The 142,581-nt window shown below is 38.9% G+C and overlaps 10 protein-coding genes across 14 annotated transcripts in view; 6 read left to right on the top strand and 4 right to left on the bottom strand.

Annotated features, from left to right (window-relative positions):
• LOC129094678 (fibronectin type III domain-containing protein 7-like) overlaps positions 1–5,163 on the bottom strand; it is a 6,054-nt gene extending 891 nt beyond the window's left edge. The window contains exons 1-8 of the mRNA XM_054602938.1: positions 5,151–5,163; positions 4,789–5,052; positions 4,123–4,383; positions 3,258–3,518; positions 2,771–3,031; positions 2,125–2,394; positions 912–1,131; positions 450–709 (exon numbers count right to left, since the gene is read on the bottom strand). Of these exons, the coding sequence (XP_054458913.1) occupies positions 450–709; positions 912–1,131; positions 2,125–2,394; positions 2,771–3,031; positions 3,258–3,518; positions 4,123–4,383; positions 4,789–5,052; positions 5,151–5,163 (1,810 nt within the window). The remainder of the gene's footprint in view (positions 1–449; positions 710–911; positions 1,132–2,124; positions 2,395–2,770; positions 3,032–3,257; positions 3,519–4,122; positions 4,384–4,788; positions 5,053–5,150) is intronic.
• Positions 5,164–31,562: 26,399 nt separating this feature from the next.
• On the bottom strand, positions 31,563–40,001 carry LOC129095100 (fibronectin type III domain-containing protein 7-like). The gene is made up of 12 exons (XM_054603478.1): positions 39,947–40,001; positions 39,319–39,585; positions 38,465–38,725; positions 37,494–37,754; positions 36,503–36,766; positions 35,299–35,553; positions 34,924–35,181; positions 33,943–34,197; positions 32,999–33,253; positions 32,360–32,623; positions 32,006–32,035; positions 31,563–31,594 (listed from the first exon to the last, which is right to left on the bottom strand). Exons 1-12 carry the CDS (start codon positions 39,999–40,001, stop codon positions 31,563–31,565), a joined length of 2,457 nt encoding a protein of 818 aa, XP_054459453.1.
• A 1,449-nt stretch (positions 40,002–41,450) lies between these two features.
• Positions 41,451–51,717, top strand: stxbp3 (syntaxin binding protein 3). The gene is made up of 19 exons (XM_054602695.1): positions 41,451–41,550; positions 42,665–42,714; positions 42,862–42,943; positions 43,058–43,134; positions 43,267–43,339; positions 43,493–43,593; positions 43,974–44,119; positions 44,583–44,676; positions 45,014–45,138; positions 45,306–45,404; positions 45,490–45,547; positions 45,656–45,721; positions 46,010–46,090; positions 46,340–46,475; positions 46,960–47,066; positions 47,293–47,391; positions 49,106–49,191; positions 49,829–49,977; positions 50,287–51,717. Exons 1-19 carry the CDS (start codon positions 41,505–41,507, stop codon positions 50,388–50,390), a joined length of 1,779 nt encoding a protein of 592 aa, XP_054458670.1. The 5' UTR covers positions 41,451–41,504; the 3' UTR covers positions 50,391–51,717.
• A 1,163-nt stretch (positions 51,718–52,880) lies between these two features.
• ankmy1 (ankyrin repeat and MYND domain containing 1) lies at positions 52,881–60,218 on the top strand. Its single transcript, XM_054602934.1, has 21 exons — positions 52,881–53,114; positions 53,390–53,536; positions 53,634–53,828; positions 54,285–54,329; positions 54,418–54,653; positions 54,822–55,038; positions 55,275–55,436; positions 55,557–55,630; positions 55,740–56,316; positions 56,399–56,583; positions 56,675–56,846; positions 57,007–57,147; positions 57,243–57,350; positions 57,769–57,876; positions 58,022–58,144; positions 58,546–58,647; positions 59,023–59,192; positions 59,277–59,375; positions 59,517–59,671; positions 59,938–59,988; positions 60,064–60,218. The coding sequence occupies exons 1-21, from the start codon at positions 52,881–52,883 to the stop codon at positions 60,216–60,218; spliced, it is 3,456 nt and encodes a 1,151-aa protein (XP_054458909.1).
• Positions 60,219–61,799: 1,581 nt separating this feature from the next.
• LOC129094672 (E3 ubiquitin-protein ligase RNF14-like) lies at positions 61,800–65,588 on the top strand. The gene is made up of 7 exons (XM_054602933.1): positions 61,800–61,953; positions 62,169–62,299; positions 62,453–63,298; positions 64,232–64,310; positions 64,608–64,811; positions 65,136–65,308; positions 65,457–65,588. Exons 1-7 carry the CDS (start codon positions 61,800–61,802, stop codon positions 65,586–65,588), a joined length of 1,719 nt encoding a protein of 572 aa, XP_054458908.1.
• Positions 65,589–77,214: 11,626 nt separating this feature from the next.
• zmat3 (zinc finger, matrin-type 3) lies at positions 77,215–87,097 on the bottom strand. Its single transcript, XM_054602932.1, has 6 exons — positions 86,977–87,097; positions 81,198–81,928; positions 80,973–81,113; positions 79,540–79,709; positions 79,040–79,143; positions 77,215–77,423 (listed from the first exon to the last, which is right to left on the bottom strand). Exons 1-6 carry the CDS (start codon positions 87,095–87,097, stop codon positions 77,215–77,217), a joined length of 1,476 nt encoding a protein of 491 aa, XP_054458907.1.
• Positions 87,098–89,428: 2,331 nt separating this feature from the next.
• On the top strand, positions 89,429–113,928 carry LOC129094279 (phosphatidylinositol 4,5-bisphosphate 3-kinase catalytic subunit alpha isoform-like). Of its 2 annotated transcripts, none has more exons than XM_054602377.1 (25): positions 89,429–89,491; positions 94,027–94,133; positions 94,417–94,585; positions 95,016–95,142; positions 95,626–95,835; positions 96,230–96,324; positions 96,453–96,608; positions 97,149–97,394; positions 97,923–98,008; positions 98,759–98,864; positions 101,214–101,366; positions 101,642–101,776; positions 103,846–103,970; positions 104,597–104,678; positions 104,982–105,146; positions 105,466–105,569; positions 105,698–105,869; positions 106,051–106,157; positions 106,360–106,481; positions 107,062–107,140; positions 107,256–107,426; positions 107,769–107,886; positions 108,257–108,408; positions 109,372–109,534; positions 109,665–113,928. In XM_054602377.1, the coding sequence occupies exons 2-25, from the start codon at positions 94,078–94,080 to the stop codon at positions 109,770–109,772; spliced, it is 3,207 nt and encodes a 1,068-aa protein (XP_054458352.1). In that variant the 5' UTR covers positions 89,429–89,491; positions 94,027–94,077; the 3' UTR covers positions 109,773–113,928. The 2 variants fall into 2 exon arrangements, with proteins under 2 accessions (XP_054458352.1, XP_054458354.1); XM_054602379.1 differs by lacking the exon at positions 89,429–89,491 and adding an exon at positions 89,974–90,177.
• Positions 113,929–114,444: 516 nt separating this feature from the next.
• kng1 (kininogen 1) lies at positions 114,445–120,427 on the bottom strand. Of its 2 annotated transcripts, none has more exons than XM_054603090.1 (9): positions 120,317–120,427; positions 120,137–120,227; positions 118,775–118,918; positions 118,057–118,173; positions 117,749–117,824; positions 116,331–116,500; positions 116,139–116,249; positions 115,946–116,044; positions 114,445–115,238 (listed from the first exon to the last, which is right to left on the bottom strand). In XM_054603090.1, exons 2-9 carry the CDS (start codon positions 120,200–120,202, stop codon positions 114,900–114,902), a joined length of 1,122 nt encoding a protein of 373 aa, XP_054459065.1. In that variant the 5' UTR covers positions 120,203–120,227; positions 120,317–120,427; the 3' UTR covers positions 114,445–114,899. The 2 variants fall into 2 exon arrangements, with proteins under 2 accessions (XP_054459065.1, XP_054459064.1); XM_054603089.1 differs by having other exon boundaries at positions 120,137–120,230; positions 120,317–120,426.
• LOC129094818 (lysosome-associated membrane glycoprotein 3) lies at positions 118,880–127,629 on the top strand. Of its 3 annotated transcripts, XM_054603093.1 has the most exons (8): positions 118,891–118,970; positions 122,278–122,327; positions 123,631–123,747; positions 124,405–124,487; positions 125,020–125,145; positions 125,660–125,732; positions 125,823–125,993; positions 127,107–127,629. In XM_054603093.1, the coding sequence occupies exons 1-8, from the start codon at positions 118,915–118,917 to the stop codon at positions 127,244–127,246; spliced, it is 816 nt and encodes a 271-aa protein (XP_054459068.1). In that variant the 5' UTR covers positions 118,891–118,914; the 3' UTR covers positions 127,247–127,629. The 3 variants fall into 3 exon arrangements, with proteins under 3 accessions (XP_054459067.1, XP_054459068.1, XP_054459066.1); XM_054603092.1 differs by having other exon boundaries at positions 118,880–118,970; positions 122,166–122,327; positions 125,660–125,993; XM_054603091.1 differs by having other exon boundaries at positions 125,660–125,993.
• Positions 127,630–128,164: 535 nt separating this feature from the next.
• On the top strand, positions 128,165–138,221 carry mccc1 (methylcrotonyl-CoA carboxylase subunit). Its single transcript, XM_054602498.1, has 19 exons — positions 128,165–128,425; positions 128,996–129,039; positions 129,487–129,626; positions 129,847–129,942; positions 130,110–130,231; positions 130,451–130,598; positions 130,682–130,803; positions 130,924–131,035; positions 132,030–132,111; positions 132,203–132,330; positions 132,464–132,647; positions 133,137–133,246; positions 133,406–133,622; positions 133,720–133,806; positions 134,092–134,141; positions 134,321–134,458; positions 135,355–135,462; positions 136,471–136,542; positions 136,661–138,221. The coding sequence occupies exons 1-19, from the start codon at positions 128,370–128,372 to the stop codon at positions 136,790–136,792; spliced, it is 2,148 nt and encodes a 715-aa protein (XP_054458473.1). The 5' UTR covers positions 128,165–128,369; the 3' UTR covers positions 136,793–138,221.
• Positions 138,222–142,581: the final 4,360 nt, after the last annotated feature.

Raw genomic sequence — 142,581 nt, 5'->3', positions numbered from 1 at the left:
GAAACAGCTAGCCTGGCTCTCTGAAAGTAGCACATCCACCTACCAGTACCGAAAAAACTTAGTATAAGAACAGAAAGTATTGGTTTTACAGGGCCTCGTGAAAATGACTATTTCTTGGGCATGCACAGTGACTTCCTGGCGTCTGTCAACCACAAATGTTGTACAGAATTGGCCAAACAAGACGTAACGCAGCTGTACATTATTATATACAGACATGTGAGTGGTATAAGCTTTTTTTCCCAAAATGTCAAACTATTCTATTAAAGCAAAATTAATGTATATATGCAGTTTATACCAAAAAAAAAAAGATGAATAGCATGAGCTGTAGCAGGTTACCCTAGATGAAAAGAAACAAATAATACATCCGTAAACGTGTTTGAGAGTAATTTGTTGTATGCAGCTCTGGATACAACCATGTGTAAACTTCAGCAGTGAGAGTCTTTACGTACCAGTCTTGATTGTCACACTGTCGCTACGTTTGCTCTGGCAGTCTTGGTCCTCTGCCGTCACAGTAGCTGTGTAATACTGTCCACAGAGCAGACCTGTCAGGTCACACTGGTTCGTGCTGGAGATGCACTCGTCCACGTGGCCATCGGTACCCACAGCCCTCACTCTGTAAAGCTGTCCTCCCCTGCTGTGGTTCCACGACATGGAGGCCACATTGTCGCTGCAGCTCAGACTGGCTTTGAGGTTCTGGGAACGCATGGCACTAAGGAGGGAGAGGTGAACATAGACATTTATTTATGCTTTTTGTTAATGGACTATACGCAATTCCTGGACTCTGTAGCTGTAGTTTATTTTATTCTCTGATCCTTATTCTTTCCATGATGTGTGTATGTGTTTGTGGGACATGTACAGTATATATCACACCTGTCCTGGTGATGTAGCTTTGGCTCTGGGAGCTGTTGCACGTTCGTCCCTCAGCCACGATGACCAAAATGTAAATTTCTCCACAAGGCAGATCGGTGATGTCACAGCCGGTGTCTGACGTGGTGCAGCAGAATTTGCCTCCGGATATCTGCTCCAGCGTGGCCGTGTACGTTACTGCACCAGGAATGGCTGACCAGGCGATGCTGATCGTGCGATTGTCGCAGTCCACTGATTTTTGTACATTCTCAGGAAGACAGGGAGCTGGGGAAGGAGAAGACAATTTAAAAACAACCTCCTAACTTTGCCAAAGTATGGCATAAACCTTGGATCTACACTTCTTAGTACGTCACCGTGCAGCCAAGGTACATGAATTAGAAAGAGGTACAAAAGTAACGTGAAGGTGCTATGAGAGGCTAGTTGTTCTAAAAAATGTTACCTACTGTGTAAAAAATAGCACATTTTACTATAAAACCCTCATGAGAACCACATTAGATTGAGATAATGGATTGTAGCTGTTTTTACAGACTGAAAACTTTAGTGATTTCTTCAGACCAGCTATTTCCCCTCAAATTCATTTCTACCACTAAAGCTATTTTTGTTGAATGTAGCATCTTTCAAGTTTTTGTAATGGCAGTAGCTTTTCTTTGGAGAAAATGAAATTGGTGCTTTCATTTCATTGTCTCTGGGGCAGATATGGACGGAGGCATGTGTTCTGTTTGCCACAGCATCAAGTTGGACATTTTCAAATTCTACACAAAGTGATTTTAATTAGATTTTATAATTCATTCATTCATTCATTTCCGTAACCTGCTTATCCAGTTAAGGGTCGCAGGGGTGCTGGAGCCGATCTCAGCTGTCAATGGGCGAAGGCAGGGTTCACCCTGGACAGGTCGCCAGTCTGTCGCAGGGCTAGATTTTATAATTTCGATAGGTAAAAAAGGAGTTGAAAAAACTTGGTCTGGAGATCTAAAAACAACATGTTTTAAAGTTATACAATAGAGCAGATAAGTAAATAGAGCTATATTTTAATACAGAGCAGGTTCTGCGTTTCCAAGTTCCTACCTGTTTTTGAAGCTGTTTGAGTGCCACACTTTTAATATTTTATTGGAGCAATTTAAAAAAGTGAAAGCCAACAGTTACAGCTCTAAAGCTCTGTTTAATAAAATAATTTCATGTGACTTCTTGTTTTTATATTATAAAAACTTTTTTTTAATATTTTTGTATGTATAAAGTTTAATATTGTTTTAAATCTACCAGTCTCAGTTGTGACAGCATTGCTGGGTGCAGATGGACACTTCTGGTCACGGGCCTTCATGGTGAAGGTGAGGTTTTTGCTGCACATCAGCGGCGGCAGAGCGCACATCCCGTCTGACGTGGAGTTACACTCAAATGTCTGGACGTCACCCTGGCTGTCCGTCGCCATGACGACGTAATCCTCAGCCCCTGCAGACTCCTCATACATCACCCAGGCTGAGTTTACCAGGCAGTCGATCTCCACTTCAGACAGGCGAGGTACGCAGGGAACTGGAGGTAACCAGGAAAAGGACAGAAAAAGGGTTATCAATTTTATTACACATATTATGCTAAAAACCCTGACAGTGAAATGTATTCATCTCTACTGTTTTCACTCAAAAATATACTTTAAACATTTCAGTGGCAAATAGCCCCATAGTAAGAATGTAGCGCTCATGAACAATACATTCTACAGTCAATACTACTACGTATAAAGAAATGAACTTAAATCATGGGAAGTTTTATTCTTATGCTAAAATGCTAAAATAAAAGACTATAAAAGAAAAGATTCAAAAGGATTTAAAAAGAGTAAATGTAATAAAAATAAAAAGAACAGTATTGCACATCTGCCTCTTTATTCAAGCAAAACTAAAATATTGGTCCTTACCTGTCTTAATCTTTTTTGTGGGGCTGTCTCTGCCCACACAGCCGTTTCTGGATGGTGTGATGGTGACGTTGTACTCTGTCCCGCACTCCAGCATGCTAAGATTACAGCCGGCGTTTGTGCCGCTGCAGTTGTGTTGGCGACCTGTGGCATCAACCGCAGACACCGTGTACACGACCCCCGACACACTGTTGTTCCAGGTTACGGATACAACACCGGTGGCACAGTTGACAGTGGGCAAAAAGGTCGGGAGAGGACAAGGAGCTGAGAGGAAGAGGAGACGATGAGGTGAGGACGAACAAAGACACAAAAATTAACCTCATATAAGAAATGGACTGAATATTTTCTTGATAGGAAATAGGAAAACAGGAAAATATGCAGGTATTTCGTATGTCATTTGAAAGCATCATGACTCAACATTGCAACATTCAAATAGCACGGAGAAAAAGACAGACAGATCTGTAATCAGATGTGCTGCAGCTTTACCCACCTGTAAGGACCTGCTTTTTGGGGTTATGGGAGCTGTTGCAGGCCTCATCTTGGGCCACCACTGTCACGTTGTAGGTCAGACCGCACTGCATGTTGTGAACTACGCAGTGATGCTTATTTGTCTGGCAGATGCTGACGTGTCCTTTGCTGCTCACCACGGAGGCGCGGAACTGAGAAACGTCACCCGTTGACGTCCAGGTAACGTTAAGGACACCAGACACACAGTCAAGCTTGTTCTGTATGTTCTGTGGCACACAGGGAGCTGAACAGAGAGAGCAAAGAGAAAAACATCTGTATGGTCATAGGTTTTATTCCCCTTCAGGTATGTGAGTACTGAGGGAGACACTGAACTGCTTGTGATTGGTTCTGAGCTGCTTTGATGAATCTGAAATATTCTAGAGGTTAAATAAAATGATTGCAAGCACAGATAGTAAGGAAACATACATATACAATTTGAATAATCACCCAAGAAGCATAAAATTGAAATCAGCATGTGATCAGCATGAAAATAGGCAATAGAATAATGAAGAATTAGAGGTGGAATTGTATCATTTACTATATGAGCTGACTTTTTGCTCTATGGCACATTTTGAGTCTTACATCGAGGTTATGTATTATTATTTTGAAAATTTCTTTAAATTCCTTCACCTCCTTAAGTACCACTCCTTTGGGGCCCCGAATAATTTAATTTTCAAATACCACATGTGGGATTTAGATATGTGAAACCTGAAGAAGAAAACCTGAATGTTTGTTACCCATACACAGTAAATGTGAAATCATTCTCTTTAAAATTCCAAATCAGTCACAATTCAAACAGTAGATATGGAGTGTGACCAAAAGATTTTGGTCACACAGGTTTTAAATACCTGTGTGAATCACTTTGACATCACTCTTGGCTCCAGTGCACGTTTCATCAACACCAGCAACGTAGACCTGGTACTGCTGTCCGCAGAGCAGACCTGATATCTGGCAGGTGGTGCTGCTGGTGTTACAGGACCAATGGTGGCCCTGTGCATCCTTAGCCACGGCCATGTAGGAGAAGGAACCCAGGGAGGCCTGCCACGACACTGAGATGTTGTTTGATTCACATGAAGAGTCGACCATCAGCTGGGTTGGAGGACAGGGAGCTGGGGAATGAAATATAATTTATATTATACATCATTACATGCATTTAAGAGTGTAACATGGATAACCTGTTGAGGGAGAAGGCTAAATTTGATGGATAAATAGTTTAAAAGATAAGATGAGAAGTTATTTATCAACAGTTGAAATAGTTAGCTAAGAGTGACTGAAAAAAAGTTGAAACGATAAACTGAAAGTAATGCTAAACAGCTTCAAATGTTCTGGTAGAAAAATTAGGGTTAATTATAAGTAAAAGTAGGCTTAAAGTAATATGGTAGTAAATCATACATACTTAAAAGTAGTTGATATGGAGTTGAAATAATTAGCTAGTTGAGAGCAATCGATAAACTGTAATGAAAATATGAGCTCAAAGAAGTTGGCAGCTAAAATCTATGAAGTATAAAAGTTACCTGTCTTGATTCGGTACCAGTCCTGTGCTGGACTGGGGCAGTTCTGTCCCTGTCCGCTGACGCTCACCCTGTAGCTCTCTCCGCAGAGCAGAGAGCTGATGTTGCAGGAGGAGCCGTTGGTGGAGCAGGTCTGCTGGTGTACGATGCGAAAGGCATCGGCTGAGGCGTTGTAGTAGCGGATGCCGCTGCCAGGCGTCCAAGACACCACAGCCGTGTTGGTGTTACAGTCCAGGGTAGTCTGCAGATCGCTGTGGGGACAAGGACCTAGACAGAGAGGTATGTCAAGAGGGAAACTGAATACATAGACGGAGAGTCATGTGGGTATGTACTGTGTGAACTAAAACTGTAATAAAAAATAATACCTTTTGGAAGCATTGTCACATTGCTGCAAGGTTCACTTAGATAGGGCTGCTTTCCAAATAATATACTTTTATTTTTTACTTTTAGTACATACTGCAGCTGCCATTAGAAAGTATTTATTGTTGAATGCAGTATTGGGACATACTACTTCGTCAATACATTGCGCCTTGAACTTTGACCTTTTGCTCATATAGCAGGCAGCTTCTGGAGGACAGCAGGACATACTGCATTTGTATTGTGACATACTAAATCTTTTTCTGGCATTCTTTATAGTATGGTAGTATGGGTATTGAAACGCAGCCTATGTCAAGTGCATTCAGTAGCTTCTGATGAGCAGTTCTAGGTGGCTGGGAATCTGTGTCCTCATAAAGCAGTGTATACATGAACAACCAAGCTGTGACTGGCAACTCAGCCCAAATATTCAGGTCATGTTACTCAAAGAGCCAGTAAGATGTTGGTTACTGTACTTTTTAAGATGCAGTGAAGCACTTTACAAAGATACAAAGTGCTACAGTACATCACTGTTAATCAGCTGATCTGCTTTTGTTTTTATTACCTGTGGTGGTGTTGACTGACTCGCTGACAAAACTGATGCAGGAGTCATGGCGAGCCACCACTGTAATGGCATAGTCCTGCCCACACGCCAGGCTAAAAAAGGCACAGTTGGTGTCAGTGTTGTTACATTCAGCGTCGTGGCCGAGATTGCCCCGAGCATACACGGTGTACGATTTAGCGCCACGTGCTGAGTCCCATTTAACCAGGGTGATACCAGTCTGGCAGTCCACTTGTGCTGTGAGGTGGGTGGGAACACATGGAGCTGGTGGGGAGAGAGAGATAGATTAGTGGCAGAGTCACTTTCAGTTTAGGCTTCTGTAGCATTTGATTACAAATATTCCAGCAAGCTTGTAGTATACCGCCTGTTTTTATATTAACATTTTGTTAAGTATGAGTTGTGGAAACTAACATTTACACAGTACTTAAGTTTGACCGGCGAGTCAAAGTCAGTTTTTCTAAAATAGATTTCATACCTTGAATACCATATCTCTTCACATAAAATACATGTAGAGAAAAAATAAACATACCCACCTCCCTTTTGAGGTGGGTATGTTTACATTTACAAGAATGTTATGTTTACATCCATAATTACCATGATTCATTTTATTGTTCTTCTGGAAGTAGTATTCAGTCGCACTGTGATACTAAGCATATCTGCTTGGGATTATATATTCATGTTCCTATGGTTTCATTATTATTTTCTAAATTATTAGTACCTGTGTTGAGCGTTTCTGCAACAGCTGTTTCACTGATGCATGTGTCTGTGTGGCCGACCACACTAATAATGTAGCTCTCCCCGCAGGTCAGCTGGTCGAAAGTGCAGTTGGAGCTGCTGGAGTAGCAGATGGTGGTTGTTCCTCTTCTGTCCGTAGCTGTCACCACCTGGGTTTGGTCTTGCCCCGAGTTTCCCCAGGTCACCAATGCCATGTTAGTGCTGCACTGCAGATCTACCAACACCCCTTCTGGTTTACAAGGGGCTACGGGTGAAAAGGTGGATGAATAAGAGAGGTAGGGTATAAGAATACATTGATAAGGAAGGATGAGGTGATGTGAGTTTTTACTAAGATTAAGAGTTGTGATCTTATGCTACCTGACTGCATCATGTAGTCGGATCCCTCGATGGTGCCACAGTCGACTGATGATGTAGTGACCACAATACTGTAGTTGAGGCCACATTCTAGGTTCTGGATGTTGCAGTTTGTAGTAGGGGAGTCACAGATTGCACGGGAGCCGTCACTGCCAATGGCTATCGCAGTGTAGGAGCTGGTGTCGCCTATGCTCGCCCTCCACTGAACCGCAAAGGAGTTGACATTGCAGTCCAGGTCGGCTACCACCCTGTCAGGCAGACAGTGAGCTGTGGGAAAGGACACGAGGGGAAGATGATTGATTTAATCATTCAATTGTTAGTTTTAAGCTTCAAAACAGTGAAAGTGCAATCCAGACATCTGCACCTGTGACATACCTGACTCAAAAGTTAAGGATGCTCCCATGCTGCTGTTGCATGTCGCACTGGAAGCAACCACAACCGCTGAGTACTGACGTCCACAATCCAACTTCACTGAGCAGGTTGTTGTGTTGGATGAACAGGAAACGACATGGCCGTGGGTACCATTCACTGCAGCTGTGTAGGAGATGGCGTGGATACTTGGCGCCCAGGTCAGCGTTCCCAAGTTGGTTCCACACTCGGCTTTGGCAGTCAGGTTGGTCGGAGGACACGGAGCTGGCAGGAAAGAGATTTAGGAACAAATCATTCTGGGTTCCTAAACTGCATTGACACAATGAGCAGGGAGTGGAAATTATACACTTTAGCTACTTTAGCTTTTCTGAGCGTGGAGAAATCGATGACTACTGATTGCTAGCACTGTGAAAATCAGTTTTTCTCGCTAAAACAGCTCTGCAAAATTATGGAAATATTAACCTGTTTCAGTAAATATTGGCTTGCTGAGGACACTGGTGCACTCGTTGTCCCTGGCAGCGACTGTCAGTGAATACAACTCGCCACACTGTAAACTAGTGAGGAAATAGGACGTCATGGCTGTGGAGAAGTTGGTAGTGGCCCCGCCATCTTCTTGAGAGTGGACGACGTAGTTAACACCACTTTCTGGGCTTGGGTTCCAGCTCAATGTGATGTCATTGTTGCTACAAGTTGTCACTCCAGTCACATTGGTCGGTGGGCAGATGACTGAGAACAAGAGAAGTCTTTTAAATTAACTGATTCAAATATGTCTTTTTGCAAATAAAACAACAATATAGAAGTTCATGATTGTGACACTTATAAAATATTTATAATGGTTAAAATAGTATATAATGTGTAGAATAGAAGTCATGAAACTGATTCGGTATATTAACACTTTGACTAAAGTCTAACTATTAGAATGTATGTCACAATTAGGTATTTATTTACATTCAAGATCAAAACAAATATAAAATATATGTTAAGCCTTAAGAATTATTAATATTTTGACACTTCTTTGAAAAACATTATATTCAGCCCTTACTACAAGACTTAAAGGAATAGATTGACATTTTGGAAAACACACGCTTTAATGAGAAGATTGATACCACAGTCAAACTATTCCTTTAATATCTATGTATAAATTCTCTGACCTGACTGGAAACTAAAAGGCAGGCTGGGCTCGCTCATGCAGCCCCTCTCTTTGGTGACCACTGTGACGACGGCCGTCTCGCCACAGTTGAGGTTTGTGAGGGAGCAGCTCGTTCCGTTGGAGGTGCAGGTGTGGTTTTGTTCATCCATGGCAGAAGGTAGCGCTGTGGCCACATAGAGATCCGCTTGTAGGGCAGCGGTCCAGGTCACATGGCCCACATTACCAACACACTGCAGGGACACATGAACATTGGTGGGAGGGCAGGGGCCTGAAGAAAGAGGAGAAGGGAAGAGTTAGGTTAAAAGTGGATTGAGCATGTGGCAAAAACATGTTTAGTATTTAGAAAATAATATAAGAACTATCATAACTGTGGCATGTAGCAAACATACTAAATATTTTATGTAACAATACAAATAATATAGGAAATAACCCTAAATTCAATATAAGCATTTCACAATCACCACCAAAACACACATTATACAATAAGTGAAATTAAAAATTGAGATCCAGTAGTCAATATTTGACGATCTTCTACTTAAGTAAAAGTAGTAATATCCCAGAGAAGAAATATTCTGTTACAAGTGAAAGTCCTGCATTCAAAACTTTACTGAAGAAAAAGTATTTGCATCCAAAGAACCACGTACTTGAAGTACTCGTTCTTTTTTTTATAAGTCATAAATAAAATTTAATTCTAATTATTTGTTAATGAACATAATACATTTGTCAATGCATTTGTATTCAAACTGATAATAATACATCAGAATGTATTTGTTGATCAATTTGTGTAGTATTAATCTGAACCTGAAAGGTAACTAAAGGTATTTCACTGAGGTTGTCGAGTAAAAAGTGCAATATTTGCTTCTTAAATGTATTAGTATAAAGTAGTATAAAATGGAAATGCTCATGTTAAGTACAAGTACTTCTAAATTGTACTTAAGTACAGTAATTGGGTAAAGTACTTAGTTAATTTCCACCACTGACATCTAGTGGCATCTAGAAGAATTGCATCAACCCAATATGAATAATCAACCCAGCAAAATAAAGCTTTTTTTTCTTTAAGTCTTAACCCTTAATAGAAAGGCAGTATTAAAACATGTATAATATTTTATATATAATGTTTTTTTTATAAGTTTGAATGATGACACGTCAAAGTGTTTTTTTCACCTCACCTGCAACATAAGTGTGTGGGTAGCTGTCGAAGCCCTTGCAGCGCTTAGAGAAGGGGGTGACAGTGATCACGTAGGTCTGGGCGCAGTGCATGTTGGGTAGGAGACAACTTGTGTCGTTTGTAGTGCATTGTTTGGCATCACCGTCTCTGCCCTGTGCCGTCACTTTGTAGGAAACAGCAGTGGGGCTCTGTTGCCATCTCACCACTGCTGTGTTGTTCTCACACACCAGGGAGGCACTGAGATTTTTGGGAGCACAGGGGGCTGATTGAAAGACAAGAGGAGAAACACCATTGAGCCTTTTTTGCGAAAGTACTAATCACTTACTTCATTTTAGGGAAATGTTTGTCGACTGCATTTTTTCTAGAGTTCGACTTGGAAGACACAAGCTTACAGTCTTACTGAAAATTTGCCAAAATCCAGTCTCATTTTTAACCAGTTGAACATGCAAGAACTGCTTGTCCTGTGATTATCTTCAATGCTACTTGCCCACCTACCTTTGATAGCTTGAATCATACACTGTTTCTGTAAGATGTTAATCACAAATAATGTCAGTTCTTCTGCTGTTATTTTGTCGTTAAGATAGACATACCTGATAAAGACCATAGTCGCTGTAGCCCCCTAGTAACTATAATCCAAATTTAGCTAAATCTTTGTTTTAGCTAATAGTTGCATCTTTAGCAATAAACTAAAGCAAGGTTTTGTAACAGTGAGATTTCTTACCCTCTAAACAATGAAAAGTGTGAACTGTTTAATGTATTCTTTGATTGTGAAGGCCCTTGGCCCCATGAGAGCCTCTGGACTGCCTCTGCTTCCTCCTTACAGGTCCTCCCTGATTGCCTGGCCCCTCCCACCTCATTAAGGTTGGCTGGGAGTTTACATAAACTGGTTGGTTCCAAGATGGCTCTCGCTCTCCCTCCTGAAAGGTTGGTGTCTTTTTAAATCCCAACCTAGTTTTGTTTAGTTTGATTATGTTTAGTTTATCCTTTGTTCATGTCTGCAGGTAGTTTAGGTTAGCACCTACAGTATTATATCACCTAACACTTCCAAAAATGCATTGCTGACTTTCAATAATGGTACTGCAACTATACATGCTTTGTAGTAAAGAAAAATGATGTGCAAACAGGCTGATTTAGACTAGAGTGAAGTGCAAATAAAACCCACAGAAACTCAGGTTACCGGTAATTTTAAATCATCCACAAACATACCCTGTAGATGTCCCATAACCCAATCCTTGCTCTCTTACCTGTCTGTATTTGCGTTACACCTGGCACACTGCTGTTGCAGTGGTCAGCCACAGCTATCACAATCACATCGTACATGCGACCACAGAGTAGAGAGGTGAGGGAGCAGCCGGTCCGGCTGGTGCTGCAGGAGGCCATGTGGTCTCCAGAATAGACGTAGGCGTAGAAGCTCTTTCTCCCCAAAGTCTCGTCCCAGCTCAGGAAGGCGATGCCAGCCTCACAGGAGTATGTGTACTCCACATTTGTAGGGGTACAGGGCGCTGGATGAGAGTGGAGTAAACAGTCATTTCCTAAATCCTTGCTTCCTGAAAACTTCATAAGACCCCGCCAACATCAAGTGATCCCGAATGCAACAGCCTTAATACAAAGAAGTCTAAACTATGACTTACCTGTAACAATTTCAAAAGAAGAGCTGGGTTTGCTCAAACACTGGACTCCTTGTGCAACAGCCTGGACTGTGTAGTTGTTTCCACACTGCAGGTCATCCAAGACACAGCTGCTATTGGTGGAGGAGCTGCAGGACGTCGAGTGTCCCTGGCTGGAGGTTGCGGTGACCGTGACGCTAATGGCATCCTTGTCCTTAACCCAGGTGACCTCAGCGAGGTTGGAGAGACAGTCCAGGGAGTGATTCTTGATCACTGGAGTGCAGGGGGCTGGGCAAGGGATAGTCAAACATTTAAAATTTGCCTTTTAGAGGAATCTTTTGTGTCTCTAAGAGTGAAGTTGTTAGACGTTTGTCTTATATCAATTCTCTGTAATTTCCCTTTTTTCTGTCCACTTTAAATCAAATGTTTACTCTAAAGAGGCTTCAAAATTAAAGCGAGGAAGATTCGGCAGTCAAGAGGCAGTTATCAAGTTATCAGTTCATCAAACCCAAGACCTTCATCAAAATATGAGTTATTTCTCGAAATGACAAAGATAGGACTATCTCATAAGTAGGGTCTTGGCTCCCATTGAAAACATTATAGGGATGATTCAGGTGTATTGAAGAAGGGTAGTATGTATATTTCTAGTTTCTGAAAGTAGTGAGGGCTGCATTTGACTTCAGTATTTCTTATTTCCTGGCTAAGGCCCTGCTAATAAGCACCAGCTGTGCACAGTTGAATTCACTGATAACTGTTGCGGTGAAGTCAATGATTGCACTGAGAATACAATCTGCGATTTCAGAGCAGGATAAAAAGCCATACATATAATAAAAAATAAAATTGGCTACTCAATATATATATATTCAAAAGCATCAGCAAAAATCAGGCTCCTCACTCCTATTGTGTCTTCCTTTACCTGTTGTCACATTGGTTTTGGCGAGTATGGAGCTGTTGCAGTTCCCGTCCCCTGCCAGCACAGTCACAACGTAATCCTTCCCACAATGCAGCTGGGTTAGCTCACAGGAAGTGCCGTTGGAGTTACAGTAGTCGATGTGTCCGTTGGCCTTGGCGAGGACTGTGTAATAATTTGCTCCAGCGCTGGGCCCCCAAGTCGCCGTCACCACACCAGAGAGGCAGTGCAAAGCAGAGGTCACATTTGTAGGATCACAGGGTGCTGGAGGAAGCAGGGGAAGATGACTATTATGACTGTATTTATAGTATGACTTGATGGAAAGAATTGCTTCCCTTTAATGATGTAATTCAACTGTAAGTATATATTGACAGCTCTGGAGTGACTGTGGCATCAACATTAATATGTCAGCTGTGCTTTGAGCCAAATCCTGACAATTGTCAACTCATAAAACAAATCAGTCATTAATAATACATTAAATAATTTGCTCTAAGTGCCTCCAGAAACTCAAACATCCTCAACAGGAAGTCCACGAAAACCGATGTCATACAGTAATAGCTCTCATGCTGTTTGCCCGAAATAAAAGGCTCTGGTTTCATGGTATTTAAAAATGTGAAGTTACCGGTTCTCGCTGAGATCTTGGCACTCTCGGAGCTGTTACACCTGTCGTTCATGGCCACCACACTGAGCTTATACGTCTGAGCGCACTGCAGATCAGGAAAGACGCAACTCGTGTCAGCTGTTGGGCAGGAAGATGAGAAACCTCCCGCTCTGTTCAATGTGGAGATGTAGAACACTGCGCCGGCAGCTGCATTCCAGGACGCCTTCAATGTGTTATTGGAGCACTCCACAACGCCTTGGACGTTCATAGGGACACAAGGAACTAAGAGAGAAATTATGTTGGTGGGGGGGGAAAAAAGGCACATGAGAACATATTTATGACCAAGAGATCATGTCCTTTAGTTTGCTTCACTTCCTGTATTTCCATATAGCATACTGCTCTGGTGGCTTAACCGACAAACTTACCAGAATTGACTATTTCAGGGACACTGCTCGGTCCTTCACATGTGCCGCTGATGGCTTTGGTCGTCACATTGTAGCTCTGTCCACACTGTAAATTAGTCAGTGTACAACTTGAACCCTCTGTTAAGCAGCGAAGTGCAGTGCCGTCTCGAGCCAGGGCGGTGGCGCTGTAGTTTAATGGCATGGATCCAGGCGCCCAGCTGATGGTCAGTATGTTGGTGCTACAGTTCAGGTTGTTGACCACACTCTTCACAACACATGGGGCTAATTGGAGGCAAAGAGTGTGACTTAGTGGTAGCTTGATTAATAATTGAATAGTCTCTGAATCACTTAAAACTGCATTCATAGATTTTGTTTTTTGGCTACTTCTCTTATCTCTTTCAGTTTTCCAACAGCACAGAAAACACGGTGGGTAAAGAGCGTTTTTTGTTTCAGATAGAAAATATTAAATATATTATTGACCTTGAAAATGGTCATTTGTAAAACAAATGTACAACAAAGATCATTTAGGAGCTGCTCTGGAGCTTTCAGTTGTATCCTCAATTGTATTCCTCGGCATATACATTTTGCCAAGCTGTCATTGAGCTCCAGATCAGCTGCTGAATGGATCTTTTGGTGGAATTGCCTGTTTTTTGGATTTGCAGTATTTGTAGAAAAGAAGGAGGTAGTGAAAGAGACAGTTTTTCTCAGAGACAACCAGAAGAAGAAGAAAAGAGACAATAATACACAAGGAAAATTAAGAGGTATAAAGGATTTGTAAGAAAGGGTTTAGGAAGGGAGTAAGAAGACACAGTAAGAAATCAGAGACGCGACTCCTCACCAGTTGGTTTGACGACAGGCTTGCTATCAGGACTTTGACAGTCTCCATCTGAGGCTGACACCGTGAAGGTGTACTTCATGCCACAGTGCAGACCATCCAGCTGGCAACCGAGCTCCATTCCTGCGTCACAGGTCACATTGTGTCCGTTTGCGCTCACTGCTTTGCCAGTGTAGGACACCGCATTGGGGCTGCTGCTCCAGCTTAACATGGCAGAGTTATTGGCACAGTTGACAGAGACGTTGAGCTGAGAGGGAGGGCAGGGCGCTGTAGAGGAAGGCACAGAACATATGGATGGCATGAGTAGGATTGTGAGAAGGATATACACATTTCAGAGATTGAATCTTGCTTGTTTCTACCTGTCCGTAGTGTCTTTGCAGAGCTCTCATTGCTGGAGCAGGTGTCGTCCATGGCAGACACCCCAACACTGTAAACCTGGCTGCACATGAGGCCCTTCAACATGCACGATGTCTCATTGGAAGAGCACAGCAAGCGTTTGCCGTCTTTATCCGTTGCAGCTGCTTGGTAGCGTAGGGCGCCGTGGCTCGCATTCCAAGTCACTTGCACAAAACTCTGGCCACAGTTTCTTGTAATCATCACATCAGTGGGCACACATGGTGCTGAGGGAGAAAAACCTCAGTTCAGCTCTGTGCATTTTAAGGAAGTGTCTTCAAATTAGAGTACTTGAAAGCTGCTCAGATGTCAGTAGACATATTTTCTCTATACTAAGTCACATTCATATCAGGTCAAAATTACCAATGCATAAGTTACTAGTTTTTTGTTGCATATCACATTTGTCACCGTGTTCTCTTACTTTCCCTAATAGATAACACTGTGGGTCGGCTGACACAGGTGCTGTTGAAGGACATCACTGTCAGTGTGTATTCAAGTCCACACTCCAGTGTGGTGAGCGTCACCCCAGGCTTCGTGGTGATGAGAGAAGTTTTTTTTTCGCTGTTTGAGACCACAGTTTCGTATCCTTCTGCGTTACTCGTCGCATTCCAGCTGAGCGTCAGTACTTGTGACGGGCAGTCTAAGTTTGCTTTCACATTGGGCCCACAAGGAACTGGAGAGAAAGAAGAAAGAAATGTGAAGTCTGTTCCTCTCAGAGCTTTTACATGCAGGTTGATCTAGATGCTGTGTTAAGGAAAAGGCAAAAGATGAAACGCTAAATGCTAATGTGCAGGTGTTTAAATTGACACAAAGACTACATGCCCGGCTGCAATGCAAAACAATGATCTAAAAGATGCTGAAACACTCTGTAGTTGAAGGGTACATCAGACGTTTATATGAAGTTCACATAAAAGTACCTATTAGCGCAGCTTTGAGATGACCGTCGAGCCATAAACATTTTACAGAGGTTTACTGAGGAGATCAGAGATATAGTGACATGAAGAGAAGTTTTAATAGATACAAATTGTTGTTTCTTTACCAGACTCCATGTAGATGGCGTCAGAGGGCATGCTGGGGCACATGCCATCGTGGTAGCTGACAGTGACAGTGTAGAGCTGGTCACATTTCAGGTTGGGTACCCTGCAACTGGTATTAGTGGAGCTGCAGCTGAGAAGTCCTTGATCTTTATCCACGATGGTGGCGGTGTAGGAGTTTATTTTGGGCTCGCCACGCCACGAAATCAGAGCCTCATTGGTTACACAGTCCAGTGAGGCAGTTACGTGATGCGGTGGGCAAGCACCTGAAATGAGGCAAATGGACAGTTAAGTAGACAAGATTTTGAAATGAAACATTGATATAGAATTTATTTATGAAAACCATCAGCTCAAGATTCTGATTTTTAAAAGGCAGTAAATTAAAAAAACAGCTTGGTGCTGCCTGTCTTCAGTCTGGTTTAACTAGCAAATAACTCAGAAGATGTATGTAAAGAACAGCAATATAATCTTCTGAGCTTTCCAGATTTGAAAATTTGCTTTCCAGAAATGGGAACAAGCCATTTGTTCAATCCTTCCAAACAACACATTTACACATTTTACATTTAAATATTATACTTCAGATGAAACAACAGGTCCTGACATAAAGGTGGAACATTTTCCACCTTTGTTCATTTCAAGGACACCTAAGCAGCTTTACAGTTTAATAAGCCAGAAGAAGAAAAACGAGCAGCCTCACATTACCTGTCTCTACGGTGACCATCTCGCTCATAGAGCTGTTGCACATGAAGTTGGTTGCAATGACGTATGCTGTGTAGTTGGTGCTGCACTTCAAGCCCTCGATCTTACACGTCACATCCATGGAGTTGCAGCTGTGAACGACGCCATTACTGTCCTTCGCCATGGCAATGTAGAAGAATGCGCTAGACATTAACCATGTCATTGTGATGGAGTCGGATCCACATTCCTTCACTGCTGATACGCCCTGAGGAACGCATGGGGCTAGAGGAGAGGGGACAAACTTAATGAAAACAATTCCAGCTTTTCGCCTATGCAGGTGATCAGAGTCGAGGTTACCAATCAAAAGATTATTTTCATTATTGATTTATTATATTCTCAATAATTTAATTATTGGTTTGGTCTGTAAAACCAAAAAATGCCCAACATATTTTCCAGACCCCAGAGTGAGGTCTTCAAAGTGCTTGTTTTATCCAACACAGTCCAAAACCAAAAGATTTTTAATTTGTAATGATATTAAATAGAGAAAAAAAAGCAAACTTTCACATTTGAGAAACTATGAACAGTTTGCTTGAAAAATTACTTGGACAATAATAATCAATGATCAAAAGAGTTGCTGATAAATGTTTCTGTCTTATTGACTATTTGATGAATCGATTATTTTATTCAGCTCCAAAGAAAACCCATGCAAATGTAGATGAATATGCAGTTTGGGATGTTTGTGAAGTGATGGAGAAAATATGCTGTGGCGAAATGTTACTAATTAAGTACTGTACATTGTCTGTAGGTGCAGACTAATATTTTACATTTAAAACATGGTCGAACTCCACCTTATCAAAATGCTGCTTACACAATAATATATCAGCAGTCATTGTAATGTATACTGAGTACATTTTGCTGATAATACCAGTCTCCTTCCCATTGCAAAATGAAGATTTTGGATAGAAAAACATTGACTTGTTTTGGATTATTTTCTATGGAGCAAGTAAATCATCTAAATACTTCTTTCACCACTGCTAATATCTAATAATCAGGCACTAACAGCTCCCCCTCACCCGTCTGAGCCGCAAGCCCCAGCGTCTTCGGGCTTGCACATTCATCGTCAAAAGCTGTGATGTACATGCTGAAGTGCGCTCCACACTGGACCCCCGGCATAGCGCAGCTGTTGGACATTGAGCTGCAGTTGTAATAGTTGTTTTCCTTGTTGCCAAGGGCCTCCACTGTGTAACGAAGAGCCCCCTCAGCGAGATCCCACTTGCTGAGCATAATATCCGACTGGCATTCGGCTATGGTTTGCAGGTTCTGGGGAATACAGGGGGCTAGAAAAAGGTAAAGTTATTTTTACTTGGTTTTTTTTGTTTATATTTGCAGTTTATAAAAGACGATATGAGAACACTGCAATCTAAAAAGAGCTGAAATAATATTGTCATATTAAAAATAGGACATGGATTGTGTTTTAAGAGAATCCAGCAGAGGGCGATAACATGAGAATGGACACATGTCCCAGAGCTCAGTTCAGCCACCCACTAATGCTTTAAATCAAGTTATACTAAAGTTGCAGCAACTTCAAATTATGGAAATTCAACTGCTTTATCAAAGGTTGCAAAATTTAAAAAAAGTAAAAAAAGTCTGACTCTGCTTTTTTTTTTTTTTTATTTTAATGCCTTTAGGAGACTTTAGAATATACAATTACTAACAAACTCTCTAAATCAGCAAAATTACAAAGAAAAAGTTACCCAAAGTTATGTTTTGTTGTACAAAGTGATCTGTGTATGTGTGCATTTACTGCTGTAGAGATGATGTAGTCATACCTGTACGAATGTCAACAGTAGAGCTGCTCTGGCTTCTGCACTGCCCTGTGATGGACTGGACTGTGAAGTAATAGTGTCGTCCACACACAGTGTGGGTAAAATAACAGGAGTTGTCTACAGTCAAACACTCCTGGACCTCTCCCTACAGAGAAATCACAAAGCACTTACATGGTATGTACACTAAATTACCTCTTTAAAAGGTATGTTTTTGGAACATATGCTTATTGGCTTTCATGCAAACAGTCGGATGAGAAGATTGATAGCTCTCTTACATCTACATGCTAAATATGAAGCTACAGCTAGTAACTGGTTAGCTAAGTTAAGCACAAAGACCAAAGCCGGGGGGGCAAATTATTGTTTTTCCCAAAATGTTGAACTTTTTCATTTAATTCAAAAGAATCTTCTTACATATAAATTAATTTTACATAGAAAATTGCTGCTGCAAATATTTTTTGTTCACAATGCAGTACCTGAGAGTCCACTGCCCGGGCCAAGTAGTGGTCTGTATTGTTTGTGCGTTCCCAGGAAAAGATGATGACTTCGCTGGAACAGTCTCGCAACAACTCCAGGTTCTTGGGAGGACAGGAAACTTAAAGGAAAAGGATTTATACTATATTTAAACAGTGAAAACCACCTTATTTGTCAATCCCATCCCCATTGGATGGATGGATGGATGGATAACATTATAAAGGGCAAATTAGGTAAGAAAATTTAAGTAAATGGGATGTATCATCATCAAAGGTGAGCGCCTCAGATCCTTTTTCAGGTTAAAACGCCCTGATACTGAAGATTAGACACCAGTGTTGCTTTTCACTGTATGAGGTTTCAGGTTTAACACAAACACAGGCTCATTCTTAGCAACCTGAACACAACACAATATGATATAGACAGTGCAGCTCAATGGGAGACCCAGTTATGCACTCAAATAATTGCATGAATGTAGACGCCAAACAAAAGTAGGAGGTGGGAGTTTTAAACAGCTATTCCCAAATGACTCCTCACTGATATGACCTCAGCAATATTTATTCTGAGTAAGAAACAACCCGGTGGATTATGTTAAAATCAAAGGACAATTTATGATTCATGTATCTTATACCTGACAAAATATGTATTTTTTTGTTGTCAGTTTGGTTTCATTTCAATGTCAGGATTCAGATTTGGATCTTTACATCAAATCCTATGAATCAAAATAGCGTAAAAAAAAAAATCTGTATTATTACCAAGCAAAGTCAAAATCATCTCAAGATGATGCTGTTTCCTTTTGCTTGTCCAAAAACGTATTATGTCACCAGATTGAGTTATTAAAGTATCATTGACAATTACTTGTTATAAAATCATGTTCAGCAATGTGGCACCAGGGGTGGGGTTGGACAGAATATCTCGACCGGACTCTCTAACAGAATAGAGTGATATGTGAGATGAAGGGATTAAGTGCCTGCGACAAAATAGATCGAAGGGTGGAGCAGTAAGAAAGTTCGTCAGACAAAATGTAATGGACACAGAGCCATTCAGTCAGTTGCCTGGTATTGATGGGCTATAATTACCAAATTCAGAGCTGGGTTTTTAGTTTGGTTTTCTTTGCTTTTTTGTCAAATGTAGCCTGCTGTTTGAGTTCAGGCCTGTAGTGTGCCAACCTCATATTTAGAGGTTAACTCCACTGATTTTACACATGGAGTTCAGATTACCTGTAATGAAGAGTTCGACTAGACTTTTGAAAACAGTTGTATATTGTGTTTTCCCCACCATTTTCATGTTATTCACCTACATTTTGTGCACTTGTTTTGTTTTAGCTCAGTATGAGAGTCTTAACTGTGTTTTGATATAATTTACTGTCCCATTAGTTGGTCTTTCTATATTCTCCTTTGGTGTTTCACGAAGGGTGGGGATCACACTGAGTGACAGGATAACTTACTCAAACGCCCACAGTCTGCTAACTTGTTGCTCTCTCTACCAATATTAGCACCTATGTTTCAACAATGTTGAAATAGCTGATTTTCGGGCTGCAACAATGACTCAGCTGGGTGGTCTTGTGAAAAAGGACTTTGAAGAAGATGTCAGTATGTGTATCTTCTTTTTTCTATGCATGTTTATAGGTGTTTATGTCAGATAAGCCGCTTAAGTTAAGTGATCCTTTTTTTTTTCGTTGTGATAATTGCGTCTCACCTGTCTGGAAAGTGGCTGAGGTGCTGTTCATCATGTGCTTGCAGTTGTCTGATATTGGCGTTACGTGCACCACGTAGCTCTGGCCGCAGCTCAGTCCGATGATCTGACAGCTGGTGCTCTGGCTGGCACACGTCAGCTGCGTCCCATTTTTGCCCATCGCCGTGGCCTTGTAGGAGTCGGCCCCAAACACGGCCGACCAGGAAACCATCGCAGAGTGAGTGGCGCAGATGTAGTCCACCGAAACTGATGCAACTGGTTTCAGCTCTGCAAGTAAAACAGGATTAGTGTTTTGTTTTATTGAACTTGAGAAAACATGGCAAAAAAAAAAAAAAAAAAAAAGGTTAAATTAGTGTATTGACCTTCTATATACATTTTATATCAGAAACTGTCTGATAAGAATTACTCAAGGCTGTATAAATATGCCCTAATTCTACACAAATCCTGATTGGTAAGTTGTTTTATTAGTAAAATTGTTTGTTTGCTATGTTTTCAACTCTGACATTACCTCTGATAGGGGCAAACTGACCATATAGTGTTAAGGCTACTAGTATACTGTAAGAAGACTTAAACAATCACCATAGTTTCAGTTTTTTCTTAGGTTCATGTTTACCCGTCAACCTCAACAACAAGATGGTTGTCAGGGCATTTGAATCCCTTTTACCCTGAGGATCATATTCTGCATGTTTGAAAGGAACGCCTCAGAGAGAATAGCTGACCTAGATCAAAATCACCCAGTTACTGATATCTGTATTGCTGTGCCTACTCACTGTTGGTGGTGTAGGTGTAGTCTCTGGGCTCGCTGGGCATCAGAAAGTTGTTGTATGAGGACACTGATATCAGATAGGTGGAACATGGTAAGATGCCTTGGACATCCATCTTAGTGTCTGTGGTATTGTACACAGACCCACTGATCAACCCACCAGCCAACCGGCTGGTGGGTTGATCAATGTCCTGGATGGAGACTTTGTACAGCAGGACGTCTTCCACCGGCTGCCACGTCACCCTCGCCGTTTCCGGGCCAGTCTGTGTCGCTGTGATGTTTATCGGAGGCTGAACAACTAGAAACATAAGCACTTAGTTAGAGGGGATATCAATCAATCTGATAATGTGTGTGCATATGTATGTGTATATATATATATATATATATATATATATATATATATATATGAGTTATTTTTTATACATAAGTTTGAAACAGCCTTTTTGATCTCAAGAACTGAAAATCTTCACTGTTACTTTTCAATTTAGGAACTCGTATTCTTCAATCAAAGCCAATAACAACTTCAGCCACGCTAAAGGGTCAGTTCACGTAATTCCCCCAAAACTAATATAATCTTAATTTACTCAAAGAAATGTCTTTCTATGCCGAGCTAAATTGAATTACTGTATTGTTTATGCAGCTCAAAGAATTGAAAGATTATATTTAAAAAACTCAACAGCACCATGTCTTCCCAGAAACAATGTCCCAATTACTTATACTACAAGCATCTTGCTGTTTTTGTACAAATTATCTTGTCTGTAATAAAATGTGTATGTTTGAATCACAATTGGACAATAGTTCTTGGAAAAGTTGGAACCGTTGATATATATATTATTTTTTTTCAGAACTGTGGGCACCACAAACTAAATTCCATTCTGCTTAACTGAATTGAGTTGAAGGCAAAACCTTAGAGACAGATATCTTAGAAAAATTAACTCTCCATGTAAAATGTCATCATATTATAAATAAACCTATCATCATGGGTATACATTGTACAAATCAATGTCAGAGAATGAAACGTTTGCTGTTAATTAGGTGATTAATTATCATGTTACTTTCCTATAGTAACAAACAGAGACTCCGCTTGAGAATGTTTTACCAGCTTTCCGAGCTGAGGGTCTAGGAATAGAGGGTGTTGTTTGCTGAACAGATTGTAAACACATATTTGTGATCTTATAAGATAAGATAAGGTAATCCTTTATTAGTCCCGCAGCGTGGAAATTTGCAATATATATATTATATGGGTTATATGAATGAAAGTTATATGAATTTACCCCATATTTTTGCTGACAATGAAAATCTAGACCTACATTGTAAGGAATATTATTATTATACAAGTAATAGTAACTTATGTTACCAACAATTAATGGAGAGTTTGGTATAACTTGTTACTTGCTCTGGGGATGTCTGGGGGAGTTTAATGCAACATTCATACGTGTATTCTAGCTGTTGTCAGTCACTTTACTCAGTAGAAAAACACAGTAAACCGTAATATCTTGATCTACAGTAGTTTGAGAGTAAACTTCAGCTTTAAATAACTAGATAATGTCTTCTCTTGGTCATTAATTGCACACATTCAATACGTAAACATAAGCGAGGTTTTGGGTTTGTACATGCAGAGAGACATGCCTTAATATCAACTGATACTATCCCATACTTATTTAAAAAAAAAAAAGAAACATCTCAAGGCTCCAAAAGAACCTGATCACCTACAGGTCGTGATGGTCCGCACTTTGCTCCTGGTTCCCAGGCCGGCCTGGTTAGCTGTGAAGACGTAGAAGTCGTAGTTGGTGGAGGGCTGCAGATCTTCCACCACAGCGTTGGTGTTGGTGGAGGTCAGGTTGGTCCTCTGTCCGGTGGACTCAGAGTACATCAGCAGGTAGTAGCGCTCCGCCGAGGGGACCGCAGTCCACTTTACCGTGACGGAGGTGCTCGACAGTGCTCTGCCGTTTACTATCTGTGATGTGGCGGGCACTGGGAGGAGAGAGCAGGGGAGAAAGCCTCGTTTAGATGCTACAGACCTCTGCATCCCTGCGTAATGGCGGGGCGAGACGCAGTCTGAATTGACTAATTTGATGCAGCTCATTATACTTTTATTTTCAAATAAAACTTTTTGGAGCTCGTTTGGAATATTTACAATTCCCTTGATATGTATGTATAACTGTAAGTCACTATTTGACCCCTGAGGGCAGGGGCGCCGAAAAGGGGGGGTAAAGGAGACGGATTCTAGGGGCCCATGATGGAGGGGGGCCCAGAGAGGCCCCTAATGATGATGAAATTATAATACAGAAAAAATAATGACACTAAGTTATTAACTAACATATAATCACACATGTTTTATTTTCCATGTTCATGCTGTTCTTCTTTCACAAATATGGTAATGATAGTCAAAAATACCATTAAAATGCATAATTGTATGTAAAATAGCATCAAAAAATTTTGCCGCTGTGTTGGGGGCCCTGTAAAGATTCTTTTCATGGGGCCCAAAATCCCTAGCGGCGCCCCTGCCTGAGGGTGAATGGCATGGCGATGCTGCCCAAACAAAAATAACATTAATCCAAATCACATTTGAAGGTGGTACAACTATTCTATGTAAATGTTGTATTGACTGTCTTGTTCTTTACCTGTGGTCGCCACGACTGTAGTTATACACACCACAGAGAAGAAATGGACGGCCTTGATAGTCACACTATACTCGGTTCCTGGTGACAGACCCTTCACATCCTTAAAGGTTGTCGATCTCGCTGGCAGGGTCCTCACAATCGGTGAAAATTGTGTATTGTTTTTCATCCGAACGTCCAAAAGATAGTATGTTGCCCCAGTATATTCCTCCCATGTTACCAGGATCGATGAGGGGCCTGAAGACTTTGCTGACAAGGTTTGGCACCCTGCAAGAGATGGACATACATGGCACTGAAAACACGATCTGGGTTACAGAAAATAAAGTTTGTTACAATATCACAAATATATAACAAATAGCATAAATGTTGTATGTGGCATTTTTGAGTGTTCAGTTATAAATATTGATACTATAATATATATTTATTGATTTTTAATACAATTTATGACAGCATAAATATTCTAAAACATTATTCACACTAAACGTCTTGGTTTACCTACCTTCTGCACTATAAGGTATCTGTAAATAAAAAAATAAAACGATTTAATCAATAGAATGCTTCCAATACTTTAACACTAAATAATATCCATACTGTTGAGTTTGACAAGTTTTAACAAAAAAAATAATATATTTACCTGAGTTAGAGATACCAATGCTAAAGAAAAGCCTATAGCTCCCAAAAATCCCATCTTTAGCACTGAGTGATGGATTGCAATTAATTTAGTATTCAAGGGAGTCAAATACAAAAGGTGTTCTGGATTCTTTTGAGCTTCAGCCCAGAGTGTGTGGGAACCAATCAGTGGGTCCCAAACGGGGACAGGCTGTCCCACCAACAGCCCTAGGCAGTCAGGAGGGGCGTGCTGAGGGCGGGATGGATGGATGAGGATTTGGTCAAGTTACTTAAAGTCAAGGATGAGAAGAAGTTCTCTCTCTCTCTCTCTCTCTCTCTCTCTCAATGCCTCTCACGCATCTATCAGTGTGCACTAATGTGTCCCTGAGTAACTCTTATTTGTAAAATGTGTAAACTTGAATGATTATTTTTAAACAGTCCATTTAAAAGAGGGCTAACTGACTGTTGACCTGGACATAAGTAATATCACCTTATTTAATAACATGTCTCTGTCTTAGAATTACTTTTTGGCAAACAAATGGAATACCTACTTGCTCATATATAGCACAAATAACATAGAAGATGTGAATTATGTCCTTATTTTGTGGAACAACAGTGCTTTATGTTAATTTTGGTATTGGGTAAACATCATCGAATGTGCAAACCTAGTAAGTAACCAAAGCAGGGTTACTGCTTTAAATCTTTTCTATATATTGGGATTTAAGAAGGTCATAGGAAAAAATATTGTTATTTGGCAATTATTATTATCTTTAAACATACAGCAGTGGAGTCTGTGGGACCCCAAATATTGAGTAAAGCCAATATCAACAAAGCACAAGGGGTAGGGTTCCTCCACAACTGAAGTTTACTTAACAAAAAAAGAATCCGAACTCAAGCCTGTAAGTGGACCACTTACAAGCTTTTTCTTGAGCTTTTAACCATCGTCACCTAGAAAAACACTGGACTCTGGAAACAGAGTGCACATTTTGGGATCAAATTGCATGTAGTCATTTGCAGGGTTGCAATTTAACGTCTGCTGTTCTAAACATTCAGCATTCTGATCCCTAAATCTGGTTGACATAACATGTTTTCTTTAGATTTCAAATATTACAGTTGTGGAGGTTACATATTTTTGGCGTTGAATTTACCATAACACCTTTTGTATCAACAAACTGTTAACTGAATTGAGCTTTATTGATCAATGAATGACGACAACAACAACAAAGACCCAAAGGAAACAAATAATGCAATTCAGTTTAAGCTGATGACAGGTGCCTGACCAACATTTATCTTATTAAAGCAATGTCATAATATTTACATCAGAGGCCACAGTTTACAGGCAGCTTTAACCCAGCCCCTTTGTATAGAAACAAGCTATCACTCATAGCATCAAGCCCAAGCATGAGAGTGTTGTATTAAACTGTCAAAACATTATATATGTCATAATTTCCCCTTTTGTCTCTCTCTGTTTTTGTTTATTTTTCAGTAGTCAGAGGTCCTTATTATGTTTTTTGCTCTTTCCATCCTTCTCCCCCATGCATCCAAGTTATTGTAAATAGCAGTAATCTGAAGGCATGCTGCGACTTCACATGACATGTTTCTGTGGTAACTGTTTTGGTTTTTTTTCATCCCCGTAACAATACACGAGAACACAGTGAATGACCTGAAGCAAAGAGATAAAGGCTTGGGAGGGGCCGCCTGCGCAAAGAAGACAAGTGCCACTGAAACCGAAGTCAAGAATGCAAACTTGGGAATTGGGACTCCATCTAAATGGGATGTACTTACAAAATACGCCATGCTCGGAACTGTTAATAAGTTATTTTTTTCTTAAACTGTTAGCATTTGAAGGTCGAAGGCTTTCATTAGTAGAATTCAATGGAAATTGAAGTTAATTTGATCCTAGATAGACTAATCCCAAAGCTGGCTTCATGTAGGCTACATGCCCTGAAAAGGATCTTTTATCATACAAGAATAAAGGGCTATCACCTCCTAACTCCTCATCACGTATTAGAAAAAAAGGAAGTCAACATGACAGCGGATACGGGCCGTAAACATGCCAGGAAACCTAAGCTACCCTTCTTAAACAAAAGAGCAATTTTGAAGCGCGGTATAAAAAGGACAAGTTATGTGAACTCCTTGATATTTCATTGTATTTTTATGTGGCAGAGGTATTGTTCTGAGGTAGACAATGTTACAGGTCACAGATATTGAGCATCTCATGACGCAATTTCCTGCAAATTTCTCAATCATTTAAGTCACACAGCTGGTTAGGTTGTTTTTCGCTGCTAACTCCTCTGAAGCTTTTGTCGATTACAAATAGAGTAGGTCAGGTGTTCATTCTGTTTCACAAACAATAAATGAAAGTGCTCTAAACTCTTTACAAAAAAGTAGTGTTGAGGGAGCACTGATCTGGTGTTCTGCATGTCAAAATATGTCTAGATGTCTTACTTAAAAGTGGGTTAAATGAGCTTGACAACTGAATAATACCTAACCATTGACTTTCAGTGTTAAGCAAGGCCTAACCACACCAAATTTAGTCTTTGATTTTGACCTGCCAATCCTCAAATGAATGCTTCCATGGTAACTGTATAAAAGCTATAAATTTGTTATTTTAAATCTAGTTGATACTACTGAGCAGCTCATTTGATGGAACCAAAAATCACTTTTTTCTTTGAAGTGCTATATTATTATGTGGGAATGTTGTCTCTCTTTCAAAAGTTAATTTGTTTCTCCAGACTTATACAGTGGTTTGTACATTGCTTACCACTAGGTTGTTTATTATGCAGCATGCTTTATTGTATTTGGACACAGATGCAAATACATTTGAAAAAATACATTTAGAGACTCTCAACACATAAGTATTGAGCTTTATATCTGAGTGATTTGGAGTGAAGAAGGACAAAAGTCTGGCTGCTAGGTTGAGAACTTAACGGAGTGAACTCCTGCGACTATGTGGCTAAATGAACCAAATTAGCTGGAATTGGAGGTGCCAGCTGACAAACTCATTATCATTCCTCCCCTTTAACATCCAAACCCTGCCTCGCTCCATTGAGATGAAAATGTTTAAAATAAAAGTCAAAAAATAATTTCTTTCTTGAAAAATATTCACAAGAAATGTTGCCAGCATTTTCACATCACTTTGACAGATAATTAGAATCTGATTGAATTATTCCTTATACTGTGATAAAGATAATTCACAGCGCACCATGAGGGTATGCTGTCAGATCAGATGAGACATCCTCCATAAGCCCACAGGACAGTCATATATGTTTAAAGTGGAACATGAATGGACAGGTTTGATTTATATCCTTTTATTTAAAAAATAATTTCCTTCAATTATTTATGCCCTGCTGTCATGTGACCTTCTGACGATGTCTGTTGTTGCCGCCATATTTGGTACTGATGTTACACAGATTGGTACATAATGCTAGCGCTACTCACCGCCAATGTCACTAATTTCTCACTTAGATAGCAAAAAACAGAAAAGCTGTGCAGAGAAAATGTTGGTAATTGATCCTGTGTGAATGTGATCCTTACTAAAATCTCTTCTGAACTTATGTGGCACCTGCTATCGTCCGAGACTGCCTGACTTTTTAATTTTATGTTATCTATATCTAGTACACTGTTATTTGGACACATCAAATCCTTTAGGATGAGTGCAGTATCACAATTCATCCACCAGATGTAGACATAGACTGTTTTCAAGTTGTGGCATAATTTGTTGTTATAGCAGTATAAAGTAATGTTTATTATTTCTCTTCTTCGGCTGCAATTTAAGAGAGTTATGAGACTCATACCGTTGGAAATTGAGTTTTTGCCGCGTGGACTCCTTTTGCCTTGTGTTTACGGTTAATTCCACTCCTTCTGTCTTCTATGTCACTGCCATGTCTCGTGGTGTGTGTAAGTGTGTGTGATTCTATTCCATTCCAGCCATTAATCTGGTCCCACCTACACACCTGCCACCAATCAGCTGATCACCTCTCCCTGCTTTCACACACCTGTCAGCAATGTACTCATCAGCGTCACAGTAAATCAACACTGGCTTTCTTACCAGTACTTGTCAGATCATTGTCTCAGTCAGGGTGATAGTTTAAGCTTCAGGCCTCCTTTTTTATGTTTGGAGGCTGGCATTTACTGTTTTTCTGTGCCTCAGGATCACCTACCTGTTTGCTTGTCTGCCTGCTTCACCTGTGCAATCTCACCCTTGTACAGGCTCATATGTCATCCACCACGGTCCCCCTCGGTTCCATAAAAAGACCCTCTTATCACTTCACCTACCTCTTGTCAGTGTCCTGCATTTGTGTTTTCACTCACTGATCATAACAAGCTTGTAATAAGTCTGCTTTGGATGGTTACGACATTATGTCTAAAAATCTAAAACCCAAATTTAGAATATGAATGGGATTTTCACCTTCAGAAAATCACTGTTTAGCTCAAATAAATTACTTTTGGTTGCTATGAGTAGAAGGGGTCATTCCTATATTCACAGGATCCTCTTTCCCCAGCTCCTCACAAACTGATGCTTGGTCCGGACCCCTTCATGTCACTTATGTTTGTACAAAACAAAACTAAGATACTTGGTTATGTTTAGAAAGAGGTTTTAGGATAAAAAGAGTAAAATATGTATGTTTCGTGACAACATGGTAGTGAGAAGGAGCTGGTTCCCCAGCTCTATATAGAACATAACAGGAACCTGAGAAAGATGTAACACAGCTTTATTCACTTGACATGACATGGGCAGGCATTGAGCATGCCGGCTCACTGAAAGGGCTGTGACACACTAAATAGAATGGGATCATTATTCACTTTATCAATTACCCTGTGTGGATTGACCCTGCTATGACATGTCAAAATGGCTGCTGTGAAAAGGGCCCATATGGCAGCGACCAATAGTAAACAAACATGTGACGTGGTTGTGACGTCTGCTTCAAAGCATCTTTAGTGCGATGTCTGCAGTTATGGCAAGAAGCGTTAAACACGCTCACGTGGTAGCTTTTTCGACAGTGTGGTGTTATGTAATCTGGACCTATCTGGAGGACCTCCAGATATGTGTGTCTCATAGAAATGCAACCTCTTTCGCTGAGTCATGTTCCGGTCTATGAAGGGCAACTATTCCCCACAGAGAGGATTATACTGTTAACAGAGCACCGGGGATAATACCAGACTCATTCCTTTTGTGTTACGATGGACTTAAGCCAACTGAAACCTGTGTTGTGAAAAGGGCGCAGAGCGGCACATGTTTCTGGGTTGGAGGCCCTGTGACACTGTTGGCTGGGTGTGTTATAAAGGAAGAATTCACTGAAACATTCAGTCATATTTTTCATTCGAGCAATTCGCTCATTGTAAATATTGTGTCTAATTTGATATCCTGGGGTCGCTCTGGTGATGACCTATGTACTGAAGGGTAGAAAGACATATTCGCTCCTCTACCTGCTGTTGTCTCTCTCTCCAGTTTCGATTAATTGATCGATCAACAAAATCGAATTAGTGTTAGTCAACTTAGAATTTCTTTGGTTGAGGACAGCCCTAATTTCAACGTCTAAATAAAAAGCTTATCTTTACTTGTAAAGTCTGATAATTAGTGTGTGTATGCCCACTATGGGGCAAACTATTGGAGGCACTGTAAATGTCCCGTATGCTGATGATCTTTAGCTGTATACTCATAGTCACCAAATATGTGTTAACCATCCATCGATCCATCCAACCACAACAAACATTCACACATAAGGGCAATATAGAGTCAACAATTAACCTAATTCGCATATGTTTGGATATGAGAGTACGCCGAGAACTATTGGATCCCACAACATTCATTTGTTTTATTAAATATGTTAATCTGTGATGTCCCTCTGCACTTTATCAAGTTTTAAATAAAGATTATTTTATTATTTATGTATTTATTATCCTATTTGTTTATGGTTTGCAGTAGATGGTGTACATCAAAACATCTATCTATCTCATCAGGGATATATCCCGAGCTGGTAGCATTGGTCATTGGTAAAGTTCAGATGTTATCTCAAAATGATTGTTTGCTCCAATAAGGTCGGCTTACCTAACTTGTTACGGTAATGAAACTAGCACACAGCTTTCCACCAAGTTGTTTGAGCATATGAAGAGAAGTTATGAAAGGCTACAATTACACAGGAAGAAGATCTCTGTGGCAGAAGAAAGATGTGTTACGTTTGGATGGACTACAATTGTCTTGATCTTTAGGTAAGATAGAAAGAAAGTGGGATCAGTATTGTCAAATGAGAATTCCTTTTATAAATGCTGTATTGTATAATTGCATAGCTTTGAATGCCCACGAGAGAACAACAGCACAAAAAAGACAAAAGACAAGATTTTGGTAAATCTGAATACTGAATTATGACAACATTTTTACCTTTGATCTTGTTCAGACAAATCTATGTGCAAAAGAAACTGCAAAACACATGCTGGGAATTCTTTATTAACTGACATATGCATCAGGTTTTCACAACTATAGTGACACATATCACAAACAGTTAAATACATCCTGAGATCAGCACACTGCCGAGATCATACAACAGGGTGACACATAATGAGGTGACAAAGATTAGTGTCTGTTCATCATCAGGAGGCTTACTACTTGGGACCGGACCTAATTTAATAAAGAAAATCTCCAATTAACAATTTTGAAAAATGAAGGGGCAAATTGTTTAAAAGTTACTGTTTTGCTTATTGATATTTTTTTGTCAATTAGATCATTTATTTGGACTTTTTAATGGCAATAGCTCAGGGACAAAAATACAATCAATTTTCAAATATCCGTAGAGCTTATCAATTTAGTTTTGGTTGTTTTTTAATCAAATTTTTTATCCTGAAAAGCTTTTTTACGTATTGCCAAATCCATGCTGTGATTTTGTCTCGAGATCCATTTTTCGAGCAGCACACACAAAATGAATTCTTATTTATATTTAAGTGCTTGATTGTAATTGTTGAGGATACAGTGATGGTTTAGTTTAGCCATGATACATGAAGGCATGTTTACAACACTGTATAATATCTTAAACATTTATTTCTCTTTATTTGTCATGTTATCACTTATGTATCATGGCCAACAGACAAGCATGTTTCTTTCTGGTTAACACTAATATTTAGCTATAAGCATGGCTTTATTCCAGTTGGGCAGGGATGATGAGGAAGAGGAGAATGACAAAGATGGAAGTGTGCATCTGTGGAGAAGAGATTCAGTCACATTCAGTTTAATATTTGACATCTTATAACAGCAAAGTGTGAATTTATTGTAGGAATGATGCAATAATTTTTAAATGCAAGTAATGTTTCAGTGTAATGAGCAGTGGGAGACATTAATATACCTGAACTTATGTAATAGATAGAATTATCATGTCTCAGTAAATTAATGCCCATTGGAGTTTTAAGTGGACCTTTCTTTTCACATTTTATATCTTGCCTGTGTTTCTAATATTTTGTGTTTTCATAAAAGGTCCTCTTTGAGCTTGCTTGTTTTTGTCTCAAATATTGTAATTTAATATTTCAGTATATTGTAAAGTGTAAAAATGTAATAAAACCATGACGGCAAGGACGAAAGTTCAGTCTCTTTTCTTCTATGGTCAGGCGTAATACATTGTTGTATAATTATGTATATTTACTTACCATATGCTAGTCCACACTTCTCTTCCCTCTGTAAATCACTGCAGAAGAACAGGTTGAAGTGGCATTAGAAACATCATACATTTAAAACGTTTTATTTAAATGTTTCACCATTAACAACTGAACACTGTTTGGGTGGTTTCAATGATTTTGTCTTAAAGACATTAGCCTTCTAAATATTAATGCAGATTAACACACTCACCTGTACCAACGTCGCTCCCTGAGCACGTGACTGAGAGCAGAGACAGAAAAGGGTGAAATTCAGTAAAAATGTAATCATCCATATTAAGTGTTTTAGCTATATTAACCTTTATCATCCTGTAGCTGCTAATCATTAAAACGTTTTATTTAAATGTTTCACCATTAACAACTGAACACTGTTTGGGTGGTTTCAATGATTTTGTCTTAAAGACATTAGCCTTCTAAATATTAATGCAGATTAACACACTCACCTGTACCAACGTCGCTCCCTGAGCACGTGACTGAGAGCAGAGACAGAAAAGGGTGAAATTCAGTAAAAATGTAATCATCCATATTAAGTGTTTTAGCTATATTAACCTTTATCATCCTGTAGCTGCTAATCATTTAAAATAATTTTGCTATCTTCCAATCCCAAATAGGGCTAATGAAATAATTTAACAGAAGAATATAAAATGAACGAAATAGTGGTGAAACTACCCACTGTGTGTTAATAATGTTAATTTGCATTATAGACATCTGTGTCAGCAGAAACATCTGTCATCACACACAACTGCTGATAAGAATCAAATATTATCATTACCAGACATAACTGGTAGATGTCATACCTGAGTACATTCTCTGGGGGCAGAACAGGACTTTGCTGCCATCTGGTGTGAACGGAGCCACCACTACAGTATAGACGTCTCCACACTGTACGTTGCCTACATCACAGCTGCTCTCTCCGAAAGAGGCAGAGCAGGTGTAATTGTTGCTGCTGCCCACCATCTCTGTGATGTAGCGGTGGCTGCTGCTGCCAGCGCTGCGCCAGTAAACTCGTAGAGCGTTACCAGCCATCCTGTAGAGCCTGACCCCTGAGGGACAGCAGGCACCTGCCAGAGAGAGAGAGAGAAAGAGAGCGAGAGAGGGATGAAGTGATAAGGGTGCTATGGATGTATTATCTCAAGATTATCGTATGTCAAAGACAGTAACGTCACTGTCTGTGCTTTATGGTATATTTCACTCTAAATGGGACCATCATTTACTAAATGAACATCATGCTGTATTGGAGAAGATTTGAAACTAGTGGTTGAGAACATAAACTCATGTTTACAATGTTTACTGAGGCAGTAGGTTTATGAGAAGTAGCTTCAATTTCTATTACACTTCTATACAAACAGACTTATTTTGCAACCAGAAGAGATGCCCTCTGATGTCCAGTAGAGAGAAAGCATGTTTGGCGTCACTTTTCAGCGATCATCACTCACTGGACGAAAAGCCCTGATAGGAGCAGTTTGATCTACGCCCGCTGTGGCTGAACGCCTCCATAGTGACGGTGTAGTTGGTCCCACAGGTGATGCATCCCATGAGGCAGTGGGAGTCCTGGGTGTGGCAGCGGGCGTGACCTCGCGTTGATGTCAGAGAAGTGAGGAATGAATGTGCTCCTTTAGCGTGAGACCACGAGACGTTGGTCACTGCCTGCGTTACCTGATCGACTGTTAGATTGACCGGGCAACAGGGTTCTGTGAAAGAAGATGATTTATGAAGATGTTAGGGGTGGAGCACAAAGTTACCATCTGTATGTTTATGTCACAAACATATCTGTATTGGTATCTGTATTTGGTTTATACAAGGCCTAAGACGGAAGATGTTAGAATATATAAATAAAGTAGTATTTTGACCTTGTACCTGAATAAATACAATAATAAAATATATATTTTTTAGAGCCTATATAGTGCTTTTGGAGCTTAACCCATAGTTTGAGCTAAAAGTGAGGATATCCGTGTGTCTGCTTCTTTTCCAAATCTGTCTCTCACAAGTCCCCCAACTTTGTGGAAGTGCAATACTAAATCACAGCAGCGGCCTTTTAATAAATTGAAAATTAAGATAATGCATTTAACAAATTAATTGATGTGCCAAAAATAAATTAAAAATAAGTAAAAATCTTACTTTTTATTTTAAGTCCTGCATTAAAAAGTAAGAATTTTAATGCAGGACTTAAATTTGAACAAAGTTCTTCTCCATCTTTTGCTACTTTTACCTAAATAAAAGATCTGAATACCCTTTCTGCCTATTGGACATTTTGGACCAAAGTAGCTTTCATAATTGTATAACTTAACTAGTTGGGGTGGCCCAACACCCCACTAACATGCTTCTTCATTGATGTTTCCTTTAACCTGAAGTCTGTCTGTTCTTTTTCGACCACACTAACCTGTTTCCAGTGAGTCAGAGTAGCTGGGTAAACTTTGGCCGAAGGGGCTGGTTGCCATGACGCTGACTTCATACATGGAGCCGCAGGGAAGGTCTGCGATGTCGCAGCTGTTTCCACTGGTGGTGCAGGTGTGTTTGCCGTCATCTCCCAACGCGCTCACAGTGTAAGTAGCAGCACTGTTGTTTGCTGTCCAGCTGACACTGACGCAGGAGGAGTTTTGCAGGTTCAGCATCAGATTCATCGGCATGCAGGGAGCTGATGGGGACGAAAGAAAGAAGGAATTAAAAGTTGACTTTATTGAGTTTCTCTAGACCTTTGGGGCTCCTACCTAAATGTTTGAGTAACAGAGGTGGAAATAATGACTATGGCTGTGCAGCTCAATTTTTTAAGCTGGGAATATATCAATCAAACAGCCATTTAAACAAACTTTACATATCATACTCACTACTACTACTTTATTATGTACACCTGTACGATCTAATGTAATGCACTACGTCAGCTCTGCCATGAATTTTATTCTCCAAAAGAATGATCAATCTTCTGAATGAACATTTCTAAGCTCGGTAAAATTAGAATTTATGGCACAGCTGTTGTGGATTGGATTGCATAAGCTTGAATATTTGTGTACATAATAAAGTGGGCAAAAAGTGTATGTCTATATCTACTGGAATTTTTTATACATAAAACCGCAGCTTTTTGCCTCATAATGGTTCTAAGGATTTTAAAGGATTTTAACTAAGCCTATAAAAAATTGAATATTCTTAGCTCCTAGTTAAGATGAAACATTAAGAAAAAGGTTTAAGTGCTTTTGTATGTTCATCTGAATGTAAAGTATTTGAGTTTTAGTCAAAATGGATAAAGATTTTACTGCTATTTTATGGGAAATCTGAGAACTGAAGTTAAAAACTAAAGAGCTTAAGTGTAAAATGTAACTGGATATTTTCTGGATACACATACAGTATATGATCAGAAGTTTTCTACCTGTGTTTTTGGTGTGAGCTTTGCATGCCCAGTTGCATCCACTGATTTCATTGCACGGTGTCACCAGCACGCTGTAGGGACTGTCACAGTTGAGGTCAGAGAGGGCGCACACCGGTGCCGTGTCGTTACACAGGATGACCTCCGAACCGTCTGCAGCTCGAGTCTCGTACAGCTGTGCCCCCTTCGAGGCCGTCCACGTGATCTCCAGAGTGTCAGTGCTTACCAGGGAGACTGACACATCCTCTGGACAACAGGGCACTGAAAGACACAGGTGATACAAGTAAAGAGACATACACATATAATGATCATAATCAGGAAGAAAAACAGTCTCATAATGACTCAAAATCTTAAAACCTGAGGTGACATGTTACTTACAGGTGGTATAGTTGAGAATCTGTCCTTGAGGACTGCTGCCGGCCTGGTTGAACGCGAACACAGACATCAGGTATGTGTAGCCACACTTGCAGTTGTAGGTGCAGTTGTTGCTGGTGGAGTTGCAGGTCTCCTCTGCGCCGTCACCGCTCTTGATGAAGGCCTGGTAGCTGTCGGCATGAGGCACCTTGTCCCAAGTCAGCGTACAGTTTCCTTCAGTTGACTCCACGAGAGCCAAAGACTCCGGTGGGCAAGGGACTGACAGAACAGGAGAGCAGGTCACACTCATGTACTGACTGTGGTTTCAGAGTGGCATAATTCTGTATCCATGACTACCACTGAGGTGGTCTTTTAGTGTGCATTTCTCACCAGTAATCACAAACTTATGATTTCAATTTTCAATATTTTTTTTTTGAAGTGTGATAATAACTATTGTAGCCTCCTATTGTGTATGTTCAAAGTATCTGTATTATTTAATTGTAGTTATTGTTAGTTTTAATATATTAAATTGATGAGACAGCAACAGCAAAAAGATCAATTCATCTGTAAAAATAGTGCAGCATGGTTTACCTTTATAAAACCAGCTTTTTATGTCTTTTATGTTTGAGCAAATCTTAATTCTGCACCATGTGCAGAATCCCATAAAGTTGCTGACATTTCTTTAAAGTGTCTGTGCAGTTTAAATCCAATTTACCTGATTTATTACCTTAGAGTTATAACACAACCTAAACATCTGGAGTTGCGCGGAACCAAACCATTTAACAGACTGGTCAAAACATTAATTCATAGGGTCAAAATCCACACAAAGTAATTTTAACTCTTGTGGTGTGGATTAACCGTGGCATACTCTAAAAACTCTCAAACCCTCATATTTTTGCATAAACTATAACTGTTCTTGTGATAACGAGATTGGGACTATCCTGACTAATCCAGTAAATGAAATTCCTGACAAATTAAAGTACAATATCAAATTGAGGCGTAAATACAGTGAATTCTTATTAAATTGAAATAAAATTTCCATAAATAAGACCAGCTCATTATTTTCCATAAAGGCCTATTACAACCAGATAGTTACCTTCTGATCCCGCTTAGGTCTGTGTAGCGTTCAAATTAAATCAAAGTCAAAATCAGTATCAAGAAAAAATAAAACAAACAACATAAGCCATTATAACTATGTGGATCTGATCCAAAACAAATCTCTACTCACAGGTGATGAACACCACGGCGCTGGATGGCTGGCTGGGCCCTGCCTCATTGGAGGCGGTGACCTGGATAGTGTCTACCTCTCCACAGCCTACTGGCAGCAGGGTGCAGGAGCTGGATGTGGAGTTACAGGTGAGGTTCTGGTCACTCATCACATGGTACTGGATGGATCCGTAGACATCCTGATTGAGTTCCCAGGACACAGAGAGTCCGGCCGTCCCGTTACTCATCACCATGGAGACATTGACACCAAATGGTGATGGAGGTCCTGTTAAAACACACACATTAGAACAGTCAAAAACACGAGCAGATACAGACTTACATATTTGACACCCTTGCCAGTACTCTGAATTTGATGTTTTTTATTTCATACTTTGAAAAGTGTTTAGAATTTTTATTCCACTGCATCTTTGAGGAGAATATTATTTACAGGTTACTTTTTTTAATTAAGATGTTACAGAGAATAGGGTCATAAAAGATGATATATGTCTACCCAACACAGAGGCTAATATTTGTTCTCTTTAACTTTAAGCCCTTATGTGTAGAATGTATTTCTATATATTTTTTAGAGCATGCACACGTCTTTGCAGAGGAAGATGGGACTTTTCAAATCTGATTCTGAGTATAAAATAGATAAAATAAATTAATTCTTCTTTGCAAATTATTTCTTGTTGATGCTTCATAACATTCAGTGAGTTAATAGTTTTGGTCTCTTTCTATTCATGTCTACTAGGTTTGGGATCGTACGGGGGTTAAATGTTTCTGAGAAAGTATGCAGGCACAACTAGAGCAAAAAAGGCCACCTGACACAAATTGTAGGCTGAATTATTCTTTTTTTTCTTTTCATGTATAATATTTCTCACGCACTATTATAAAGGCACATGGACTACAGGAGCTAGTGTATGTGTCTCTCTCCTGTTAAATGTGATCTGATGAACACAGCAGTTCACAGAATTTAAAAACACACAGAGAGAAGTGTCTCAGTGCCTCCTTACTTGTTGTCTGGTTGATGTACAGACTGCCCTCTCCTTCCCGGCCCTCGACATCCCAGGCAAAACCCCCAATGACGTAGAGGGAGCCAGCATCCAGGCCAGAGATGGTCAGATTGGTGTTGGAGGTGTTGTGCTTCATGCTGGTGTTGGAGCTGAACTCGTATATAGACAGGGTGTACTGGACGGCGTCAGCAACGGGAGCCCAGGACACGGTGATGCTGTCATTGCTGGGAGAGGAGGCAGAGAGCTGAGGAGGAGGCAGAACTGTGGAGGAGAAAAAGGTTTGTTGACAAGTTGTACATTTGTGAGTTTTCTTGCAAATCCCAGTTCTAATGTAATTTTAAGACTGATTCACCTCAGACGTGGGAACTTAAATTTAGCTTCTGGGCCATTTTTTCATGTTTTTTGTTTCCAACACAAAAGGCCTGTTTTTAGATTGTATACATGTAAGGATATATGAATACATTCATGTATGTAAAAGTTAATCTGAGTGTGACACATATAGTAGCCTACAGAAATACAATAATATGAAATCAGAGATGCATAATGACACACAGTGGACAAAAATGGTGAAACTGCTTGTAGCATGTTAGTTTGGCCCATGTGAATCAGATCCACCACCCTCTCTAACAGAATGAAGGTCAACCCATTGTATTTTGCAAAGAGGGGTCAGGTATAGTTACCACTGATACAGGAGAGGCCCTGGGGGGCTCTGATGCATTTATTGGGTAAGAAAAAGAAACAGTGAAGTCACTCACAGTGGGCTCGCTATATGTTTTGCTTTGCTATGGGACAATGAGGCAGATCAAGTGACTTCTGCAGGGCATAGGGATCGATGAGAACAGTTCACATTGTCACCCCATGAACATGTGACTCCTTTCTACACATAAACCAGCCCTTAGTTATTTAACCACTTTTCCCCAGATGTTGAAGTAGTAAATTTAATATTATGCACACAAATATATAAAGTGTACCTGTCTTTGCAGTCAGAGGAAGAGACGGCTGACTCTGGCCTCCACCGTTGGCAGCCCTGATGCTGAGCGTGTACTCAGTGTATGGTGTGAGGGACTTGATCTCAGCGGGGGTGGAGGACACCGTGTCTTCTCTGAAGAAGCCATCTGTAGTCTGGATTCGTATGATGTAATGAGTCGCCTCGGTCTTCACGTTGAACGACGCCATCAAGGTCCTGCTATCCTTGGGCTTCACTGTCTGGATGGGATCCATCATCTCAGGGGCTGAAATAGTCAGAGTCAGCTCACATCAGAGATATCATTCAAGAAGAGGACACATACTGTAAAAATGTAACTCCAAGTCAAATTTTGGTAGTGAGATACAAGGGATGGCCTCCACGTTCTCAGCAATAATTGGCTGTGGATTCTTCCTTTTACCTGCAAGTTTTAGGGATAAGTAATGGGAAACATTTTATTTTGTCTCATCTCCCTGTGTATGTTTGAAAAATCCCCACACTGAATGTATCAATATAAAACATTTCCTCTTATATTGCCATTGAACTAACAGTGACTCTTCTATGGACCTTCACTGATTGTACATTGTCAACTGCCCATCATAAAAGTAACATTTAGGTCTTTAAATTTGCATTGTAATCAGACTGTTTTTAGACACGTAGTGTGCCTGAATATGGCATTAAAACAAATTCATAAAAGCATTTTCAGACCAAGTAAAACACATCCAGCACCAGAAAATGTAGTTCATCAAACATCTTGTTTTTAAATGGAAATGTACACAACATGAAGCACTAAATAAAACTTATCAATGTTATGTTATTTAGTGCTTAAACATGACAGGTAATGACATAAGTGCACCTCACCTGTGGATGACTCAACAATTGCAGAGCTCAGTGTTACTTGTGAACTATCCAGGGCTTCAACTGTGAATATATACATGATGTTTGGGGACAGAGAGTTGACAGAGCCCAGAACTATGTTTGGACCAAATGTGGCAAAAGCAATGGGGTTGCTTGGTGAGCTTTTGGGGGCGACGGTGATCTTGTATGAGCTGGCCGAGGGTAACCTGGTCCATCTGAGAATCGCTGTCTTGGTTGTTACTGAGAACACGGATACTTGGAAAGCTGATGGGAGAGATGACAGATGTGGAGATCAATAAAGCATTTGTTTACACACTGAGACGTGGATTTTTTTTTACAGATAAATGTATTTTATAATCAAGGTTTTGTCCTTTCATTCTCATAAATGACAATGATATAAACATCTACAGATGAGTTATGGTAAAAGAGAACATACAGTACCTTGGGCCGCAGCCTGCAAATATAGAGAAAATGTGGTTAACATTACTTTTATATAATTACTTAAATTCAAGTTACTACAAACAAGTTATTCACCTGAAATATTGCATTGTGCTCTCACAACATAATCTCTGTGCCTGAATTTAAAATGATATATTTATATTATTATAACAAGCTTTATTCCATTACTGTACCTTCGAGCATATGCCCAGCGAGACAAAAATCACCAGCCACTTCATAGCGCCCATTCTTCACTTCTGTCCCTTAAAACACTCCTCTCACTCTTTTACACACACTTCACAACTTCTGTTAGATTTATAAAAATGCTGGTGTCTGTGCCGGTTGAAATACTTCCATCTGGTCCCACCCACTGGAGGCCAATATCCAGTCATAGTGAAGCAGAGAGATGCACCCTGGGGGAGGTGCAGGTTCGGTAGCTTGAGAACGAAACACCTTTGTCGCTATAGGCATGATATTCTATATTCAAGGCTATAGTCAAGAGACCACCAAATGTTACATGATAGGGGGTCTGACAAAAGGAATTGAATTCCACTAGCTTAAGGCCGCAAATCCTTCTCTTTCACACTAAGGTCTGAAATGAATAATACATTTTATAAAAGTGGTATAATAATAATAGCCTATTTCTGCCAGGAAACAAAAACAACAACAATTAAATGCCTGTAATAAATATGTTCAACATTGTGAGTTAGTAATTAAAAATGGAGATATTAATTCTAACATTTTGACTTAATCCACTAAATTTGTTATGAGACACATTATGAGATATTAAAGTAGGTCAGAAGTTTGACATATTAATTTATGTTTGACTTAATATCTCAATATTATGACGTCCACTCATAATTTCTACTTCTCCTTTCCATTCACAGATTATGATTTAGTATCTCATAATTTAGACTTTTAATGTCAGAGATTTTGACTTTTTATGTCATATTTACGACTAATTTTGACCTATAAGTAAAGATTTTCATTATTTATCACGTTGTTTGGATTTACAGCAAGTATTTTAGTTTTTAATATCTTTTTATCAGTTTTCTCTCTCTCACTGGTGACACTCACTTTTCTCTGGCTCCCATCTGAATTTTTTTTTTTTTAAAAGCCAGAATAATGAGACATTAGTTATAATGCAGATTTTGATTATGATAACAAAAAATAAGTCAATTAATAGATGATGGCATATAGGTTAAGCTACCCAGCATTGTATAAAGTAATTACAATTAGCTCCACCTTTAGCAGCTACAACACTGAAGAGATGGTGTACATAAATGTATCGTTAATTCTAACACAGAAATGGTCATTCTGCATATAATGTGCTTGTACTTTTGATGCAAATACTTTTGTACTGTAATTTGAGCCCGGTTTTGTACTGCAGGACTTTTACTTGTAACACAATATTTCTACACAGTGGTGTTACTTATGTAGCCTGAAAGATCAAAGTACTTTTTCTACCAATGGTTGTATTGAAATACGACGTTTCCACAAACAGTAGTCTGTGGTAATAAAAGATAGCACACAGGAGAAGTTTGTCTTAAATCTCTTTAGTTTTAGGAAACGAAACTACTTGTCTAGGTTTTGGACAATGTTATGGTTTGGGTTGAAATATAGAAGTCAGAAAGCCCCTTCAATGCGTTAAAAACTACAGCAGCAACTCCGTCGCACACTTGATGACGCGGGTGACGTCAGAACACGAAGACACGGGACGGGAAGAGGCGCAGAGGAATAAAAGAAACAAGATGGCAACGGGTTCAGATCACGGGTTGAAGAGAATAGTGTGGAAAAGTAAGTTCACCCCGACGGGAGAGTGTGTGTTGTACATGTGTTTCCATAACGCAAAGGGCTGCTGAGAACGAGGCCGTTGCTTAATTTGTTTGTGACTTTGCATCTGTGAATGACAGTGAACTTTCATTCTGCTCTTGAACGCAACGGAAGTGTACTTGAATTAAGGCTCATTGAAGGCTCTGTAATGGTAGGCTCACAACAACAACAACAACAGCACACTTTGGCTGTGCATTTGGCGCCGTTGTTGATCATAACTTGGGTTGACTGACATGGACTCTGTTCTCTCGCTTTTGGAGAGAGTTAGGGTTCAGTCAGGCGGGGTGAGGTCACCTGCAGCCCCACCTCATATCTGAAGAGAAACGTTAACGTCCAGACAACAAGTCATTTAAGTTCATGGTGAACTGACAACACTGTTCAAAACTGTGAAACCATCATGCTACACTCAGTGGTCGGGTTATTAATCAACGCTACACGTTGCCCAAACGGATCCAGTGGAATCTAAACAACCAGCCTACACAACTAAGCATATACTAGTCAGCTTCATCTAATGTGCAGTCTGGACCCAGACTGCACATTAGATGAAGGTAAAGATGTATGGCTGGGTAGTTTAGTTACCCTGCATCAGTTTCAGTCATACCATGTAGGATGTTTATTTCATAAACCAGAGAGTAATTGGACTGACTGGCTTTGTTAAACATAGCTATCTCTGATATGGTTGGCTGACCATGGAAGTCTAATAGAATAGCTAATTTACTTCCATTCATTAAAACGTATGTGAAGTGATTACTCACCATTCATTTTGATAGTAAGTAAAATAAGTTAGTTTCGTAATATACATAAAACGAGGACAAATGCTTGTCACAAATTTAAAAAGACCCTAACATTTTATGGTACAGGAAAAACGTTGTTTTACACCAAGCTGTTTACTTGACCAATGACTGATGTAACTATTGGACTGTTTGAATTATAATCTCTAGATATTCGGCCCAACACAGGTGGTTCAGCACCCGGTTCAAGCTCCAGCTCTAATAGTCATAAACAACTTGCTATTTTCTGCTTCTTGTCATGTTCTTCATGTTGTTTTTTCATGAGTCATATTCTGTGTCTTTTACAGGAATAAAAGATACAATTATAACAGACTGCAGGAAATCTGAAGTATGGAAGGTAGGACATCTCCATGTTACATATACAACTTTTACGTGATTTATTCCACTTATGCACTGTGACTCAAAATATAGTTGTAATTTCTAGCAACATATTACGGTGTGATACATAAGTTGACTTACTGCTACCAATTTATCTTCTTCACAGATATTGATTCTGGACTCTTTCACCACCAAACTCCTCTCATCATGCTGCAAAATGTCAGATCTGATGTCAGAGAAAATAACGAGTAGGTTTCCTTAACATCTAAACACACATTTGATATAATACTGGTAAAAGAGAGAACACATTGCAGTCTGTATGCTGTAGCTACTCTGTTAAAATATATATTATGTTTCTTTAGTTGTGGAGGACCTTTTCAGAAGCAGAGAGCCTGTTCCAGAAATGAAGGCCATCTACTTCATGGCACCAACGGCTAAGGTTTGCCATTATAGCCCTGTAAAGTTATTGCATTCAGAATCAAGTTTTCATTTCTGCAAAATGAGTTTCATTTTGATGATTTCTTTTATTTCTGCTAAGCTCTGTTGTGATATCGTACATTTCCTTTTATAGTGTGTGGATGCCTTTATTGCTGACTTCAAGCCCAAACCTAAATATAAAGCAGCATATGTTTATTTCACTGACTGTAAGTAACTTGAATCACTACTTCAATCTTCTACTACTACGAAATACTGACAACAATATATTTTATCCAACATGATCAAAATGTTTTTTCAATGATTTTTTTGTTGTCGTGTGAAACGGAGAACATACAAACTAAAGCTTTTTGGTCCCTCAGACTGTCCCGATGACCTGTTTAACAACATGAAGCGGTGCTGTGGAATGTACATACGAGTCTGTAAGGAAATCAACATGTCCTTCATGCCACAAGAGGCACAAGTGAGTGGTTGCACTGTACTCTTTTAGGTTATTTTGTAATGCTCCATTTCCTCTTTTTATCCCCCCAAAAATTAAGTTTGTGTTCACTGTCATGTAGCTACTGGGAGGAAGAGATTTTCAGTGTTTTGATTGACTCTAATGGGTGTTTGCTGCTTTAAGCCATGATGTACTGACTTAACAAAGTTTGTAATATCCCACTGGCTTTGGAACTGAAGCTGGATGTTCTCTGTGGTTTAAAAAAAAAAAGTTTTATGGTTTTTAAGGAAGTAAATTAAATGCATTTATTTCTATAAATATTCATTAATTCTGTGCATTTGGTTCTGGAGTCAGAAAAAATATTAGAGTATTAACTTTACTCTGGTGTGTTGAATGCTTTTCAGGTGTTCACATGTAATAATCCGGGGGCTTTCCAAAGCATCTACAGTCCCAAAAGTCAGGACAAACAGAAGACACTGGAGACACTGGCAGACCAGCTCGTCACGCTCTGTGCCACGTTGGACGAGTACCCGGGGGTTAGATACAAGAAGTAAGCCAGAGAAGATTTGGTTTCTAAGCTTTCAGCACACCTCAGCCCCCAAGCAGAGTGGGACCTTTTACGAGAAAAGCTGCAACCGAGACCATAGAATATGTTACTGTGACAGAAATGAAACTTAAGTACAGTTGCAAAGTCACCTCATCTGCCGTAGCTTAAAACAACCTAAAATTTAAATGTAAATCCAAGAGTGTTTCTTTTATCATTTCACATGAAGTAGAATTACATTTTTCATACAATATAACTACACACACAACTGTAAAAAAGCAACTGTCAGACCATATCAAACTAAAAAAAGAAATACAAAAACATAAAGACAAATAGGCTATAAAATGTTTTTTTCTAAATATGGTTAAAGCCTGTACAATATTCTCTTTCAAATATTGGTTTAAGTGACACCTTGCTGTGTATATATTGACTGTGATAAATCATGAAAAATAACTTGTATCATAACTAGAGACAGCAACATGGAGAACGCCAAGACCCTTGCAGAGCTGGTGGACGACAAACTGGCCAGACACTACGAGCTGGATGACAGCGGCAAAAAAAAGGTGAGAACAAAGAATGTTGACAGAATAAACAAGATCTTAGCCCAGGGAGTAAATGTGAACCTGAAAAAAATGTGGTAATCTTTTCCACTGACATCTTGTAAAAGGAAAAAAAAAGATTCCCCTCTTTGTCTTAAGCAGATTAGAATAATGTTGCTCTTCGCCCATAAATGTGACATGAGAGAAGCTTGCGGTGGTTGCCAGGTAGTAACTAATCAGTATCCCAGAAAACTAAGCAGAAGACCAAATGTCAATGTCGGACAGTAACCTCTCTTACTGATTTTAAAAATCTTTTGTTTGATTTAAACATTATCTGTTTATTTTCCCCTCCTATAACAAGGAAAAGACCCAGGCCCAGCTGCTGATATTGGAGAGAGGTTTTGACCCCGTCAGCCCCATCCTGCATGAGCTGACCTATCAGGCCATGGCTTACGACCTCGTTGATATCCAGAGCGACACCTACACGTAAAACAAGCTTTTCCTACTAAACCCCACCTTATTCTCACGTATATAATATGCTTACAGCACCGGATTGCTATGCTCATATACCAGACAAGCTATTTAAAACATTTTTATTTATTTTTTAAATGTAGACAACATAGCTAAAACCATCTGTTTATTTTTGTTTCCAGGTGCAAGACTAAAGATGGCCCAGAAAAGCAGGCTTGGCTGAATGAGGACGACATGCTCTGGGTTAAGCTGAGGCACAAGCACATTGCTGAGGTCTCAGAGTAAGTTTGCAAGATTTGAAGGATGGATATGTCCTCTTTCTGTCTTACGCACCTCAACCCTTACCAACTCTTTTTTTCACAATAGTCAAATCCGCAAGTTGGTAAAGGAAATATCTGCCAACAAGAAACAGTCAGATGGGAAGGTACAGTGCTGTGGTTTCTTCTCATCTGCTTCCCTGATTTCTTGAGCGTGGGGAACCATACTTAAAATGCATATCTTGAGCAAACATTTAATACAATTTTGATTTCAGATCACAATTAGTAATTTGGCCCAGATGATGAAGAAGATGCCCTCATTCCGTAAACAGGTGACTGAGGTATGTGGTACCAGTATTAACTCAATTTCTTTGGGGTGGTTTCTTAAATTATAGAGCTATGTGATCATTATGTTGTGGTTGGGTGTGGTGCCTCCAAAGCCTGCTATTATGTGGGGTTGACGTCATCATGTTTTTAGCACAAAAACAGAACAGAAAGTCATAATTTTCTTCCCTCTGTAAGTATCTTTGTCTTCCATTAAACTAAATCCTATTTGAAACTACAGTAACAGCACTTGTACATTGTTCTGTTCATATTGTTTTAAATGTTTCTCTCTGTCTGAATTCTAGAAAACTGTTCATCTGCAGTTGGCCGAGGACTGCATGCAACATTTCCAAAACAATGTGGAGAAACTCTGCAAAGCTGAACAGGTCTGTCTGTGCTCCGTCATCTGTTTAGGTGGAACAAGTGACAAACATTTTTTTTTTTTTTTTACCACTCAACCTTTCTTTAAGTCAGTGGGTGTTCAGGGGTTTAGTGAGGAGGGAATAACCTCCTAAGGAGAGACTCAGTAGACTTGTGTTCATTGTATTGGTCAGTTTCCAAATGTGAAATGGAGCTTTATGAATACATATATTAGAAAGTGCAAACATTCACAAAAATGGTTTATCTCTGTGTAGGACCTTGCAGTTGGGTCAGACGTAGAGGGGGTGAAGGTGAAAGATCCCATGAGGACTCTGCTTCCAGTGCTGCTCCACCCATACAGCACCCACGACAAGATCAGAGCTGTGCTGCTCTACATCTTCAGCGTCAACGGTACACCAAACTTCTCCTGCAGCAGACTGGTGTCCTAGTGTTCTCTCTGTTCATTAGCATTCTGTAAAGTAGTATTTTGTTTTGAAGCTATTGAGTTCCAGGGACCTTTCAGAGTGACCAAGAGACATTTAAAGAACAGTATGAGGCAATGAGAATCTGTAAATCAGGATCTAAACAGTTTTTCCTGAAATACATTCTCAGGTGACTTCTAGTCCTAAAATTGCGTGAGCATTAGTTGATTTCATTTTTAAGAGTGCACATTCCAAAAATATGACACAGCCTATTTGTGAGTACTGTGGTGATGCAAGGGTTATTTTCCAGTTAAGAGTAACAGATTATTCCCCACAATAAGACCAAAAAAGAAACCTAAAATGTAATTTTTCCTTGTTGTACAAAACCTCACTGCTAATTATTTGACTAAGAGGATGCAGCCTTTGTAACAGATTTTCACGCTGGTTTGTTTGTTTGTTTGTTGTGTTAACAGGAACAACAGACGAGAACTTAAGCAAACTCATTCAGCATGTAAAGATCGAGGACGAGCGAGAGTTTATCCTGAACTGGAAGGAGCTTGGGGTCCCTATCATCACATCGGTGTGTGCAGGAGAGGAGAGGATTGATTGAATCTTTTGTTTATGATTTATAATTGGTTAAAACTATAAACAATGATGCGTTGTAGCTGGTGGCTGGATCTTTCACCGTGGTTCACCCTGGGTTTCCTTTTTTGCGTGTTAATCTTCTTCTTGTCTTAATTTATTCAGTTCTGTCATTCAATCTCAAGTGAATCCTGCTTATTGTTTCTTGTACTTTTTGTTTCTAGTCCAGTTTCTTCTCTCGCAAAACAACCAGACGCGATCGTTCCCAGGATCAGACTTACAACCTTTCCAGATGGACTCCTGTCATAAAAGATGTGATGGAGGTCAGTGAGAGCAGATTACCATATTGTTTAATGTATTATTTCCAAATGATCACATAGCATTTACAACTTTATTTATCCAATTTACATACAGTTCTTTGAAAACTCTTTGGTTTGCTTAACCAGAAATTTGGATACCATAATGAATAAAGTAGTAGCATAACTCCAGAGAAAAGAGTTTTGGTGCAGCTATATCGCAGTGATTTATAGTGTCTATAGATGAGATGCGGGATAGCAGCGAAGAAGTTCCTCGCATTAAGGTTATGTCTTACAAATCTCAACATGTAACTTGATCTAGGTCACTGTGCTACCCCAGTCCGCCTCTGAAAGGCATTGGTGAGAAAAACAATGACCAGAACTGTGACCACAAAAAGAGGTTATCAGATTCAGGTCATCTGTTAGGCAGTGTCACCTATATGTTTGTGTTGTTCTGTGCTGCTTCATCCATTTGTAAAAGGAATCACCTCACCGTCTATGAGGCACAATGATGCAGCACTTGTGTGTTGATCCCTGGGGATGATTCTTCTGTTTCAGGAACAGCACTCTGGACTGAATCTCAAATGCTTTTACAGTAACTAAAATGTGTTCCGTATAGGTTATTATTGTGAGGTGAGCTGTTTTGTGTTAAAACAGAGATTGGATGTCACCTGCTACCTTGTATGGGTTTGTAATGTAGAGAGGGACACACAGTAGTCTAACTAACCTTTTCACTGCGCTTGTGATAAAGTTTTCTTTTGGCTGTTTGTTTTGAGGCTGATGCGTTATATGAGCCATTACCCATAAATACTTTGTCAGCTCTGATGCTGTTACATTTAAAAATCTGCTGATGAGGCCATTTCCCTGAAATACATGAGGAACTGAGAGGCAGAGTTACTTCAGTCGCCTTTGGTTAGTAAAATAAGGTTATGTCTTTAACCTGATTACTGAATCTCAGTTCTGTAATTTCACAGAAGGGAAATTCTGGATTGTGGTATCAAGTGATGCCTATTGAGGAAACTAGCCACAGACAAAGATCTTAAATCTGTGTTCGATCCGTTGGGAGGGCTCATTGTTGCAATATTCTCCTGATGGGATTTGTATGTACGGTCATTTCTATGTTAAAAAAAAGATTCAAATAGATTGAAAAATAATCCAAAAAGGAGGTGTCTTCTTGTTTACAATTCTCTTTCTTTATTTACCGTTATTACCTGAAAAGCCTTTTCCGAGCAGTCTTCACCACAAGAGCACCTGCTTTCCTGTAAGCTGTGGTGAACAGTTTCCTCTTACATCAGGAAACAGACTTGTTCTCGATGTGACTGCAGACAAACTGGATCAAACAATTCTGCTCACAAAAAAAAAAAATCTGTATTTTTTTTGTGGTAAGATCGAACTGCTTAAATGAAAGTGAAAAAGTCAAACTTGTGTTACAAATGTGCATAGAAGGGTAGCACCACCAACTGAAATCAAAACCCATGGTTGAGATCTGTTTTTAAGTGTTTGCTTGTTGGAACTTTTTGCTGTACTTTGATTAGTTTGCTTCATTACATTTGTAAGGTGACCAAAGAGCTGTTACTACATTAATATTGCATAGAGGTTCCTCATTTGTGTGCATATGGATGCAAGTAGGAGATCTTACATAAGTACAAGCAAGAGTCGGTTCTCATATCCATGACACTAGTTTGCCTAATAACATCTGGTCTGTATGGGACGGAGACATTAAAGATCTGTTACTTTTTAGGATGCCGTGGAGAACAAACTGGACACCAAAGAGTGGCCACACCAGTCTGAGTGTCCTGCTGCCTGGAATGGCTCAGGGGCTGTCAGGTACAGAATTTTTTTTAATATCACACTAGACATGGGTCAATAGTTTCTTGAAATAATTATAAAAGCTGCTAGAAAAACTCCAATCCAGCCCTCTTTAGGGTTGATCCCATTTACCAGCTTCATGTTAAAAGCTCCTGCATGAGACTCTCTGACACCTAACATGTTGCCTTGTTTCCATGTATTAAACCACTACTTAAAATATTTATTTATTTCTTTACCCTGTCAGTTACTCAAAAGTAATGTGTCCCTCAAAAATACATGTTTTACACACAGAAGGTTCCCATTTGCTTCTACAGACAAATGCAGACAGTAAAAGGGTGATGATGTCGCATGTGTACAGATTGTAAAGCCCTCTGAGGCAAATTTGTAATTTGTGATTCTGGGCTATACAAAATAAACTGAATTGAATTGAATGAACTAGCCCCCCCTAGTGATGATTTGTGCTACCACTTTCAGCTCCAGCTGTTAATGTGGTGTGTTTGTTTAAAGGGAAGCTTATTAGTTCCTACGCCCTCTCTATGTCTTTCTTGCCAGGATAACTATTTTTGCGGTTTCTTTTCACAATTTGCAGTTTCCACCTTTTTAGTTGTACATTTTTCTCTCATTATATTTCTGTTGTGCACCTTCTGCTCCACAGTGCCCGTCAAAAGCACAAAGGCAGTGCTCAGGACGAACGCCGGACCGGCTCTCGCCTCATTGTTTTTGTTCTCGGAGGAATCAGCCACTCTGAGATGCGCTGTGCCTACGAGGTCACCCAGGCAGTTAAATCCTGCGAGGTCATCATAGGTGAGCATTAATACAAGATTTTTGCATTTGCAGCACTTTGACTTCCCCCCTCAACTTTTTAAGTGCGTTTGTACTGACTGACTTTATGCAATAAACATTTCTGTAGTTCTGATTAAATTGTTGTTGTGGCCATTCAAATTAACTAAAGGTGGTTTTGATACTGTTGTATAAACTTCAATGATAATAATTGATCTCTTGACACTCTTGACTCTCTAGCTGTTTTACACCACCTTCTGGAGCCAATCAGAATTGTGAATGTGTTTATACTCTTAATTTGGGATGCAACGGCTCATTATACTTTGTTTCCAGGGTCTTCTCACATTTTGACCCCGACTGGTCTCCTGAATGACATCAAGGCTTTGAGCAAAGCCCCCATGGAGACTTTTACAATAGAGGAAAGGAGCAACGCCTGAGAGGTCCAACTTAACACCTCGCCAAATTCGCCTGCCTTCCTACAGCTAAAATCACTCAGCACAGTGCACTCAACTCAACTTCCAGAATGGAACACTGAAGGGAATTTACTTTATTCTTATCTTTATGTTTTAATACTCTTTCCAAACTGGCTGCACTTACGGTAGGGATGAGGACAAATTATTTTTTAACCAAATCAACAACTAAGTTTATGGCCTGTTAATGGCATATGTAAGTTGCTGAATGTCATTTAATTAAATCAATTATATTAAAAGTGAATTGACCTCATCCTACTATAAACTTTAAAATGTCTAATCTGCCTATCAAGGGTTGCGCTGTCCAACAAAGAGATTCTTGTTATATGTTTAAAGTCTCAGAGACAGAATGGTGAAAGAAGTAGCTCAAAGCTAATGTATATACTGTATGTAAGCACTGAGTCCCTGCTGTGTCATTCTGACTTTTTCTGTCTCACTTTATGTCATTTTGAAGAGTGTTTTTAACATAGAGTATTTACGTTTTTGTTAATTAAACATCTGACTAATAAATGGTTGAAGTGGTCCAAATTCTATTAACAATTACGGTTAATGTTGTGGATTGGAACTTAAAATTACCTAAATTAAGACCTGGTTCTAGATATTCAACTTGCATTTACCTTGATCCATTAAACATTAAGAACTCAGGAATGTTATTCTGATACATATGCTTGCAAACTGTTTGCTTAGGGTGAATCATTTGTTAAAAGAAGGATGGTAAAAGTGCTTAATCTATTTCATCGAAACAGCAGTAACTTAATATTCATAACAAAAAAAAATTATAAACACAAAACCACATGTTCAATACACATCCATCCATCCATCCATCCATTGGCTTCCGCTTATCTGGGGCTGGGTCACGGGGCAGCAGGCCAAGGAGGGTATTACGCTTTCCAGCTCCTCCTGGGGAACCCAGAGGCGTTCCCTGGCCACACAACATATGTAATCTCTCCAGCGTGATCTGGGTCATCCCCTTCTTAGGTTGAGACCAAAACGATTCAGTATGGGTGAGAAAAATACTACAACACTGAGAGTTCTCTGTTTGACAGGTGAGGCGTTGTAAGGAGTTATTGCTTTGGGCAGGAAACATTTCCTGTATTGTTCTATGCAAAACTGAATCAGTCGCTCAGAGACATAGCTGTGCTGAGCTCAGCTTCCTTCAACATCTTGCTGCACTCGTTGAAAGATTTCAGCTTACTCAGGAAATAAAGTGCACTCATCCCTATCTCGCATACAGCCTCAGTATCGGTCTTCAAGTTCATTATGTATGCCCGGGTTTTTGTTGTCCTCAACCACATCAACATCCTTTCCAAGAATCTGGAATTCTTTTTTTATTTGTTATAAATTGTATACACATATAAAATATTTATTACTCAATGATGTTGTGTCCCAGGAATATGTTGTTTGTTTAGTCATTTTTAATTTATTACCGCTGGTTTAAAAACAATCCATTCATCCCAAACACTTAGCTGAATTCACCAGCTTTTCTTGGACTTTTCTTTACACTTTCTTAAGGACAGGTAGGACTAATTAGAGGATAAATAATCAAATTAGCTCTCAGCACAGCTCTAATAATGCTGTAATGATAAATGTGATGTCAATTCATTCTCCACCACCTAACTAACGCAGACTGTAGGCTGAAACCAACTTTTGCGGTGTCAGTTACAGGAAAAAGAGTAAGGTGACACATGAACACACATGTACACTCACAGGGTCGTCCTGCTTCATTGACCCTTTATAGAGGAACACTTAGACTTGACAAGGATAACCTGCTCTATGACAATGACCTACTTTCATTTGTCACTACTGATTATATTTAACTATCCCACTCTATCTTCAGTCTTTAAGAACCAATGTGTCTCCAAATAGGGACACATTGGTTCATTTGTGACTTTAGTTTAATTTGGTTCAACAAATGTGACTATTTGCTGAGATTTACACAACAACAATCTGATAATCTGTGTATATCTAATGTGTATATAAAATCTGTAATCTAAAAAAAACCGTTTTTCTCAAGGGAAAAAACTACTTTATTTGTAAATTGAGGAGCCTAGAATAAAAAGGTGACCAAACAGAGGTGATATATCTAACGCAAAAAAAGGGACATTAAAGTCCTTCAATAGTCTGCGAGTACGTCGATTTAATGCTTTAATTGGTGGACAGGGGATGGTTTAGATTAGTAAGGGAGCTTTAAAATAGCATTACTGGGACTAAAAACATAGTATTTTATGTATACTTTTCGTTCACTTTCGTCTTTCGTTTGCGCATGCGTGAGAGCCCCCTCCTACTACCCCCCTCAGAGGATTCTGCTGTTGGCATGACAACCGGCGCTCACAGAAAAGTGAAAACTAAAATCTGACCTCTGACAGCTAAAGTTTCCTCCCGACGGCCTTCAAACCCTGTAAACATTAACCTCTAAAGTAACTCCAATGGATTCAGGTGTTTTATCTCCCGGTTAAAATGCCGTCGACCTGCAAAGGTGTTGCGGCAGCACCGGGAGGAGGAGGAGGAGCAGGAGGAGGTGCGGAGCCGGGTACGAGGAGACGGAGCGACGGTCACAGAGGAGCGCAGGGCGGGGAGGAGAGGCGGAGAGGCCTCGGGGTCCAGGAGTGGACCGACGGGGCCAGATACGAGGGGGGGTTTGAGAACGGGTTCAAACACGGCGAAGGGAGGTACACCTGGAGGAACGGAGAGGTAATGTAACGTTCACACGAGAAGCAGGCACTTCACCTACATATAGCTGACTGGCTATTAGGACAGTTTTGCCAAATATTACAGAAAGATCACTTAAGACATTTAACCTAAGCTGTACTTTGAAAAACAACAGTAATAGTTGTTCTGATATTTCAAGTGTGAAAGTCAATAATCTCTTACATAAAACATAATGACATATTTTGCTGTCTCCTGTCAGTTTGTCCTGTAGTTTAATAAAGTGACCATTTGTTCCCCCTGTTTGCTCCTTTTTGTAGTTCTATGAGGGCTCTTTCTACAAAGACTACAGGCATGGGGACGGACTGTACTGCTGGCCCACAGGCCACAAGTTCACTGGCAAGTTCTACCTCAACAGAAAGGAAGGATATGGACAACAACTGTTCCCTGATGGAGCCACCTTTCAGGTAAAATGGATTAACGGATGAATGACAGGCATTTGGATAGTTTTTTTTTTGTTAAGAAATGTCAGTATATAGCAATCAACCTCTTCCCTCCACTCAGGGTTTGTACCACGTTGACCAGAGGTTTGGTCCAGGTGTGGTTGGATATCTGGATGGGCGTAATGATGTGGGTCTGTGGCTCGGAGACCGCCTGCTAAGGTTCTGTACCTCTGTAGAAGAGGGCTTTAGCCTGAAAAACTTTCCTGAATATGCTGCCTACATGGACTCAGCTGCCATCACAGATTCCCTGACTCAGGTACATGATTGACCACTTTCTCTCCCACTGATGAATATGTATGCCAGGCTAAAACAGCTTCATTTTCATACATATATTTGGTTTAAAATGGTGTTAAGTTGAGATCCCAGCTTCAACAATGTTTGACCCAGCCAAGTATATCTTAAACCTTTTCTCTTAATCTGATTGCTCCAAACCATCTCTATAAGACATATAGTAATTGCACTAATTGTCGTTGTTGTTGTTGTTGTTGTTGTTGTTGTTGTTGTTGTTGTTGTTGTTGTTGTTGTTGTTTTAGCTCAACTGATTTGTTTCCAAGCCCACCATGCTGGACAACATTGTAAAAGCAAAACATTGTTGTACCAGGAAGTAAAACCGAAATCATGGAGACCCTCTTTATGCAAAATGTACACGTTCATGTATAAATTTGCTAAAGATTTTTGATTGACCCCTATGCTCCTCTCCTCTCCCTAGCAGCCTCCCACTAGTGTTCTACAGCAAGAGGCCAGAGCAGACTCTGAGGTAGGAAGTACAGCTATAATAAACAACTATGAATATTAGCTTTGTGACTTAACCCACAACAGATTAATTCATTCTCCATCCTCCTCAGGTGGATACAGACAGAGATCAGCTGTCAGATGAATTTATCCTCCCCGCCGGTATAGAGAGTTACTCAACAGATGGTGATCACTTGCCGTTGCCCCCTGGGCGAAGGAAAGAGCTGGATCAGCACTTCTATGGCGAGCTGTGGGAGCCAGATTCTTATTTGCACCAAGGCTATGAGCGAGACCCACTCGCCCCCCTGCCCTTACAGCCCCGCATGCTGGCTCACATCCACAAACACAGGTCAGACATACATTAAAAAAAGTATTAGCATTGTACCAAAACACATTTTGCTGGCAGCAGTAAGGAGTAAAAAGAAGACATACATTATCATGTACAAGTATGTATAGTTTTGTAAATAAGCTGAAATAACATTTGTGTTAATATAATTTGTGTGTGTGTGTCTCCCAGACTACAGGCTGGAAATGTGGGCTGGGATGTGGCAGCTGTTCTCGCTCTGAACAGGGAAAGTTTTGGTCCTAAAGGGCCTTTGGAAGTCAGTTCAGAATTGCTGATCCAGCACGCCTCCAGGGGGGATCTGCAGGCAGTGTCACAAATCCTCCAGACGGGTTTGGTCCACTATGATGTAGCAGATTCACAGGGACACAGTGGACTGATCGCTGCCACAGTAACACTTTATACGATTTGTTTGCCCATAGTTTATTGATTTGGTTTTTCACTCATTTGCTCTTTGATTGTTATCCAATCAAGGTTTTACAATGTTTATTTTTATTTTCTTTACAATACAATAATAATAAAACAAAAAAGTTAAATAAATTTAAAAAAAATTAAAATGTTTATTCTTTGTTTTTATTCTCATGTTTGCCTCACTGACTGTTTCCTTCTGTTTCCTGAACCTGTCAGGTAAACTGCCATAATGATGTAATCCAGCTTTTGTTGGATATGGGTGCCGATGTTGACAAGTTGAACTGTGAAGGCATGTCTGCCCTGGCTGTGTGTCATGTCCTCTACTACCCTTTTCAGTCTCTGAACACCACTTTGGCTGAGACACCCTCCAAAACGCAAGTAAGATTCCACCTAATGTTTCCTAATAACTTCTAGATCTGTAGTTCACATGTATGTATATGAACCTTGTTATGTACAGACGAATGGAATTAAACAACTTTGACTGTAATGTGTCATCAGGATTTGAGGTCTCCATCTGTGTGTGGGAACAGTCCCCAGATCAGCCAAGTGGACTTCACCACAGACACACCCAGGTTTATTAACAGACTTCACCAATAACACAACCATCCTTTGACCAGTTATGTCTTAAAAAAAAGCTGATGTATTCATTTAAGTTTCCCTATTTATTTTTGGTATTTTCAGGACAGCAGAAAAACTAACAGAGCACATCTTACATCACAGCAGTGTTGGGTCTAATAACAGTGAGCAGTGGGCTGGAATTAATGAACCTGAGACTCCTACAGACACTGGAGACCTACAGGAGGAGGAGGGAAACGAGAAAGAGGGAGAAGGAGAAGGAGAGGAAAGTGACGGCAATGAGACGGGAAGAGAGGGAAAGGTTAAAGAGAGGATCAGAGGAGTGGATGACAGCAGAGGGGAGGAAAGAGAGATGGAGAGCAGATGTGATCAAACATGGGAAAATGGAGAAAGTGAGGTGAAAGAGATGCAAAGAGAATTTAAGAAGAGAGAGGAAGATGTGTGTAGTGGTGGAAGAGAAACAGGGTCAAGAGAAGAGAATATTCAGGTGAGGGAGGAGGAAGAGGAAGATGCGGAGAATAGAGTAAGGAATGATCATGAGGAGGATATGAAGGAGAGAGAAGAGAGAGGAAGTGAGGACGTGCCTGGTGTGGAGCGCTTCATTCAGGTGTTGGATGGTCACATTGCACTGGGCAGCGTACAGTGGAAGGAACGTCGTGCTAAGGCAGCAGGAAGAGATCAGGTATAAAGCACAGAGATCCCATCTCATCATTCGTTTTAAAAGGTTTTTGAACTTGCTGTTGTCTACTCAACTCTGTCTGCAGCAGGGCAAAGGCAAAGAACTGACCCAAAAACCGACCTTTGACTCCGCCTGCTCCGTCAGCAGCTATACCATCCAGGTCACGGAGGAAGTGATGCAGCGCTCAGCAGAGGCACTGAGTCGCACCGGGTTCCCTCAGCGCTCCGACACACAGGAGACTGTACGCAAAATGGCTGCCATGAAAATTGAGTCAGTTCTGTCTCTCTATACTTGCTTTTCTTGTGCTGTTTGTTCTGTTCTGATAACACTGATTTTGTTGGTAATGTGACTGTCTGACCAGACACCGTGTTCGTTTGAACACCCTGAAACTGTTATTGGAACGGGGAGCTGACCCCAACGCATCCAGGGTCCCCATGCCTGTTCTCTTTTTAGCCATTATGGCGGCCGACACTGAGGCCGTCAGGAGACTTCTGCTGTGTGGAGCTCGCACTGATATTCCCCTTCCTCCTGAGGTAGAAAATGATATTTTTTAAGTTATTGAACTTTTTTAGTAATGTCACACGATACACACCCACTGAGAAAACAAATGAGATGTCTCAAAACTCATACAAACAAAAAAACATAAACAAGCAGAGCACACGTTTCCCTCATCCTCTCATCCCTTTTTTGCAGAGGAAAGGTCTTTATCCCCTACATGTTGCTGCAGCACTGCCAGGTCCAGCAGGTCCCAGAATCACAGAGTTACTGCTCCACGCTATCACTGACCCAGACGCACGGGCATGCGACCAGAATGAGATCTGTGAACAAGATAAGGTCCGCGTGTTTCTGTCCTTAAACCTTATTAGTTATATTTAAGGTGATGGTTGAACTTGTAAGAAAAGAGTTTTAGTCTTAGATCTTTTTTACAGATTTTCATGAAGGCCCAGGAATCAGTGAGCACCAATGATGACCTAAATCTCAAAGAAGGAGGCCGAACGGCCCTGCACATGGCCTGCCAGAGAGACAGTGACTATCAGGTCAGTACATACTGTACTAGCCCCGCTCACACCTATACGCACTATCGCTGATGAAATATGATTCTATTGACTGTTCAAATCTGTAGCAGGTTGCAGACATGATAACCAATCATGTTGAGTTTATTTACCCAGTGTCCCAGAATGTCAAAGAATACTTGTCACATGCATGCAGAGCTCAAACTATTGTTTTGTTTTGAGTATCTTATTCATTTTACTTTGAAATGAAAGTCAATAGCATGACTTTCAATGTTTCGTGAACAAAGCAAAGTAATATTCTGGCGAAGCAGTAAGTTTAATATCTTTAACAATTACAGGATATAATTTATTGCAAGGCAGAAAATCACATAAATCACGAGGTTTGCTCATAATTATATTATATTATGTTCCATTTAAATGAATCTATATCTTTTTTATGCAGAATGCCAGCAAGGTGGTAGCCCTCCTGCTCTCCCACAGAGCCAGCACAGACCTCCTCTGGAGTGGACACTCACCTCTGTCCCTGGCTATAGCAAGTGGCAATGACCTGGTAGACCACACACACACACACACACACACACACACACACACACACACACACACACACACACACACACAGGCTCACACATAGACATATACTGTGCAAGCCTACAAGGCCTCACTCTGTCCTGAACCTTTTTCTTTTCCCTACTCAGGCAGTGGAGGAGCTGTTGAACGGAGGCGCCGATCCCAACATCCCCCTGGGCAACAGGGTGGGAAGCGCCCTCTGTGCCCTAGCAAACGTCAACTACCACTTAGGTGGCAACAGAGCTAAGCTGGTACGCACACAAGCACACATACAAAGACACATGGCCATAGATGAAGAACAAAAAGGTTTGACAAATACGCAAACTGTAGAGTGAAACATTAATTCACTTATTTTATATATATATGCACTTATTTTTGTATGTATAAAAGTGTGAAAAGATGATTTTTCACTGAGTATGTGAAACACCCAGATTCAAAGTGATTTTTTTTACGTGCAACTACACATTTAAAACAACACATTTAACTTGATTCTTGGTGACTTCAAATAAGTCACAGTTAATTTCACTTAGAAATAGTTATTGAAATGATTGTATGTTACAGTTGTCGAAATAGTAAGCAAAAAATCTATCTCTACATTGAGTCATTTAAAAGTATACAGTTGAACTGTGTATTGCGCGTGTCTTTGATGTAGTTGGGGATGTTAGCTGAGGCTGGTGCCGACATCTTGATGCCAGTAATGGTGGGTGACGTTGTGGGAACCGCAGTCGACTATGCACACTACTCCTTCAAACAGGTAACTGTAGAAACACTGTATGCATTTAAGTTCAATTCAGTCAATTACCAAAGCCTTTCAACAAATCATGCTTTTGTAGACATTATAAGGATTAGTTTTTGTTGAGACTGTGTTTCAACTTTTGGTTCTTTTTGTGCCCATAGTTGGTCGAGTAGTTGTTCCACACTGCATTATTTTGACATGTGTTTCTAATATTTTGCCCCTTTAGACACAGAAGGAGTTGAATCAAGTCGTCTTTGTGGCATTTATAAACTTAGATTATATAGTTTAGTATCACACAGAGAGAAGGCTTTGAGTACTTTGTGGTGATTGTTTATTTATTTTTGGCATGATTTCATCTGAATAGCTGTATGTATGTTATATGTTACTGTATAGGACTTGCGTATTGCCAACACTCCCTTCCACGCTCTGAACAATCTGGAGAGGGAAACATTCAAAGCACGGCGCCAGCTGCTGAGCATGATGGGAGATCTGCTGAGACAGATTGCTGGCCAGAGAATAAAAGAAGATTTAGAGAATGAACAACGCCTAAAGTCGAATAGTCAGTACAAGATATACTATATTTGTTTGTTTATCAATGTTTTTAATTATGGCTGTTATTGGAAGCATATGTGTGTGTGATGTACCAGTAGCACAGAGAGGTTTGTTTACACAGATGCAGGGGCCATTTCTTCGAACCAGTCCCTCCACAGCTGTGAAAGTGTATCACTGCAAACAGAAAAGCAGAGGTACATACACACATACATTCATGGTCATTTTGTCCATTTTATCTTCCCTGTCATTCGAACCTGTACTTTACCCAATTTGTCAAAACAAGGAAACAAACATCTTTCAGGAGCCAGTTTCCAACCGTGTCAATCTTTTCTTAGGAAACCAGCGTTAAATTTCTGCTATCAATGCGGTCGCTCCGTGTCCATGAAGCTGACCGCATGTAGCCGCTGCCGCAAGGTCTTCTATTGTTCCAGGAACTGCAAACTGAAAGCCTGGGATGAAAGACACAAGGGAGAGTGTATCCGGGTGACAGGTGGGAATCAGGGCCTCTCCATCCCACAGTTAGAACCCAGCAAACCAGACACCAGACCCCAAACCCTACCAAAGAGCAGATCAGATATTTCACTAAATAAGCATTTAATAAAATGACAATGTGTAACTTTTGCCAGTGTTTTGAATCTGTAAAATGTGTAGGACAAAGTGATGATGTACGCTATCTGGGAAATATTTATTTGGTTTTATCTTTTGGATGAACAGCGCATGTAAATACTTTGTCTATCTGTCTCTCTCTTAATCCAGCATCTGCTGATGGAATCCAGAAGAGTGTTGTGTTTAAATCCCCAAGAGGCAGTGGGCCCTTGACTGTCATGTTGAAGTCCAAAACAGTCCCCAAGCCCTTGACTGTCATGTTGAAGTCCAAAACAGTCCCCAAGCCCTTGACTGTCATGTTGAAGTCCAAAACAGTCCCCAAGCCCTTGCGTGTCAACTTGAAATCCCAGAGAGACCCCAAGCCCATGAGCATGGCAGAGAAGGTCTTGGAGAGCCAAGTCAACCTGAAGGAGAACTACAGCTGCAACTGATGGATTCAAAAACTTCACATGCTTAATTATAGCAGAAGTACAACTCTATCAACCTCATATTGCAATGCACTTCTGTTACATAATTTCTTTCTCCTATTCTTTAAGTCTTATATTTATTTATTAGGCTGAATGGTGATGACAATATTTTGTGCCATAATCATTTCTCTTCGGTATATTTATACCTGTGAGATTGCAATCTGTTATAGTATTACAATAATAGTGTAACATTGATGTCCCTATCTGGGCTATTGAACACTGAATGTCTACATTTGCATAATTAGGAAATTAATCATCTGGTGGTAACCAGATTTTGGCATATGATTTCTTTTAGATCTAAACATTCTGACCACAGCTATCACCGTTGGTAATCTTAATTTCCATAATACCGTTGGTTGATATTTGAATGAATCAGTTAAAAGTATGAAAAACTCAAGTTCCACTTTTCCAGAGCTTTCAATTACCATTTCATTCAAATAAAAGTACAGAACTATTATGAGTAAATTGTACTTCAAGTATCAAAAAATACATGTTCTGCAGAGATGTGTCCCCTGTGACTGATCTTTTATTATATGACATTATTAGATAGTTAATACTGATACCACAATGCGCATTCAACATTTTACTTTTTTTGCTGGTCGATTTGGAGTGAGTTTAAAGTACTTTATATATTAGTAGGTATCTTAGTCCAGTTGTATTCCCAACCTAGGGGTTGGGCCCCTCTGAAGGGACACAACTTGTCTCAAACAAGATAAATGTAAGGGATTGGAGATGATTAATGGGAGAAGAAAGATGTAGAACCAACGTAATGCTTCACAAATTTGTATTAATGTTTGGTAGTTTTGTCTAACCTGCTTTTTGTTGTGAAATGTTGGACAATGTTACCTCTTTGTACCTCAAACTAATATTTAAATTAAAGGGCATGGGAAGGGCAACGAGCCAAACAATAACTTTTAATAATGTATTGTGCTTTTCAAGGTTATCATAGGTTTTTTGTTTTTTTTAAGTAAAATCTAAATCAGAAAAGGAACTAGTAACTACAACTGTCAATTAAATGTAGTGGAGTGAGAGGTATAATATTTTCCTCTGTAAAAAAATGTAAAGTAGTATAAAAATGTTATTAATTGAGTGAATGTACTTTTATATTCGTATTCATATACCTTTCTTAGATATCTGCAAAATGTATTAAATGCACAACTCAAATAAATCTCGTATTCTTGTTTGAATTTCTTACCCAGAGCGTTGTTAAAAACATCATATTATCAGGATTATTTGTGGAAAAGAAAGGTGAGTACAACACCGATTACCGTAAATGACCTAATGTTGTTACCATATCAGCAGTAAGGAAAGGTTACTGCAGTGTCCTGCGCCTTGCATCATACAAGGATGAGTCAACAGGGGCGGCGATGCACACCTTGGATTGAACACTAAAAAGACCTGCAAGTTATTGTTTGAGCAGACAAGGGCACCGAAACAGTCTGTTCAGAAAAACTCCAGCAAGGAGAAGAGTTTTTCTTTTTTTTTTTAACAAGCATCTTCTCTGACAGTGCCAGTGGGAAGTGGAGTTTTGTTGTGACTGGAGCTATGAATGCGGACATGGAGGAGCAGGAAGACGAACTGCTCGCTCTCAATAGTATTTTTGATTCCGAAGAGTTCGTCCGAGATGAGTCGAAGTCCGCCGGAGAGATCCGAGTGTCTGTTGAGCTCCCTGCAGACTTCACAGTGACTCTGAAAGAAGGTAAATAAACTTGCTAGAGCAATATGATGTTCTTATTGACATGATCAGAAGCGTGTGCGCAAATTTTTTTCTTGCCATGGGAATTATTATTACAAAGTTTAATTACAAGAAATGTATTAAATCAATTTGTGAAAGCATGAAAAATTATGTGGAAACCAGGAATGTTTTGGTATTGAATATTTAAGGTTGTCTTATTGTTTTTCCCCCCCCCTTAGGTGAAACGCTGAGGCAGTATGAGATATCATTCCTTCCACCTTTGCTTCTGACCTTTGAACTACCTGAGGACTACCCATCCTCCTCCGCTCCCTCCTTCTCTCTCACCTGCAGCTGGCTGACACACACACAGGTAATCAAAAAGAAAAGCCGAGCAATGTGTGTCAATTAAAACATTATTGGTTATGTTTACAACCTTTCTATATCACAAAGACCGAGGGAGATGAAAGTTATTGCAGAGGGTCAATAAATATTACATCAGTCTATTTGCCCTCACCTCCCACAGCTCTCTGCCCTGAGTGCTCAGCTCACAGATCTCTACCAGGCCACGGGCGGCGCTGTGGTGCTCTTCTCCTGGGTACAGTTTCTGAAAGAAGATGCCCTCAGGTTCGTGGACATCCATACTCTGCTGGAGCTCCCCTCGGATGAACACAGCACCCAGTACGATAGCCAGGATGCTGAACCAAAGAATAATCAAGACGCCCCGGGTTGTGCCGTCTTAAATCTTTGTAAACCAGACCTTACCGCACCATCGTTGGAAGTTGAGCATCCGATAGTGGTCCTTGCTGATGGCCAAGATCCTTCAACCTCAGACTGGAGCAGCAAAGACTCAAGGGATGCTGAGCAGACCCTCCAAACCTCAGAATTTAAGGCCGACCACCAGAATGATCTGTCCTCACTGGCAGGCAAATCAAAGCATCTTCCATTTGATCCGTCAGATCAAAGCAATGGGGATGTGTCAGCCTCAGTGTTACTTCCCCCTGGCTCCTCAGAACCACTGGATCAAAGTGACCAAGGAGCTGCTTCTCTGCCAATCCACCCAAGAGAATCCCCTCAGAATGCAGACCAAATGCGCTCTGATCTTTCGCTTACTCCGTCACAAACTCTCCTGTCCCAGCTCTTGATCTATAATGCGGCTCAGACAGAGAAAGCGTTTTCACTCACGGTGTTTGACTGCGGTGTGTGTTTTGCTGGCTTGCTCGGTTCAGACTGTTTCCAGTTGCCCGAGTGCGGCCACATCTTCTGCAAGGCCTGTCTCACCAAGTTCTGCACGCTCCTGATAACAGAGGGCAACGTCAAGGGTGTCACCTGTCCTGAGGCCGACTGCTCTGCCACCCCAACACCTTCACAGGTACGATCCTGATCTGTCTGTCTCTTCTCCCTGACAACTACAGTTTCTTTTTTAGGCTCTTTCTTGTGTTTTTGAGACTTTAAGATAATGGGCAAGATTGCAAAATTAGTTTTTTACAACTGTGCTGGAAAAAAGTACTTTGATCCTTAACTTAAAGGGACAGTGTGCAGGATTTGGTGGCATCTAGTGGTGTGGTTGCAGATTGCATCCAACTTAATACCCCTCTTTTCATGGTGGTGCAACACAGTGGACTCTCTGAAGAAGTCCCGATGCCTATGTACATATGAAGGGCTCATTTTAAGCGAACTAAAACACAATAATCTTTAGTTTCAGGTGATTACACACCAATGAAAACATAGTTATGAATATTATACTCCATTCATGCTCATAGATCCCTAAATGATACACACTGTCCCTTTTAAGTAAAGTAGCAATACTACAATTTGAAAATACATTAAATGGCCTGTATTCAAAATTTGTTAAATGTAAAAATGTCATTATGCAAAATTGAGTTTATATCATTATTGATGGTTTGACATGTAAATATTCATATCATATTTTGTAAGATGATATGTTTTGTGTAATTTTTTTAAACCTCTAAGCAAATAGTTCACTATAATAATGAAATGCAGTGGAGTAAAAAATACAATATTTTCCTGTAAGATGTATCGGGAGTAAAATTTAAAGTAGGATAAAACAGAAAGTACCTCAGTACTGTACCGATGTACAGAAAAATGTACAAAGTTACTTTCCACCACTGGAGATGTGGCTGTTGTTTCTGGTTTGCATACTATTTAAAGGCAATACTTTTCTAAATTTCTGCATCCGCGCCTTTGGCTTTTCTAAAATGCATTTTCTTGGTACTTATGCAAATATGCAGAGATACTGTACACCAATACCAACATCATTCAACAAATTTCTGCCGTTTGGTAGGTGAAGTGTCTGGTAGGAGACGAGCTGTTCAGCCGCTATGATCGTCTCCTGCTACAATCTACTCTGGACTGCATGGCTGGTATGTTTTCCCTGAATTCTTGTTAAACTGATGATGTTTTCAAAACCTTAATTCATCAGAATAACCAGAGCTAAGAGTATAGTAATTTCCCTGGAGAAGTCAAAGAATTTAATAGATTTTTCTCATTGGTCACTGCAGGAGTGTATTTAAATGTGTTTTTTCAAATCCAAGCAGGTGATTTAATTGTAACAATAAAGCTGACAGAAAACAATAATTTTTTTTTGCGCATTCTTACTGATAAAAATGTATTTCATTTTACATGCGGTTCATGTCTCTTCTTTCCTCCCCCCATGGTAGATGTGGTGTACTGTCCTCGAATTGTTTGTGGTTCGGCCGTCATTGTGGAGAAATCCAGCACAGCAGCCCAGTGCAGTGTTTGCAGCTTTGCCTTCTGTGTCAAATGCAGGAAGACCTACCATGGAACAGATACGTGTCTGGAAAAGGGGACAACAAAAATAAAGGCAGCACAGCAAGCCAATGCAGACCTGCCACAGTCCCAAAGTACAAGCATATGCATGTGTGCTTGGGTGTATTTTTGTGTTTTTTAATTGGTAATGAAACTCCTTGTATGTGTTAAATGCAGCCTCCTTAATTTGTAAAGTAACTAGTAACTAAAGCTGTCAAAAAATTGTAGTGAAGTTATAAGTGTAATATTTCTTCTAAAATGTAGTGGCAGGAAAGTGACATTTAAATGAAAGTCAGAAGTAAAGTATCTCAAATTTTTTATTAATTACAGCACTTGAGTAAATGAGCCTCGTTACATTCCAACACTGGTTTGGGTGGATGCAGATGTGTGTCTGAAGCGGTGTTCTGTTTGTGTCTCAGAGGGGTTGATGGCTCTGTGGGACGACTATGCCAGTAGCAGTAAGCAGAGGCAGCACCTCCTGGAGAACAGGTACGGGCGAAGTGTAATGCTGGGCGATCTGGAGGAGACTCTGAGTGAGGACTGGAAGGAGCTCAACAGCAAGTACTGTCCTCACTGCTTCTGTAAAATACAGGTATTCAGTTATTCACCTATTAGCACTTATTTGCACACATACACATGAGCACAGACAAGCATGTGTTTACAGACACATTATAATGTTCGGACTGTTTCGGACCACTGTTTCTTTGACAAGGCATATGTGGTTGTGTTCTACGTTGTAGAAGAACGGAGGATGTAACACAATGACTTGCACTCGGTGCAGACAGATGTTCTGCTGGAGGTGCCTCACCAGACTGCCGACTTTTCGTGCAGGCAGGCACTTTGAGGACGGTGCCTGCTCTCTCTACTCATAGGTCCTTCTAACAGAAGCCGTTTTTGACACGTCATATCGGGGTAAACATAATTTTTGTTGATAATACTAATTATGTACCCATACTGTTTTGTGTGTCACAGCCGTTCCAGTGAGCCAGCATGCACGAAACCAGGACTTAGTCCACCTAAATGCAACATGGCCATAATAAATGTGATTATTTACACCTGTATTTACCCTCTAATGAGATGTCAAAAAGGCTTCTGTGAAAAGGGCCTATACCACCCAACCCAGTGCTTCAGCTACCTTTACCTCAAACCACTGGCCCCCAGCCATGGAGGGAAAGAAGTAAACCAATGTTGCACATGGTTGCTGTGTTACACTCAGTTGGATTTTTAAGTGCACTTTAAACGAATATGTGAGAATCCACATAAATGCTGATTTTAAGAAATAAATATGCAAATAGTATAAAAGAAACAATAATGATGTGGAACACGTTGCCAAATATTTATCATCTCAACACAGTTTAAATATGGCAGTCGTGGAAGAAGTACTCAGATCTAAATCCATAATAGCTTATTCCATAATAATACATCATTATTAATTAGTTGATTTATTTTTTGTATTGATAATCTGAAGCTGCAAAGTAATTTATATTTAGCCGGGTAGAAAGTACAATATTGGCTTCCAAAATGTGGTGGTGTATAAAGTACCATAAAATGGAAATAATCAAGTAAACGACAAGTACCTCAAAACCTTATATAAGTACAATACTTGAGTAAATTTACTTTGTTACTTTCCACCACTAGAAATTGTACACTATAAATATTAAAGGATAAATGGGCTTTTTCTACAAGCACGGCAACAATTCATTTGGTCACAATTCATTTAAAAAAGCCCAAAACACATACAAATACTAACTTAATATTTAAAATCTTAATATCACAACTTTCTACTCAGCCTTTATGGCCATATACAAGATCACAGTACATGTCTTACTGTGTCATTACCAGTAGAGGGCGCTAAATAACAAGAATGTCAAAACAGTTTGGTAACTTACAAGCGATCCCCTTTGGTCATAATAGCAAATGCCCTTTTTATTTAAAAAACATACTTTATCATTCAGTATTTAATAATCAGACAATGCATTAGTGAAAACGTTGATGTGACATGCATGTTTGCAGGTCTAGATGCAAAAGGAATAATCAATGAAAGGAAATCACGCAGTGTGCCTTTTTTGATCTAAGTCCGAGTTTACCAAAGCCACATTTCATCCACAGTTATGATTATTGTACCCAAGGGCTCCTCCTATTTTTAATCAGTCATAGGTTGTCCTATGATTGTCCAAACAGTCTTAAACCCAAACACATTGTTTATTTTTGTTTATATTTTTTACCAAGAAAAACCAGCAGATATTCATATTTGAGAGGCTGAAAACTGGTAGATAATGATTTAAAAAATGACAATTAATGGACTATAAAAAATGGTTGCAGTTTCCTTTTCTGTTAATCAACGTATTGGTTGAGCAAATAATCATTGCAGCTCCAGTACCCATGAGTATAGACTCTTTAAACTTCTTGTAAGGTCATTTGATTCTCAAAAGTATTTCATCTTACAGCCTGTTATGAATTGTTCTGCACGAGTTTAAGCTGTTCAACAACTTAACTGCTATAATGTTCTTAAGGTCTTAGACAAAAGTGGGCCGTAAATGTGTAATACTTTCAATACAAGGTGCCCGTCAAGAGCAGCAAAGTTGGTAACTTTTTTTTGCACTATAGCAGTTTGCTCACTTGAATGCATGCACATGTTTAAAAGGGAATACTTTGTTACTTTTATGTTAGTACTAGTGTTTAACCTTCTCTTTTGCATTATTCTGTGTACCATGTGGCTCATTCATGTACTGCTGCTGTGACATGCAAATTCCCATGAGGATAAATAAAATCTATCCATCAGTCTAAACTATTTTTTTCAGCAGATGTCATTCAAGTAAGTAATGTCACGGTAACTTTTAAGCATAGAATCAAAATGTTAATAACTATACTCATAGTCAGAGATATGAAAATAGAGAAAATAGATATGCAACTATTATCTATTGCTAATATATATTACTCTAGTTGCTTTAAACACGTTATATGCACATATTCAGCCACTATTTTTCAGAAATGCACAATATAAACACATTTTGATGCCCTTCAAATGCCACCCTGAAGCTAGTTGTTTGCCGTTTTGCATCTACTCACTGATTGACTTCCTGTTTTTAAACGTCTCCCCCGCTTCCTCCACTGTTTTGTTTTAACAGTGGAACAAAGACCACTGTTGCTTTCTGAGACACGATTGGAAATCTACAGCTGTCTTTCATATTAAGCCCCAAAAAATACTGGCACGAGCTATTGCTGTCTCTCTTTGTGTGTGTGTGTGTGTGTGTGTGTGTGTGTGTGCTTGTGTTTCTGTGTCTCTTCCAGGAAAAATCCAGTTTCCACAGAGGGGTCATCACTTCCTTATAAATGTCCAAACAACTGTGTGCCTTACTGACCCACAGTCCTCTAGCAGGGCCTGGATGACTGGAATCGGAGAATTCGGCAATGTGTCCGTGGTTGTCAGGCCTCTTTTTTGTGGTACATGTGAGATATAAAATAGAAATGAAAAAAAGGCACTCAAAAAATAACTAAACTCAAGAAAACTACAGTGAATCAATTGAGTCCGACCAGGTAGGACATTTGTAATGTCATTGCAGCAAACACACAGGTTTAACATTATTAACAACTGTATATCATTTTTAAAACATACTGTAATAAAGGCCTTACTTACTTGACAACATAACTATTCTAAATTGACCCCTTTGTATTTCCTGTTACAATGTTTGTCATTGCAGTAGCTGGCAGGAAGTAAACAGAGACCAAAGCTGTTGCCCTAGCAACAGAATGGCAATAAAAAGATCTATATCTTATCATATAGACATTTTGACATTGTAATGATGGCTCAATTTCTTTACATCTTCTTCATAGAACAGCAAAATAACAAATATATGATAAGTGAAAATAGGAACTACAATTCTGGAATGATTCAGGATTAAGTAAGAATGCAGTTGCTCTTTTACCTTAGGCTAGTTGTGCCTCCCCACTGTCCATGTTATGTGTTGTTGAGTGGTTTATCAATGTCTTGTTGATGATCTTTTTGCCTGAATATATAAATACTGTATACATATAATTATAATCTGCAAGTGAGAAAAATGTACTCTCTCCAAACTCCTCATGATCATTGACATAAGCTAGACGTTAAGGTGTTTTCAGACAGGCACCTTTCTTTCCTATATAATGTAATATAAAGGGTCCTATGGTTGAGCAACTACATGGAACATTTTTGTCTGTAAGTTTCTTCGGATACAAATTTTACTGGATAGTTTGAGAAAGATTTGTGTCCAGAACTACTGCTACATTTTTGCCACGACCAATTAAAACCCAGTGCATTTGTTAAGTCAGCTCTATAGTGAGAGTTCATATTGTTGTCTGAGTGAATTTGATTGTCTATCATCTACCTCAACTGTCAGTTTGAAGCAAATGTTAGCTGAACATTTCTGAACCACGGAGACTTGCAAAATTGTGAGCTGGCACTGCAGGGATAAACATTTAGTATGGAAAGTGTAATGAAGTTTATTCACTAGTTTCATTCAGTGTTTGGAATTTAATAAAACGTGCTGTATTATAAACCTCATGCAATGCCTCTGCAGCATTTGAGGGCATGAATTGTGCAGAAAAGTTATATTATCTCACTAACTAAGGAATATCTACCTATCCCTCGCATACCTCAAAAACAGTTCATCCGATCCACTTCACTCTTGGCGGGGGAATTGCTGAGGACCCAAGTTCACGTTCAATATTAATAAACATTGAATAAACAAGTGAACAACACGTTGTAATGCACCTTAACACTAGTTGCCACCTGCCATAAAACCAAAACAGAAGAAGAAGAAGCAAACATTGCTCATACAATCTATGGAAACTCAGCAAGCCTCCGCAAAGTCGAGCATGTCGCCTGCAGCGGGCTGTTTCCTATTGCAGCTGGATGCTGGATGAAGCCAACTTACTGTACAATCGGACCGTTCTTCATTTCCCTGGAGTCAGCAACTGGAGGCAGAATCGAAGCGGTGTATATTTCACCATTGTGACTGTGAGTAATATGCCGCTTTTCCCCCTCAGTAGAACTGTATTTCCCGGTGTATGATTTGATAAACTTGTAAAACTAATAATGTTACCATGCCATACTTTATAACTGCAGTTGTTATATCAAAGCAAACGCTAATTGTAAATGACATCCTCTGTATTTAATGTTTGTTCAAGTGGAGCTTTTCAAATTCCAATTCTAATAGTTAACCAGAAACATTTCTTAATCAGGTCAATGGGGAACAAAAAAGTAGAAGTACACAGTAAGTACAGTTTAGTTGCATATTTTTTAAGTGCTTTGGGGTGCAATCAGTTAGAATGGTAACATATTTCAATAGTCTTCATATGTAAACATCGTTATTAAACTATAGCTGTTTTGGGCCCTTTTAGTTGCCTACCTTAAGTCTGCATCTGGTGTTTTTTCCTGAACTGGAATGTATTTCACCGGTGTTTCTGACTGTATAGCTGACTGGCTATTAGGACAGTTTTGCCAAATATTACAGTAAAGAAATTACCCACCCTAGCTTTAAGTCTGCATCTGGTGTTTTTTCCTGAACTGGAATGTATTTCACCGGTGTTTCTGACTGTGACTTGGGTGTGTGATGCAACAACTGTATGGTATAGCATTGCAGTGTATTGCTGAGGACCCAAGAAAGCGCAGTGTTGAGAAATTGTTTGTATGAGCAGCTCTCAAGAAAGCTGCAAGCAGCAACACCACAGGCCAAGAACTGGGCCCGTTCAGAACAGGCATGTGTTCAATTTTTTCTGTACTAATACAGAAGTTTGACAGACATCAATGTGCCAGTACTCATACTGGTGAGTACTGGCCAAATTCAAGCACTGATTTCATTGTTAACAAACAAGAGAAAGAACCATCCAAAGGCAGAAATCCAAACTTAAACCTGAGGCCAGTACATCACATTTCAGGCAATCTGTTTATAAGAATTATGAGATATCCTGCTGACAGGCAAACAAACTACCAGGGGCACAAGAACAGCTTTTGTGGCAGAAATAATTTACCGAGTAGCTTGAAAGCTTGGCTGTCAGTGCATTAGAAACCAGGCTATTGAGAGCGTCTCCTCCCTGAGAGCCAATAACAGCATCAGCCCACAGAGTGGTTATTTCCCCCAGAGCGCTCTGAGCTGAGCCGAGGAAGGGAACACATGAGACGAACATTCACTGTAATAATCATCAACTCAGCTTGGTTATTAATATCATCTGCACGTTTATTCATCTGTCAGAAAACACACACAGCCTCAGGATATCAGTCGTCCAGGCATCCATCCAGTCAGTCAGTCAGTCAGTGGTATATTGGCAACATTGTTCAGAGGCACTGAAAGTGTGCTGAGGTTTTCACAGAGGGTACACCAGTATATACTGCCCTGCAGGGGATGCTGCTAGGGGGTTTAGGGGCCCCTGACAGTAGATGGAGGTGAGGGGTCCTGAATTCTGTCAGTGTAAAAGACTGACTCAGTCTGTAGACCAGGATACATGGGCTTTCATGTGTTTTGATTGAGTGACAACATTAGAAATCAATACAGCTGAAGTTGACAAGCAAAATCTATATATGTATCGATATATGTAGGAAAAACAGACAGCTTTAAAGGAATAGCGTAACATTTTGAAGACATATTCTATTCTCTTTCTGGCCAAGAGTTAGATGAGGAGATTGATACCACTCTCATGTCTGTCCGCTGAGTATGGAGCTGGAGCCAAGAGGTGATTAGCTTAGCTTAGCTTAGCATAAAGACTGGAAGCAGGGGGACACAGCTAGCCTTGCTCTCTCTAAAGTAAAAAAATCTGCTACCAGCATGTCTAAATCTTACTAATCAATAAAATCATACTATGAGTAATTCCAGAAGCATTAGGCTTTATCCCACAGCCTCTTTCTTTGCAAAGTTTTGGCCTCTTTTCTGAATACTTTAAGTACCTAACGTCCATCTTGGCCAAATACTTGAGCAGGTTGTTGTCACTGCGGGGTTGTAAAATAGCTGCACTACAAAACTCCTCCTGAAACTACAAAGTACACCACGAACGAATGAGATATTGATAATTAGTAAGCTTTAGTCCATAGACTGTATATAAGAAGTGGACGTAGTTATCGTGACGTCACCTATTGGGCGGGGGACTGATTTATGAACCCCCTGAGTTCGGCGTTTTTTTTCCCGCCATCTTGGATTATGGCCGTCACCATCTTGACTTTTTGCAACCGCTGAATGGAAGTAGAGACCCAGTATATGACTCTTGTAGCAGCAGCGACTTGTCAATCACTGCCAAAAAGCTGACTCTGCTTTATGGTCTATTTTACTCTAAATGGACCATCATTTACTAATTGAACATGATGCTGTATTGAAGAAGACTTGAAACTAGAGATTGAGACCATAAACTTATGTTTGTAATGTTTTCTGAGGTAATAAATCAAGCGAGAAGTAGAGTCATTTTCTCATAGACTTCCATACAATATGACTTCTTTTTGCAGCCAGAGGAGTCGCCCCCTGCTGGGCGATGCAAGTTTTAAGACACTTCCTCATTGGCTTCACTCGGCAGGACCGGAGGTTGCCGCCTGACTTTAGACCTGTTAGTTGACAGATGTTTTTTGTTGTTTCTCCTTCTTTCCAGCCCTTATGCTAAGCTAAGCTAATCACCTACTGGCTTTGGCTACACACTATAAATCTTAATTAATCTCTAACTCGCAGCAAGAAAATCAGTGTTGCCCATATGCCCTGGTCTTATTAGTTCAACAGTGCAACACATAGATAAATATGATACACACCCATAACAGCTCCTATTTCTCACCTTGTAAACATTAGGATACAAATCATTGAGAGGCAAAAATGACAATGGTAGCAAAGTCTTTCCTTAGAACTAAACAACATACGGTAGCATACTTCTCTTTGTAGGTGTCTTTTATATTCAGTGCAAAATCATGTTTCCTTCCAATGCCCTTTAGTAGAATCAGCACAGCAAACAGACATTTCTAAACATGTAAATCTCAGAAGAAAAACATTCTTGAACAGCATCCTCACCTCATATTTTCTCTTCATAGTAGAAACATCTCTACAGTTATTTAGTATGACTTTACTCATGCACGAAATAAACCAGATACAACTTATACGGTGCAATATGTAACACTTATCTGTCATTTACAACAAAGCACTGACGTTCAACTGAAGTTATGGTGCTGAAACACATCAGCATTCAGATAACAGCATTGGTTAACGACAATGAAACCAATCATTGTGTAATATAGTAACCAGCAGTTATCTAACAAGTAAACACAGTTAAAACAAAGCAAACAGAAACAGTACCCCGGGTATTTGAACTTTCAGCATATACCAGACCAAACAACAACTAAACAGTCTTGATGCAATCTAATCAATTTCAGTGAACAGAGAGCTGATTGCCTAAATATAAGGCCTACTAACAGTTAATGGCCGTATGTAGATGCCTTTATTTACCACAATGGTTTCTTGATTTAGTTGGCTTTCGACTGCTGAAAACATTTGTGCAACCAATGAAGATACTTAAATGCAGAATTGTGTTTAACAAAAATAGTCCTATTTCAAAGGAGCAGTTTGTTTTGGATGTTTTAGCTCATTAACTACAAATGGTGTTTACTAAGTTATTTCACAATTTCATTTATTTTCAATTACTGCCTCCTGGTTTTCTTGAATCAAGTGGAAATACCATCAGATTGAAGCTGCAGATAGGCTGAATTAACCTGTTAAGGAACCCCATTTACTTTTGGGACCTTATTGACCCCCCACCTCCCGCCCTACAGTGAATTGTGTTTTGTGTCCTGTTGCCTCCAAGTTTCCATTAAGCACAGTGCAATTAGCAAACTACACATGGTTGTTTCATTATTTGCCCAGGATTCAAACACTGATCTGCTGCAATGATGCCACTTGGCAAGCGCCCTGGTTTCCAAATGGTTACAGTTGCATGCCACCTGACCATAACATAGTAAAGGATTGGGCCAGGGACCTTTGTAGCATACACCTCCCCTTGTGTCCTGTATGCCTTTTCAATATTGTATTTCCAGAAATGCCCAAAAATTTGAAAAAGAATCATCAAGGGAATAAACAAAAACGTTATTATTATTATTATTATTATTATTATTATTATAAGTAATTTGATGAAAATAAACTGTATAAAGGAATATGCAACATGTGAGCACAATATAAACTAAAATAATACGTCTAAACAGGTCTAAAACTAGGTTCTTCCTCAAAACAGGACAGGACAAGATTAACTAATATTGCAAAACCTGCCTTAGCTACTGTATATAAGCTGTGCAATATCCCTAACAACTAATTTTTATCAAAGTACAAAATTGTATCGGCATGCATTGACCCTGGGACTTTTGGGGCCTCTGGAGGTCTTGTTCAAAGACACTATCTGACTTGGAAAAATTAAATCTTTGGTTGTCCACACAAAGACCATAACCTGTGATGAGGGGTCTCAATTACATTTTTGAAGGCGTCCAGAGCCAGTCCAAATATATGACAGAATAGAAACAAAAAAGGTTTCCAGGCTACTGTCTTAAAGGTTCATTAGGTGATGGCTGTTAGTAGTTTGATAGTTTCTTACGATCTCATTTCCTCCATTCCTTTGCAGCTTATTATTCCATGCAAGGTGATCAGTAGCTGCGTTGGAGTATGAGCCTGTCAACCTAATAAAAGGTAATGCTACTCATTCTTTCATGTAAGACGAAGGGTGTTATTTTTAGGAGGAGGAGGATTGCTATTAACAGACTGTAACTCAGTTTCATGTGGAGAACTCCTAGACTAGCTGTGTGTCACCCACCGCTTTCATTATAGCTCTGCTTTCATCAGCTCCTTTCTTCCTTTTTTATTAAACCATACAGCACAATGGGATAATAAAACAGCCTGGCTTTTAGTGTTCTATGTTCTGTTTGTCTCTCACTCTCTCTCATGTGTTTAAAATCCCCAAACACCACAGTACTTTGTCCTCACAGTGCTTTTCTCCTGAGTTTCCTCATGTGTGTAATCAGGTGTGTGGTTTTGTTCCAGAGACAAATAAAAGATGTGAACAGCTGCCTCTGCCCAAAGCTAGCTAAACTAGGATGCTTCTTTTATTTCACTTTATAGAAATTCTGATTATGTGACCCAAACTGTCCTTTGACTGATTCAATTATGTGTGTGTGTGTGTGTGTGTGTGTGTGTGTGTGTGTGTGTGTGTGTGTGTGTGTGTGTGTGTGTGTGTGTGTGTGTGTGTGTGTGTGTGTGTGTGTGTGTGTGTGTGTGTGTGTGTGTGTGTGTGTGTGTGTGCACACTGCGGTTCTGCAGGAAAAGTTGGAAAAGCAAGTTTAAAGTGAAACAGGAAGCTTTTTCTCTTTGTCTGATCTACAGCTCTCCTCGTGTATACGAGGTGAAACATGTTAAGATTTGAAAATCCTTTTAACTGCTACATAAAATGACTTTTTAGGCATGAATGAAATATTTGTTTTTCTATTTAAAGGATTAAAGCAACACAAATCTATAAATAAGTATTTAAAAGACAAGAGTTAGTAATCTTAAACAACAAAGGTGTAGAGTTTTTGACCTTGTCATTGTCTCCTTTAGTCTTTCAGTGAAGTATGACAGTATTAGTCCAAATGCCTTGTGACTGCATGGTGTTCATGTTAGCTGCACTGAACTGGAACAGATAATCAAATAAACAGAAACAGAAAATCTAATTTGATTCTGATTACATAACTGATCTTTTCAGCACTGAAAAAAGCTGGACCTGGGTCATACAGGCTGAAAAAAAAAAAATCCAGACAAGATCCACGTCATTCCTCTGCAGCTGTTTAACACTGCAGTAAAACATGGTTATGTCCCCTCTGGGAATCAAGATTGATTGTGATAATTAAATTATATTTATTACTACCAGAAACTTCCACTAGCTCTGCACGTTCTTTGCAATTTTCAAACTAATTAGAAGTTTGGAGCTAAATGCTTTTGGCTGCACGCGTCACTTTGAGTTCCCATTGTGTTCCCATTGTGTTCGCAAATTTCCTCCCATCACAGTGCCAGTTTGGGTGTGTTGTGAAGACAGAGATTAAAGCTGTACCCTCCTGCTTCCAAAGAAGCATCAGAGACCGCCTCTCTGGCATGTGGTCATCCAGCACAGTCAAATGATGAAACTAGCAGCTTTTAACTAGACGGATGATACCAGAGTTACTTTACCAGTGAACAAGGGCATCAACCGAAGTGGTATAGAGGGCCTACAGTAAAATACACACACAAACATACAGTGCTGATGGGTAGACATTCAGACAGTGCACAGTTTGTACAAGATTCCTGATAAATATTAAATAGATTGAGTATTTACAATACAGCTAGGCTAACATTAACCAAATAATCAATAGTATTCATGTAAATTATCCTATATTTACATTTATAATCTAGTTTAATATTTATGTGGATTTATCACAAGAAAAGAGTTGACACACAATCTAGAAAAACCCTATCAATACTGCAGATTATTTTCCACTATAATGTCAAAATGGCTAGCCAAAGTTGACTCTTTAGCCTAACTCTCACTAAAGGCACAAACAAGGCTAGCCAGGGTGTAGCCTTTAGCCTGATACACACCAAACAGATTCATGTAACACTGTTTCTACAGATGATGTTGTTCATTGTGCTTTGTCTTTTTGAAAATAGTGAATAGTGCTATAACCTGTTAGGTTATAAAGATGTTGAATTTGTGGCTCAGTGGTCACTAGAGTAAGTGGCCCTGAAGTCCCTGCGGTCGGACCTGTACAAAAATACCTGTAGGGCTCATTCACACTAAAGAATTGTAACAAGTCTCAAACTTTTTTCTCAGTTTTGATGATTGTTTTCCCAAGGATGAGACTTGTTCCGACCTCAAGTGTTTGCGTCTATTCTCCCTTTTCTTCTACCAGTCAGTTCCTTTTGTTTCACATTTTGCATTCTCTTTTTAATGCTTGAACCTTCTGCATGTCCTAGTCTTTACCAATTGTCCCCATGTTGGCTCTCTGTGCACCACTAGTCCTCTCCCTGTAGCCCAAACAAGCTCAAGATTTACATGCAGTTCATGTGCATTTACCTGTATACTTAGTCAGATTGCAACCCAGGTGATGGGTCAAAAAAGTGATCTGATTCAGTGCCCAAAAAAGAAATGTTTTGACTAGGTCTAAAAGTCCTAACTTCTCCCAAATTCCTGTTCTCTGTATTCACGTTGCAGCCTGCTTCAATATTCAGCCTAAATTTCAAGAGTAATACCCTGATGAAATAAATCCATCAAATCCAATTATAGCTTCATATGGAACATTATGACAAATATGAGGATTTAAATGTTTAAGCATATATCAAATGAATTGCGACAAGATCTTGAGGCCATTTGGGCTAATCCCTTCGCTAAATATGCCCTTCAACCACAGGCTAGTATTTGATTTCCTGCACTTTGGTCTTTGTCTCTCCACCTATTCTATCCCACTGTAATCTCTCTCTTTTCTCTCCCCTCCCTCCCCTCTTGTTTCTCTTAGCTGTAGCCGAGGTTCTCCATCTCGTGGCGGTATCTTAACTCCGACACCTTTGCTTTGTGCTGCTTGCTCTCTAGATGCTGCCTGAAGTCTGTCTCCTGCTCGGCTCCGCAGTTGCACATGGAGCAGTAGAACTGTCCACTGGGAGTCACACACATGGCCAAGTCCCTGGGAATGCGCTGCCTCGGTCTGGGGTTGTAGTACGGCCCTGGAGGGAGAAAGACAGGAGAGAGTACGTACAGAAGAGAATAAGTTAGTTGTAGCTACACATTCAACCCTCAAGCTGGAAGGATATTTCAATGTTGGACAAATGATTGGCAAAGTGCAATAATTAATCTATTATTAGTAAAACGTCAGAAAAAGTGCTTGTTTAATGGGGTTAGCAGTCCCAAACCAAAGCCAGTCAGTCATTCCACCACTTTGGTCCGGATTGAAATACTCCACTACTGTCGGATTGATTGCCATTCAATTTGAAACATATATCCATGGTGCCCAGATGATGAATCCAAATGACTTGAGTTTCCTTGACATTTCCTTAAGCCTCGCCGTGATGTTCAAATGGTTTTGAGTCAAATGTCTTCAAAACTATTGGATGGGTAACATGAAATTTGGTGGTTTAACCTGCAGTAACTCTGGTGTTCCCTTAACTATATAGCCTGATTTATAATGAAATACCTTCAAAACTATTGACATTCCCATCAGCTTCAGCTGTGCTGTGTTTAGTACTTTTTTGCTAATTTGCTAATTTAAGCATGCTAACATGCTAAACTAAGGTGACGAACATGCTTTACATTATACCTGATTCCAAAAGGATATTAGCATTGTCATTGTGATCCTACTGATGTTAACACCCCGATACTTTTGAGTGTCGGGTTCAGACAGAAATATGCAGCCCGAGCTGCATTCTTACATACGTAAAGCCTGACTCTTGTTTTAGAAATCACAAATAAATTGATTATTAAAATGTATTGATCCACTAATCGTTATTACAAATTTGATTATTCTCACATCAAATCTTAAACCCAAAGCCACAGTTGAATTTGAGAATAAACCAGCATCTCACGCTTAAATATAACCTAATATATCACTGATGTGTGAGATAAAGATACACAAGTCATCTGGGATTACAACTAGGTGGATCATTGGAAAAAGCGTATTGCTTGTTTGTGTGTGTTTGTGTGTGTGTTACAGAGCAGAAAAACAACAAGGAGATAGTGAGAGAGATAAAAACACAGCAAGAGGGCAACTGCCGGAGAGAGTGTAGCTATTTTGGGATTTGCCCATCAAGAAAACTGATTAAATCAGCGGAACGGTGTTGTGTGAGTGTGAGAAAGAGAATGGACGGAAAAGAGAGTGAGAGAGTAAGGGAATTGGCTCTACTTTATGATTTATCTTGAGCTGAATTGCTAGTGTTTTTGTCTGACATAGCGAACAAAGGCAAGAAAGACATGGTTGTATGATGTCAGCAGAAAGTCTGACGTTATCGATTATCTGTTTCACAAACACACACATTCACACGATGTGTATTTGTATATGGTCAGATGTAATATTTTTTGTTGTAATGATCGCTAAAAGGGGTGTGTTCAGCTGCTAACGGTTGGTTGTGAGTACTGTATACCTCATATTGGATTTTTCGTTGTTTCTTCATACAAATGTAGCCCCGGTTGAGTTTATGTGTTGTACTGACTCATACAAAACATAATGTTGCTTATTTGTGTTTCATGACAGTTTAACATTACCTGTTTGAGCATACATTTGCATCTAGGTCCATGTCAGTGAGTGTCTGTTTTTAAGCCTATTTTCTATTTATTGTTAATATTTTACCTGGCATGGCAGCAGGAAGCTGTGGGCTACGGCGGTTTTTCACCAGTCTGTATTCACTGCCATCTTTCCTGTTTCTTCTTTGGGCTGCCTCATTGCTGCCCTCCCTGAAACAGACAGAGCCGGAGTCAAAATCACAGTTTAGATCAAAAGGTGAGTAAGACACTCTATTTGTTTCAACAAGTTAAGCTTGGCTGGTTTGGTAATCAACAAAGCCAAACCAGATTTGTGTTTAAAGTTTGAGGTAACTGGGTAACTTAACCTGGGTAACTTAAATATTAAGACCAATACTTTATACATTCTTGGATCATTCAGATTTGCATAAATAAACAGGACTAGAGCCAAAATATATCTTTATCATTTAAATACATGAAAAAAAATTCTGAGCTGCTTTTAATTCAAGTTGTTGCTTTCAGGGTATTTGCAAGACAAATGTTAAAACAATACAAAAATAAGGACAAGACCTCTGTATGCTGCAAAAAGTTTCTATAATAAAATCCTACATGTTATTGGAGTTCTGTTGGGCCTCAGCGAGTCGTAGTTTCTTGGCGTGGTTCTTTCCCTGGTAGTGGGCCTGTGCAACTGCCAGTGAACTGAACGAGGCATCACACAGCTTACAATAGTCATTCTCTGTGGCCAAGATGACCCGGGTCGCCCCCTTATACTGCGCCTGCTGACACAGAACAAAGCAGTGCAGTGTATACGGTGAGAGGAGCTAGGGAGTAAACCGGGTGAAAGAGAGGGAATACATTTTTTGCGGCGGTGGGAGGAAAAGAAGATTTCTTGCACAGCTTCTTGAATCTTTAAAATATAAAATGATGAAAGTTGTTAAATAATGAAAGAAATCTAATCCATGTCAATATTCATATTCATAGATAATTAGTATAAGATAAGACGATGAAAACATGAAACACTTGCAGGTAATGATGCCTATTATTATTATTATTATTATTATTATTATTATTATTATTATTTCGTTTTTTACAATTTTAAGGATTATTAGGTAACTTTCAGTCTTGCAAAAAACACAGTTGCAGGTATATATATTACAAAACAACTGTTCTTTGTTCTTATGTTTACTTAATGCTTCTATCAAAAGTGAACAACAAAGACAGGAACACGAGCATCCTTTAAAAAAAAAAAATCCTTTAACCTGCAATAACTGATGTTCTTTTGGCCACTTGGGGGCAGCGGAAACAAGTTGGGAACACAACATTCACATGCCATCACCTTTGAAGATGATTAGGCAAAGTTGTTACATAACAGATGCCTATTTACACATTCAGAAGTTACGGAGCAACATTTTCATACATTTAGAGTTGTTTTTCTGGCTGCCTGAGGTAAGTCCATATTTACTCTCCTATTAGCTCTGTTTTTGGTTGGCATCAACCCCTGAAAGAAATATCTGGCTCTTTGGTGCTAAATATGCCACTATGTTCACCAGCTAGTATCTAACTTTGTCTGCCTGCTGTCGGTGATGAGCACTGCTGCCTGTTACGAATTAAAACCACACTATGAGTGTGAATCAAAAAAGTAAAGTTGTGGATCGGACAGCTAAACAATGAGCTGAAACTAACAATAAAATTATGTAAAACCGAGGTGAGCTGCAGATTCAGGTGATGTATACCTGTAGGTTCACATTGTCATATTGTTTTCACATTGTCATCTGATGCGCAAAGATATTTAGTACAGCCACATTTAAGTCTGTGTGTATTACATAATAATTCAATTTGACTACTAAATTGTTCACTGTTAAGGGGATGATGTGAGCATTCACTGGGCAGAACAGAGTGACTCTGCAAATTCTTACCGCCTCCTCAAATGAAAACTACCTCTATCAGCAGACTAGCCTCTTCAGCAGCAGTGTCCCCACTTCCTCAACTAAAACTGTAACATTTAGGTAGGTTGGTGCTGAGTTGCTAAGGTTGTATCTGACCTGCCTGCCTGCGTCACTGTCGTTTGATCCTGAGCAGAGGGATGTCTGGCCAGTCGCCTCGAGGACTTCTGGGATCCTGATGGCTGGAGGCTGCTGGCTGCCAGCGTAGAAATTTCTTAGCTTTTTACTGTGGTTCTTCCCCTAGACAAACAAATCAGGAGAATTTTGCGTTCATGTATGTATCTTAATATTTCAAACGTTTTTTACATGGATATTTCAACTGACCTGATAGTGAGCCTGTGCCTGCTGTGCAGAGTTGAGGGTAACATTGCAGAGTTTACAGTACAGTGGTTTACACAGTTCCCCCAACCCCAGGGAGTCTTCCTGCTCCTCCATCCCCAGCAGAGAGCCCTCATCCTGCGGCTGCTCGCTGGCTGGGGCTGCCTGTCCCGGGAGAGGACCAGGGATAAGGCAGGACATCGGGGCTTGTATGAGGGCCGGTCCTGGGGGCATTGGGAGCAGGTGTGAAGGGTCTGGGCCTGGAGCAGGAGGGGAGGACATGGGGCGGGGAGGGAGGGGGAATCGGCCGACCCCAGGTGGGGGCACCAGTGCTTGTGCAGGATTCAGAGGTGGAGGCCCCAACGGTTGTATGAGTTCCATGGTGGGAGGCACTATTGCTTGTGTGTGATCTACAGGTGGGGGACCCAAGGTGTGTGCCATTGGTGGAGGACCCAGATGCTGAACTGGGGCCATCGGCGGGGGGCCTAAGCTGTGTGGTGGAGTAATGTGAGGATGTCTTAACGTGTGAGTAGCAGGCATGGGAGGGGGGCCTAGAGTCTGGGTAGGAACCATAGTCGGGGGTCCAATTGCCTGAGCAGGGGCAAGGGGTGGTGGGCCGAGAGGCTGCGTAGGTGCCATTGGCGGAGGTCCCAGCTGGTGCAGAGAGTCCATGTGGTGGAAAGGCTGCTGGGGATGGCTGAAGAGACTCAGAGGAGGCTTCAACATGGTCTCATGTCCTGTGAACAAAAAAGGAATTTATACATTACATTTAGACAGGAGCAGATATCACAAATCAAAGAAATTTCTTGCAAGGAAATTCAGTAACCTTGATGAGGAAGACAGTGTTGTATGGACATTTGTACTCCTATTTTCAAAAAAACTATAAAGCATTCAGAAAGTTTATGTAGAGAAGATAGTTTGAAGTTTTTAGCCATCCCAGGTGTGGTTGGCTCATCTACCACTATGGTCCAGATTGAAATATCTCAACAACTACTGGATGGATTGTTGTGAGTTTTTGTGTTTATGGTTGACTGAGGATTACTCCTAGTGTCTAATATGGTGTCCTCAGCACATCAAAATGAAAACTTATCTAGTTAAATATCTCAATAGATGTCACAGATTTGGGCACTGACATTCATGGTTACCAGATAAGGTATCTGAATATCTTTGGTGATCCCCTGGCTTTTCCTCTGGCACCACCAATAGGTTGACATTTGTGTTCTTAAATAAATGTCTAAACAACTATTGGATGGATTACAAGGCATTTTGGTTCAGACTTTCAAGTCCCCCTCATGATAAATTGTAGTAACTTTGGTTTAGCACCAACTTTTCATCTATTACCATTTATGGCCAAATACCTTCAAAACTAAAGACGTTCTCGTCTGCCTCATCTGTTCTTTGTGTTTACTGGCTAATTAGCAAATGTTAGCATGCTAACAGGCAAAACTGAGATGATATATATGGTAAATATTATACCTGTTACAAACTAGCATTTTAGCATGCTGCTGTTAGTATTTAACTCATAGAGCTGTTAGCATGGCTGTAATCTCTTAGTCTTATCTGTCGAGCACCAAATAAACACTGGAGAATATTTGGGCTTTGTACAAGGATGAATTCTGCCAATGTTAATGAGTAAAATAATATCTAATTTTGCTTGTTAAACCAAATTTGTTATGTACCAACCTAGTAAAAATTGGTTGAAATTTGTAGGATGATCAGTGTTGAAAATATTGCAAGCAAAGACAACCTGTTGAGGTAGACTCAGGCCTGACCTCTTCTTGCCGATTTGTCTTGAAGCAAGGAATCCAGAAAAGGGAATTTTGAGTCAATGCCGCACAGCTCATGAGTTGTATAACAAGGAATCCTATATATTTGGCACCAGAGAGACACTGGGCCCACATTGCTTATCTTTACACTTAATTTCATTGAAATCTATAGATGTAATTTTAAGATATCCTCCTGACTAATAAACTAAAACAAACATAACATAAAGAAAATATAAATTCCTGGCACTGAAAAATATTTTCTTTGCATTGGATTAGAATGCTAAGTGGATATTGTTTATATGCAGATCATTGAAAATTAAATAACTGATGTACAGTGACGTTAACAAAAGAACATTTTTTTTCTCTGAGCCCTGAGGCAGGAGAAGTGTAAAGAGATGGGCGAATGGAAACACATTCTCGGACAGAGAAGCTTTACACTCCAGTGGGCATCAGAAAGATTAGGCTGAGCCTGCAGCGCTTGCAGTCATGCATACGGGACATTACATACACATGCCCGTGCACACACACAAACAGAAACAGTGACAATATAAATCCTCAAGCTTCTCTGATCAGAAGAGATCTCAGCCTGAAGTGTGACGGCTCGAATAGGCTGATGTAGTGTGTGTGTGTGTGTGTGTGCGTGTGTGTGTGTGTGTGTGTGTGTGTGTGTGTGTGTGTGTGTGTGTGTCTGTGTGTGTGTGTGTTTGTGCATGAGGCTGTACGTATATATAGAAAACAAGAAAGAAAGAGAGTTATATTAGGCAATGCAATGTTTTCTGATGTGTATGTGTGTCCATTTGTGCCGCTCTAAAGCTCCATTTTCTGTGTGTGTGTACAGCCACATATATTGTCGGGTCAGTAATAGGCCAACAGCTGTGTCAAAACTCACTGTGCTGGAAGGTTTTATCTGGAATCCAATTGGACTTTCAATAGCAGTGATTCATAGACTCAAAATAAAATCCTGAGGTGTTTGTGTTTCCGACTGCTGTTCGCTGTCAACTCTGTCCGTCCAGTCAGTCTGGCTGCCTGTCTGTCACCTGGCCTCCCTGACCTCAGGAGAAAGGTATGTTGGACAAGGCACTGACCTTGCTTAAGTCCTGTCAACTGAGATATTAAGCCGGGCTGGATGAGTTGCCTGAACATTAATAAAGTAATATCATGCAGCAGTTGCATATACTGTAAATAATATAAGTTTCCCTTCTCCTTGGCATTGTAAGTGTTGTTTTGAAATATCATCCTTATTTATGCTTTTACATTTGCTGTTTTGGGGAGCTTTCCATGAAGAGAAATTATTTGGCATCGGGGAGAAGCAAACAGTGGTTTATTTGTGATAAACATCAAAAGAAGTTTGAATTGGCCGTTGTGAGTGGACAGTCAAAGGAAGGCATCTGTAACAGAACCTCAAGCTTCAATAACAGAAAAGTAAATGAGAAAAAAAAGTCTCAGACAAACTCAGAAACATCCTTTGACAGCTTTAGAACCAAAGATGGAGGCGAAACAGGAAAAACATAGTTTTAATGTAACAAACACACACAAAATATAAATAATTAAACATACTACAGCCATTAAAATGAAAAAAAATAGGGCCCAAAAGGTATTACAACAGGACAAGTTTTGAGAATTTTGGGCTTCAAATATTCATATATATTCACAATATTCATTGAATGAGACCACCATGTAGTTGAGTTAGACACCTCCTCAGAGCTCAACAATTAGTCTTAATGCCTGCCAGAACCAGATCCACCATTCAAGTTCCACATACTGCACATTATCAATCTAATCAGCAGAAATCTCATGACAACCCTTCAACCCTGATTAAGACCACCTGCACAGCAGCCCTCAGAAACCTCACCGCAGCAACAATTATAAGCACAAAGAACGGCTGAACCTTTTTGCTTGATATCATTCATTAAGCAGAACAGAGTACGCATTGTGCTGCTAGAAAAGAGAAGACATAACATAACATGACTAACATGCATTTACTGCATATCACTTCCAATGTAAGGTAAGCTTGAAGATGTTGCTGTCAACTGTTTTCAAAACACTGCCTCCCCACCTCTTAAACTCCTGCTGATGTTACCTTGTGTAAAATTATTTTGCATCATGATTTAATTTGGCCATTGCTGTGATTGAAAACACAGCAGGGCTGTGTTACCTTTCCTTAGTTTTAAGCTTTAAGCCAAGGTCAGTTTTATCCAAGATTCAGATCCCGGCCCACAAAGTGCATACTACAGAGTTGCAGCACATACAGTACATCTATGCATGTGCACACCAGTGGAACTTGCTGCAAAGTCAGAAGACAAAACATTTTTTGCATTTGAGTTTTTGGGCAGGACACAATCAACTTTGCAAGTCAAGTTAGGCTTCTGTAACGTTGCTCTGAAGCAGAAGGATCAGTAGGTTGAAAGCACAGTAATGTTCATCATATTTGATATGAGATATTGTTCTCATGATCTCAAATGAATCAGCAAGATTTGGAAAAAAGTAAACTACCTCAGAAGTTATTTATTAGCTGATCACTTGTCATATTTTTTGGAGAGTTACTACATATTTCTTGGTTTTAGGACCACGCCACAAAGAAACCTCCTCTCCTGGAATCTGTTAATATCATGGTCTCCACTGAGAATCTCTAAATAGGCCAATCTTTATTTTCTCTAGAGCTTTCTCTCGCTGTACTGTCTTGTGTCACATCAATTATGGAGAAATGAGAAGCACATGCCTCCTTCACTTATTCCATCTGCTTCACTGGGTGCCAAACAATCGCAGAGATCAGCAAAGACCACACACATCTTACTGTACTTTGCCATGTACTTATTGTACCTTTACAATAAAGCCTTCCACTTGTATATCTCAGTAGACTAAATGTTTGAATGTCTTTCATAATAATTGACATGAAGTAAGTGGTATACTCATGTAAATACTCTGAGTACCAGTCACCTATATGCATTAGGCTGCTATTACTATATCATTTAGTAATTATCCATTTTTTCCTAAAAGAAAACTACAATAAACATCTAGTTTTGTAAGAAACACTGACAATAGCCCATCACATGTTGCCAGAGGTCAAACTTGTTTATTTTGGCTGAAAGAAAGTTAGAAAATCCAGTGGTATTCAATTGGTTATGATATAAAACAGAGAAAGGCAACCACGACATCAGATTTGATTCATTAAATCCATAAAATGTTTGGTACTTTTACTCTTATGAAGACGTAAATGATTGATGGTTTACCAATGTTTGTCATAAAAAGCTCCACCTTAATCATATGTTTCGGCACTATATACATTTGACTTCCAATCATTTTCAATGACTTTCACTAACTTCAATCTGAGACTTCATGCAGTCTATGCAATGATGATGGTAGTTTAATGGCAGGGATATAAAATGGATTGATCAGTCTCATGCTGTAAATTTGGATCATCTTCGGGGCTGCATGACCAGTATGGCACATGCTGGCCTCAAGTCTTTAAAAAAAAAACCCACCAGGAACGTCTGTGTCATCACCGGCTGTGCAGGTGAAATGAAGGAACTCTTGCTGTGTAATTGCCACATGTCATCATAACCATTTGTGCAAATCAAGCAATGCAGTTAGGGAGCAGGAGGGATTCAGTCTCTATTTCTTCACCTGCTCTGACAACCACTTGATTGACTGCCTTACCCGAGATTTGAAAGTGAACATTGCACTGAGGCTATTCACTGTTTCAAATTACAGTCGGGCATCAGCACAAACCTGGAGTCCCTCTGGAGCTCTCTAACAGTACAAGAGACCATTTGAGTATCTCGACAACCTCAGATTTTACATCGCAGCATTCATGCTCTATAAGCGAAACAGAATATTGGCTTGGTGCAACCCTCTACATGACATTACAATGATGACAGCATCAGCAGGGCAGCCGGTTTTCAACATCCACCTTCCTCATCTGCAAATGTCTCTGGCTAGATTGTCTCCATCCCTGTACACTAGCGCAAAAGACTGCTGGCAGTCAGAGGGGGGATCCTGTATGGCAAGCCTCTCCTTACCTGGCAAACGGGCAAGATAATGGCTGCTGTCACCGTAGCTGACAGGCGGCGAAGTGTAATTTCTGCAGTAATCCGCACTCTGGTAGTACGCTGCATCCCCGTTCTTCAGTTGCAGCGCCATCATCGCAGTCACATCCCTTTGCCAACTTCTCTCCAAAAAACCGGGCGACCAGGCAGGATGGCAGTCCCTACCACACGCTCAGACACTGGCTTTCACCGGAGGGGGTAATTCAAGGAGGAGAGCGAAATACAGAAAGCGTCAGTCAGCCACAATACATGTTGAATGCAAACCATTTAAACACAGTGCGTTTTTGCCTCATCATTAAATGTCGAGAAGAGTGTTTCCTTGATTTGAACAGACAGAGATCCTGACTAGTATCCTCCAGCGCACCCTCCCTCCTTTTTGGTACAGTCCATTTCCGATGGCACCGCTGCTGATTTGCATGGGTTGCAATCATGACACATTGTGTAAATATGTTTCACCTCTGTAGTGCACCCCGATCACCCGTGGTTGTCTATTTATGAGTCTCAAATCTGAAGGGGGAAAAAGCCGAGGTGGCGTTGCTACAGTTGTCAACAAGGACTTGACATGGGATAAAGTATTGAAAACTACATTTCAATACTTCTTATTATCTTATTATTACATGATAAGAAGAATACCATCAACTCTGATATTAGTTGTTGTTATTGTTATTATTGTAATTGTTGTTAGTAGTATTACTGACATATTTGATCTTATTATTACCTACTACACTATTTATATATACGTTTTTTTTGTAATATTTGCCTTCACCATTATTTCTGCGAACTGTAAGACCATAATATGGGGTCGACTTTGAGTTGGGAATTTCTCACCTATATATATATATTATTATTATATTCCTTTATTGATCCCCATGGGGGAAATTCAAGTGTTGCAGCAGCTCAACTACACAGAAACAGATAATAAATACACATATATATGTATATGTACATGTTAATGTATTGTTATTATTATACTGTATATTTAAATCCCCCTGTATTGATATACTGTATATGATGGAGATTTTACTCATATATGTTATGTTTATTATATTAAGGCCGTTATATATTATCATTATAGTATTCATAATACGTATAGTACATACACTACTAAAAGCTACAGCAGTATGATTTACAAGTCACTGCACTATTGAGATTTCAGGGTTTAAACGTCATTTCTTATTTTATTTCTCTTATTTAAATTGTCATATTTCTCTTTCAATACCTCTATTCATTGTGCTGTAGTGAGTGTGACCAATGTCTTATCCTATCATCAGATCTTCTTACCTTGTCAAATGATGGGCTTCTGTGCAATAAACAAGTAGGTGTCACGCCCACCCTCACAGGAGCACGCTTTGGTGTGTTATTACGATCCTGTTTGAACTTCTGCATATAAAAATGGTTTTGTGGTTTGAATCATAATTGAGGCGACATGTTTCACCACTACACCCAGTTTCACTGTGTGTGTGTGTGTGTGTGTGTGTGTGTGTGTGTGTGTGTGTGTGTGTGTGTGTGTGTGTGTGTGTGTGTGTGTGTGTGTGTGTGTGTGTGTGTGTGAGAGGAGGGAGGAGGAGGGGGAGGAGGGCCCCGGACAGACAGCGTGGCTGCATTGCCGCAGCTCGACAACTTGTCCAGTCGACCAGCAGTTCAGCTGCTCGTACCATCCTCAGCACTGAGCCCGTCTGACTGGACTTGTTTTACTGCAGGGGACACACACACACACACACACACACACACACACACACACACACACACACACACACACACACACTGTATGTAACACGAGATGATTGACTGGCGGTGTGGAGCTACGGTGACTGTGACGTGAAGCGGACACAGACGGCAGCCTGCTTTTGCCCGGCGCAGGGAGCCACCAACCCGGCCGTAAGGCGGCGGCGGGGGGAGGAGGAGGAAGGAAGGAGGAGGAGGAGGAGGGGGGACCGGAGGGGTTGGCTGGATGAAAGGCGAGCTAACTAGCATTAGCCACCCAGACCAGCGTCCTCCACACTTCACCGCGTTAACGCCAACTCATCAGGGGTGAGCTATCGTGCCATCGTCGTATTGTGAGCCTTCAATAGAGGGACGTCTTTATTAGTCGATGCTAGAGTATAGTCACACACCAGAAGACGACAGAGAGCTAGCTGACGTCACCTCACCAGAGAGCTAGCTGACGATAACCAGTGCCAAACAGTCGTCCCACCATACATCTGGTGGCTGTAAACACATGTGATTGTTGTGCTATATACGTATATACACATAGTCATGTCATGGTGAGCTCACAGTGCTGTCACCTGTGAGCTGTCATCCCCAAACACACAATCTTACCCAACCTGCTACTAGTCTGTGAATCTGCAATCAACGTGTGTGATGCTGATTGTGTTTCATCTTCCTCTACTGTAAAAACACACATGTGTTTATTTGACAGCGTGGAGATGGATGGAAACATGAGAGCTGGAGCTGTCCCGTCATCCACATAGGAGGGCTTCTCTCTTAGGTATGCTCATCTAATTCTTCTCCTCTGTTGACAGTCCATCAAAGACATTTCACATCTATTGCTGTCTTCTCTCTTGTAACCCAAAGATCATTTAATAGACAAAATTAAATGGCAAATCTTGAATGTGTTCATATGTAGATCGTGTTTTCCAAAACCCACTTTGTTGTGTAATGTGGTACAAGTGGCCAAACTTTCTTAACTACAACTATATTATGTGTTGTAGAGACTGAGCATAGGTTTGATTTTGCCAACCAGCCACTGCTAGTCTACACAACGCAACGCTATTCGTGCATTTGTGTTTCAGTATTCAAAGCAAGCTTGTGTCTAGGCCAATGTTTCCCCATTCCCCACATCCTGTGTTGTGAGGAAACTTCCTCTTTGTCCTAAAGTGCTTAGCTGCATCCTGATCAGGGTCACAGATCGCAGAACTGCTCAATGGGTTGTTTGTTTAAACTCACTGTTTTCCGTTTTAACTTGTTTTTGTACATAGTCAATGCTACCCTTCTTTGTTTGAAGTTTGCTGTTTTCGTTTATGGTTGACTATCAATTTCATGCATGTTTGTGTCAGTCACAACTCTAAACGTGAACTCGGTGGACAATTTTCTGTCAGTTGAAGGATCTCTGTTTGAACTGCTGCTTGTACGTCATGTAGCTATCACCAATTCACCCCCTGGATTCTTAACCTGGTAAGTTTTGTATTTGCATCGGCGAAAGTAGAGCAGCCCAGGCATCCTTTTCCTTAGCAGCTTCCACCATCTGATAATCAGACATCAGACTAAATTACCAATTATCTTTTTTTTAAGTTGATCAAGGAAAATATGCAGAATTAAGAGTTTTCTTTTATGTGTGTCACCCTTGAGACAGCCAGATGTATAGATTATTGCTATATTTGTGGCATTTCTTCTGGCTCTGACACAGGAAGTTAATCATGGCTACAAAGCACTGATAGTGTTGGTTGCTTTTCTAACTAGGAAATTAGCACAACATCATACATTTTCGTATTATTGGAAAAAAACACAAGATATGGCTGGTCAATAAGAAGCTAATGTGCTCCGAAGCCAGCAAGTATATTTAAACCTACCAGTATGCCATGGATATGCCCTATGGTGCCCTCTCAGTTAAATCAAACCCCCAAAGCATTTTCAAGGTCGGGTGCATGTGGGCATCTTGCCAGGTGCCTCTACCCCTTCATGTGATCTGGGAACCAGGGGCAGTGTATTTGGGTGAACTAGTCTCATAGATAGAGCTGGAGGTTATGAAAGTAATACTGTAAAATGTGACATGATATTATGTGGGATTTTGATTATTTTATTGATCAATCTTAATTGTTGTTATTAGGCCATTCAATTACCTTAACTCATTTGAGTCCTCTAGCTATGTGAAATGAAAAGTTAAGGCTTCTACCTGTTTGGCCACTATACCCTTATGCCACTTGCTAATATTTATTTTCTCACTGAAAGTGCCAATCAACCCTTGTTGAACAGATAAGTTAGAATATTGTTCAAATGCACCAGTAGTTTATTGATCCTTATTAGTTAACTAGTGGTAGAAGTGTAGTTTAATTATTCAGTAATCAGTTATGAGTTATTTAAGGATTTCATTATGTTATCTTCAGTATAGTTTGCCTGTTAACATTAATATATAAGTGCATTTATAATTTTGTAATAGGGACCTAGTGAAAGTGAGGAAACACAAGAAAGTACATGTCAGTACAGGGCTGTTATGAGGTTGTGTGTTTTCTCTTCTAGATAATTAGTAGTTACTATTTTTGCTCAAAATTTCTTCTTGTACGTCAGATAATATAGCTAATATAGTCTAGACAGCTAATATAATCCAGACAGAGTACAAGCTCCCACAATGTCAAGAACTATGCTTAAAAAGAAAAAGGGCAACACAACATTAATGTAGTGAACCAAAATAATATTGGCTTGATGAATAATGATTATAATAACTATTGGTTTTCTTCTCACCCTGTTGCATTTCTGAGAGTTGTTTGTGGCAATAAATTGGCTTAAGGTTAGTGGTTTTCTAAGAGCCCTGCCCACACAAACACATACTTTCCCATCACTGTGTCACAGTCTGTTGCAGTTGAGTCACTGTGTTGTTTTTGTTGGACATAAGCAGACTGTCTAAAATTCTTGTGTCAATGAAGGCCCAAGAGACCAAGCTATTTCCCAGTACTCCATGACAGAGAATTGAATGAGCTAATGTTGACTGGTGGAAATACAGCTACAGTCAGATTATCTGCAAAGGAAATCCAGGTCACTTTTACTTATTTTGGCTAATTTTTCTTTCTGAGAAGTTGTGTTCTCAAGTTAAAATACAGACCATCTTGGGGATCACCCCAGTCAAAATTCCAAATTGGGCAAGGGGCGTAAAGTAGGGGAGGGCAGTGGCCCCATCCCCAATTCCTACCCCCCTAATTCTGGCACCCTTGCTTGGACCATACCCCTCTTCCAACTCAGCCTTCGTATTGATCTCACACACAGACTCGCAAGGTGAAAACAATACCATGGTCGCTGTCACGGCTGGTAATTAATGTATCTTTGATAATCACTGGAGGTTTAGTGAAAAATCCAGTATTGAGTAAAGATACTGTACTGTACTCTGTGACATTTCATAAATAATTTGTTTGTTTTTGATTGCTTGATGTGCATCACTTAATATAAATGTCAAATTATTGGCAGAATAAAAGAGTTATGTACCAACAAACCTAATTTTCTTAAATAATGTTTTTTTTTGCTGCTCAGTATAAATAAGACATGCTACTCTTTATGTTCTAAAAAGCAAAAGCTCGTAATATATCAATGTTAGAAATAACATTATGTATTTGGTTGATCTAAATGGGTCTGTCTGATATATGACCTGGATTTCCTTTGCAGATAATCTGACTGAATTGCCATTTAGTTACACTTTAAATTTATTTTGAATAGCATAAAAAAAAAACTAAAACCAATCTACTCCTCTTTACCCTTGACTGACCAGAGTTGAATGCTTGTCTAACTGGCTTGGGTATAAAAAGATGAGCTCATATCCCTATTATAACTAATAGACTTCTATAATGTGTATTTTGTTTTGGTGTGGATGTGTTGTAGTGGTGATACGTTTTCTTCTAAGTGATCAACATTGATTCTGGTTGCTACAACTTGATTATAGCGGTGTAAGAGACAGATTGTATTCTTATCGACCAGATGTAAAAGGATGTGCTGGGAAGACTTGTTATGGGGGTGTGCTGTTGGACTTGATCTCACAGTTAGACTAGTTATCACTTGACCTGGCTGGATTTTCTAAAAAGGCAGAGACTTCCATTGTCTTTGCAATTAGTGTCAAGTGTCAAGCCAAGTACAGCAAATTAACCCAAAGCCTGAGTGGAGAAAGGACTTTTTCAGATTGGATTCGATCTCAACAGGAAGATCAGCAGGGTTTCTGTCAGGGATTTTCCACGTGATGGTGCTGAGTTATCATGAGCAAATGGTATTCCAGGCTGTAGTTTATTTTGCTTTATGAATGGACTAGAGATTTTACAAGATGATGCTCTATATACAGTATATTGGAGCAGACACTGGGCAGTTGATTGGAACAAGCTATAGGACTTGACCGCAACCTAATACTAAGTTCATCTTGACATGAGATTGTTGGACCAAACAGACATAATCTGCAGGATGATTTTAAAACACATTTCAAGAGACCACTGGGAAACTATTTGTCCGTCGCTACCTTCAGTTAATTGTTCAGTGTGATGGGAGTGTAAGGATTTCTTTCATGTCAGTTGAAAAGTGCCTCTTACTGTAGATGTCAGTAAATGATCAGTAAGATGCATTATGTGTTTCTGTGATCACCCACTTAATGTGAGGCTAAGTAAAGTTTCTGAATAAATTTGAGTTAAATCTGTGTACCTCCCCAAAAAACGGTTGGACCATTATTGCAGCCTTTCGGTAAGATAAACTTAAGCAACATAAAGCAGTTAACTATGCCGATCTTACAATTGGCATGGACACTCTGCAGTTGGTCACTGTACTTGTTTTGATTTTGCTACTGTGTCGTTGACTGAACATGCTTGTTCTCTAACTCAGTGAGCACAGCTGAGCGTCAGCCACAGTGAGGAAGCAAGATTGCAGTCGGGTGACTCACTGCAACTGAAAGTAGCTCATGATGAGCCAAAAGTCACCGGCATTGTTATTGGTCAACTTTTCTGAAATTAAGTTGCCAGTTCTGGAACAATTGTTAAATTGGTATAACTTTGAATGCCTATTTGGGACACTAAATTACTATACTTTTAATAGAATAGTCTAATTAATGTGCACCCCATTTGGTCGCCTTGAAAGTGTAACACATGCACCTTTGAACAATCTGTGTCAGCGGGTAAGCCCGGTCTCTGACTAAGTTACTATACAAAATACATTCATAGTCTGAACAAAGCATCAAGTTAGCTGCATTTAATAAAGGAACTGCACCTAAGTATCACCACTGAGGCTTAAGTTGAACAGGGCCTCAGCCTGTGCTTTACGTTATTAAAAATTGTTGTTCTCTTTCAGGTTTTGCTCTACAGCTTAACTGTGTGACTGATCTCGGAGACAGAGGGGAAGATGCCTCCCAGGCCGTCTTCGGGGGAGCTATGGGGCATCCACTTGATGCCTCCCAGGTATGACCCACTTGATATTATTGTGGATAAGTGCATTATTTAATTTTCTATCGAGTACATGTGCCTCAACAATTATTAGCATGATGTAATTTCATGTTATAGCAAATAAAAAAATCTTAACAACTACATGCATTTGTATTTATTATATCATTGTTTACATAAACCTTATTGGATGTTAAGACTTTCTTAATACTATGAAATGCCCATAGAGTGCATAGTGAGTAAAAATAAAACGGTTAAGTAAGTAATCAACACATTATAATAATGCTGAGCATGTCTGCAGGATCCTGGTGGACTGCCTGCTGCCCAATGGAATGATTCTGACTCTCGAGTGTCTCCGAGAGGCCACGCTCATCACCATCAAACATGAGCTGTTCAAGGAGGCCAGGAAATATCCCCTCCACCATCTCCTTCAGGAGGAGACGTCCTACATCTTTGTCAGCGTTACCCAGGTAAGAACTCTCCAACTCAATTCGAAGATTTGTTCTACATTAACAACTATGTTCATCTCAATGAGTGGTTGAACTGCCCTAGTTGCCATAGGTGCCAGTAAAAACAAATATGTCTCTGGAACTTATGAAATACTTAACTTTTCCTGCTCCCTGAACATTTTAGGTAAACCCTGCCTTCACTTAGATGTAAATGGAAGACTCATAAGAATAAGTAGTTCACTATCGTGCTGGCCTCTCTATAAAACTGAGCACATATCAGCTTTATAAAATGCTTCTCTGTGCTTAAAAACACACCATTGCACTTTTCCAAAACATCCATTCTACACCTGCAGGAAGGCAGTCAGCTCTTACGACAATGTTCCGCCGTCAGCCTAAATGTAAAAATTTGGTAGTTTGAAGAACGCCTCTGTTTTTTTTGTCCTGCCTGCAGGAAGCAGAGCGGGAGGAGTTCTATGATGAGACCAGAAGACTATGTGACCTCCGACTCTTCCAGGCCTTCCTCAAGGTCATTGAACCGGTTGGCAACAGAGAGGAAAAGATCCTCAACAGAGAGATTGGTGAGAGGTTTTCTTCTTTGACAAAACACTGGTTCTGTTGAAGCTGTTGTTCGTTCTTTGTGTTATTACTTTTGTTAATATAAAAAAAAAGTGAATTAACAGTAAACCGTCTGAGAATAACTCATAATAATTAACAATGATGCCTAATGAATGTGGAATTACTATTCTTATTTCATGTGATATTTTGAATTTTTGGGGTAATGCATAAATAAGAACAAAGAAACCATGCATTCAAATACTAATTTGGACATATATTACCTTGGCAACAGTGGAAGCTTTGAAGCATTTTGGTCAGCCTTTTAAGCACAACTGATGAACTAAAGGTACTTGCATTTGTTGTGGATTATTGTTTTATGTGTTTTAGGAAACTGCAATAGATAGAGGAGGAAACCATAATTTTATCGTTTGTATAAACAGACCAAACTGGCCAAATTTGCCTTGAAAAGACTGAAAAAACACTGGCTTTACTTTCTATTCTGTCAGGTTTTGCCATTGGTATGCCAGTGTGTGAGTTTGACCTTGTGAAGGATCCCGAGGTTCAAGACTTCAGGAGGAACATCCTGAATGTTTGTAAAGACTCTGTGGAGCTGAGAGACGCCAGCGGACCCCACAGTAGAGCGCTGTATGTTTACCCACCAAATGTAGAATCCACACAGGAACTTCCCAAGCACATCTATAGCAAACTGGACAAAGGTAAGCAACAGCTTTAGTCTGTTTTTTTTAGTGCATAATCTATCCGGTTTCACAGGAAAAGGGAAAAAGGGTAAAATAAGATATAGAAGATTATTATTATTATTATTATTAGACAAATAATGCACTTAAAGACAACAGGGACCAAGAACCTTTTAGCCTCCAGTCAATACTAAATCGCTACTAGGCGTTCTTAACAATGAATAGGAAGTACAGTAATGAGCAGGGCATTCAATGAATTGATTGAGGTGCTACTATTGTGAAGGTTAATACAATACCCCCAGACCTCAGAATAATAAAAGATAGATGGTCATTGGTTCTGGGTTGCTTTGTGAGTGAAATTTGATTTTTTTGATTATTTTTTCTCAGCTGTCTTTTATTCTGTCTCTTTTTTTAGGTCAGATCATTGTTGTGATTTGGGTGATTGTTTCTCCAAACAATGACAAACAAAAGTATACATTGAAGATCAACCACGACTGTGTCCCTGAACAGGTGGGATCAATATGTTCTGAAATGATAAAGACAATGAATCAATCATGAGCCACCCTCATTTTTAAACTCAATGTGTGGAAATTGAAGGGTGTCTAATGTAGGCTGTGGGCATGTGTCTTGTCCTAAAGGTGATCGCAGAGGCCATTCGTAAGAAGACGCGCAGCATGCTGCTGTCCCCAGAGCAGCTAAAGATGTGTGTTCAGGAATATCAGGGTAAATACATCCTCAAAGTTTGTGGCTGTGACGAGTACCTGCTGGAAAAGTACCCCATCAGCCAGTATAAGGTAAGAGATATATGGGCAATGCATCTTCTTAAGAAATAAAATAAATCATGACCTTAAAGGACATTAAAAAGCGTGTGGTATATATTAGTTTCTTAGTTTAATGGCTCAAACAGAAACATTACAGGCGTAGTTGGGAGCAGTCTGCACAGAAACCCATCAAACTATGCTCTAAAATGGATTAGGCGTATCCAGGACTTTTTGACAAATACATATCAGGATATATAGCCAAAGCCTGATCCATTCCAGAGCCTTTATTTTATTTTAACCATTGTGGATAGGTCAAAACAACATTGCCTTTCATTAAAATACTGGAACCATTTCCTCATGCACAGCAATGTGAGCCCATAATCAGACCCCATCGGAGCCAAATAAAAGTAGAAGTCTTACTCTTTCCTCTATAGTTACTCTGCCGCTGCTGGAAAATGACCAGTTGATATCACTTGTTAGACTTACGCACCCTGTAACTCGAGCAGCTCTGTCTACTTTTGTTCCAACTGTCTTCCTCTGCGTCATTCCTTGTCTCTGTCTCTCTCCCTCTAGTATATCCGTAGTTGCATCATGCTGGGCAGGATGCCTAACCTGATGCTAATGGCCAAGGACAGCCTGTACACTCAGCTGCCAACAGATAACTTTGTCATGCCGTCATACTCTCGACGCATCTCTACGGCAACATCCTATATGAATGGAGAGGCAGCTGCCAAGTCACTGTGGACCATCAATGGAACCCTGCGAATACGAATCCTCTGTGCCACCTATGTTAACGTCAACATACGGGACATAGACAAGGTGGGGACGCACAGTAACGGGAATGTACCAGTGTATGTGTTGATCAGTCAGATAACACAACAGATCCTTGACTGTAATGCTATATTACAGTCTAGAATAAAAAACTAGAATTTGCCAAAGAGAGAGGAATTATCTTTTATTCATTTAAAAAAAATGAATGTTATTTATTGTATTTTTTGTGAATGATTTCTTATTTTACTTAATTATTTCAGTTGTGCACAGTGTTCCATCTTCCAAGTACCTCACTCCCTGTTGAAATAAACAGTCATTGCCCAGGTCTCATGTGAACAGAGACCTTTAGGAAAGTAGTTCTGGTAGCTCATGTTGGTGAGCTGTCATGAATTATTTATGTAAATGCAATGTTTTCATAAAAACTGCCAGTATAATAATCATTTAGCCAGCAGCTGTTACACGCTGAGACAAGTCGTTCAACAGGCGAATATTTTAAAATTGTATGGTGAAGATACATCACATCTTTTATTAATGTTATTTTTCTTCTTACCTTTTGCCTCTCTTGTATATTTATAGATATATGTGAGAACAGGCATTTACCATGGAGGTGAACAGATGTGTGACAATGTCAACACACAGAGAGTACCCTGCTCTAACCCCAGGTAAGTGTCCACCTTTCATTAAAATACCTTTTATTTCACTAGAGGACCCTTTAATTATCACGATAACCTTTTTTGTTAAGAGCTTTTCTCATTGTAGTGACAAAATACTTCTACTGCTGTAATAATACAGTGAACAATAAAACAAGAAATAGTTAGATTAAATAAAATGCGATGAATCAATTATGCCAACTAAAAATGGAAATAACTACTACTTGAAATCACTTTCTCTACTTTTCACTGAAATAGTGCTTAAGGCCATTTATATAGCTAATTTACTTGAAGCAGTCAAAGGCAGGAGGGTAACGTTAACAGTTTAGTGCAGGCAAGTAACACTAAACTGCTGTATAACATTACTACTAAACCCCAGTCTGGTGTACTCTTAAACCTCTGGAGAGGTAAAAGCAATATGTTTTTACTGTGTAATCCTGTTTTACATAGTAAAAACAGTAAAGAACAGTCTTATTTAAATTATTTTGCCATTGAGGTATCTTTATCGTGTCACTTTTTCTACATTTTGTTGCTGAAGGTGTAGGCTTCTCACTGTGTAAAAGCAGTATAAGATGCCTAAGCACTCAGTTTTGAAAGCACTTTGTTGCACTTCAGAGAATTAAGTGGCCCAGCTCTCTTTAGGTCAGCCTCTTGGTAGTCGTTGCTCGCCCTGTAGGCCTATATTTGAGGTTGTTTATGGCTCTTCCTGTTGGCCCCAGTCTCATAAATGAACTCTGTCTCTCTTTCCTTCTGTATCTACAGGTGGAATGAGTGGCTCACCTATGATATGTACATCCCAGACATACCCCGTGCTGCCAGACTCTGCCTCTCCATCTGCTCTGTCAAGGGCAGGAAGGGAGCCAAGGAGGTAATCTCGAGAGCAGCGAAAGAAATTACCCCATAATGCAATTTACATTTACAAGAAGTGTACATGCACAAACAGGAAGTGTCTTCATATGCCTTTTGGATACAACTGTTCCATTTTTAACAGTTGGGAATAATTATGTAAGAGTAAAATACTTTCCTCTACATTTTTACTGAAGGAAAATGCAATAATTGAATGGTGAAAATGGCATTTTATGATTTAAAACACTAAGGAATCTATAACAGGGCACAGCAAACAAAATATGATAGCAGAGAGCAGATGACCTCCATGTGTCTAAATCTTTTATTTAACACTAGCATGCTAAGCCATCTGGAGGCCCTTATATGTATAGGTACTGTGTGTGTGTGTGTGTGTGTGTGTGTGTGTGTGTGTGTGTGTGTGTGTGTGTGTGTGTGTGTGTGTGTGTGTGTGTGTGTGTGTGTGTGTGTGTGTGTGTGTGTGTGTGTGTGTGTGTGTGGGGCGTGTCCTGGTATTGGTATATGAACCCACCGCACTCTACGTGTCAGTCTCTCTGAGTATACGTGTCCAAGGTGAATGGGAGCTGTGGTATCAACTCTAGCTCTGTTTAATTACTAATCAACCATAGGCACTGTGTTGGCAGAAAACATCAACAGAAACACAATCTGCAGAAGAGACTTTTCCATTCATGATAGAATATGCTTCGCTTGCACAAGCCACATTGATCGTAGTATTTGAACTAAAGACTTTGACCAAAAAAAATGCAACATCAAAAAAATGCAAAATCATAAGTAGGGCTGAGAAGTTATCGGCTTAATACATCACATTTAAAACTTAAAAAAGATTAAGCTTTTTTTCATGTCATTGGTAAAGCATAACATTTACAAATTCTAGATTACACTTAACTCTGTTTAGAAACCATGTAGCGCAAAACTGTTGGAGTGCATCTGTCGGGCTTTTGGTCTGATACTCACCCACACAGATTGATTATTCTTTCATCTCTCTCTAGTGGAAAAGCTGGAAGAAAGATAGGTGTCTGTGTGTATGTGTTTGCGTGTGAGAGTGTATCAATGAATGCCAGACATGGATATTGTAACAGACACCCGGGTGAGCCCTATCCCGTACCGCTCGGTGCTAGACTGAGGTCAGGTTAGCGGATGCTCTTTCAAGCCCCACCTGAATGAAAGATAAACACTTCTCTACAGCCGCCTTTTGTTCCAGCACTTACTATAAATAGGTGTGTTTTGACTGGCTGTTTGCACGTAACTCTGTCTGCCTCGCCATGTTACCTTTTGTTACCGCGTTCCATCGCTGCCTCTGAGTGAAAACTCACCCTGAAGATCAAGATGTTATCTTAAAAACTCCCTCAGCCAACTGAGCCTCTGTGAAGAATTACTTGGTAGCTTTGGTTTGCAGTACTGCAGTTTGCAGATTGTTTGATTACCTTTATATCTAAAGATGAAACAGTGGTACATACTGCCAAGACCTTTCACTGTCCCTTGTGCCATAATCAATATCACATAATCAAACACTCATAGGAAGGTCCAATTCAGAGTTTAATCAAATGTTATGCCATTACTATTTGTGCCATGCACAGCACCATAATACAGGTGGGCCACATTTCATGCCTTACTTACCTACCCTTCAGGATGAATGATTTAAGCATGACCAGCTAGTTATTACCGTTACTGGGCTTATTCTCAAACCTGTTGAAAGCCTTTAAAATCAATCAAAATCAATAAGAAGTTGTTCATCATTTAACCCACTTACTGTATACTTGTAAGAGCCTTAAAATCTTTTTGGAACCCGATAAAACATACCATCACATTGAAGGCAGATAAACAGCTTTCACCAAAGAACATCTCCTTTATCTTTATCTGCCTATTGAAAACCAAACGTAACCTTTTGCATAGCACCCTTGACCAATAGAGATTTTCATCAGAATGATTGATGCGGGATCAGTTTTAGTCCAGTAAGTCATGGGGGAGAGACATGGATGGACCTGAACTAAAACTGAGATATGTATAAATGTTAACTTGTGGATACTTAGTACTGTACTTTCACTTGGCTGAAGTATATTTTAGTTTTTATCATACCCATTGACTAATGTACGAGCTTATTTTTATCATGTTGTATTTGTCATAGTGTTTTCCTTCTGAGTAAGTGGTTTGTATGTGTTCTTAGAGAACCTGAATGAACTCATGTACTTACTTTTACACTGAGAGTCTGAGAATATGTTCAGTTGAAAGTTTAGTCAAAAGACAAAATGATTCATCATCTGTGTTTGTGTCTGATTATCCCATAAGCTTCTCACATTGAAACTGCTCGCTGTAAATGTGGAATCAGTGGTTCTCTCTCTCTTTCTCCCTTTAGGAGCACTGTCCACTAGCTTGGGGTAATATCAACTTGTTTGACTACACTCACACTCTGGTGGCAAACAAGATGGCTCTGAACCTCTGGCCTGTCCCTCATGGCCTTGAAGACCTCCTCAACCCCATAGGAGTCACAGGGTCCAACCCTAATAAGGTATTCAAATTCAGCATCTTGCTTCAATGTTCATTTGCACTGTACATGACCCATTTCAGACATTTTTCGTAGGAAAGTAACGGGTTTCCATATTCTAATCCATATTTCAAACGTCTTAGGAGGGAGCCTGAGACTTAATATTTTCATTGCTGCTTCTCTGTAATGTTTCTGCATATGATAAATAAAAAGTGGAACTTGAATTGAAGGTTTCACTGTTTTGTGTGAGACTGTAATTTACACAATGTGATTATATCCTTTTAATCTCTGTTGTCCAGGAAACCCCATGTCTGGAGCTGGAGTTTGACCACTTTAGTAGTTCAGTCAAATACCCAGAAATGAATGCAGTAGAGGATCATGCAAACTGGACCGTCTCGAGGGAACTGGGGTTTAACTACAACCTCTCTGGACAGGTAGTACCCTGCTTACCAGCCACCAACCAGTGGGCTGGAAAGGCGCAACAAAACAGCGAGTTGTTTTATGTTTTGAGACTCAAACACAAGTGAAGAAGAGTAAAGGAATGTCTGTTGCATAAGCGTGAGAAGCTTTGGCCATACAGAGCAGCAGGAGTGGGAGAGGTGTTTCCTTTTGGACAACCAAACTAATTAAACACTATTGTACTGATGACAATCATGCAAGTGTGAGAAAAGACAAAGTAATTAGATGCGGCATTAAGAAACGTATTTGCCTTCATATTCTCACTCTTAAAAGATGATTCATTTAAGTAACGGAGCACAAATATACACATGTAAAAAACATGCATAGAGTTACTTAGATAGGATGAGGCACGTTATTAATGAAGGTGTTTCAAATTCACCACTCGTTAGACTCCTTTGTAGCTTGACATTGATTCATAATCGTCTAATGTGAGGATTGGTTGTGTCCTTGTTGAGGGTATTTAATGTAATCAATCTGCTAAATTATTAGTGATGCTAGTGTGTTAGTGATGTGAACACATATTTGTTTTATGTAAGACACCACGTGTAATTATAGGTTGGTGTTTTCGAATATTTTCTTTATATTATATGTGAGTGTTGCCTTTGGGGTAAGAGAGGTTTCATTTAATGTTACTGTCAGCACAACACTTTTAATGAATATTACAGCTCCTTTCAGTTTATTTCTAACATTTTATTAATTGAAACATTTTTATATGAGTAAATTTAGGTCAATGACTTGTGATTCGATAAATATGGTTATTTTCAGTAAATCAATTCACTATAAAGACAAATTTTGACTCATACTTCGTAAACTGAGTTGGTTCCAACACTTGTGTGACTGTAAGCTACTCTGCCATGTGAGAGGATGTGAACAGTGTGAGACAATGTGTTAAGTTATTCATGATGTGTGTGTCAAATGTGAGGAGTGCCCAACTCAATATGTGGTGTGATGATGATATCATGCTGCTTGTTCCTGACCAGAAAATAATTAATATTTAAACTGACATCATATTCATACAGTCAGAAATCAGACTGGATTTTGTTAAGGAGTATGATTGGGCATGGGACAATTTAACTCTTCTACAGATTTTATGCTCTTTTTAAAGATTCAGGATGACTGCTGGTAGACATCGTATTTATGAGCTCAAATTGCATACCCATTCCAGAAAAAACCCCATAAATGGACACAACTAATTTGGCTGCATTAAAACACAGGGATGTTGATCAGGGAGCAGGAAGTGACAGAACGGAGGTCTTCCTTCCTACATCCTTCGTTTTCTCCTTTCCTTCTCCCAGTAACTATGTATCTGTGAAGATTAAGTTAGAAACAAATGAAATGCATCATTAGAATGAATTAATTTCAAGTAAATTGACAGAAAAATACAGGCATTTAAATACATTCAGAAATAAATTTCACACTTCAGACATGCAGGATGTTCCGGCAATAATCTGACTTTTAACCAGAACTGTTGTCGACATGGTTGAATACATAATATTAAAGTACAAGAGTTGGAATCGCGTACATGGTAGGATTTACAGCTAATAGACATAAATATGTTATTGGTCTTTTTAGATACTGTGCGATGCAAGAGAGCTGGACCGTTCAGTGTTGATTTATTTATGATGATAGCATAGTGTGGTGTATTAAATAATTTCTTAATCTGTAACTTGAGTTGCTTGAGAAGCTTCCCTAACAGTAATGGCTCTTAATGGATAACAGTTGTTAATGTTCCAAGCTATATTTGTGTCTCATAATGACTCCATGGCTGAATATCCAGCCAAGCAAATATTTGTTAAATTACTGGTACAAAGATACTGGGATACATGAAACAAAGTAACAAATTGATGCTGTAACAAAGTAAGATATGGTGCCAGTTATTGTGCTTAGTTACGTCTGTGTGTGTGTTTTATTAAAGAGTAAATGTAGGGAGGGATCAGGGTCTCTTATAGTACCTTGAAAAACTTGACGGCCAATAGGTAATGATGATAGTGTTAGTGATGTAATAATGCAGTGTTTAATGTATTTTCTTTCGGATTTGTTTCAGAGCAACCGGTCGGCCAGAGATCACGCCCTGACAGAGAGCGACACCGAGCAGATGAGACAGCTGAGTAACAGAGACCCTCTTTCAGAAATCACTGAGCAGGAGAAAGACTTCCTCTGGAGACAAAGGTAACCTCCCAACCAGCAAATATAACACTACTACTTTATGTGTAGCACTTAAAGTACTACTTTATATAGAACCATAGATTGCATAGAATGGTAACACCGGTCAGATTAGTATGTAGCTGTATATAAAATCTGATTCAATACTTCTTGTATGGCTGAAACATTTTTTTGTTTTTGTTTTTTCAATTGTTACTCCTAACATACAGTACCAGTCAAAAGACACACCTTCTCATTCTACTACTTTGAAGAATCTAAAATATAAAACATATTCTGGTTTGTTGAGCATTTGTTTGTTTACCACATAATTCCATATGTGTTCCTTCATAGTTTGGATGTCTTCAATATTAATCTACAACGTAGAAAAAATAAAAAAATAAAATAAAGAAAAACCATTGAATGAAAAGGTGTGTCCAAACTTTTGCCTGGTACTGTACATCTTGTTTAAAAATACATTTATGTGATTAACCTGACAAAAAATCTATATGGTAAATATTCTACATGTGAATAAATATGGTAACACAATTTAGTTTTAATCTTGTAGGCAGGATGTAGATATGTAAAAACAACTGATTGAGACTTAAACTGGGAGGCAAAACACAGTCATTTTCCCCTTTCTCTTTCTCTATCAGGCACTACTGCATGAACATCCCTGAGATCCTTCCCAAGATCCTTCTCGCTGTAAAATGGAACTCCAGAGATGAAGTAGCACAGGTAATACCTTGCTATTTCATTTGTACTTCATTAATCCTTCAAGAACAAGAAGGAACATAAAGAAAGGGTATTTTTTTATTTGATTCTGAGAAATAGATATAGAAAAAACTTGGCTTGTAAGACCAAATAAAAAGTATGTTGCAGTAAGGATTTATTCCAATCCTCCTTTAACTACTCATGTCAACTTTGTTTTTAAACTTGAATGTATACATCTGCAAAAATACTTACTCTAATGCGCATACTCTCTATTAACAGTGTAATAACGAGTAATAATTCATATTTCTTGGTTTGTATGTTCCCCAGATGTATTGTCTGTTAAAGGAATGGCCGTCTATCCGTCCTGAGCAGGCCATGGAGCTGTTGGACTGTAACTATCCAGACCCCATGGTCAGGCACTTCGCTGTACGCTGCCTTGACAAACACCTTGCTGATGACAAACTGTCTCAATACCTGATCCAGCTTGTACAGGTAGGTCTGACTGAGAGTCTGGACTAGTGAAATCAAGGAACTGATTGAAGAAATAATGAGGTAAAAAAGGACGACATTGAAGAAATAAGAGTGGAGTACCTTTCTCCATTCTGGGTGTCCTTGGCAGCCGGAGTTATATCTGTTAGACAGCAGCTGTTCTCTAGTGTTAAGGACTTTCCGGTCTGCCTTAGGTTGTTTTTGTGCTTGGTGTACAAGGACTGCATGGTGAGAGACATTATAGAGTCTGAAATGACTAATCTGAACCTCCTCTTGCTCTTTCCCTCCAATCTTCCCTTCCTCTCTTCTCCTCTTGCTCTAGGTATTAAAATATGAGCAGTATCTTGACAATCCCCTGGCCCGTTTCCTCCTGAAAAAGGCCCTGACCAATCAAAGGATAGGTCATTTCTTCTTCTGGCATCTCAAGTGAGTCACCTTTCAGATTGCCTTTTCTTCCTGTTTATGTACCTTCCTTTCTCTGTGTCTTTTTAAAAGCTAAAAACGCATCTTGGCTCCCTGCTTCTTACTCCCTCCTCTTTGTGCTCTTCTCACAGGTCAGAAATGCACAATAAAACAGTGAGCCAGAGGTTTGGTTTGCTGTTGGAGGCTTACTGCAGGGCATGTGGCATGTACCTCAAACACCTGAGCAGGCAGGTAGAGGCCATGGAAAAGCTCATTAACCTCACTGACATCCTTAAACAGGAGAAGAAGGATGAGACCCAGAAGGTAAGGAGAGAGGCAGAACACACACACATTCTACACACTTGTACACAGAAGCATATTGTGTTTTTTTGTTTTTTTTGTATTTTACATCTCAAAGCTGTTGTGTATATAATACTCATTCAATTCTCATATTAAAATATGGAATCCAGAAAAATCTGTGGTTGTGTGTGTGTGTCTTGTGAAGGTCCAGATGCGGTTTCTTGTGGACCAGATGAAGAGACCGGACTACATGGATGCTCTGCAGAACTACACCTCTCCTCTCAACCCTGCACACCAACTGGGAAACCTGAGGTTAGAAGCGATAGTGAAAGAGCTTGTGTGTGTGTGTGTGTGTGTGTGTGTGTGTGTGTGTGTGTGTGTGCGTGTGTGCGTGTGCAGTGTGTGTGTGTGTGTGTGTGTGTGTGTGTGTGTGTGTGTGTGTGTGTGTGCGCAGTGTTGTGTGTATATGCATAAGTGGGGCATTGTACAATAACTTCTATTAATTTGTTCATAGGTTAGATGAATGCAGAATCATGTCATCAGCGAAGAGACCGCTGTGGCTGAACTGGGAGAATCCTGACATCATGTCCGAGCTGCTCTTTCAGAACAATGAGATCATCTTCAAAAATGGCGACGGTAACACACACAAACACACACACACACAACAAATATATCATTGCCGAATAAGTGATAATACTTGCTTTTAATGATAAGCCTAAATACTGAGGATTATGGGGAGCTTCTGTGTTAAAGGAAAATTTCAGCCCAAAATACATATTTTTCCTCTTATTTGTGCTATTTATCAATCTAGACTGTTTTGGTGTGAGTTGCTAATGTTGAACATATTGGCCGTAGTCGAGCACCAATCGAGCAATTTTTTTTCAACATTTTAAAAGTTTGAAAAACTCAACAGAAATGTCCCTTACCGGAAATCAATGCCGGGTAACTCTACCACCATAGGGCATTTAAAGAAAATCATTGACTCAGTTTGTACAAGAAGACCAGTTCACTGCTCCTGATTTGTGCTATAAAGCCCCAATCCTAAATGTTGTCACAAGTTGTAAATTGTTGTTTCCAATGCTGCAGAGCTTCTTAGTAATGATTGTCTACTATAATCAAACTACCTCGTTTTTATGTTGTGTTTGTGTATAATCTGTCAGTATCCCCGGATGTTATTAACTGTAACTGACTTCACTGTGTGTGTTGATTGTTGTAGACTTGCGGCAGGATATGCTCACGTTGCAGATTATAAAAATCATGGAGAACATTTGGCAGAATCAGGGACTGGACCTTCGGTAGTTCCCTCTCTCCTATTATCTAAATCTATATATCTTTTTCTCTCTTTTTCTTTCTTCAATTTCTGTATTCTCTTACTCTGGGGCTAAGAAAATATGTGTTGTGTGTTCCCAGGATGCTTCCGTATGGCTGTCTGTCGTTAGGAGACTGTGTGGGTCTCATTGAAGTGGTTCGCAGCTCCCACACCATCATGCAGATTCAGTGTAAAGGGGGCTTGAAAGGAGCCCTGCAGTTCAACTCAAACACTCTGCATCAGTGGCTCAAGGACAAGAATAAGGGCGAGATGTGAGTTATTCTCTCCTGATATTATTTTTTATAGCATTTACTGCATCATTAGACAGTAAAGAACTTTAAAGTACATCTGTGGGAGCCCAAAAGGAAATGCCTCAGAGAAAAGCTGCGTTTGTTTAGAGTTGAAGCCCATTTACTTTTCACATTCCTTATTTGTTATAAAATACAAAATGAATGTTGTCGGGGCTTGTGTTGTGTGTGTGTGTGTGTGTGTGTGTGTGTGTGTGTGTGTGTGTGTGTGTGTGTGTGTGTGTGTGTGTGTGTGTGTGTGTGTGTGTGTGTGTGTGTGTGTGTGTGTGTGTGTGTGTGTGTGTGTGTGTGTGTGTGTGTGTGCAGGTATGACATGGCTGTGGATCTGTTCACAAGGTCCTGTGCTGGCTACTGTGTAGCTACATTTATCCTTGGGATAGGAGACAGACACAACAGCAACATTATGGTCAAAGATGATGGACAGGTAACTTGTATATGCCTACTTAGACAATTTGAGATATGATTGACATTCAACCACCTGCATCCACAGTTCACACATGTTTCAATCCTAGTAGGACCTAAGGAAGGTTGAAACAACATCTGATGATCGAATTAATTCATCTGCTTAGTCTAGACTGCTTTATGAAGGTTCACTGTTTTCACTTTTTGTTTAATTTAATTTAATTTATTAGTGATTTGTTATTTTCCATTAAATATTTAATATAATAAATATATCTAAGTCTATACTCAGTAGGTATGCATTATATAGATTTTACTTTGGAGGAGGTTTACTTGTTAGAGAGAGTTATTTAGGTTTGACTACCTGCTTTCTTCTTTGTTCTGCTCTCGTCCAGTTGTTTCATATAGATTTTGGCCATTTCCTGGATCATAAGAAGAAGAAATTTGGCTACAAGAGAGAGCGAGTTCCCTTTGTACTGACGCAAGACTTCCTCATCGTCATCAGCAAGGGATCCCAAGAGTGTGCAAAGACCAAAGAGTTTGAGAGGTACTGCAGCATCTTAACTCTTCTTTTCCTATATCTTCTTTTTATTTTCTACCAACTAGTATCAGTTAGTCTCTATGTTAGTCGACCCCCAGAATCGGTTCTACTTGTCCTATTGTGAGATACTGCCACAGCAAAGCTTTGCTATAGGTTTGTTTTCTTTCACTGGGTTAAATGGATGGTGTTATATATATATATATATATACAATAAATGGAGGTTGGAATTAGCTGATTTAAAGCACCAAGGTGCATTTGTCTTGCCTCAGTTCCCTCAGGTGGGTAAATTTCCACTCAGTTGGGCAAGTGGCATTTACCCAACTGACTCAACCATGATCGCTCTTTAAGAACTCATAATTGCCTTTTTACATTTGAAACATACCATTTGTATATCATCCTTCCTATAGCAAGCAAGCCCAAGGCCTTCAACATGCAATTTCCTCACGCTTTAATTTTGACACTTTTTATATAAAAAAATCTAACCCAAAACTTGCAACCCATACAGTACCAGTCAAAAGTTTGGACACACCTTCTCATTCAATGGTTTTTCTTTATATTTTTTTATATTTTTATTTTGTTCTACATTGTAGATTAATATTGAAGACATCCAAACTATGAAGGAACACATATGGAATTATGTGGTAAACAAACAAATGCTCAACAAACCAGAATATGTTTTATATTTTAGATTCTTCAAAGTAGTTGAATGAGAAGGTGTGTCCAAACTTTTGACTGGTACTGTACATGAGTCCCGTAGCACTGTGGCAGCTTGTGAAACGGCTGGAAATGAAGAAGACGTGTTCACCTGGCTTTGGGTGTCATTTCCAAACACTGAGCTTTGTTTTTATTTTTATTTTGTCTTGTTGATGTTGCTGTGACTTGGCTGCATTGCAGTCACTAAACAAACTGTATGCATATGTTCACATTTTGTTTGTCTGTGTCACATTCCAATTTTCAATCTTCCCCCAGGTTCCAAGAGATGTGTTATAAAGCCTACCTGGCGATCCGGCAGCATGCTAACCTCTTCATCAACCTGTTCTCCATGATGCTGGGCTCTGGTATGCCTGAGCTGCAGTCATTTGATGACATTGCCTACATTAGGAAGACGCTAGCCCTGGAGAAAAGCGAACAGGTAAATAAGACTTGACTGTGCTCTAATTTATTCTGTTCTGATCTTATTTTGGGGTCTTGAAATCGTCTAAAGTCTCACATTTGGCTTCATGAACTTATTTATCGCTTACAATTTTTTCTGCTTTGTGCAGGAGGCGTTGGACTACTTTATGAAACAGATGAACGATGCTCACCATGGAGGATGGACCACCAAAATGGATTGGATATTCCACACAATTAGACAGCATGCCCTAAACTGATCTCCTGCAAACAAACAAAAAACACCAGTGCCACTCTGGGGTAACAGGAAGTTTTGAGCTTGATTTTGTTTTTATTTATTTTTTTAAACACCACATTTTTATCCATCTTATCGAGGTTCTGTTGTTTTTTCCTTTTCTTGCCCTTATCATGTACTTTTTTCTGCGGTCGTGATGCCCTCACTTTACCCTCGTACTTGTTCAGGAGTCTACAAGAGAGCATTGTCCAGAGTCCTATTCAAGATGTTCCCTATTTGGATGTTTGCATCCTTAGCTACTTTTTTTGCTCAGTTTTTTTCCCCTGTTGACCCCTGCTACTCTTGCTGGAAAAACGATAATTGGACAAAACAGCATAAAGAAGATATATCTGCTCATCTAAAATTTTAGCCACCAAGTAAGTTCAACTTGCTGCACTTCTGCACTGTGTCTCCGCCTCAGAAAGGAGGTGCTTGTGAACCCTTTTTTTTAATCGTATCTCTGATGAGACGTTAGCAGGCACTAGGAACTTATCTTACATAATAAGTGTCAATCAAATTTGTTGCACGGTGCAGGATTACTGGAGTATGGGGTCTTCTGTGATGACTACCACTGCACAGTCTTCCACCATATTTGTGGTGAAGTTGCCCTCCTGAGCTGATTTGGTGTCAGCTTTGTCACCTCTTAAACCTTTGAGAAAATAATTCAAAGCTCAAAAGAAGAGTCTCTGGGTTGTTCAACAGTCTCCCTGCTTTTATGAAAAAGCACTCCACCCTTGGGAACATTTGTTGGTGGTGCAGCTATGACTCTTTGCATAAACGTCAGGGTAATGATGCCTGTCCTTAAAAAAACTGCACTTAGAAATAATATACAGATTTATTATACCTTTTAAAATGTATTTATGTATGCCGTTTCTTTCAGTTTCTACGTACACAGCCAAAACTCTCCACAATCATTGCTATTGTAAATATAGTTTTCTGTATTTGTGTTAACCAATTTCTTCTGACTACCACAAGTTAAACAAGTTTTCAGTTTTTTGCCATTATGAGTTTTGCTCAAATTTGTAAATTACGATTGCTGATTTTTTTTCCTCGTCACTTTTTAAGGTAAACATCTCATTTCATTTTGGGGTATTGGGGCTAGTGTGCAGCCCTACTTGGAATTTGTAAAAAAAAATTGGGGGTGCAGATTGTTAAGAATGAAAGTGCCAGTCTCACATGTTATGACTATTGGGACCTATTTTAAGCCTCTGGCTGTCTGTTTTATTGGCAAGCAGAAGTCCAGGGGAATGTCATGTCTTCCTGTTGATAAAATGCCTTTGCGTCACAACACAACACTCCACAACGCTGCACACTGCTAAGACCTACAAACATGTTGTAGTAAGCAAACCATGACAGCACTTTTTAACATGAAAAGCTAGATCTGACCATCACTGTTCATTCATTTTTATTTACAACAATGTGATGCTGATTGTCTTTAGCATGTCCCCAACAGGAATGTCCTTAAAATGTGGACTCATGAAGAAAGTGCATTCTAACTTGTGTTTATCACATCTTCTGGATAATTTTATCCAGAACCCCTTTCACTGAGCCTATCACACCTTGGTAAATGCATTTTTGTTTCATTGTGTCTTTTAAGCAGACCATTGTCGCCTTGTCTTTTGAGGTAGAACTTTTCTCGGAAAGTATAGTTATGTAAGGTGTTTTTAATGAGAACAGAGAACCTTGAGTGGCAGTAAAGGAGAGAATGTATTATTCAAGAAAAGGTGCCTCAGAGCAGCCTCGTGAGCCTCAGACGCCTTCACAATGTCCACAGAAAGACATTTGGATGTGCTCATGGCTAAATTATAATCTTACAGAAAGTATGAAACTAAATCTGCCAATGGAAAAGAAAGTCAGCACTTTGCCTGCTTAACTGTTGATTGTATCGAAAAGCCAAAGTGGTGGTCTGTTCTGATGTGGCATATGTGTGTGATGTCACATTATTGCAGAATTAACTGCTGGAATGTATTTAATTGTACCTTATTGGACTTTATGTGCACTCATTTTTTTTTTTATGTTTTTGCATCATTCATGTTTTCGTCCTTATGTCAGATGCAGAGCCACTAAACATACAGTAGATAGAGAGGTCTTCTCTTCTTCTTTAATGTGCCAAATCAGGCATCACTGAGGCCTATGAAAGCTTATGCTGGAATCATATCTTGCAGTAAGGGGTATCAGTTACAGACTTAAAAAAGAAAAAGGTTGGGCAATGCACTTAAGAAGAAGTTGTTTTTGTAATTCTAAATGCCTTATTGTCCAAAAGGACTGTAAGAAGTTAGCCTAGAAAGCATGTTTCTCAAACAGCATAACCCATATGTATGATGTATATTTTGAAGCAGCATTAAGCAGTATGTATGTACAGTTACGGTCAAACCTCTTTTCTATGGTGGGTTGTGTTTGTGTGCATTAATTCTCTTTCTGTACAGGTTGCAGAGCTTCATTGGCAGGCCCCAATGAAAACCCACACTGTATGTACATGTCCATGTGTCTGTTTGTGATGACACTTAACTGTTGAAGTTGTGGTGTCTCTAAATGTTTTGTAAGCCTTTTTTTCCCCCACTGGCTTGTCTGTGCCAGAGAAGGAAAAACGTTTTTTCTTTTTTAAGTTTTTTGCTTTGTTAGCAAGTAATCATAAATGAGGGAGAACTTTTTTCAAACATACTTTGTAAATGTTTTACTTGAAATGTCACAAATCAGAACCACCCTTGTATTTTGTTGGTTTAAAGCTGAGATGGGAGTAGTGCAGTGTATATTTAGTAATGATTATTAGAGAGTGTGTGTATTGTACTGAACATTAGCACTGATTGTTGAAGCATTGTGTACAGGCTTTTTGTTTGATACTGGCAGTGATTGTAATCAGTGCCACAGTCCTACATTTCAGAGTGAAGACACAATTACTTCTTGAACTAAGATTGTGATTGAGTCCAAATTTCAAAGATCAGGTTCAGTGAGAAATACGACAAAGTATCTTACAGGGTTCGATAAGATTAATTAATCTTAGATGTTCATCCTTAACCTCAAGATCGTAAGGATTACGTCCAGCAGCCAAGTATTAGTTTTTAGTTTGTTTGTTTGTTTAAATGTTCTCCTGGTCCCCAACTTTGGCACTGAATAGGTTCAGGAATGATATTGTTGCACTACTTTTCCTTCTTTAAATGAAGGCCCATATTTTCATCTGACTGTATTGATCAACGTCCTGCAGGATATTCATATAATGACACATAATTATTGTACCTGCGAAATGTACTAGTTAAGGTGAAGTTGGAAAAGGATCTTAGCTATGATTTCAACATGAGCAGTGGACATAATAACATGAATACTCTGATATAATGAAATTCAATGCAATATCCATGCAGTAAATACTTATGTGAACCCAATTTTGTTTTTGATGGCTGACAAGTATTTATTCTAAGGTGTTTTATGTTACTGTTTTTGTTTTTTTGCGTGATGACAGGTGTTCAGGTTATTGTGTCCACCACCTGTATGAATTTGGGGCCTGGTATTAAGTGAATAAGTCTGTTTTTCTTTCTGTAAAGCAGTTAAAAACATTGTCAAACTCACAGTTACAGCTGTTTGTTTCAACAGATTGTGTTGTTAGAAATCCTTTGAAAGAATGTCCAAGGTTTTAAAGTCTTTTAAAGAGCGAATATGACTAATCATTAGGATTACTGATCATTTGTGATCATTTGAGGTTTCTGAAGTGTCCTAAATTCTCACTTTGAAGAGAAATATTGACTAAATGGTCTGTGACTTCATGTTATTTTCTGTATGCAGTGCTCTTAACTACATTATAATGTTTTGCTAATATATTTCCACAACATACCATGCTGTCAGAACCTTAACCTATACTATGAATGAATGTACAACGGGCCAATGTATTGTTTTTCACAGCCTAACTGCATGGGATTTTGGTAAGGATTCTTTGTTTGTTTTTTGCTGTTTTGTTTTTCTAGTCTGCTAAGCAGCCATACAGATGTTTATGAATTAATGCCTTAAGTTTGATCTGTGTAGGAACAGTTTCATCTTTACAATAAGCTGTGTTTTTTTAATTTATAAATGTATATTGTATTTCATTTTGGCTCCCTGGTTACAGAGTAACGGTTTGTTTGTGACTGACTGACTGGTCATCTGAGTGTTCTGTGGAGATGTACAAATAAATTTGTTAAACATTCACCCGGCTGTGTTTGCTCTCGCACTTTCCCCTCTTGCAATTTCACTGTACAGCAGGCCCTTTTACAAATCTTACTTTATTGAATAATGGTATCAAGCATTTTTTTTAAGTTTTGTCTTCAATGTTAAACCATAAATACTTTTTTAAAATTATTTCCAGGTATTCCACTTTAATCCAAATCTATGGAATACCAAAGTTTAAAAGCTGGATTCCCGAAAAAGAGATTTAGGAAATCTGAAGGGCTGAATCAGATTTTTTTTTATTCCTTTTAAGGAACAACAATATTAAAAGTTCAGACGGATTGTTTGAGCCAATGAATATTCATATTACACCGTTCGGGGGAAACAGTATCAACTCTGTACCTTGTAATTAAACAGAGCTGGATAGTTTTTTGTCCATGTCAAAGTAGGTGAGTACAGGAAATGTTGAAATAAAGAAAAGCACTCTGGTGAGCTGCATTTATATTTGCACAGAAAACCAGCACACATAACATAGCTATATTTTATTTTGGATTGTTTGTTTCCATTTTGAGAATGACAGATTTCCAATGTACTTTTTTCAATTCTTTCACCTCTCTTATGAACCAAAACGACTATATCACTCATTACTTCAAATTTACTCAAAAGACACTGACACCAGTTTTCCCTCAAACAGCAATTCATTTGCTAACAGTCTAGAGCTCTGTAATCATTTCAGTCCTTTTTTCCAGTGCTTTCCGAGGAGTTACAGGACCAAAAAGAAAATAGGTTTTATCACTTAACTGGTTATTTTATTAACTTAACCCTTTTGTGTTTTAAATCTGCATTACACCCCTGACGTCTCCTCCAAAAACAATGCAACCTAGTATAAGAGAGGTCTACAAAATAAACAAAATACATCGGTTGAGAGAGTTTGGCAAGTGAGATTATTTTGAATGTAAATGTGGTTCCCTTTAGGATACATTTATGCAATCAGGTCTGTATCCATGAAGGTCCCGTCTGCTGAGGGCGGTAGGGGGGCCTCCTCTGTGGCCGCCTTCGTAGGAGCTGCAGAATCGACCGGATTGAAAGGTTTCCAGGGCTTGGATGGGCAGTGGAAGAGGCTGGCAATCACATCTTCTGAGGCCACATCTGGAGGGGTCGTCAGCTTGGAGGCTGTGGTGTCCTCCTCAGAGGATTCTTTTTTGACTGAAGCTTTGGTGGGCGGCACTGAAGATGGAGGTGGAGATGTGGAGGAGGAGGTAACTTCAAACAGAATGTTCCTGAGTGGAGACCAGCCAGCGGGACGACGCCTGGTGAACAACTGAAGAAAATAATACCGTAAGACACTTAAAATCAACATTTAGAAAGGTCAGAAAGACCTTTCCTAGTGAAAGTTTAGTGTAGACAATCTCTTAATATTTGCAGTAAAATGGAAAAAATTGTGCTAACAACTGATTTTACATTGTGATGCTCTCTTTATCTATTTTATTAATACTTTTTTAGCTGTTAAAACTGTCATACTTCTTGCTTCTTTACTCAGCATGTTGTATTTTGTTTGGAACATAAACAGACTTAAATGTCAACATTTCACCTTCGACATAACAATCCATCATTTGAGCAGTTTAGAGTCATTCTAATGACCTCCTATTTACTAAGGTAAAGTCTGAAAAGGACTAACTCACAAAAGTTAACAAACCAACTGGTGAAGACCACTTCATATAAAATATTTTCTTGGAAAGAACAAAACAGGGACAAAATAAAAGTGAATATTGGATACTTGGACAGGCATCCAGAAACATGACTAGAATAATGATGATGTCGTGTGCTGGATATTTAAATTGGAAGTTCTTTCCTCATATGCTTTTAGAAATGAGAGCTGTCAAGTAAAACTTAATAATACAGCACTTTTTAAAAACAATAGAGTTAGAGATCTGCGTGTATCATCAGTGTCTGTTGTGCTCTTTATTGGACTTCTGAAAAAGGCACAATTTTCTTGTGGTTGACCATCTTGTAAAAAGTGAGGCTCACCGAGGGAGAAAGTAGCCCTGCTTCGCAATTTATATGGGCCTGTGGGGATTCGAATCTCCATGGTGCTACATCCACTGTGGAGTTACAGTTAGCGAACTCCTGCACACACAAACACAGACAGAGAGACACATCAGGTCAAAATAAGCCTGGATCACATTGTGTCGGCTGAAATATGTTTTGTTTTCTTGTTTACCATATTCTCATCATCAGGGACACACAGATCATTGATGTCTTTGTGTTCAGCCTTGGCGCAGGTAGTCCTCTTCATATCAAACCTCAGCTTGTACCTGAAACCGGCAACCACCTACACGGATACATACAGACAGTAAAAGAAACGTCTGACATTTTTCCAACTTCCACTCTCTTCTCATCACCCAGTCTCTACCTGTCTAGTGGCGTAGCCGACTCTGTGCAGGTTGAACAAGTGAGTAGAGTCGGACATGGAGTTATACTTGGAGATGGAGAAAAGTAGAGGCGTCTTAAGGTCATCTGCGTTCCCATCGATCTCCACAGGGCAGCCCAAACAGGCCGCTTTATCTGGAATGACGGCATCGTCTGGAGAGGAGCAAGATTGATGAAAAGTAAAAAAAAAAAAAAAAAGAATGAGGAGACAGCAGATAGTAATGGCTCAGGACATTTACTCTATGGTCACCTTATATATGTTATATAGATAATTTATTCTAGTTCAGTGCCCATCTCAAATGGGAAGATTGCTTGGTGCCCAGAAGTGCTGCTTGCAGCGATGTCAATAACCTTCAGTAAAGAAAAATGCGGTTGTAACGTTGGCACCAAATTTTCAACCTATTCTTAAACCTTGGGTTTTACACCACACAACTTGTTTTTCTTGAATGCAAGATCCCACTAAAGCCGATAAAAACTATGTCAGTACACAAATTATTTTTTCCAAAGCTGCAAAACATTTTGGAAGCTGAATAGAAAAAAAACAGCTGACAGTGGGCTGGTTAGGTAAACAGATTAAAGTCTAGAATGTAACTGCCTTTTATGGTGTGATAAGTTAATATTGCTTTCTCCATATCGGCACATAGTGTTGATATATTACACAATCTGCCCCCTCTGTTCGCTCTGCGCAAACAAAGTGTGCATTTTTCTCAATGACTCACTGTTTTCTTAATGAGAAATATGATACTCTTGGTTGACCAGAGATTCCAGCTGTAAAAAAACTCCCCATATATAATCATATCAAGCTTGGAAGATCTGCAAAAACCTCGGATTCTACTGGTTAATGATTATATGGGATGAGACTTGAAGGGCCAATTTCCCCAGTGGAGGCATCACATGACAAGAGAATTAATAAGTATAAATGAGCTACCTGGATAGCATCTTTAATGAAGTCCCAAATTGAAGAAGTTACTTAAAATAATCTCACTTATTGAGAGCATTTTGAAAGACTCTTCCTTTTTAAATTCTGTTCAAGTTTCTGGAAAAGAAAAAAATCACTTGTCTCCTAAGTGTCCCAGATTGTTTCACAATGCAGGAAACATGAGAAGAGTAAATCAAAAGGCTTCAAGTTGTATTCAGACTTTCTGGACTTATACGTTATATTTACAGGCTTAGTTTAGATTTTATTGTAAATTGTGGTTTTACTGGAGGTTCACTTGAGTTTTTGTACAGATTCAACAAGATTTAACTCGATAATTATTGAGATTTAGAGATGTTGGTTAATAGCTTGTTACTTTTTGAGAGAGCCAGGAAAGAACTTGAAGCTTATTCTGCTGGTTATAGGCCACTTGTGACATAACTGTAAAAAATAATTAATCCGATGCTGGGTTTGTTTTTACTCACTGTGCAGGCAATCCACCTGCTTAGTGTCTGCATCAGTCTCTGTCATGTAGACAGTGGCACTGCATGAAAACGGCTCCTGGGAAAATAGCAGTATAGATTATGTTAGGGTTATGAGTCATGTTATTAATTACTGTATAATCAAAGCCTTTACTTCAAATATTGTTACCACCTTTAAGCAATACAATCTCCTCTCAGCTTAGTTTAAGAATTTACATTTGAGATTATTACCAATGTATTCTCCACAGACATCAATTGAGGCCTGTTTTGAATATCTGCAGGTGTTTTTCATCTTATCATTATTAGGTTACCTTGTGTCCATAAGATAGATAGTCGCAGTCTCTCCAGGGTTTGCTGCTCCCAGCTTGACAGTCACTCCTCCTACCGGTGAACTTTAGTGAGTACACCGAGTCGGAGCCATTCTCTGACTGTAGACACACGCATGCACGCACGCACACACACACACACACACACACACACACACACACACACACACACACACACACACACACACACACACACACACACACACACACACACACACACACACACAATCAGTGTGTACCAGAGGTTAAAGTGTCTAAACATCTTTTCCTAGAATTTATTGGTAACCATCCCACAGCCTTAGTTCCTCTTGATTCATCACCGTCCAGTTTCAGCTCAGAAATGAGACGTGTGGAACAATCATCTGAAGTATTGACAAATTACATCAGGTCTCTAACTTCCTCATACAGTGAATTCAGTGAAAAGAAGCACTGTGTTCCTGTTTACCTGGATACTAGTCCCCCTTTTACAGGTCTGACAATGAATGTATATGAGTAGCCACAACAGTCAACAAGCAATGCAACAATAATGCACTGATGTAAAAGTAAGCATTCCTTAAAATGACCCACAGTATTTAAAAACACTCTGAAACTTTATAATTATCAGGATATCAGTTGCAGCATTAAGGGTACTCAGAATGTATCTTGACACAAAGCAGGTCAGGTGAATAAACAGAAAGCCGTATCTTTTTTGCAGTCACTGTACCTTACTAGCTGTTAGTATCTGAAAGAGGGCCAGCTTGTGTCCGGTGCTCAACCTCTCGTTGAACTTGTTCACAGCGCTGTTGACGGCCGTCTCCACAGATGCGTCGTCACAGAAGATCAGGACGCCGGGCTGAACATCCAATGCCTCCCAGAAAGGAAGAAACAGAGGAAAATGTATTTCTGCTGCACGACATGAGGTATGACTTTTCTAAGACGTGAAGTGAATATTTTGAATGAAACCATCTGAGAAGGGTAAAAATACTCTTCTGGCAGCTCATAAGTACATACAACCTGAAACAAGTAGTGGTGGTAAGTAACAAAGTACGTTTACTCAAGTAAACTTTTCTGCTGCTACTTTGTACTTCTACTCAACTATATTACAGAGGGAAATATATTGTAGCCTACTTTTTATTCCACTACATTTATCTTTACAGCTAAAGTTACTTTACAATTGTATGAGGTAGGTTAACTTAACTACAACATTAAAAGGCTTCATACATGTTAAAGCTTTAATAATATATACACATTAATATATATATATATGTATGATAATGATAATGTGTGAGCAGTTCTGCAGCGTAATGAGTACCTTTACTTTTAATACTTTTGTGTATCTTGTGCTCACAATTATTTCCTACTTCTACTGAAATAAGACTTTAGATGAAGAATGGAGTTTTTTCATGCTGTGGCATTGTTACTTTTACTGGAGTAAGAGACCTGAGCGCTTCTTCCAATACAGAGCAAGCGGAGATTACTGAAATAAAAGACAAAGCAAGCATGGCATATAATGATCCAAATATGTGGACAAATGTCAGATAAATACATATTTGTAAACCAGTGTTGGAAATAAGTAAAATGTAAAAGTACTGTCCTTCAGTACAATTTTCAGAAACTAGATATTTACTTATTTTATTCAACTTTATTCTCTTAATTTTAGAAGTAAATATTGACCTTTTTACATATATTTATCTGATAGCTACTGGTTACTTTTCAAATCAAAATATATGATGCATATTTGTAAATTAGTTCAACATTTAGCCCAAAGCTACATTAAAAAGCTGCTTTCATGATAATTCAATGTGATAATGGTCACATTGCATTACGAGTACTTTTATTTTTGATACTTTAACTACATTTTGCTTGTAGTTCTGTTCTTTTGTTTAATTCAAGTTTTAAATGCAGGACTTTTACTTGATATGGACTATTTTAAGTTTAGGTTTAATTATTTTACTTCAGTCAATATCCTGAATTCTTCCACCACTGCTGTAATCCTTAGCAGTCTAATATTTCGTCTTTTCTACAATCTGGGTTTTAATCCCAGAAAAACAGTAAAATGTAATGATTTCTGATACTTTCTCTTTACCTGCCCAAAGACTGATCTGTGGAGGCACAGCAGGCCCAGCACACATAGCCCCACACTGCTCCTCATCGTCTGATTGAAGTTTAGATCTGCTCTGCTACAAGGGAAATAAATGGCAAATGTCAAGCCAGTTGATGAACACGTTCAGCCACAGTTTATCAGTGATGGTGATACAGTACTTACAGATTTTAAAGGTAGAAGCCTGCTGTTGATGCTGTCGGACTGAAAGAGGAAAGATTTGACTCCTCTCCACATAGGGATGGACGACTGAGTGAAGTTCTCCTAAAACTGTGGGTTGGAATGCTGAGAAAAATGATGACTCACTGATAGACACATACACAGGGGACAGGAGGGCACCGAGGACACACAAACACACACACACAAACACACACACACACACACACACACACACACACACACACACACACACACACACACACACACAAACACACAAACACACACACACACACACACACACACACACACACACACACACACACACACACACACACACACACACACACACACACATTAATGCTCAAAACGCTCAGTTGGTAAAAGGAGAGTAAAGGTTTGCTCTTTTGTTTACCCTCCTACCTGCCAAGTCAATACAACAGTATCATAGAGAGAAAGAGAGGAGAGCATGTAAAGAGATGTACTAACTTCATACATTAGTGACTTTGAAAGAGCAAACACTCTCCTACCTCAACTCACATACACACAAATGAAACCACACAAAGTATAGTGTAAGGTAGCAGAAAAAATCCAACTCTACGTGGTTAGGGGCTACTGTGTGTGTGTGTGTGTGTGTGTGTGTGTGTGTGTGTGTGTGTGTGTGTGTGTGTGTGTGTGTGTGTGTGTGTGTGTGTGTGTGTGACTGTGTGTGTTTGCTCGCTGAGTGTTTTGTGTGTTTTAACTGGTACTTTGTCCCTGTCGACCTTTGGCCTTAACCACTTTGATTTCCCCACTGCTCCTCTGTGAAATGAGGTGAAATGTGCTCAGATGTTACACTCCATATAGATGTATCATACAGATATTGTGTTTGCTTTGTCTTTGTGCAGTTACTGTACAGGTTTACGGCGAGTTCATCAAGTACAATGAGGTCAACTCACCTGTCAGCTGATGACAACATACAAAAATATAGTGTCCCTGGCTGATCATTGGCTCTGTTTCACTTAAGGAGCCACTTTAGCTTTATCATACAGCCCTATAGAGATAGATACAAAGCAAACCTTTAATTTTGAGACTGTTTAGGAAGAAGAAATATGATTGTGTCAAAATCTAGAGCAGACTTATATGATCATTTTTCTGCCCTCTTGTGGTCACACATGCACTTAGACATCCTGAACTATTTGACACCACAGTGTTAAGTATAAACCCCGTAAGAGAGTGGTTCCCAACATCGGCATCAAACTAAAGTCTGGGTATCCGCAAGATGCAGGAAAGGAATAATTTCCTCTAATCCTTGTTTTTTTCTTTAAATGAATTATGTATCAATATTAACATAAAAAAAGGTAAATAAATTGCTCTATGTTTGGAGGAATAGTTCATGATTTTTAGGAAATTGTCAAAATTCATTTTCTTGCTGCAGAGCTGGATGAGAGATTGATACAGCTCTCATATGTGTCCGTAAAATATGAAGTTAAGGACAGCCAACAGCAGGTTAGCTTAGCATACATTGAAATGGATGTTTTGTTTGGTGGTCTTGAAAATCACCTACCAGTGTTGACCCTGATCTGAAGAGAAACCAATGACTCTGTGTAGCTATTGGCTCTGGTGAGGAGGTTTTTAATGTCAAACAAGTTAGTTGTCTCTAACTTGACCCTAAGCACGATATGGCCTGCTTTTCTTCACTTCTTTTTTTCAACCAGTGATCACTCATTAAACACATAAAGTTTAAGTTACGTCTGGAGTAGTCTCTGATTCAGCAACAGGCTGAGAGGCTACACAGTTTGTCTGTTTAACTGACATGAAGTTACCATTTGAGGTGTCAGTTCAAAGCCTTCTGTGACGATTCACTTCCTCTGCACAGCTCATTTAGGTATCAAGGTGTCCAAACCACAGCTGGAGTACTCATACTGCACTCATGTTCGAGCACAAGTCGACTCTATTCTATTCTTTTCTTTATTGAATATGATGCAAAGGGGTCAAACAGGAGGATGGTTTCTTTTCTTCCTGGCTGCTGTTATTTCGGGTAAGTTTGATAACATCCAAATCTTAATCTTAATCCAATAATTCTTCTGTTTTCTGTCTTTTTTCTTTAACTCAGTTCAGTATTAGGAGACTTTAAGATGAATTGTGAAAGGTTTCCACACCTTTATCACCAAAAGTCTTTGCCCCAAAAATGAAAAACCTAAATTAAAATACAAGTAAACTAACATGATGCCATGCAGCACCAAATTACATTTAATCAAGTCTGTAATTATGTGCAAACTTGCAAGGAGGTCTATAATGATGGGAGTGAACCTGTGATTTGGACATGTCTGATGATTATTTATTATTTTATCTTTGACAGTTTGGTCTTCTTAATGCAGTTTCACCTTCGTTTTTCTTTGCACGTTTGGTATAAGTCCTATCTGCTCTGTGTCATGAATGACGCTGTTCTGGTTTCCTCTCGTCACAGTGATCGTTGCTTTAGTGGTCTTCAGTGGTCTATGCAAACCGATGATATATCACATGATCATTGTTTCATTTTTAGTATAGCATTGCCACCACTACATCTGCTTATTCATGATCAAATATATTGGAAATTAAGTTAGTTAAAGAAAAAAAAGTGGAAAACAAAAGTTTTGCATCAGCTGTGGCATTTTGCTGTATTTTATTATGAGCCATTATCAAATTACTCAAATTGTGATAACTTGATATAATTAGTGTTAACTCTAGTCCGAGGACTACACAGAATTATTTTTACTATATAATTACATATCAGAAAAATAAATGCTCATGGTGCAAAATGGGCAAAGCTGTCAAAATAATCTTAGATGTGATTTTTGCTTTGTCTGTACACTTTTTCCAACATCCGCTGTTTGCAAGATTCTGTTAAAGCTGGCTGGATAATCAAGTGGACAACCACCCTGTCACCCAAATCCTGCCAATACTAAAAAGCACCAGGTTTACTGGGTGTAAACTAGTACCACATAATATAAATAAAAGCACATTTTATAGGAAAGTTACAATATAAACTATGGCTAGTCCAAGCTTCCTTCATTAAGTTAGAGTCACCCTGTGTCAAAATACACTCTTTTATTCTCTCCAATGGTGAATATATCAGATTAAAGTTGTTTTCAATCAAATTACAATGCAGTTATTGACACAAACAGAAAACCTGAGGCCTGATGGTTCTATTCCAGCATGTCAGAGTGCTGGCTGATTTCTTGGTCTCTGGGAATTTATCTAAATGTGTAATCTGCTGTGTACACTGGGTCTAATTGATTTTTATGAATCAATACAGAAAAGTCAGGCGATAAACAGACAATGAGAGTCTCTTCCTCCACCAGGTGTCCACCTCCAGGGAGATGACAGGTCCATCCAGCCTGCCTCTGACTCTGAGCTGCCCTCTGAGGCCCAGATATACCAGCCGGTGTTGAAGCCCTTTGAGTCCGTTCCTCCAATTGGTACACATTCATCATAAATATATATACATTTACTGTAAAAAGGATTTGCAAAGATGTTAAAAGAATGACATGAGTTGTGATGGAATCAATATTCTAGCAACAATATACAGGTGTCTGTAAGAATTTCAACAAACTTAACTTTAATAAATAATAAAGGTTAAAAGAAATACACACAATTTGAAAGATGACGTTTCACGATAGCATAAAAACTGTACATGCATACATGCAGCTACAAGCCCAACATCACAAGTACCTAAAGCTAGTTGTATTCCTGAGATAATTCATTCATTATCTTCACTACAGTTTGATAACTTGCATTTTAAGGCATATCTAATTTAGTTTAAAGATCAGTTTTACATTACAATTACAGTTTTATAGGACAGTAAAAACAAGTAATGAAAAAAAAGGTTGAGCTCTGTTGGCTGCAACAACACAGTCATTATGTATTGGGGAAAAATGTTAAGTGTGACAAACATATTTAGAAGTTACACATACACATGTCCAATTTGCCGTGTGGTAATATGTGTGTGGGTGTGTGTGTGTGTGTGTGTGTGTGTGTGTGTGTGTGTGTGTGTGTGTGTGTGTGTGTGTGTGTGTGTGTGTGTGTGTGTGTGTGTGTGTGTCTGTGTGTCTGTGTGTGTGTGTGTGTGTGTACAGGGACCTACATGCTGAAAAACCTTGTTGGGAAACCTTGCGTCAAAGCCACCATCGGAGCAGAGTACATTGTCATCGAAAAGAAGGTTAGAGCTGGGACTGGCTCAGCACTGTGTGTGTGTGTGTGTGTGTGTGTGTGTGTGTGTGTGTGTGTGTGTGTGTGTGTGTGTGTGTGTGTGTGTGTGTGTGTGTGTGTGTGTGTGTGTGTGTGTGTGTGTGTGTGTGTGTGTGTGTGTGTGTGTGTGTGTGTGTGTGTGTGTGTGTGTGTGACAGTGTGTGTGTTTGCATCTGTAAGGGTTGTTAATTTGTGTGCCTTAGTGTGTATCTATGTTATTCAGCACTCTTTGCTCATTGTGGTTTTAGTCAGCATGTCTTTATAAGTGTTACAAGTTTGTTTCACTGTTCAAACTGCAAAAATCTAAAATGACCATCAGATCCTTTAAATAGATAAAAGATGTGTGTACTCTAATACATATTTACATGTAAGTTAATACTCTCAGTGATGAGTGTTTAAACAGTCACATTTTGTCAAAAGTGAAACAATATAGCGAGAAGAGACACTGACTTGGGACACTGTCTAGTGACATGAAGTAATGTTTCTCTCCTGTGTGCATTCAGAAGACCTGGTATTTCAACTTGGACCCCTCCAGAGTCAGGACCAGTGGTTACTGTGACAAAGAAGCTGCTGTTCTCTCCCTCACGCTGCCAGACAATGCTGCCAGTCTGCAGTTCACCTTCAGAAAGGTACAACACATTTAACAACAAACTTCATCTTCATCTTATACACATTTATTCTAAAGTTGAGGGTACAAAAGGAAAATCACTCATATTGTTCACGATTAATACTGTATTTCTGTCACCAGATAAACGTTTAGATTTACATGAAAGTGCCCTGATTATAATAAGAATCAAACCTATCAGTTTGAAGCCCTGAATGTTCAGAGATTCAGCCATTATGATTAATAATGAGATGAGAAATAAAGGCTTCCTCCATCAACAGCAAAAAAGGCTTTGAAACTGTGTCATCAGAAGTACAGCAAACAAAAACTTCATTAACTGTTTAATCGTCTCATGGTGGGAAATTCAGCTATGTCAAGATGTCATAGGAACACAATATATTTGCACAGAGCATCAATGTGTCTTATAGTTTCACATCCAGATCAAAAAGTTCACAACAAAATAAATAATGTTTGTTTGGAAAATATCTGTTACAAATTGAATGAATTTCTGAATGAGCCAGATTGTATTTTTTTTCCAGGAAGAAAGTATTTTCTACATTGACAAGCTCACTGCCCATGTGTCTCCTCTGCCTGTCTGCCAAGGATGTGCAAGTAAGACCACATGGAGAGAGAAAAATAAGAACAAAAACCTGCGAACACAATTAATGTTACTGTCGCTGTCTTACATCCTCTTCTTCCCAGACAAGACTTACTCGGGTTCATTGGCTGATGAAAAGCTGTTCGCAGCAGGTAATGGACAGAGCTTCAAGTGCCAATCTGAGCAACTGCTTTGGACGTCGTCAGAGCTGAGGATCAAGTTGGTTCCTCTGCAGATGCAGGCCTTCACTCTGCCAATAGGACAGTATGGAATAGGTGACCGAGTTAATAATTTGGGTTCAGTGATGTTAATTACAGCGGGGTTAATTAAGTCTGCTCCACAAATTTGACTTTGTGTTCGTGGTTTTATAATGCTCTAGTAGATCTAGGATTATAATCATATTTAGAAGCTGCGGAAACTGTGCTAAATATTATTGTTTGGGAAGACTAGGGCCAAATTCACAATAGTGGGTAAAAGTAACACTGGACTTTCTTTACAGGACAGATTACTCTCTACACCTTCAGCTAAACACAACAGTCGGGTCTGTGCTTCCTCTCTGGTGTTAATACCAAGTAAAGCACATGAACAAATAAATGAATATGAGCACCAACTTTGCAAGGTTTTTCATGCATAAACATACATACATTTTCTGATTTATATGGGCTTGTTTTCCCTTCTGGATCAGATCATGTTGTTGTCTATTAAACTCACTGATAGCTATAGATATAAGGAACTTACCACGCTGTTAAGCTTCTCCCAGGGCTTCTACACAGTCCCGTAGGGCGTTCATTTTGCCATGGGAAATCTCTTAGACAGGAAGCTATAAAACAATGATTGCAATCTATGATTTACATAAGGTTTTATTGTCATTATTTATCTCAGACATCTGTGCCAGAAACAGGGAGTTTGATGGCATAAATAAATTCTGATGGGAAAGCCTGTTTGGGGACCCTTTTTATCGATATAGAAGATTAACCTGTCTGGATATACTACAAAACTTCCCATTTTTCAGGATGAAACTTTAGAGCATCAGATTGTGTGATAACCTTTTGTCCTATTGGACTATTTAAGACCAGTGTGTATCTGCTGCAGAAAAGTAAGTGTCCTGAAACTAAAGCCAATGGTTTAGTGCTACTGTGCACAATCTATAAATGATGGAAGACAATAGCCAGTGGACCTATCTCTGCACTGCAGCTTTCTGCCAAATGAAAACACATAAAACAAGAATAAAATTAAAGTGATAAGTGTGTGTACACAAACTGCTTAAAATGTAGCTTGATCAGATAAGAGGTTCCTCATGTTTCTAATTAAAATTAAGTCCTCATTTTTTTTAATCATTGTCCTCTTTCTGCTTCTGCATTTTGCTCTCTTCCTGTTGAATGTTACAGAGGTTGAGTGTTGGCCCGACTTTAACAAACGAGTTTTCCCCATCATCGCCGGGGCCACAGTGGTGGGTCTCATTCTGATGGCTGTGCTGACCTTCCTGTTTATCAGAGACCGCCACAGAGAAGGATACGAGAGGCTCTGAGCACGATGTGAAACTGGATGGAGATTTAGTCAATCTGATAGAATATGTCATACTTAGTGACTGTTACAAAAAGCTTCAAAATTGCTCTTCTTAACTCGAAGATTCGTTTTTGCTACTGTACTTATTAAAATTAATTAAAAAAAGGTTGTAATTATAATTATATTATAAATATTCCTGAGAACATTGTGTTACATTTATTTGAATATTCTTTATTATTTTTTTTAAATATCATTATCATTATTTTCTATCTTTAATTCTGCTTTCAATGAAACATGTTTGTTATGTGATACTCTGATTTGTTGCATATTCAACATCTATTTGATAAAGGGAAGTGGGCTAAAAATGTATTATAAAGCCTTTAATTTCACTATCAACATAAATTAAACCGACTTACACTTATTGTGTTGTGTGATTTATCATAATAGAACTCTTAACCCTAAAGTATTTGCAAAATGAAGTTTTGTAGCTTCATTACCATTTATCCCTTTATACATTTTTTGAATAAAATAATAATGATATTTTGTTTTAAACTACAAAGGTAAAACTGGTTAAACTACAATCAGTACGATTGTAGTTTAACCAGTGTGAATGTTAGATTGTTATTGTTTTCTACAAATTTTCTTTGTACTTTATAGTCAATTATTTTAAAAATAAAATGGAATGAGTTTTATTTTTTTATTATTATTATTATTATTATTATTATTATTATTATTATTATTATTATTATTATTATTATTATTATTATTTTCCTTTACTAACTGTAAGTCCCTTCCTGTTTGACAGAGAAACGATGCCCTCTGCTGGTGACTTATGGTCACTGCCGCTTCTTCGTCCCGCCTCCATATCCCTCCTCCTCATTGGCTACTCGATACTACGAGTCCTTGGAAAGGTCATAAATGATAATGCAGATATTTACAAGTGTGTGGCAGTGTTTATTAGTGCGAGTGTAGGAATTGAAGGCCCCAAATATATATCTGTGTGGCTCAAGTTAAGTGTTTTACTGCAGTTTGTGTTGAACCCCCGGTGGATGCGCTGTTTGGTAAATTACCACTTCGCCTTTTCCTCCTCAGCTGCTCATTCAGTGATTTAGCTAGCTAGCAGCTAGCCTCAGCAGCTGGGAGCTATGGCTGCAGTTATCCTGAGTTTTCCAACTCTGCAGAGTCTGAGGACATGTGCACAGTGAGTACATGACAGCGTCACGTATCTGTTATGGTTTCGTGTGAAAACAGGTTGTGATCTCCCCCCCGACCAGGTTATGTTTAACGTTAGCCGACAGCTAAAGTTTGCAACAATAATTCACGTCTGAGCTGACTTCGCAGATGTACTTGTGCAGCCTTGTAAACCATAACATTGTATTTGATCTGCTGCTTGTCGTCGTGGCTGTACAGGACAGTACCACGTCATTTGTCCCCTCAGTACCAACGTGTTGATTACTTGATTTTTCGCCGTTTTGCGAGCGAATAAGTCGGGTAAAGGCTGAGCAAGGTTAAATATCGGTAGCAACCTGTCAGCTAGCATGGCTAATGTTGTTGGCACAACCTGCACACTGTTGTGTGTGTATAAACCTGTGCGACCAGCCTTCACTGGGTATCACATTCAGCTCAGTTATATGGGCTGGCTTTTGCTTGTTTTTTTATTTTATTGAATGTGCTATTTTATTAATGATTATTTCGCCCATCTACAATCTGTCCTTCACAGTCACTTAGAGATTTGAATGGCACTGAAATTGTTGTCCTGTCCTCTTCTCAGAAACTTGTCATGGACCAAAAGAGGCGTGAGGCTCGTTTCAGGAGGTGAGTGAAAGAAAAAACAAAAACGCTCCTCTTCAAAATAGTCAAAACCCCCCCCAAAATGTTCACTTTTCATTTATATAAAACAGAGGAAAACAACATTTAAAAAAGCTGGAAGCAGAGAATATTTAGTATTTTGCTTGGTGATATTTAAAAGTTAGTTGCTGATTAGATATCTGACTATTGTGTTATTTGACACTATAAATATTATCAGACTGGAACAAACTTTGGATCCCAAACTATTGTCTGTGCTGTGGTTGTTTTGATCAGCATATTCGTGTTGAATAAACACTAGTAACTGTATTGATACAGATCTTGGACAATGATGGTCGCAAGCCCCTTTTTAAACCCTTTTGCGCTTTTTATTTAATTTGTGAAGTGACGACTATTATAAAGTACATTTTAGGCATTTTAGAAAGAGCTGTTAAATGTCTGTTGTGTCTTTTTCAGGTGTGGGAAGGATAGAGAAGGTGCTGATTGCCAATCGAGGGGAGATTGCGTGTCGTGTGATGCGCACGGCCAAGAAGATGGGCGTCCGCTCTGTGGCTGTGTACAGTGATGCAGACAGAGACTCCATGCATGTGGCCATGGTGAGATGCCAGATAGTTCTGTCTTGCGAATAGCTTTGTGATTTAGTATTTTAAGTCATCTGCTTCTCAGGCTGCTGCTTTCTTCAGCTGCTTTAACAAACGCAATGAAGAATGAGCGTGTTGTCTGAGTGGTGTTTTCTCATACTGGTCATTAATAGTTTACAAACTTGTATTAGTTGTTTTCAATTGAAAACAGTCGGTTTCTTTTTTTTTTTTCTAGGCAGATGAAGCCTACCACATTGGCCCTCCACCCTCCCAGCAGAGTTACCTCTCAATGGAGAAAGTTTTGGAAGTAGCCAAGATGTCTGGATCGCATGTGAGTCTACTTGTTGTGGACAGTCTTGGGAAGAGAAATGATGCTTCTAAAGGAATAGTAGATTAAAGTGTTCAGGTCTTTTTAACCGTCTTTCATGTTGAATATTCTTCTCTGACATTGATCAAACAATGGGTTTTGACATTTAAATATGATGTTTGTGTGTGTAGGCGGTCCACCCTGGTTATGGCTTTCTCTCAGAAAACACAGAGTTTGCGGAGGCGTGTAAACAGGAAGGCATCATCTTCATTGGACCACCTTCCTCTGCCATCCGAGACATGGGCATTAAAAGGTAGCAAACACAAAACAAATACAGTTATATCTTACCTCCATTTGTTTCTAATTAACATGACATTCCTATTATTGATCCCAATGGAGGAAGTAGAGGATTGCAGGAGCAACAATTTATGGAATACAGCAGGAAACGGTTGATTAGAAACATAAATACATTAGGGAAAGCAATAAAACCAACATGTAACATTCACTTTTATTGATTTCTCTCTTTTATCAGCACATCCAAATACATCATGTCAGCTGCTGGGGTGCCAATCATTGGTGGCTACCATGGAGAGGACCAATCAGATGAGAGGCTGCAAGCAGAGGCTGCCCAGATTGGATACCCTGTGATGATAAAGGCAGTCCGCGGAGGAGGGGGCAAGGTGAGGGGATGAAAAAAAAGCCTAAACAATTTTGACAAAGTAACTTTTGGAAACACAGGATAACCTTGTGTGTGTGTGTTTAGGGGATGCGTATTGCAATGTCAGACTCAGACTTCTTGGAGCAGTTGGAATCAGCGAGACGAGAAGCCAGGAAATCCTTCAATGACGATGTCATGCTGGTTGAGAAGTTTGTAGAGGATCCCAGGTAATAATAAGAATACACTTACTCACATATTTACTGCCAACCAGCCATATCTACCACCTTCTTTTTTCAATTTGAAGATTAAATAATAATTTTATTTCTCTGTCTGTCTGTCTCCTGTAGACATGTGGAGGTTCAGGTGTTCGGGGACATGCACGGTAACGCTGTCTATCTGTTTGAGAGAGACTGCAGCGTCCAAAGAAGACATCAGAAGATCATAGAGGAAGCACCAGGGGTGAGGAAATGTAAAATGTTGCTGTGAATATGCACGAATCAGACCATGTACTACTTAAGTATGTAAGTTTGAGTGAATTGAAATTCCTACATTTAAATCAGAGGCAAGGGATCTTAAGGTGGACATATCAGGCCACATAGAAGTGGTATATATAATCTGAAAGCTAGTCAAAAATCTGAAATAAACATTCAAATGTTGAAAGTTTACAGTGATAAGGGATATGATAGCCATCCCATGCTCCATTGTTGTTGCATAAGTTTTTGGGTTGATTCTAATTGTTACACATACTTTGTGTCAAATTTTCACATCTGGACCACCCGAGAATATAAAAAGGTCAACAATGCCTTAAAAATACCACACTCAGACACCAAGATCTTAAGAAACACCGTTAAAAAAAAATCCATGTTGTGATTTGATATCAAACACATTTTAACATTTCGAGATTTCTTCAAGATGTGCATTTCTTGGTGATTGGATGTGGAGCACTTCTGTTCCAGAAACTGCTCAGAAATACCCTTACTGTCAGTATACCTAGGAAAGCCATACATCCTCTGAATGCCCAAAGTATGTAGTTTGTGATTGTGAGGTTTCATGAGGTCACAACAGTCAGACCCCATATGTGCAATTCTAAGACTGTTTAGGGACCCCAGTATACAGAAATATACAAATACACCATTGAAAATGTCTTGTGAAATGACTTCTTTAAAACATTGGCAACCCTGGGTTTTAAACGATTCTCATTATGAATAACATCAAACAAGGAATTGGAAATCTGTTTGTCCCAAACCCACAACATTTGCCATGCTAGTGTCTTTCCTTCACTACTATGGTGACAAAAAGATGAAAAAACTTTTTCACAGACTTCAGGCAACTTCTGTTAAAACAATTCCAGAAAAATGAATCCAGAAACTGGATATTAGGGCTACTATGACTTGAATAAATTGTGTGACCTGTTGACTGTATTTTCACATTTTTTCTATATGTATTTTTTCAGCCTGATATCAGTCCTGAGGTGCGGAGGAAACTTGGAGAGGCAGCTGTTAAAGCAGCCAAGGCTGTCAATTATGTAGGAGCAGGTGAGACACGCAAACAGTCACCTGAACACACCTCACCACAGCGCCACAACACAAAGAATATAGACATGATATTGTTTGTCTCCCCGTGTAGGTACGGTTGAGTTTATTATGGACGCCCAGCATAACTTTTACTTCATGGAGATGAACACCAGGCTGCAGGTGGAGCATCCTGTCTCTGAGATGATTACTGGAACTGACCTGGTGGAGTGGCAGCTCAGGGTAAGAGAGGAGGGATGGAGAAAGAGTGAAAAGAAACAGGAAATACTCACAGCCAGTTGAAAACATTACCTTTTGACAAAAAGAAGTTTTGATTTCAGTTGCACTGATTACTCTTGGTGTAAATCTCCTCCAGGTGGCAGCAGGGGAGCGACTGCCTCTCCTACAGGATGACATCATTTTAAGGGGACACTCATTTGAGGCTCGCATCTACGCCGAGGACCCGAACAACGACTTCCTTCCAGGGGCAGGGCCTCTGCTGCATCTCTCCACCCCTTCACCAGACCAACACACACGCATAGAGACTGGTGTCAGGGAAGGTAGGGAGTCTACTCTATGGTTGTGTTTACATGGATAGTTTTACATTCTTTATGTAACAACACTCAATGTTTTATTTAACAGAATCAAGTGTCCAATTTACTGCTTTCTGACATTGTATTATGTATCACAATAGCTGTGCTGGCTCACACACACACGCACACGCACACACACGCACACACACACACAACAAAGATCAATAAGTAAATTAAGTAAAAAGGTCTCTGGGAAGCGCCAAATAGAAACCACAGCAATAAGTTCTTGCACAGCACTGACTGGTCTTCCTCCATGTTTCAATCTTTCAGTTCTTTTTGAAAAATGATGTATCAATGATTATCCAATTACACTTGACACCAATAAATAAAAAGTAGAAACTGTATCTGCAACTGTTTCAGTTTGTGGAGATAATAATAGTTTGGGCAAATTAAGTTAATTAACAATAATGCAAACATGGTGAGCATGTTTTAATCTCCGTGCGGTTTTGGTTTCAGGGGACGAGGTGTCGCCACATTATGATCCAATGATCGCCAAGCTCGTGGTGTGGGGAGAAGACCGATCTGCTGCCTTAAAGAAGCTGCGGTACTGCTTACGGCAGTACAATGTAAGACACACACAGTCAAGTGACGCTGATGCAACTAAACAATTACAGTATTAACTTAACTTAAAGCCTGTAGGTGAAGCATTCAAATACATGCAAAAATGGCAATGGAAAATTCATAGTTGTGTGTCTCAACTTACTTTTCTTCCTCTCTGTCCTTAGATCGTTGGACTGAACACTAACATTGACTTCTTGCTGAGTCTTTCGAGCCACCCGGAGTTTGAGGCTGGAAACGTGACCACCAGTTTCATCCCTCAGCACTACGCAGACCTTTTCCCCACTCCCAAGACTCCTTCTGGGGAAACGATCTGCCAGGCAGCACTGGGCCTTGTGCTGCAAGAGAGGAAACACACACAGGAGTTCACACAGACCTCCAGTGGTGAGGGAAAATATTTCCCTTTTATAGCGCATTTGATTTGAAATGGTATTGTACTAAGTGTATATGTTTGATTTTATTTTTTTAATTTTTTTTTCAGACCCCTTCTCCCCATTCGGGTCCAGTAGCGGCTGGAGAAGCAACATTGCTTTCAACAGAAACATGACGTTACAGGTGGGAGACAAAAGTAAGTAACAGACATAGGTGAGCTTTGACCGTCCCATAACGTGTAGGAAGATGTAGGATAAATAAATGAGGAGGAAACGACGAATATAGCATTTTGATCAATTGGATCAAAGGTGATGGGACTGCAGAGAAACCGTTTTTTTTTTTTTTTCTAAATCTGTGTTTAACAATGTCTCTAATCTTTGAAATGACAGATTTGTCATTTCAGCCTTTTACCAGAGACTCAGTTCAGACGGGGTTGCAACAAATTCAAATGTCTTTCATCTTGTGTGTTTGTTGTCTTTAGAAGTTGATGTGGTTGTTGTGTACAACAAAGATGGCAGCTACTCAATGCAGGTAAGCTGGAGTTTGTCCTGTATTTTGAAATTTGTTGTTGGTTTTCTCAGAAAAGTACCGAGATCTTTAGTTTTTTTTTTTTTACTTTTGTCCCTAAGGTTAAGAAATAAGGATGAATGAGTAATTTACAGTCTGCCTCCGTCACATAAATCAATGCATAAATGCTTTTCTCCTTTCAGATTGACAAAGAGGTGTACACTGTGACTGGAGAGGTGGAGATGGAGGGTGGAGCATCATTCCTTCACTGTTCTGTCAATGGCATAAAGTCTCGTCCCAAACTTGTGATTCTGGACAACACAGTGCACCTGTTCTCCATGGTGAGTGCATATATTTGCATTTTTATATGTTCCCTAAGTCGATGAAGCAGAGGTCATCAATCTGTCACCTTGGTTGCACTGGGATGTATGTTGACTTAAAGTAACAAGAAACAGAAATATATTGTTTTTAAAGGGTGAAAATGTGGGAGCTGTGATTCAAACTATTAAAATCAAAATGATAGTTTAAGTTAAATGTAGAGGCAGTATTTCCTCTAAGCATGCAAACAATATTTTCATCTTGATTATTCTGCTGATTATTTTCTTAATTAATAGATTTATTGTTTGGTCCATGCAGAAAATAGTGAAAATCATCATCACAGTATTCTGGAAACCATCATCAAAATATAAAACTACTCATAATACAAAATAGACCATTTCAGAATAATGTCCATATCACTGCATTATAATTATTGATACATTATCAATAATTGATAGTTCATCGCTTTAATGTTGCAGCTGGTAAGGTGGAGCTAACTACTTTGTATACTTGATAATTATGTACTAGTTTATAATACATCATAGTTAATAAGTTGATTTATATTTTATATTTTGAATCTCAATCTGTGAAGTAGCTCATAACTGCTATTGTCAAATAAATAAAGTGAAATAAAAAGTACACTGATATAGTGGAGAAGCATGTTAAAATGTGTTTCCCTAAACACGAATAAAAAAAATCTTCATTCCTCATTTACTGTAGTAAATGGCAGAACTAATTTGCTCAGCCATGTATTGTTTATTAGTAAGCTTCTCCTGTTTATAGTTGATTTAAAGCAGGTTCATTTTGTGTGCTTTCCACAGTCAAATGTAACAGAAACTACACTTCACCTGTTGTTGTGGCAAATGTCAGTTTCTTTTCTAAAGCATCTCATCTGACATCTTTACAATGTTTTCTGCAGGAGGGAAGCTCCCAGGTGTCTGTTCCAGTGCCCAAGTATCTGGCTGGTGTGAGCGGTTCTGGGGCTCAAGGTGGAGCAGTGGCCCCCATGACGGGAACCATAGAGAAGGTGAGTTTGGTTGTATTAGCATATTGATTATAATTGGCAGCGAATTTCATTTTTGTCAAGCAAAGGAGTCTGTTAATTTGTCTGCAGGCCAAACTAGCTGTTGCAAATGTTTTTTTCTAGAGATTTAAGTCATCATATTAAATAATGTACTGTAAATATTTTTTGTTTAATCCTTTCACATCACTTTATTACAACATATAACAGTAGGGGTGCTGAGACAAAAGTTCAAGGAGATTGGGATTTTGTGGCGTCGAGCAAGCAAGTGTTAATAAAAGGTCTCGGAGCATGTTGACGCCCATGCTGCGTTTTTAAATCAATTCACAATGTGGCATAATGTGAGGAAAGAAACGTGTATATAAAAAAAAGTATGAAGCACTACAAATGTTTCTATAAAAAAGGTAGTACACAAATAAAGTGACATATTATATATGATTACATTTACATTACATTACAGTCATTTAGCAGACGCTTTTATCCAAAGAGACTTACAGGAAGTGTATTCAACATAGGTATTCAAGATTGATTGCACTTGTGGCTATCTGTAGAGTCAACAATAACAAAATTAGCAATAATCAAGGTGAAGTGTCATTATGGGATGGGGTTAGAACAGCGTCTTATACGGCGCTACACAAATAGTGAGGTGCTGAAAGTGTGAACGCACATTGATCATCTTGGATAATTACAACAGTAACATTTATGGAGTCTTGTTCTGGTTTAAAATGATTCAACTCTTGTGTTACACCTCTTTTTAAATGTCACTGGCGACAAAAAGATCACCTCAAAAGATACATTATTGTATCCTTGCTTATAGCTCCTTCAGCAATCCTCCTCGCTACTCAAGATGGAATTTTTTAAGAATTAGGACGTCCTTCAAGATGGAGCTCTAAGATCGGTTTCTGGGTCACAAGCTGAATGATCGAGGAGCGAGGAGACACAAAATCGAGGAATGAGGAGAGCCCCAAGTGTCCTGTGTTTAGACAAATAAACAACCTGTTGTATTGTGTTCAGGTGATGGTGAAGGTCGGTGACAAAGTGGCTGTAGGAGACCCTCTGATGGTCATGATTGCCATGAAGATGGAGGTGAGGGACTCCTGCTGGCTCTGCCTCAAAACACATTCTCACCTTTTACTTCACAGGTACACACATCCTCTGCTGTGTTTGTAATAAGATTGTTCTGTTTTCTTTTTTGTCTATTCAGCATACGATCCGGGCGCCCAAGTCAGGTGTGATCAAGAGGGTTTTCTTCAGCGAGGGCTCTCAGGCTAATCGCCACGCTCCTCTGATCGAACTGGAAGAGGAGATAGAGGAGGGGGAGGGGAGCAGCGAGTAAACCGACTCAAACAAACAACCACACCCATGAATAAACACTGACAGGTAGGAGACGGAGCTAGTTACTGGGACAGCCGGAGGGAAAGTGAGCCAATCTGAAAGAGAGTGGTGTCCATCACTTGATTCATATTTCTGAAAATGTGAGTTGGTACATGAGTCATCTGTTGGGAGAAATTATGGTTCAGTCTGGAATGGATTAGACAAATACTTTCACCCTGGGGATCCAATGTGCATTTAGGAAAGTCCGAAACATTTCCATTGACCTGAAATGGGTTTGGGTTTGACTTTTGTGACAGCCAGTGAGAAAACACCACAATTATTTCATAAGTACAGTTGCCTTTCAAACATTAGAATATTACCTTTTTGTTGATTGTGGAACCTTTGTTTGTTCATGCACTTCTTTCTTTTGATTTTATTAGTTTGAATCAGTGAATCTCTGGAAACCTCTGTGTTTCTGTACGTGGTGTAATGTTAGTTTACGAGCTGCTTTTGGATATTATCCTCACTGATTAGGTTGACTACAGAGTGTCCTCTCTATGCACACACACTGTACCTCTGAATCTTTACACATGGACTAAACTAAAAAGTTATCGTTAAGCAAATCTGAGGCAGAAGATAATAAGTAGGTGGAATATTAAGTGTGAAATCAGACAAAATACTTGCAGAAATATGCCACAACTAAGGATGAAAAGCTTCACATTTACATGACCTTAAATATTTACAATAAATGAGTGAATACTTTCAACTTGTAATGTAAAAACCATGTATCTGAAATTGTGGGATTTTTTCTTTTCTTTTTTTTTTTTCTTTTCTTTTCTTCAACTGCTCCTTTTATTTAGAAAAGTTAAAAAAAAAAAACTATCCTACCATATGGTTTCTTCGTCATCAAGAAATTACATGGTTTTCACAAGTTGTATTTATGAAGAAAGAGTCTGAATGTAACTGAATCTTTGGTGCGAGTAATTATTTGTATTGCGGGATGTTGATGTCTAGTTTTTTAACAAACATTCTTTCTTTCCAGACTGTTTCCAAACTCTTCATCTCTCTCCCCTGAAATATGTTTGCTCTAAACAATAAAGCAGAGCTCTGTTGTTGTAGAAGAGAAAGTAGCACAACACTGAGGAAAAAGGGCTTTAGAATAGGGAGGCAGAGGAACACTCCAGAATTATGAAATGATTCCCAACCTTTGTGACCCGATTTGGCTCTGATTTGAAAATAATCCATAAAGGATGCAATGTCGGGGCTTTAAATAGACAGATGGTATGTTTCTGTGAACTCTACCTGTTTCTGATTACCACTCTCTTTTACTAACTGATGTGTTATGAGGCCTTGTAGGCTAAACCTGATAAACACCTGTGTTGATTTTGTAGATGTGTGACAGATGATTTAAAAAAAGTTTTGGACTGGTCAGATACTGTAATAAAAATGTTTATAACGTATGCACAGTGCCGTGTGATTCTTGTTGGAAAAAATATTTTCACTGATTGGTATCTCCCTCATGCTCTTAACAAATTTGTCATGCGTTGAGCTCCACCCAGTTTTAACCAGGAGGTCAAATAAATCGGATGACTGGCTGTGCAGAGCCACGTCATGTCACATGAAGGGATGGAAGTATTCAGTATTCAAAAGGAATACTTCACCCTCAAAATGATAATTTCTTTCATCAATTACTCACACCGGGTAACCTTGAATTGAAAACTTTGTTCTCTCGCCTGAACAAAAAAAAAAAAAATAGATTAAATATAATCTTAAATTGAAGTACTGGTATGGTTGTGTTTCTGAGCACCAGAAACGCTATAGAAAACCTCATTTTGTCTGCCCCTGGCTGTCGTGGTTTATTTATTTTTTTACGGCATACTACGCTATGACTTTTTGTAACTTTAATAGTGCATATATTACTATGGCTTTTCATGGAAAACCATACTATGATTTTTGTCACATACTATGACATTTCTTTTTATAGAATACTATACTATGACCTTATGTGACATGCCATATTATGACTCATAATGGCATACTATACTATGACTTTTCTAAGGCATACTGTATTATAAGTTGTTTTAAATTGTTTTATGTCTTATGAATATACAATAATTTTATAGTTTTTATGGCCTGCTATTTTATAGTTTTTTACTCTAAATGGCATACTAAACGAAAACGTTTTTACATTTAATGTTATGATTTTATCTGAGTTTCTATTGCATTCTATATTATGACTTTAAATGAGATACTATATGACTATGAATTTTTATTGCTATAATTTGAGTTTTCTAAGACCGACTTAACAATTACTTACAATGACATACATTACTCTTTTGACTTTTTATTGAATACTATACTATAGATTTTTATGTCCTAATATACTATCACTTTTCTATGGCATACTATACTATTAGTTATTTTCGTATTATGATAAAAAAAGACATAAAATAACTTTTGTTATTATTGGCATCTATGACTTTTTTGACTTTCTATAGCTTAATGTATATTCTGACTTTTGTTTTACTTTTTATTACTTTTCATTACTTTTTTTGACATACCATAGGATGACTTTTTTCAACATACTATACTATAACTTTTTTGAACGTACTATATTATGGCTTTTAAAAAAATGATCTCACAAACTATACTTTCTCTGACATAGTAAACTTTGACTTTTATATGTCTATTTTTTTTACTTTTACGGCATCCTATACTATGTTTTTTTCGACATAGACTTTTTTTAAAAATAGTATACGATGACTTTCTTACTGTTTTCGACATGATTTTTTCGGACTTTTAAAAGTTACAACACAATGACTATTTTTGACACTACTTTTTTTCTGACATGCTATACGTCTTTTTTTTGACATACTAGACTATGACCTTTTTCTGACCTTTTTGCGACATACTATACTTTGACTTTAGTTCAACATACTATACTATGACTTTTTTATGACATACTATACTTTCACTTTATTCGACATACAATACTATGACTTTTTTATGACTTTTTTCGACACAGTATACTATGCCTTATTTTTTAACATACTATACTGAGTTTTTATGACTTTTTTTCGATAAAACATACTATGACTTTACTATGACTTTTTTATGACTTTTTTGACATACTATACTGAGTTTTTATTATTTTTCTTCGACAAACCATACTATTACTTTTTTATGACTTTTTTCAACATACTACACCTTATTTTTTAACATACTATACTATGACTTTTTTATGACATACTATACTATTACTTTTTTATGACTTTTTACGACATACTATACATTGACTTTTTTGGACATACTATACTATGACTTTTTTATGACTTTTTTCGACATACTATACTATATTTTTTATGTAATTATCTTGATTTTTTATTTTATGACTTATACTGATTTTTATGACTTTTTTTTTTTTAAAAACATACTATGACTTTACTATGACTTTTTTTGACTTTTTTGACATACTATAGTTTTGAGTTTTTTTATTTTTTTCGACAAACATACTATACTTTTTTATGACTTTTTTCAACATATACACCTTATTTTTAACATACTATACTATACTTTTTTATGACTTTTTTTTTTTATGACATACTATACTATGACTTTTTTATGACTTTTTACGACATACTATACATTGACTTTTTTGGACATACTATACTATGACTTTTTTATGACTTTTTTGGACAAACTATACTATGATGTTTTTATGACTTTTTTATGATGTTTTTTGACATACTATACCATGCCTTATTTTTTAACATACTATACTGAGTTTTTATGATTTTTTTCGATAAAACATACTATACTATTACTTTTTTATGACTTTTTTCAACATACTATACTTTTTTATGACTTTTTTAACATACTATACTATGACTTTTTTTGACAAACTATACTATGACTTTTTTATGACTTTTTTCGACATACTATACTATGCCTTATTTTTTAACATACTATATGAGTTTTTATGACTTTTTTTCGACATACTATACTATGACTTTTTTATGACTTTTTTGGACAAACTATACTTTTTTATATGATGTTTTTATGACTTTTATCGACATACTATACTATGCCTTATTTTTTAACATAATTATCTATGACTTTTTTATGACATACTGTACATTGCCTTTTTTATGACTTTTTTTTTCGAATAACAATACTATGACTTTTTATGACTTTTTTCGACATACTATACCATGCCTTATTTTTTAACATACTATACTGAGTTTTTATGACTTTTTTTCGATAAAACATACTATGACTTTACTATGACTTTTTTATGACTTTTTTGACATACTATACTATGAGTTTTTATGATTTTTTTGGACAAACTATACTATGATACTTTTTTATGACTTTTTTTATCATGCCTTATTTTTTAACATACTATACTATGATTTTTTAACATACTATACTATACTTTTTTATGACATACTATACTATGACTTTTTTATGACTTTTTACGACATACTATACATTGACTTTTTTATGACTTTTATCGACATACTATACTATGCCTTATTTTTTAACATACTATACTATGACTTTTTTATGACATACTGTACATTGCCTTTTTTCGAATAACAATACTATGACTTTTTTATGACTTTTTTGGACAAACTATACTATGATGTTTTTATGACTTTTTTATGACGTTTTTTGACATACTATACCATGCCTTATTTTTTAACATACTATACTGAGTTTTTATGACTTTTTTTCGATAAAACATACTATGACTTTACTATGACTTTTTATGACTTTTTTCGACATACTATACTATGACTTTTTTATGACTTTTTTGGACAAACTATACTATGTTTTTATGTTTTTATGACTTATTTTTTAACATTTTTTATCGACATACTATACTATGCCTTATTTTTTAACATAATTATCTATGACTTTTTTATGACATACTGTACATTGCCTTTTTTCGAATAACAATACTATGACTTTTTCATGACTTTTTTCGACATACTATACCATGCCTTATTTTTTAACATACTATACTGAGTTTTTATGACTTTTTTTCGATAAAACATACTATGACTTTACTATGACTTTTTTATGACTTTTTTGACATACTATACTGAGTTTTTATTATTTTTCTTCGACAAACCATACTATTACTTTTTTATGACTTTTTTCAACATACTACACCTTATTTTTTAACATACTATACTATGACTTTTTTATGACATACTATACTATGACTTTTTTATGACTTTTTTGGACAAACTATACTATGATGTTTTTATGACTTTTTTATGACTTTTTTCGACATACTATACCATGCCTTATTTTTTAACATACTATACTGAGTTTTTATGACTTTTTTTCGATAAAACATACTATGACTTTACTATGACTTTTTATTTTTTTGACATACTATACTATGACTTTTTTATGACTTTTTTGGACAAACTATACTATATGTTTTTATGATGACATTTTTATGACTTATTTTTTCGACATACTATACTATGACTTTTTTTTACTTTTTTGACTTTTTTACATACTATGACTTTTTTATGACTTTTTTGGACAAACTATACTATGATGTTTTTATGACTTTTTTATGATGTTTTTTTTTGACATACTATACCATGCCTTATTTTTTAACATACTATACTGAGTTTTTATGACTTTTTTTCGATAAAACATACTATGACTTTACTATGACTTTTTATGACTTTTTTCGACATACTATACTATGACTTTTTTATGACTTTTTTGGACAAACTATACTATGATGTTTTTATTTTTATATGCCTTATTTTTTAACATACTATT

This window comes from Anoplopoma fimbria, chromosome 8 (assembly GCF_027596085.1).
Source record: "Anoplopoma fimbria isolate UVic2021 breed Golden Eagle Sablefish chromosome 8, Afim_UVic_2022, whole genome shotgun sequence".
Lineage (NCBI taxonomy): Eukaryota > Metazoa > Chordata > Actinopteri > Perciformes > Anoplopomatidae > Anoplopoma > Anoplopoma fimbria.
The sequence above is the reverse complement of the archived record's forward strand: the minus strand, read 5'-3'. Positions and strand labels throughout refer to the sequence as shown.

Excerpts from the sequence above, each read along its gene's own strand:
- ankmy1 (XM_054602934.1), top strand. The coding sequence starts at position 52,881 with ATGCCGTCGACCTGCAAAGGTGTTGCGGCAGCACCGGGAGGAGGAGGA. Across the intron at positions 53,537-53,633 it reads CTGATGGAGCCACCTTTCAG|GGTTTGTACCACGTTGACCA; the intron begins GTAAAATGGATT and ends CCCTCCACTCAG. Across the intron at positions 56,847-57,006 it reads ATATTCCCCTTCCTCCTGAG|AGGAAAGGTCTTTATCCCCT; the intron begins GTAGAAAATGAT and ends CCTTTTTTGCAG.
- LOC129095100 (XM_054603478.1), bottom strand. The coding sequence starts at position 40,001 with ATGGGCGCTATGAAGTGGCTGGTGATTTTTGTCTCGCTGGGCATATGC. Across the intron at positions 35,554-36,502 it reads CGCCGTGGTGTTCATCACCT|TCCCTTGCCCACCGGAGTCT; the intron begins GTGAGTAGAGAT and ends CTGTTCTGTCAG. Across the intron at positions 32,036-32,359 it reads CCCCCAGAGAATGTACTCAG|TCACGTGCTCAGGGAGCGAC; the intron begins GTATGACATCTA and ends CTCTGCTCTCAG.
- LOC129094818 (XM_054603091.1), top strand. The coding sequence starts at position 118,915 with ATGCCTCCCAGAAAGGAAGAAACAGAGGAAAATGTATTTCTGCTGCAC. Across the intron at positions 118,971-122,277 it reads TTTCTGCTGCACGACATGAG|GGGTCAAACAGGAGGATGGT; the intron begins GTATGACTTTTC and ends TATGATGCAAAG. Across the intron at positions 122,328-123,630 it reads CCTGGCTGCTGTTATTTCGG|GTGTCCACCTCCAGGGAGAT; the intron begins GTAAGTTTGATA and ends TTCCTCCACCAG.
- zmat3 (XM_054602932.1), bottom strand. The coding sequence starts at position 87,097 with ATGGCGCTGCAACTGAAGAACGGGGATGCAGCGTACTACCAGAGTGCG. Across the intron at positions 81,114-81,197 it reads AGGCACAGGCTCACTATCAG|GGGAAGAACCACAGTAAAAA; the intron begins GTCAGTTGAAAT and ends TTGTTTGTCTAG. Across the intron at positions 79,710-80,972 it reads ACAGTGACGCAGGCAGGCAG|CAGGCGCAGTATAAGGGGGC; the intron begins GTCAGATACAAC and ends GTTCTGTGTCAG.
- LOC129094279 (XM_054602377.1), top strand. The coding sequence starts at position 94,078 with ATGCCTCCCAGGCCGTCTTCGGGGGAGCTATGGGGCATCCACTTGATG. Across the intron at positions 101,777-103,845 it reads ACTACAACCTCTCTGGACAG|AGCAACCGGTCGGCCAGAGA; the intron begins GTAGTACCCTGC and ends GATTTGTTTCAG. Across the intron at positions 104,679-104,981 it reads CCAGAGATGAAGTAGCACAG|ATGTATTGTCTGTTAAAGGA; the intron begins GTAATACCTTGC and ends TATGTTCCCCAG.
- LOC129094672 (XM_054602933.1), top strand. The coding sequence starts at position 61,800 with ATGAATGCGGACATGGAGGAGCAGGAAGACGAACTGCTCGCTCTCAAT. Across the intron at positions 61,954-62,168 it reads CACAGTGACTCTGAAAGAAG|GTGAAACGCTGAGGCAGTAT; the intron begins GTAAATAAACTT and ends CCCCCCCCTTAG. Across the intron at positions 62,300-62,452 it reads GCTGGCTGACACACACACAG|CTCTCTGCCCTGAGTGCTCA; the intron begins GTAATCAAAAAG and ends CACCTCCCACAG.
- kng1 (XM_054603090.1), bottom strand. The coding sequence starts at position 120,202 with ATGAGGAGCAGTGTGGGGCTATGTGTGCTGGGCCTGCTGTGCCTCCAC. Across the intron at positions 118,174-118,774 it reads AGATACTAACAGCTAGTAAG|TCAGAGAATGGCTCCGACTC; the intron begins GTACAGTGACTG and ends GTGTGTCTACAG. Across the intron at positions 116,250-116,330 it reads TCGGCTACGCCACTAGACAG|GTGGTTGCCGGTTTCAGGTA; the intron begins GTAGAGACTGGG and ends GTATCCGTGTAG.
- mccc1 (XM_054602498.1), top strand. The coding sequence starts at position 128,370 with ATGGCTGCAGTTATCCTGAGTTTTCCAACTCTGCAGAGTCTGAGGACA. Across the intron at positions 133,623-133,719 it reads GTTCACACAGACCTCCAGTG|ACCCCTTCTCCCCATTCGGG; the intron begins GTGAGGGAAAAT and ends TTTTTTTTTCAG. Across the intron at positions 135,463-136,470 it reads TGACGGGAACCATAGAGAAG|GTGATGGTGAAGGTCGGTGA; the intron begins GTGAGTTTGGTT and ends TATTGTGTTCAG.
- stxbp3 (XM_054602695.1), top strand. The coding sequence starts at position 41,505 with ATGGCAACGGGTTCAGATCACGGGTTGAAGAGAATAGTGTGGAAAA. Across the intron at positions 42,944-43,057 it reads GATGTCAGAGAAAATAACGA|TTGTGGAGGACCTTTTCAGA; the intron begins GTAGGTTTCCTT and ends ATGTTTCTTTAG. Across the intron at positions 45,405-45,489 it reads CACATTGCTGAGGTCTCAGA|TCAAATCCGCAAGTTGGTAA; the intron begins GTAAGTTTGCAA and ends TTTTCACAATAG.